The following is a 117,080-nucleotide window of genomic DNA, read 5'->3' on the forward strand; positions in this document are numbered from 1 at the left end:
ATTAAAGGAAAGAAACGTATTATGATCATAGGTACATCTATCCTGATGTGTTTTCAAACCGGTTCTTCGGTAGCCGAATGGATCACAAGGACAACTAATAATTCTCCGATGGAATCCTCTGATGCTATTTTCCAGACATTAAAATATCTACCCAGATCTGGGACTATGAAAAGTCTGAACACCCGTGGCGAAAATTGTTCGCTTAATCAGTTCAAATTGTCGGCAGTGACCAGACTAAACTTATGTCGAGTTGAAAACAGTACAGTTTTGGACGTGAGAATGTTTCTGGCCGGTAAGGCGACCATTAAAGGAATAGCAATGACTATGTAAGAATAGAGAACGATGCTACGTTACTTGAAGGCGTAGACCTTCCATAATAGGCGAGACTACGTATAATATGTCGTGAATAGATACTGTCTTTACACTTAAGCTTTCCGAATGTCGTATTTAAGCAAGTTTATGTTTTATGTATTAAGAAAGATGTTACCGTCTAAACAATAGTTATGACACCGTGCGTGAGCGACATTGGCGCTGACCGCATCGCCGTTGTTAACCGGTTAACGACCCGAGACATGTATTACGGGTCGCTGGCGCTGAATACGAAGAAGATAAGATAAGATCTTTTATTTGCGTGTCAAGTAGTATAAAATACATACATTCAAAGTACAAGACAAAATATATAATATACCACCCGGCCGGTTGGCCTATGAGACACGAGAGATCAAAAATAGCTCAATTTTATATAAAGAGATTATGCTAGTATCGTTTAGTGAGATACTTGTGGATCAGAAGTGCACTACTTACAATGCAAGTTGAAATTTTCTTCTTTTATACATAGCAGTAGCAACTGCGGCTAGGGGAATAGCTAGACTATCATTCTGCATAACATATATAAATTGGTCTTCTGGGGTTAAACTTCTTAGACAAGTATGTATTGGAGAAAACAAATGAGAATAGTCATATCGTAGATCAGAGTAGAATTCACATTCTGTGAGGAAATGTACTTCGTGTTAGACACACTGGCGGTCACATAACCTACATAAACGGAGGTGTAGTGGTGTCTTTGGACGGGAGTAGCGACCAACTTCAACCTCCAAAGGGAGAGAACTGCAGCGTAGTTTTGCCAAGGTACTACGTTGCTGTCTGTCTAAAACAGAGCGGACATAGGTCGACGTATTTAGAGTATTCTTAAAGAGTCTGAAAGTCCTCAACTTATTCCCATGTTCATGACCAGTGTCATTCCATAAATCACGTGACCAACAATCGGCGTCCTTGCATCTCAAAGTGCGTGTGATAAGATGGAATTCACTAATAGAGAAATTAAACAAATCCATAGATGGAAGTTGCAGTGATATAAACATTGCGTTTACTGTCTTATCCCATGATTTGCGGAAGGTAAGAGACCAATTTAGAAACTGTGAAACAAGTCTAGATGGCGGAACAGAGTTTATCTTTCTCCAAAATCGGAAAACTTCTATTTTCTGTTTAGTAAGCTGAGCATGCCAACCCATCTCGCCCCGGACAGCTAAATTTGGAGTATATTTACCCACCCCGAGAAAGAAACGACAAGCTTTATTTGGAACTGCGTTTATACAACTGAATTCTCGATTACCAAAAATAACTGAGCCATATGATAAAATTGGTTGAACAAGATTATTGAATAGCGTATTATATACGTCATATGGCATTCCTCCAAATAGTTTAAATTTACTTATAATTACACCCAGAGCTCTACTCGCGGATTTGGCGATTTCTTTGGCTGTAGAATTCAAATTTAAGTGTTCTTCTAGCCATAAACCAAGATATTTGTATGATGAGCATATGTCAATGTTGTCATTGCCACACTGAAACTCAAATGATGTTCGTTTCACAGATAGTGGCCGATAATGTACTACTTTAGTTTTGCTGGTATTAAGTTGAATTCGCCATCTCTTACACCAATCAGCAACACAGTGAAGCATTGATTGTAATGAATGTTCATTTGGCGCAATTAATGCTATGTCATCAGCATACATCAAAAGACTGAGAAGACTACCACCAACGTCTACACCGCATTTTAGATTGTTTATCTCATGGGCAAGGTCATTATTGAATACTGAGAATAGTGATGGGGACAAGACACATCCCTGCCTGACACCACTCTGTATATCAAACCCTTCAGTAAGCCGATCATTTACCGATACACGGGATACACTGTTGTCATATAAAGACTTTACAGCAGAATAAAATTTACCATTAATTCCTAACTTCATCAGTTTGTACCATAAGCAGTCTCGATTAACACGGTCAAAGGCCTTCATGGCATCAATATAACAGACAAATGTAGAGGACTTTGAAGATTTCCTGTTATTAATTACTGAAAACAAAGTGTATATGTGCTCAATAGTATTACGCTTACTTCGAAATCCATTTTGCTCCTCAGACAATATGTCATTATCTTCTAGCCAACTTGTGAAACGAGAGTTTAGTATATCTGAATATATCTTACAGGAAATGGAAAGTAGTGATATACAACGATAGCCAAGGGGATCTCTGGGGTAATTACCCGGTTTCTTAATAGGCGTTATTATACTTTCATGCCAAATATCTGGACAAACATTATTCTCGAAGCAGTAAGTAAATATCCGGTGCAGAATGTCAACACAAGTCTCATTCTTAAGTGCCTCTGCAGGTATATGGTCACAGCCTACGGTCTTACCACACTTAGAGCGGCTAACAGAGCGTACTACCTCATCGCGTGATATAGGGGCCTGCAGACTGTTTACATCTACATCTACCTGAGGGGGGTCAACAACCATGTTGCTTAACTCGTCCTTGATCTGATCATAGAAAGATTCATCAAATACACCCACTGGATCAGCGTTAAACAACGAGCTATACTCACATTTCCATGCATCTAAAACCCGCGACTTATCGGTGACAACCGTGTCTCCCTGGATTATCTCCCATGGAATGACAGAATCCCGATCGGAAGCTAAGCCAATCTTACCAATAAGTTTCCAAAAATCTCTTCTATTACTATCTTTGTATTTATGCAACAGTCGCTGCTGACGTTCTAACTGAAAGGAGCGTTTGAATTTTCTATGCAGCTTATCAAAAGATTTACGATTAGAGACAAAGACGTGTTTTAATGCCCGTTTCTGAGAGACATTCTTACATCTAAGCCATAGACGTTCACTGTCAACTACTAGGTCCAAGGCAGACTGAAGCTCTGCACACCAATAAGGTTTACGGACGGATTTCTTGTTAGACGTTTTCGTTTTATTTTCATACGTGCCAGCTTTACTGTCTAGCTCAGAATATAAACAAGTTAAGAACTCCTCATATGCAGCATTAACATCTTGTTGTACCGATAAATTAAACTCAATTCTACGGATAGTATCAGAGAAAAGTGTTGTACTCGTATCGTCAAAAAGATTGTCATCAATCCCACTTTGTTTATATCTCTTACGGCTATAGTAATCAGGTAAATGTTCATCACACCGAGGACTACTGACCTCACTAGGAATCCTCACATCACAAGTAATAACAGAGTGATCAGGGATGACATCAGGGACAGACGAGGCGTCAACAAAGCGTGTCATTCTCGTGACATTAAAATCAGTAAACAAAGGTAAGTTCTCATGTGAGGTCACAATATAGTCTACGATCGAACATCCATTTTTAACATATGCATAGTCACGATTTCCAATACGGCCATTTAACATACATAGATTGCAGTTAATGAGAAAATCTAAAAAAAGAGAACCATGAGAATTATCGGTATGGTCTATGACATCTCTGTCGGGCACCTCGTCTACCCCGGCTATATAGTCTCTTTCTGACCCCACCCGTGCATTAAAGTCCCCGCAAATAATTGTGAAACCTTCATTTTGATACAAATAATACTTTTCAAGCAATGTTTCGAAAACACTTTCAGCATCGCTTAGCCTGGATGAACCAGTGGGTGGTAAATAACACACACACAACACCAAAATAAAATCTTTCACAGACTTATGCGATAGTGTAAACCAGATAATATCATCCGTATCATCATCTAAAATGTGCACATTAAAACATTGTAAAAGTGAATTTTTAAAAAAGGCACCGACTCCTCCCGAGCCCCGTTTCGCCCTAGGGTCGCACTGGCCTCTGTTTTTACCAAACCAGGAATATCCTTTCACAGAGATACTATTCTGATCCTTTAAGAAAGTTTCACAGACCCCGAACACATCGCAGTTACTTTTCTCCAGCACAGATTCCCTAAACTGTTTATTTACAGAGTCATTTAACGACCACCCACAACTGTTCCATAGCCCGAGCCGCAATCTGTCCTATTCTCGGATATTCACCAGCCTCCTACCCTGGAATATCAGCTTCTTGTCCACCCCAATCTCTTTGATGACCGCCTGAAGGTTCGACCGCTCGATGAGATCTTCCTGCGACATAGCACTGTCAATATACAAGTCCTTACTGCTCTTCAGGCATTTCTTCGCCTTCAGGAGTTTATGTTTCTGTTCCGTCGTTTCAAGTTTAGCAATGACCACGCCTGGTTTGTTGTCACTCCTGCGTTTTCGCTCTGCACGAACTGCACGTACATCTGTAAGTTTCAGCCCATCACGAATCAGACGGTTCACCAACTGACAGGTCACACTGGAGTTGTCCATTTCACGTTCATCTAGTGACAGATTTCTGATTGTGACACTACATTCTATACGTCTGACCGACCCGTTGACAGGAGCTATTATACGAACATGTCATACTTATTATCAGCTGTTTAACCTAGGTGGCTTGAATATCCGAAAAAACAACAAATTAGTAGCATATATATTTTTAACGTTTTTATTCCAATACCAAGAGTGTACGATATCATCGTTTAAGGTACAATCATCGGTGAAACTGTTTAAAATGCGACTCATCGAGTTGTGTCGATACCGATAATATAGAAAATACAGACAATAGTAATCGCAAACAACGCTATCGTAACATTGAAGCTTTCTACGAGAATATTTGTACACACGTCTACTGTATAGATATTTAAAACTATTGAATTCAGCATACATAAGCGAATTATTTAAACCGAATGAACCAAAACTTTTTACGGTATCCTTATTCGGTACGTAAAAGCAAATCCAGTGTAATCCCGAAATACTAATCTTACATTCATGAGTCACCTGTCGGTCACATAAAGGTCATGCAACCACGTCAATCAACGAAACTACAACATAGGAAAGTGGACACTGTGGGTAATACAAACAGACAAATTGCTTTTTTCAAATCCGTCATGTTACTGGAGAAAGTATTGTAAGTTAACCTACCTGATCAGAACCGCCTCCTAATGCATGCATTCTGCAGTTTGTTGTCGAGCGCGAGTACTGTCACCGGTCACCAGACAGCGTCACAGCAATGCAAGTTTCCTCATATTTAAATATCATGATCCATGGTGATTGTTCACAGATAATAAATCGGCCCCAATGAATGTCTTGACTGCTAGTTATTTACAGGCATACGTTAACTACCCTGGCTATTTCTGACTGAACTGAAAACATTAATTTCACGATTGATATATTTTCCGTAATCATTCGTACCGAGTGGGTTATTCTATTTATTACCCAAAATCATATTAAAGACGTTTTAAGGAAAAATAACTGTCGCCGTCAACTGTTACACGTGAAAAATATAGTTCTTTTAAAAAACTATAAAGATCATATTATTGCAGTTATATTTCTGTCTGATTTACACAGCATACACTACCTCGCATTGATAAAGAAGACAAGTTTCCAAAAAGGTTCATCAGGTCGAAATATCGAATCAATGAGATTGTAGCACGTAAAATATGTGAATGAATTGGGTGGATTTGGTAATGAAAGGGATAAGAGAAAAAATAGTCCCGTTGTCCAATGAAAATTAATCTTTGTTCAACTGACCAATCAGCTTCGAGAATCACTAATTGCACACAGTGCAAATATCAAAAAGATATTACACTGCATATTTTCGCCCATACGGGTAATAATTATGTTTATTCAATGTATATGCGTTTATTGATACTTTCATGAGATCCAGAATACTAGTATAACAGGTTCATAATGAATGTATTGCTTAGAAAGTGTAGTTGCACAGAAATGGTTTAATAACACTCATGATAATTCTATTATTATTTTCACATTTTTGTTTCCCGTTTAAGGAATAAATGCATTAACTTAACAGCAACTTGTTGAAATCTTACGTAATGAACGTTTGTAGTGATACATATGTTCCATTGTCGTGTGAAGTTACTGTGAACCAAAATAAACAACGTCTTAACTCCTTCATGGCATATTCCTTCGCTGAGCAAAAATGTTTCTCGGATTATTTTAAACAAAATACTTGAACAGACGTTTGCAGAATAATTGAAACTTTAATAACGGCAACAACAACGATTCTGTGTAATGTGATTAAATATTGTAATTTTACTTATATATAGCTTTCGAATCTAACTGCTCTCTCAGTTGAAGAATGTCCCGCGGAGGAGAGGTGAGAGTATGCTTTAGTCGGTGTCACTACCACTTTCAATGACAATCCGGCGTCTTTTGCTGGAACCGGGATGGGGGTTTAACCAGATTAATCGTTATGTAATGTTGCCAGAAAACATAGCGTTGACACCACCAGAAACATTTATAATTTGAGACCGCTGACTGTGTTCTCTACTGGCGATTTGGACATAACGCGAGGGTCCGCATTGCATTACGAGGGTTTCACCAACAAGCTGGAATGTCACAGTGTGGGAAGGAGTGTTTCGTGTTTCAGGTTTTGGCATGCCTAAAGTGTGTGTGCCGATGTAAAAGGGATCGTCATCGCGACACAAGTCCAGTGAACGCGTGGAGGCATACAACTTATACACCTACACAGGGAACCTAGAGGGATCAGCAACATTAGACCACATTTTGGGCCTTACTTCGCGAAAATCACGAGGTTTCTCACCGAACCTATTCTTTTCTTGTCTCATGGACAGTTCAAGATATTCTTGATCGTCTCCATCAACATGCGAAGTGAGGTCCCCCCAACACATGTTGTAGTGATCATTGACACCTCTTAGCCCGAAATGAATTGTGTTGTGGAGCCATAGACAGTTTATTATGCTCATTGGGTTACTAATTCCAATGGATCCGGACTGCCACAAGGACTCGATCTCTTCATCACCAATCGGGTCGGCTCTCCTTGGTTGCCACGCCCTTCTTTCTTTAGTTAATTTTTTCTCTCCTTTAATTCTTCCCGTGATCGTGAAAAAGTCTAAAGATGACGTGAGTTTATGGCCATATATACTCCCTTCGTTTTAGTGCTGCTCTGAAAACCCGTGAGACTGTTTGGTTCATAATTTTCCCCATTTGACTTTCGAACACTAATGAAAAACTTGCATAGAAATGTGTCTTGTTCATTTGGGGGGATTTCATGCATTTGGCGAATTTCATTTCGGACTTTTAAAAAGTTATCAAACAGTTTCAAATCGTACAAAGTTTTATTGGCTGTGGGTTTTTTTCGATTGTCTAGGATCACATCATCGTTCATGCCGTCCTCAACAGCCACAAATCTACCTTGGGCATCTGCTTCACCGTGGTCGGCGGTGTTGTTTCGATGATGAAACGTTGGTCACAGGGAATTTTTGATAATCTGCCGTCATCATCGAAAATTCAAATTCGGTACTGTCAACCTGTGACCTGTAATAACCATTTATCAACACGGATATCACTGTAGCACTTCCCCTTTGATCTATGAAAACATTGTCTCCAACATCAAAGGTATCCACGTTGCTTGCAAACACCTACTCACGTGCACCGGCGAAAAAAGTCCCACTTCCGTTTATCTAATTTGCTTATCTAAGTTGCATGCTTATGTCATTGGGGTATGGCATACATGTTTTTATGTCATAAGATTACGTCATGGATAAATGCTTTAGTTATATGATAAATGTGATTACCAAAAAAATACGATGTCATATTCGTCAGAAGAAAGACCACAGTTCAGTTTGTCGACTTCCAAATCAAGACAATAATTAAACCATGAACATATTCGTTAAGAATTCAGTATCAACGAACGAACAAACAACAAAGAAGTGTAATATCAACAAGTGGACTACAAAATTAATTAGCTTAAGAAATCAATACAAACTCCAGCAAAATGTAAATTACATTTGCAGTACACAATATAGAGGCAGTACAAATATCAATGGCAGTATTTCAATGTAATAGCAGTGGTGATAGCAAAACGTCAGTGATAATAATACTTACTTATCAATCAGCAACAGTTGTCAAGCTTCCAAACAAAGGCCTAGGGTCAAAACGTGATCTTCACACAACCGCTGGTCGTGATGTAATGTGTGGTGATAGAGGCATGCGTTTGCTCACTTATATAGTCTAAATACCTTCCAGAAGGTTCTAAAAAGTCCATTCTTGAAGTTCCAGATTCTTTTGACCCGAAAAGCATCTAAATATAGTAACTTCCACACCACTGCTTACATTAGATAGTTCTACATTCCGGACAACTAACCATGGTCAAAATACAATGCTATGCACTTCTACTGAATCTCAACGGAAACAGTGCAATACAATTATAACATCGTTTCACAATATTTTATACTTCCGCATAACCAGTTCTAAATTATCTAAAATATTTGGATGAGAGATTTTTTTATTTCCCGGGGGAGTGACAAAGGTCATATGAGAGGGTTTTGTGGCGTAGATGTATTATCAATCTTCTAGTATTGTCCACTCATGTTCATGAGGCGAGTCTTATCACTCACACTTGGATGTCCATGTCTCACGTAAGCCTGCTGTGATGTTGTCCATGACGCTTCGTGCCACTAGGAGTAAGAGTCTGTCTTCAACAACATACAGACTTTACTTTCTCTTTCTCTTTACTTACTCATGGCAACATGGACATAACACTGTTTTGCAGTTTGTGCGTACGTTTCCATCTTCACTAATTCAATATCATGTCCTTGGGCATTTCAAGTTGATCCCGAAGCCACAACGAGAGCTTCTCGAACTGACACACCAGTAGCATTTTCACAGTTAGATACCATACTAAGATGAGCATCGTTTGATGGTACCGATGCCTTTGTTTTTAAAGTTGACAGAAACCCGAATACAGAAGCCAAGAAGAACATTGCACCTGAAAAAAAGAAACTATCAACTCAGCAGCAGTGCGTATAATGTAACTAGTTGATGGGGCAGGGATGGGTGTGAGGGTGGCTGGGTGAGAATGATCTATACTAGCCACATTAAGAAACTGTGCACGGAGAAAATATAGATATAAGGGCACACCGTCCATATATGAAATATAGGTTTGAACACAGAAATTATTGGAGACATTCAAACGCTAATGCACGTGCCATGCGATATGACGTCATTGATGGGGGCCTATGGACGTGCAATGTGTTACTGCACGTGCTTCCTGTGCAGCTGTACACAGCATGTGCAACTCAAAATTCGCTGTCACTTTGGAAAGCATGATCTGTGGTCATTCAAAAATTCAAAACTTCTCAGGTGCAGACACAATCATATCACAAGCAAATCATGCCAAGATTGACAGCTGCACAGCGTCATGAAGCCATTGGAATGATCCAAGCGGGAATGAGGCAAAACAGGTGGCAACACATTTCCAATGCCATCGTAACACGATATCGGCATTGGTGAGGCGTTATCAGAACACAAATGACGTTGCCGACCACCCACGTTCAGGACGTCCCCGAGTAACGACGCCAAGACAGGACAGATGGATTCGAGTTACACATCTCCGACACAGGTTCCAAACGGCAGTAACGACGTCCAAGACAATTCCTGGACTGCGCCGTATCCATCCCAACACTGTCAGGAATCGTTTACGTCAGTACGGGATTCGACCACGACGTCCTGCCATACGTCCCATCCTGACACACCGTCATCGAGTCAACCGTCTAAGATGGTGTCGAAATCATGTTCGCCAGCCTCGAATATGGTGGAGAAATGTTGTCTTTACAGATGAATCGAGGTTAAACGTATCCCACAGTGACGGGCGCCAACGTGTCTACCGGCTTTTGGGAGAACGTTATGCACGCAACTGTCTTGTGGAGAGGAATCGTTTTGGAGGTGGCTCTGTGATGATTTTGGGTGGGATAACAGCACGGCACCGAACCCCTTTGGCGGTTGTTCAGGGCAATCTCACCGGTGTAAGCTACAGAGATCAGATTCTGAGGCCTTTGGTCATTCCTTTCCTGCAACGTCATGGCCCGGGATTGACATTTCAACAGGACAACGCTCGTCCTCACACGGCTAGGGTCGCAATGGATTTCCTTCACCATAACAATGTCATGTTACTGCCGTGGCCTGCAGTTTCTCCAGATCTCTCCCCAATAGAGCATGTGTGGGATGAAATGGAGCGCCGTCTGCGTCGTCTTCCACATCCTCCAGATAACGTCCGTGACTTGATTTGAGAAGGATATGGCAGGCCATTCCCCAGGCCTTCCATGCCCATTTGGTGGACTCCATGCGTCGCCGATGCACTGCTGTGATTCACGCACAGGGGTGTCATACCCGTTATTGACTTTGTGACTTTGTCGTATGACCCCCCTACTCCATTTTGATCTTCTGACGTCATCGTAACAGATGTTGTTCAGGTCCCGTTGACATTTTCTTATGGTCCGATCATTCAGCTGCTACAGCGTCTGCATCATTTCGTTCTTGCTGTGTTGTATTTCAATCCAGAATATATTTTCTCCGTGCACAGTTTCTTTATGTGGCTAGTATATTTTTTCAGCTATATGTATGAACAACAAGACCGCCACCGTGGTCTTGAGGTAGAGCGTCCGCCCGGAGAGCGGAAGTTCCGGGGTTCGATACTCTGCCGCGTCATACCAAAAGACGTTAAAAGATTGTGCTTGTTGTTACCCTGTTTTGAGTTCGGCATTAAACTGTGGCGTGGTATCTCAGTGTGCTAGCACTATAAATCGGCATCAGTCCAGATTAGTACAAGCAGCTGGACACACACACACACACACACACACACACACACACACACACACACACACTCACTCACACACACACTCTCACGCACACTCACACACATACTCACTCACTCACTCACTCACCCACTCACTCACTCACTCACCTACACACACACACACACACTCTCACACACACACACACTCACTCACTCACTCACTCACTCACACACACACACACACACACACACACACACACACACACACACACACACACGTCGCTATGTAAGTGCACTAATCTCGGGCGCGACGTGAAACCCCATTTCACCTCACCTGTAACCAACAAACTATTTATTTACTGAGCGCCTATAAGTCTATTCATTTTCACACAACATTTCTGACGTTTGGGTAATTTCCACAAAACAAACTATTCGGTTATTAACGCTGCCAACAAACTGTTCATTGCGGACATTTTCCTAAATGAACTATTCTTTGAATAAAATCTCTCTCCTGCATCCCTCTTCGAGTGTGCACATATTCACCTCGCTGTGCAGAGTTGCGTCCCTTGGGCACGCCAAAAACCTATGATTGTGGATTCGAATCCCGGTTCGCCCCGATTATGTTTCTAGGTTTGTCAGCACCATACCCGTGCTCGTGGGTTTCACCGAAGTGGAAAACATCTGAGACCTGCATCACTTCGGGCTTTCCTCTCACATTAAGCTGACACGCCGTGATATAACTGGAATACTGTTAAAAGCGGCGTTAAACCCAACTCACTCACTCACTGTTACGGATGGCCACTATAAGATGCGTGGATGAGTGTGTTGAAAGACATTCCAGTTTTTTATGTCAGCTTCAAGAAGCAAGAACATCCAAAATGAGACAAACAAGAGTAATACCAAATTAAAGTGTGATAAAAATGAGTAATGTATTATTCTAACCCTTGCGTATTATGTCAAACCGAAAGCTATTTAATTCATAAATACAAAATGGTTATACGAACACGTGTAGTGATAAGATTATTTTCTAACTTGAAATTCATTATAATTAAACGAAGCAGCACATTCAATACTTTTTAGGTTCGGGGTTTTTAATATTTGGTAAGGGTGGCGTTTCAGCGAATGATATATATTTCTGTATAATTAGATATGGGAACATAAATATGTTATATGTGTAAAACAGAAGGAATAAACATGAAAAATATGACCTACCTGAAAACAGAAATGCACTGTAATACTGACCACATCCTTTAACTATGGCCCCTACAAGGAAACATCAATTCAGATTATAAGAAGGATGCCATTATTGTATAGTGTTTGCTTTTAAAATGTGTAAGATAAGGTAGCATAATCAGCTTATATTCTTGAAAGTCATTTGTTTTGAAAGGATAAAAAAGTGTAATATTCCCTACCGGTTCTGAAGGCTGTTGTACAGCGAATGATAGATCTTGTCATATAATGAAATATTTAAATATGTGTACATAAATGTGTAAATTCAAAACGTCATCGATCGAGATTATTATCAATCCCGATTATCTGCATTGTCGGAAAAGGCAATGAAAATTTTGTGAACGGTTCACTGAAACTCAGCGATAACGCCACCTGTTCTAGAAACGGGCACGGATGCGTGGCCCAACTGGTAGAACCCACCAATAAAACACACTTGTCCTTCAAACAATAATTAAGTGGTTTGTTTGTTGCGTAACACCACATCAAAAAAAATCCTCCGTCCATAAACAATCGAGTCTGGACCAGACAGTCCAGTGATTAAGGTAACAAATGTTATATTTGGGATAACACTTTCATAGTAAAGTACAGGTTTATGTACATTTTTGGCTTGAGTCCCGTCCGGGTTTCGAACCCACACTGCCAGATTGTGAGGCACCTAATCGCTGGCACATAAAGTCTAGCAGCCACCAAGGCTTCTGCAAAAATGAAAGCCGACAATTGGTAGTCTAGATCACGTACTTTGTGTACCCCTCTGACAAGTGTAAATTGGCACGGCTCCCATGGTCGAAAGCTAGACAACTACAAACACATGCAAATTGTCAATTGTTCACCTGATAAAAACACGGGAACATGTGTCACAAGGCAAAATAGGAAATTGCAGTGGTCATCACTGTTGTCACTGATGGCCCAATATGGTAATGTCCCCCACAAATCTACCATAACACATTTTGAAAGCTTTACAAAGCCATTGAATGATGTAACTCTGAGTAAACAATATTTCAGCAACAGTTGTACGATCAAGCTCGATTGTGCCTCAAAAGCTTAAAATGTATGCACCGAAAGAATTTTCATTTTAACAAAGTCATCATTTAACACTAAATGTATGCGCATAATGTGTATATTAGAAGGTATCATTGACCTACCGTAATAGCTTCAAGCTATCGCACAAAATGTGCCAGAAGTACACATATACTTCCTGCGGAATGAAATCAAATCAGGGTTTGGTAAAACAACTGGTAAGGTCTAAGGCTCATGTGTTACAATACGATCTCTTGCGAGCGTGTCCTTTGCTTGTCATCAATTCTAATCCCCTCTTGTTTCCTTTTCTTTTCTTTGCTTGTTGTCTTACGCCGCTCTCAGCTATTTTCCAGCTGTGTGGCTGTCGACTACTGGTGCAGCAGGAAATGCTTCCCTTTTCGCGAACACTTGCTGTCATAACTGATTTACAATGATCCATACCTATAAGTTTCACCACCATCTTGCCTTTTACACCCAGTGGAATATGTTTCGGTTCATAATCGAGACTGGTTAGTCTTTGGCGTTGACGTATCCTACTTACAAATCATTTCCTTAGTTTTGTTGGTTTGTTTGTTGTTTAACGCCGCACTCAGCAATATTACAGCTATATGGCGGCGGTCTAAATAATCGAGTCTGGACCAGACAATCCAGTGATTGACATTATGAGCATCGATTCACGCAATTGGGCTCGATGACATGCATCAAACAAGTCAGCGAGCCTGACCACCCGATCCCATTAGTCGCCTCTAAAGACAAGCATAGTTGCCTTTTACGGCAAGCATGGGTTGCTGAAGACTTATTCTACACCGGATCTTCACGGGCCCATTCCCTTAGTGTAACACCTATATATTGGCCTTGGCATTTGGCACAGCAATGAAAATGTGTTTAATTTCGTAGTTTATCTACATTCATTTGAGCAATGTGTCAACGTTCACAATTTACTATGTACTGGTAAACATTATTATTTAAGAAAAAAACAATGTTGGTATGCATATTTTTGTCATAGCAAAATATTCCTAATGGTATTGTTAGGCGAGAGACGTTTGCCATTGCCATGCAATACTATGTTTTTTCAAAGGAAATTAAAACAGTAAGTTGAATAGAGAGTTGAATGATGTAGGCTAAATATCGAATTAAATGTTCTTCCTTTGCGCCGGGGGCACGGGTGGCGATTCGCTGTGCAGAGTTGCGTCCCTTCGGCACGCCAGAAACCTATGATTCTGGGTTCGAATCCCGGTTCGGCCCGATTATGTTTCTAGGTTTGTCAGCACCATACCCTTGCTCGTGGGTTTCACCGAAGTGGTAAATGTCTGAAACCTGCATCACTTCGGGCTTTCCTTCCACATTAAGCTGACACGCCGCGATATAACTGGAATACTGTTAAAAGCGGCGTTAAACCCAACTCACTCACTCATTTGCGCCAATACGTACCTGCAATGGGAGAACCCACCAAGAAGCCAGTGCCACAAGCAAACCGAACAACCCCTACACCTGTTGCAAAGTCCTGCAGGTCAAGTAGGTCAAGTGTCAAAGGGGTCATAAGGACCCACACACCTCCCGTATACAGTCCGAGAATAAAGCCATATATCATGTTGAGGTGTGTCCCTGATTCGAAAAGCGTTATAAGGAGTGAGAATATAGCCATGATGCCATTGACAGAAGAATGCATAGTGCAACTTCCAATGTTCTCATCATTCGCGGCAAATCCAGTGAGAATACGAGAGAGAATACCACCAATGCCGGACATTGATAACACAAACGATGCTTCCTGTTGTGAAGATCCATGTGTCACAAAGAAATTTGGAACAAATTGGTATTGTGTTGAGACACCGAGCGAAAAACACAATATACTGACTGTATAAAGTAGAAATGATACATTTTGAATGACACTGACAATCCTCGTAAAGTTTCCCCACATTGGAAGCGTAATCTTTTGTCTAAGTGTTTGACCGCCAAGTGCATTTCTTTGTCTGTTCACCTCAGTGCCAGCAGGACGCATCAGCATGCCGGCAGCACAGGCGTGAAATGTTATTCCTCCTGTTATAAGATAGGCTCCATGAAATCCGTATTTCTCAAGGAGAAACTGAACCAGTGCTGGGAGAACAAATATTCCGAATCCTGCTCCGGTGAAGCAAATACTTGAAGCGACGACTGCGTGTTTCGGAAAGTAGTATCCAAGAATGACTACTGTTCCAGTTCCTGCCAGACCCGTGCCCAAACCTGAAAATGATGTTTACAAACACATACTTTCAGTTTAGAGGCATGAATACTAGTGAATGTGCTAGTAAGTCGGACACGCTTTAACTGTGCATCATTACATCACAAATGCTGTATAGTAAAGTACGTTTTTAACGAACACGCTTATAACGAACTTAGTTTTTAGTCCCGACCATTTGTTGTAGATATGCTGTATGTATGCTTATAACGAACTACAGTTATTACGAACTAAAATTAGTGGTCCCCTCGAGTTCGTTATAACCGTAGTTTACTGTAACTGGAGAGTAACGGGAGAGTAAACAATAATACTGTAAATTGTAAATATAGGTCTTTTAAAATTTGCAGAACCGCCGCATTAGTACTTAATGTCAGTTGGGCTACTTTAGGATAGAAGCGGTCGGGTAGCCTAGTGGTTAAAGCGTTCGATCGTCACGCCGAAGACCCGGGTTCGATTCCCGACATGGGTACAATGTGTGAAGCCCATTTCTGGTGTCCCCCGCCGTGATATTGCTGGAATATTGCTAAAAGCGGCGTAAAACCATACTCACTCACTCACTTTAGGATATGTTTTTATCCTATCTCGATGAAGACCATAAAAGACCATTGTATGGACCATTCGATACGTACCTGCTACGAGGGCAAATGTTATGAATAACGATTTAATGTCCGTCACCAGACAGCTGGTCGCAAGACCAATCATCATCACGAATCCAGACATCACCACACACGTTCTACAGTCAAACACGTTGATTATGAAGCTGGCTACAGGTCCTGAAGTAGAAGAGGAACATTTAGTCATTTTTTCTTATAACATCCCTGTAATGCGTTTCCATAACATACGATGGTAAATCACAAAGTTCGTTGGCTCACTTAGGTCATCGTTGTGTATATACTCTTTCAAAAAGTAGGGGGTGCTAGGAAATAACTTAAATTTCCAAAATTGTAAGTGAAATTAGTTTCTAATAATACATATAGTTGTATGATAAAATGAACGTATTTGAAAAAGATTACTACCGGGGATGAAGTATGACAGTAGATTTTACTACCGCCAACGACCATAATTATAAGATATGAAGTTTCACGTTATGATTTTGGATCAGTAGTGCGTAATGCCGCCACAATTTGTCAAACATACATTCGATCGACGAGGCATACTGCTTACAATGGTCTCGCCATGGTGATTTGAGAGAGGCATGTACATTCCGCAGTCCTCGTGTGGCGCCTGGCCAAATGCAGACGCTTACGTTGACGCACACGTCGTCACAGACGTGTTCAATGGAGGAAAGATCTGGGCTCACTACTTACTCACTCACTCACTCATTCACCCACCAACCCACCCACCCTTCCACTCACTCACTCACTCACTCACTCACTCACTCACTCACTCACTCTACGCCTCACCTGACAGGGCGAACATGCAGCCGAAGGTCGATCCTACCCAGGTAGTAAGAACCAGGTCCTCCTGGAACTCCTCCAACATGGCGACGTGGAATACGCCAGTGGCGTAGGTGAGACTGGGGCCGATCATCATTACCACAAAGGAGGCAGCCAGCACAACGTAGGAATACACTCCGTCAAATTCCATAATACTGCTTCATGAAGGGCTAAATATCTTAAACATTAAAACATTTGTAGATATGATTTTGCTGGAAGTTGGACTATTATAAGCTGTTGCTTCTGCTTAACGCCCCACTGAACAATATTCAAATGACGTCGGAAATAGAATGTACCGTATTCGACGTAATAAGCGCCCAGGGCGCTCTCAAAATTAGAAATAAGGGGTTCTTATAAGAATAATATTTTGGTGGAAAAAAACAGAGTTGAAAGATAAGTTTCATGGTTTATGGGGACAACCTGAAATGTTCATGTACGACAGATAGATACTATTTAAAAAAATTAATTGCCCATAATTAAGGGTGAATATAACACACGAATGCGTATAATACGCGAATAAATAAGTCTTGTGTACATTGATCAATTGGAAGGGGTGCTATTCGGGAGTGTTCACTAGCCAATATCTTTGCAAATGTGGGCGCTTATTACGTCGAATACGGTATCTGTATACACAGTGCAACAAAAGCAGGACATACATCACCATATACATTCAATCTATTTGTCAGTTTAATATTAACACAAAGGGTGTAGCGCGCTGAACATGCTTCAGGGCTTGGAGGTACTTAATTATTTAATACTTGTGATACCTGTAGCAATAAATGATACGGAAATGCAACAGCTGATGGTGAACAGTGGTCCAGAACCCCCATTACCTATACTACTACATCTGTTATTGAAATGTCAACCACTGTGGGTACTGCGGCCATCTTTAACGTTATTGGCGTGTGTACATAGCTTTACTGAACATATCTCCTGTACAGGTATACAATAAATAATACGATTTTTTTCTCACCACGCACCGGTGATGGAATAACATTGAATATCTGATCAGAATATATAATCATAATCATTCAGAAGTTTCATTGTTGTGGCTCTTGGAAATACGATGTTCAAACATTCTGTGAAATTTGATATAATTCTGATTAGTAATACTGACGTACAAAAAACACTATTATTTGAACAATTGTTTATGTCATTATAATTAAATTTTCGTTGTGTTCATTGAAATTCCAACATTTTGATTAGCTGTATTGGTCACGTGTTATTGCATTCATTACCCTATGAATGTAAAAATATTAAGCCACGCCCACCGAAGCGGACTACTTTTATTACTGCGGAATGTCGGGGAATCCCACAATTACAGTCGAGGGAATTCCCTCTCCGCTCACGTGTATCGTCATGCATAGGACATATAGCGAAACTCATGCATATTCTTGTCCAAACAACCCTTTGGGACCGAAGGCCGAGAAGGAATGAAACAGCAAACGTGCAGGCTCGCTCGCCTTTATTCCAGCTCGCCTCAGTTCCACAACTTTCATGTTTTCGGGCTTCATTTCTAACTAGCATTTATCCAACTGTGTCTTCCCGTTCTCAGGGAATTAATGTTCGAATCTGGCGACAACAGACCATGTCATTTGAAACAGCCGCCTTCTCCCGGACATATCTGTTCCGGTTCGTTACAGTCTGACTGTTGCAGTGCTTCTCGCCTCTTACCTTGATCGACAGGTCCAATGAACTTTGTGTTGATTCTATTCTCCGTTGATTGGCTACTGACTTTGTAGGCGTGTCAAGATATGTGCATAAACTAAACAATCACCTGATTAATGTCACGCCACAGTATGTATTCCTACACCTGGAATGTTTTTCAATCTCGTCATTTTTGACTGTTTTGAAATGCAAACTATATGAATCCGCGTAGCGGAATCTTACAAAAGTTTGCACATCGGTTTTTCGATTCAAACCTCAATAAACCGAACAAAATACACAATCAATCCATAAATGAGGAGTAATGTGCATTCCACAATTTATTTTCATCAGTCTAGCATTTAACAGAGCTAATTAAAGAGTAAAGGGAAAAATTCAAATCAAGCCTAAAATGTAAAAGGACATAACATATAATTACGTTTCTTATAGTTGTATATAATTGGAAGAATATGAATACATGACTCTTTTTTCAGAATGGCAACCTTTTAATTATTTCCAATTGTAACGAGGTTTCAAGACTATTTCTATTCCAGCCCCCTTCTCCCCCTACATTTTTATACATGTTTAATGTTGAAATAAATGCGATAATTACCTTCCATATTCATTTGAAACCTCTGTCCAAAACATGAATTGATTGTACGATTCCGATTATATCCTGAGTGAGTGAGTTGGGTTTAACGCCGCTTTTAACAGTATTCCAGTTATATCACGGCGTGTCAGCTTAGTGTGGGAGGAAAGCCCGAAGTGATGCACGTCTCAGATGTTTACCACTTCGGTGAAACCCACGAGCACGGGTATGGTGCTGAAAAACCTAGAAACATAATTAGGGCGAACCTGGATTCAAACCCACAATCATAGGTTTTTGGCTTGCGCAAGGGACGCAAGTCTGCTCAGCGAATCGCGGCGTCTTTGACGACTGGGCCATCCGTGCCCCATCTTGAGAATTCGTCACTATTAAACCGTGACGACACCAGGTGTTCGCGAAACATCATTGTTTTCCACAATGTGCTGACAATAGGAATGTCGGTGGTTGGCGGCTGTTTTTTGCCAAGTGTCCTGACCATGACATCGAAGACAAATATTGATCACATTTTACTTTATTTTTATTGCATCCAGTATATTTGTCCCGACCGTTTGCAGTATATATGTTGTAGATATGCATATAACTCTTTTGGTTCGTTATAACCATAGTTTACTAACATTGAAATTGAATTTAACTAGACAGCACCCCCTGTTTTATTATTCTAAAAGGATCATTTACAAATTTCCACACGATCATAAATCCATCGTGTTATTATATTTTTACTTTAATTGATTAATATTGGGCCAGTTACAATTAGATATACAATGTAAGTATAATATAAGTGAAGCCGGTATTGTCATAATCAAAGATGTTTTTGTTTAAAAAAATTTGTTTTGGAGTGTTACTTGTTTGTTTTTTTGTTTTTTCTTTTAGTTTCCACATGAAAAGGTTCTAGCAACATCTTCAAAATGTACATTTACAATATCAACAAGGTGGTATTTGGTGTGTAACATGCATCCCCGTGTACAGCACACAAAGAATGTGTACTTTACCTAGAAAATGTTATACCAAATATAACATTTCTAACATTTGACCACTTACTAAAATGGCATTGCTTGTTCATAGCTTTCGGCCCAGGGAGCCGTGCCAATTTACACTTGTCAGAGGGGTACACACAATTCGTCATCTCGGCTTCAAGTTGTCGGACTTTCATTTATGTGGAAGCTTCGGTGGCTGAGTGGGTAAGATTGCTGACTTTGTGTGCTGGCGATTAGGTGTCTCACTCTGGGGGTGTGGGTTCGAATCCTGGATGGCACTCAAACAAACAAGGTACAAAATGTTATACCAAATATAACATTTGCTATATGAAACAAGGGAACTGCATCGGCCCCTATTGCGTCATATTTGGAAATGTCCTCCATATATCTACCATAAAACATTCTGAATCCCTTACTGAGGCCTTGAATGTTGTAACCTAATCTATTTTGAGTGAGTGAGTGAGTATGGTTTTACGCCGCTTTTAGCAATATTCCAGCAATATCACGGCGGGGGACACCAGAAATGGGCTTCACACATTGTACCCATGTCGGGAATCGAACCCGGGTCTTCGGCGTGACGAGCGAACGCTTTAACCACTAGGCTACGACCGCCCCAATCTATTTTGATAAGGTATGGGAGGTTGAACATTATTCTCAGTAACCAAAGAGGTTTTTTAAGTATTGTTTCTCATTTTTTGGTGTTCTGTTAGAAGGACAAAGGTCACAAAATATATAAAATCGAGTAGCGTATCGGAGCGATTTTATACGTACTAACTTCCTGACTGTTAGCCTTCGATAAATGACGAAGCTTCTTAAGAAGTATAAGATGTGCTCTAACCTGTAACAACACAGAGGTGTGATCCCTGATTGACGAAGCCTGTCAAAGGTTGACAGGGACGTGAGTTTTCAAGTTTGTTTGTGAAAACTATTCTTTCCACATTAAAGCTAAATTAATCATGCTTTTTTAGCGCTGGTTTTAACAAGTGCAAATTATAACATCAAAGTTGAATATTGGCGTAAATTAATTGTAAGGGCTCAGTCACACATTCAGGATTTTATTGCCGTCCTTGATAGGACCATTCCCGATTACGATTTGTCAAAAGTTTTATCAAGATCCTGTCATTCGTGGCGGGAAATTCACAAAATTGTAAAAACATTTATTTAATCACGACAACAATCAGATATTGTTCAGGAAGCATCCCGATTCAGCTGTTTCCAGCCGAATTCGTCCCGATTCTCCCGTTCTCATCCGAATCTGATCCGATTTGTGTCTTCCACTCGGTATAAAACGAACGAATCTGTCCCGACAGCGTCCCTATTCTCCTAAATGCGATCCGACAGAGATCAGACAGCGACCGGACATATTCGCAAGATCTGGAATCAATCTCGACTCAATCGACAAGAAACGGCAATAAACAATTTCTCCAAATCATGCCCGTTCATCACGAATCCACAGGACGCTGTTCAGACAACACAGGACATTGTTACGATTTTGATCCGATACAGCAGAATTTGTCACAACTGTAATCCGACTAGACAAATCTTTGAAAATCAATTAATCCTATTTGGGGGACACAAATTTAGAGCATTTCAAACATGGTCGGTGTCATGTGGTTGCAAATTCATTTCTTATCCCAGTCGCCATGTAATTAATTTATTTTTACACACAATTACCCAGACGACCTATTCCATTTAATGACTTCATGGAATAAATGTATATTCTGAGATATATTCTGTAATGTTGCTATTTGGGCAATTATACACTCCCTGAACTCAACTCGGTTTGTACCGATTCAGTTTCATCAAGGGATGTAACTTATATAAAGTATTCGCCTTGAACATGCACAAACAACAACTATGTGGTTAAAGCGACAATAGAAGACGAATATAGTATGTCTCGAATATTAATTTGGGCTAGAAACATGGTCATGAAAAAACATGGTTCTGACAATAGTTTTATATTAAACATTTTTTAACTTCGCCAGAAAACACCAACAGGTACCTGTATTAGAAGACTATTATTCCGCAGGCACCTATGCGTGTTATAAGCGGCGACTAAATGTATCCGATGTTTATAGGCTCCTTGACTTGGTCGATCGCGTGTAATCACACCTCGACGGCGATGATCATGGCTAAATGAATCACTGGATTGTCTGACCTGGACTCGATTATCTACAGATCATGTCGCTTGAATATCGCTGAGAGCGTTAGACCAGAAAGAAACTTAACACACATGAAACCTACATTTGTATAACATGTAACACGTTTTGCTGAAGTGACAATTGACAATGCTTTGGGAATGTAGACGCGCGTTGTGGATGAATTATTCTCGAGGTACCTACATTGGATCACATTGTGTGGACAGAAGATTCCATGTTGGTTGGGAATTCGCCACTTAAAGCGTCGAGTGACGTGGTTAAAATTGATATTGAACCATTGTAATAAATATTATAGTCACATCACGATCGCGCGTCCAGATAAATAATGTATCGCACAGCACAAAGCTGCTTTGAATAATCGTTCTCGGTTGCCTTTGAAAATATATGTTCATCACAGACTTATACTGCAGTAACTAATGTTTCAAGATATAATCACCTTTGATATTATAAGCACGCACTACTGCAAGTTCTCAAATATTACCACCGGCTAATATAGCTCTCCAATAAAATGTCGCAGCAACTTACAAACAACATGGGAAAACTCACGTGAACCTTTGTAAACCAGGAATCGTCAATATGTCAGGCGAGACAGGGCGTGGTCAGTAAACTGTCCTTAAGGACATGAGCTCCTCGGTCAAGGGCGCGCCGACACAGAGCAGTCACAGTTCTTTATGCCGCAGTTCCTCAGATACAATCCTTTGTTCTCGCGGTCTACAGCGATCGCCTGGTTCTCATCATGTGTTGCGGTTGTTGGTGGGCTCACGGTCTTGTGCATGTGCTGTGAATATTCTGAACACAGAACACCTCAATTATTTATGATTGTCTAGTATCCTGCTGTTTATTAGGTATGGCGTTTTCAGACAATCCAGTGATCATATATTGTGCCCTTGGGGGCACGATGGCACCAGACGGACTAACCGATTCATGGGACACTCTTACGCGTGACAGAAGTTGATATGAACCATAAGTTTTGCGTTTGTGAAATAAACTGTTGTCTTTCCGTTTGATTTTCCGTTTCCAATGCATCCAGTAAATAAGTGTCCTGTGGCTTAGATTTGGTTTGTTGATTAACACCGCACTCGGTCATATTCAAGCTATATGACGGCTGTCTGTAAATAATCGAGTCTGGACCAGACCATCCAGTGATTGATATCATGAGCATCGATCCACGCAATTGGGATCGATGACATTCTTCACCAAAGTCAGCGAGCCTGACCACCCGATCCCCTTAGTCGCCTCTCACGACAAGCATGGGTTGCTGGAGACCTATTCTACCCCGGATCTTCACGGGTCCCTGTGGCTTAGAACAATAGTTAAGTCCATAGTGAAAAACGTCACTATTCAATGGAGACTACTTTTATTCGACAAGATGTTTCCTGTTTTGACCCTGAGTTTGAGGAAGATTTACATTGTGGCAGTTTAATATTTAGAGAACCGTTGCAAAAGCCACATGATTTTTGTTTCTTGTTTAACGCCGCACTTAGCAATATTCCAGCTCTATGACGGCGGTCTGTAAATATTCGTGTCTGCACCAGACAATCCAGTGATTGATATCACGAGCATCGATCCACGCAACTGGGATGCGATGACATGCAGCAACCAAGTCAGCGTGCCTGACCACCCAATCCCGTTAGTCGCCTCTTACGACAAGCATTGTGGCTGTTTAGACCTATTTTACCCCGGATCTTCACGGGTCAATATGAACAATGGGACCGTCCACTCATGAACGGTCACAGTGGCTTGCTTATGTACATTAGATCAACTATATGTGAATTATAGATATTAAACTATATATCCTTATTTAATCATACGCGCCGTATTTATTCAAATATGTATATTTCTGTCCAACACTCTTTACCCCTGGCGTATAATCGCAGAGATAATAATGGGGAGAACTCCATGTGTAAAAAATACCAAGCATTTACTCGAGGCCTAGGCGCTTTTTCGAGACCCGGCGTTTAATCAATGAAATACGGTACTATTTTAATGAAAATATACACGAATAGCTGTTCAAGTTATCGATCGGCTGTATCAAAACTATGTTTATAATGTACATGTCTGTTTATTCATTTACACAAAGTTTAGGAGGCATCCATGTGAGTGTTCATAGGATTGTTAGACGCAAGGTGTTGCATTAATCACACCGCCCAGTTTAGATGCATTCCAACAGCCTGGGATTATTTAATGGACATGCTACCTTACAGCAAAACAATCATATATCATCCTCCTCTTCACAACACATGTTTCCTGTCTGGAAAACGTTATTTATTTGCATCTGTTATTACAGTATTTTACTGTGATCTATTCATTAATAGTGCCGCTATTTATTGTTTGTTTTCGTTTCAGCAATATTTTTTTTGTAAATAATCGAGTCTGAACCTGACAATCCAGTAACTGATATTACAGAGCCTGACCACCCGATCCAATAGTAAACTCTTACGACCAGCACAGGCGTCGACTGTAGTGCCGTGGGGCGAGTGAGTTGGGTTTAACGCCGCTTTTAACAGTATTCCAGTTATATCACGGCGTGTCAGCTTAATGTGGGAGGAAAGCCCGAAGTGATGCAGGTCTCTGACGTTTACCACTTCGGTGAAACCCACGAGCACGGGTATGGTGCTGCTGCCAAACCTAAAAACGTAATCGGGGCGAACCGGGATTCGAACCCACAATCATAGGTTTCTGGCGTGTCCAAGGGACGCAACTCTACACAGCGAATCGCGGCGCCTATGCCCCCGTGGTGACGTGGCCTAACTCGTATTGAAAATCTGATTCGACCACTTGAACAAATAAGGTGTTATCATTGGTGGGAACAAGCGTCGAGTTCATTGATTCAGTGGTTTATGAGAAGTTTACGACGGGCGCGTGATTGACACCAGACGCCAGACAAACAGGCTCACATAAACTCACTCGACTGTTTACGACGGATGCGTGTTGGATTAATTATGTGACAATCACATAAACTCTCTTGACTTTCATTCAGGTGAGCTAGAAACAAGAGACCTTTAACCCAAAGTGAAACTATATTACCAGATGAGAAGTACAAAATCTGAACCTATTTCAGTGACATAACACTTAAGGGGATTAGCCATGACTACCAAAAGCTTTGATACGATGGGTTTTCATTTAAGTTATCAATTTTTCTTCGATTTTGTGAAATTTTATTGACCTCCTATTTTGTTGTAGGACGCAGTTCACCAGAAACCATGTGTACACACACAAATTGAGATTTGACGCGAAATATTCCGAATGCGAGTTCTGTTTGACGCAAGAGAAGATGACTGTTTGAATCCTTAAACTTGCTGATTGCATGTCCCATGTAACTACTGACCTTTCTGTTCTAGATGGACACACACACACACACACACACACACACACACACACACACACACACACACACACACAAACGTCAAGGGTGCCAGTGGGAGCCACCGGTGGGGCAGGATACACACAACTTTTCGAGAAGGTCTGGTATCATCACTTTTTAATGGTTACCCTATAAACACATACAGTCAAGTCCAGTTAATCCGACATCGATGGTTGCAAATGATTATGTCGGATTAACGAGTATGTCGGATAAACGAAATTTAGTAGTATTAACGTTCGTGATCGAAAATCGGACAACTACACGATAGATAAGGATTCAAACACGTAATAAATAATATAAAATACATATTCATATTGTTATGTTACATTGTTGGCGGAATATGTTTTCCAATCATGCAACCTCTAAAGTTTAACACAAAACAACTGTTACGGACTGTATGACCGATTCAAAATACTTTAAAAAGCATAGTCTGGAATGGAAGTCGCAATTTTGAAACTGGTACCTAAAGCTTAAGAAAGCTGCTTTCTTAATGGCTGACGTCGACTTCCTGTTGGTCATTTCATTGGTAGGTCATAGTTCGCGAAAGGTTGTTCTGACGTGACCTGTAATGGGATGTCCTCGTCGACAGCGAGAACTTGTATCTGATTTTAATAAGATTGAGGTAATCTAAGCATGTGAATTATCCTGTTTTCTTTATTTAAAGCATTAATTGTTTATTGTTAAGCAAGTTTATCTCTGCAGCCGTTGTAATATGCATCTACCAGCCGATTCGTCTGGCTATACTATGTACTTATGCTATGGTCGGAATTGTGCAGTGTACTCTTGCAGAGATTTCGTCTGATTATGGAAATGTTTTTCTATCTCTATCTATTACGGCCGAACTTGTGCGATGAATTGACAGCAATAAATCTTGGAAATCGAGTGAAGCCTGTCACAATTCGCTAGCCTTGGACCCCGAAAAGTTATTTCTGGGAATCCTTTTAGACTCCAAAAAAGATAGACTCAGGTAAATCCTCTGCTGAAGGCATAGTCGGAATCGTAAAATAGTCTGTGTTCTTTTGTAAAATTGTTGTTTTAGGGAATTCTTATAATTTAAAAAAAGTTATGTCGCTTAGATTATAGGTAAAACATTAATATAGTTAAAATGTATTTCGCCGAAATCAAAATTGGAAGATACGCCCTCACATAGAAATGTATATTACTGAGTAGGTTCAAAGAGCGAAGTGTGTAAATGATGGCGGGTTCCCTATCTACGTGTAAGTAGTCAAAGCGCAGCTTGCTTATATGATTTGTATATGGTGGCAGGACATGTCTATCTTCTTGCTTGGAACACATGGGGAGTGACACTGGGGTAGTTATAACATGCTCGTAACTATGGGGAGATTTGTTGCTTACAGGGGCGGTCGGGTAGCCTAGTGGTTAAAGCGTTCGATCGTCACGCCGAAGACCCGGTTTCGATTCCCGACATGGGTGCAATGTGTGAAGCCCATTTGTGGTGTCCCCCGCCGTGATATTGCTGGAATATTGCTAAAGGCGGCGTAAAACCATACTCACTCACTCACTCATTGTTGCTTACATTATAGGAAAAGGCATTAAAACAGGAACTGTATTTCGGTGGAATCCATCTAAAAAGAAGCGCCCCCACAGTGAATTGTGAACTTCTACCGGCAACATATGAGAGGGCCCCAAGAAGGGGAAAGAGAGCTGTGTAACTGATGGCGGCCCCCCGAACTACGTGTTATAAGTCAACACACAGCTTGCTCATATGATTTGTGTATAGTCGCCGGACATGTCTACCTTCTTGATGCGAATAAATGGAGATAAACACAAAGATTTATAACATCCTGTTGAACCTTATGATCACATGCTGTCTGTCATGTATTGACTATATTTACAATTAAACACCGCATGGATCCTGGTCATCATATGTTGGACTAATTCTTAGTCTTCGTAATCGTGCCACTCATATATACAACAACATAACGCACTGTGTTCTTTTTATTGCCGCACTCAGCACTATTCAAGCAAAGTGGCGCCGGCCTTTAAGTAGTAAAGCCTGGACCAGACAATCGAGTGATTGGCGTCAAGCGCGTCGATCTGCGCAAGTGGAATACGATGACATGCAATCCACCAAGGCAGCGGGCCCGACCACCGGATCCATTCCCTCGCTTCATATGACCAGCATAGGAATTACTAGGAATCTCCATGTGACAGAATGCACTGTAAACAGGGAAAAGAAGTATTCAACACAGTAACATTAGTTCACCTCACATCGCTTTCACAATTGCAACAGTGACATAGTTTAACGAAACTGTTTTCATATTCACTGAAATATTCACATTTCGAATAAATTACAAAGTGCATGTGTGTATGTTGATATGCCGTGTATAAGGAAGTTGAGGATGACAAAAATAATAAAAGCGACAAATAACATTCAAAAAATCGTGAAAAATCTCTACTAATATAAAACTAAAACTAAATCCAAAGTACGATTCCGATCACATCATAATCATGCGTTTATGAATCATTTTCAAATAGTGATGATTCAAGCTAACGTCCAAGGCTACTGTCTTCAAAGTGATTCGATCCCCGGCCGCGTCATACCAAAATACGTTAAAAGATTGTACGCACCCTCTCTGGCGCTCGGCATTAAGGGGCTAAAACAAGGACTGTCGGCTCGGAGTCAGTATACTGTGTCTGAGTGGGGTATTCATGTTAACCTGCGGCATATCAGTGGGCTAGCACTATAAATCGACATCTCAGTGGGCTAGCACTATTAATCGACATCAGTCCGGACTAGTACAAGAAGCCACACACACACACGCGCGCGCGCTATATAAGTGCAATTATCTTGGACGCGACGTTAAACCCAATTTCACCTCACCTCTTGACGCTGCTCATGGTTTACATCGGTTAAAGATAGTTGGGTGATTGGGAAATTAACAACAGTTAAAGATTGGCCTAAACAGAGGCGTGAGTGACTGAGTGAGTGTGTTTTACGCCGCTTTTAGCAATATCCCAGCAATATCACGGCGGGGGACACCAGAAATGAGCTTCACACATTGTACCCATGTCGGGAATCGAACCCGGGTCTTCGGCGTGACGAGCGAACGCTTTAACCACTAGGCTACCCCACCGCCCCCTAAACAGAGGAGAGCAAGTTGGAGTACAAACAATCCACATTCATTCATACACAATAATACACCATGCCTCATCATATAATGATCATCCAGTTAACAGAATATCACACTCCATGTAGTGTATCCATTTGACAACAGATGCATCGGGACAGTTCATAATCATCATGCAATTTATATTAATTGTTTGTATTTTACTGGACGGGTAACACCCGACACTTTGACATGGCAACTCACCGGGGGTAGGTTTTGTTCGGGGGTGCAATTCTACATCGACACCTCTCATGCCTTATGTCATGTTGACATTCATTCACTGCTATATATTCCCCGCACCGACAGGCGTTTTCAAAACCAAGGCCATCTATTGTTAACTGGCTTGTCCGTGTTTCAGTGGTTGCGCAAGTACAAAAGATTGAAAGCTACATGTAGTTGCGTTATCGACTGCTTCCTTCTCACTTTGTGAACACATGTAAAGGATTCAATAACGTCTGGTAGGCTTGCATATTCATTTGTACTCCACTCCACTGACCATTATACTTAATAGCTATAATTTCAGTTTCTCTGAGAATCTCTGAGGGTAATTGCAAGTACGTGTGTATATCTCTGTTTACAGTGAAACACTTCAAATGGCCGCTGTGCTCCTATCCTATATATATGTACACATGCACATGATTCAGATCTGACCTGTGAAGACCCGGGGTAGAATAGATTTTCAGCAACCCATCCTTGCCGTAAAAGGCGACTATGCTTGTCGTAAGAGGCGACGGGATCGGGTCGTCAGGCTCACTGACTTGGCTGATGCATGTCATCGATCCCAACTGCGTGGATCGATGCTCATGATATAAATCACTGGATTGTCTGGTCCACACTCGATTATTTACGACCGCCGTCATATAGCTGGAATATTACTGAGTGCGGCGTTAAACAACAAACCAACCAATCTTTATTTTTCTACATATACAAACAGCGTTATGTGGCCTGTCAGTTTGTGTTCAATGCAAAAACATTTATGTTTTTATACTTGTTAGCAATAGGTAATCACCATGATTAACTTGGGACATAATCCTGACGAGAACATGTGTTTTATGGCATAAACAGTGTGCCGTACATACCCTAAGCTATACACTTTGACACTGTCGGGATATCAACGGCAGCTCGGTTTCCGAGAGAGGAGGTAAGCAGTTTCATTCACGTTCGCCTACAAGGTTTTATCTATCAATGAAACGTTTTTGACGCTGTCAACGCTATATTTTGTTGTTGCTTGTTTTAACACACAGTATCATTACTCCACAGCTAAATGTCACAAAGTGAAACGTGAGCCATGGCGGCATTTTACAAGTGTGTAGCTGTTTGCGGTGAGTGTGTTTAACTTGTTCTTTGGCCTTATCTACAATGTAAATAATTTATTCAAACACTAAATTGCATTGAAATATCAATATCTTGATTTAGATAAGTGCATAGTTGCTACAATAACTCCAATGAGTTTAAGGACACATAATCCATTCTGTAAGAGAGAATTAAATGTAAAGTCACGTCGGCAATATTTCAGCCTTATTGGAATAGCACTTGCTTCAGTGCCTTAAACATTTTGGTTGGTTGGTTGGTTGTTTAACGCCGCACTTAGCAATCTTCCTGCTATATGACGGCGGTCTGTAAATAATCGAGTCTGGACCAGACAATCCAGTGATTAATATCATAAGCATCGATCCACGCAATTGGGATCGATGACATTCATCAACCAAGTCAGCGATCCTGACGACCCGATCCCGTTAGTCGCCATTTACGACAAGCATAGTTGCTTTTTACAGCAAGCATGGGTCTATTCTACCAGCTGTGATAATAATGATAAGCAAGGTATACTAGTTGGTTAATAGTAGCTGAATGTAAATTGAATATCATTCAACTGAGATGTGTTCCGCAGAGAATTCTTTTGGTTTTGTCGCTTTCATTTGCTAGTTAATGCTGCCGTTTATCACGATGGGGGACAGCTCAAATGGGTTTCACCTGGTGTTATCACTATTTAGTAGTGATTCATAAACATATGCTTATGCTATAGTCGGAATAGTACAATTGACTCTGCTTTGAGCAGACTTTTCTATTGGATATGAAAAGGGTTTGGAGGTTTTTCTTCACACGTTGTACTCATGCTGTAAATCGAATCAGGGCCTTCGCCGTGACGAGATAACACAGTAACAATTAGGCTACACCACCGCCCCCGTCTAAGGCATAAAAATCAAGTTAAACGCTGCTTGACTTTTTTAATGATCCCGACCTTCGTATTTACCAAAAGAATATCATGTCAAACTTTATACACCTGCATTGTATTATAATGAGCAAATGTTATGAGAAAAAAATGTACACAGTTTCTTGATGGGCTTGGGACTATTTTGGGACTATTTCCCTGAGCATATTTTCCAGAGGTGAAGTTAAACTTTAAAATGTTTAGCCATGCCATATATCTTCTATTTTTTCCAGTGTTGCTGGCGAAAACCGCACCTGCCATAAACGTAAACGTCGAGTGTAAATGTGAACAACTTTCTAGACTTTTCTCAATGAACCTATTTATCAACACGACACAGTTGATGTTCCTTAGTAACGACATGGTCGATGTTCAAGTTAACAGTGGAATTGTTTCCAGTCCTTTTGGAAATATAACAGATGAAGTTGGAATTCTCAAAGCAAGCCTTAACATCAAATGCAGCGATGTCCAACATATTCGATGTAAATCATTTGGAATGGTATACAACCCAACATCCTACAGTAATTTGACAATCACGCCGCAACTGGAATTTAATGGTAGGACACAGTTAACTCATTCTTTCCGCATTCAATTTATGTGAACATTGTAATGACGAATGTCTGTCTGTCATGTTGTAGATGTTAAATGGAAAACAAATGTTCACAAGTATCATTGATTAATGAATTGGTCAGTGCAATCACGCAATATTTCCACGAAGATTTCAAAGAGCATTATGCTACCCTTGCTCAAAACTTGTTTGATCTGGCTTATAAAACACAGGGCCATACTGAAACTCTCCAGACGCTTCTTGTAGACTTTGGGACGACATTTCACAATTTGACACTCACCTTGCAAATGTGCTTAAGATTTGGTGGACTCTTCTCTTAGCAGAGATTTATTATGGTTATGGACTGGCTTTGTCGCTTTTATTTATAATATGTTTATGTTTAGTGATTGAGTGAGTTGGGTTTAACGCCGCTTTTAACAGTATTCCAGTTATATCATGTGGGAGGAAAGCCCGAAGTGATGCAGGTCTTAGACGTTTACCACTTCGGTGAAACCCACGAGCACGGGTATGGTGCTGACAAAGCTAGAAACATAATCGGGGCGAACCGTGATTCGAACCCACAATCATAGGTTTCTGGCGTGCCCAAGGGACGCAACTCTGCACAGCGAATCGCTGCGCCTTAGACGACTGGACCACCCGTGCCCCCTGTTTATGTTTAAGTGAAAGAGATCAAAATCTGGTATATGCATCACCCTGTGGTGAAGCACCATCTATGCATGTTGTATATTTCTCTACAGATGCAACGCAGCAGTTATGAGTTGAAAAAATATGTTCAGCAATCCACGGTACTGTTTTTATGAATGCCTTATGAATGATAGCTATTTGTATTTTTATGTTGTAGTTGCTACAAGCAATCTTTCAATCACCCAGACGCCCGTGAAGGAGACATACGGCGTTGGTGATGTCGTGCTGTTCACATGTTCTGCGCTGTTTGGAGTTAACAGAACTAGACTGCAATGGGTGATCAGTCACTCAGATATCACAGGCTTCCAACCCGTTCCTGGTGACAGCCCTCAAGCAAGTACTGTGACTCTATCAGAGTGTTCCTACCATGCTGTCAGTAAATATGTTCACGTGCTCACAGAACATGGGGACATAACTCTGAAGTGTATCGCTGAAAACGATAGGTCAAGGTCAACTTCTCTCACAATCAGAACTGGCAGGGGTTTGTCATTGTTTTTATCTTACTAACTATGAACTGTTATAATGCACTGACTAGTACATACATTATAAGAATTTATAATGACATTAATGACTGTGAAAAGTTGCATTGTAGGACTAAATCGGGTTAACATTTTGATGTTAATTACCCTTGTCGCGAACACCTGGGCCCACTTGCACAAAACGATCTTAGCGCTAAGACTATTGTAAGCCTATGCTAAAGTATTGGAGTTACGATCATCTTAGCGCTAAGATCGCTTTGTGCAAGTGGGCCCTGGTGTCATTACTGATTTCCAGTGATCCATTCATTTTATTTTCATCGCTATATTGCCAACTAATGCAAACTGTTTCGTCCGATAATCGAGATTGGCTATTCTTGCGCGTTGACGTTTCATATATCTTTCATGTTTCATTTCAATGGCTCTAAGAATATGTTGGGCATATGTTCGTGTGGATGTTCTTAATATCTCGATTATCAAGAGATATGGCTCAATCAAGCATTATCATCCAGTAATAAGATAGATTAATTATTTAGATATGCACCGGTTAAGTTTCTATTTCCAGATAATCACAGTACCCATCTGTTTCTATCGAGCATGTTAGTGTACGTGCATTTCATCATGTTGCCATGTGTATTTGCTCTGTTTGGAGACAAAGTAACGTTCCGAAAACCAGGTGAGAATATATTTTAAATAACGTACCCTGTTCTTGAAAATGCACTAAGAATTGAAATATCTTGTCATTGATCTTCATGTCGAATCGATGATCATACAATTTTTTGTATGATGATTTTTTTTTCAGGTAAGAATCATTATTATTCATATTTTCAGAGCGATTGTGTATGCGCAGATTTCGTACGGCTATGTCATTCCTTGTGGGCCTCACGTTCTTCATATGGTGGATCATAATACTAAGAGACCATCTTCTCAGATCATTAGGTTAGTTATTTTGTTTCATCAGAAAACTATCAGGTCGATATAAATTATTAGTTTTCAATTATCAAATTATTGTAGTTAGATTTTGTTGCCCTATTTCTAATCATGTGTATTCATGTACACAGGTTATTTCATGTATGCTGTGATCGAATTTGTCTTCGTACTGGGCTACACCCTCACGAGGTTCATTGCAAACTTGTCCAGGCGCTTCGAAAAAAAACGTAAGATCTTTATTGTTCATTGTGGCTTTGTATACGAAACGTTGTACTATTTCCCAGAATTTAATTTTATGCACACTCATATTTTCTGACAGACATTTGCAAATAATAACATCTTTAACCTTCTATATCCGTTCGAGAAATAGGTCCCAACCCTTTGTGTATCACAAGTGATGAAACAATACAATGTGATAACAACGTCAATATTTGTGGGTGTTTTATTCAGGCAGCGCAACGGTGACATTGTGCAGGGAGAGTAATTTTAGGTGGACACAAAGACCTTTCTAACTCATACATTTCATGTTCACAGGTCAGAGATATTTGTACAATATCAGAGTAGCCACTTCCTATGGGGCGACAATGACGCCCTCTATATGCTGGATTATGATCAGGTGTTATGGAGGCACTAGCATCATAGGACTTGGTAGGTAAACATTTATTTGCTTCATCTGTTCACCATAGGTCTTCAGCAACCCATGCTTGCCGTAAAAGGCGACTATATGTTTGTCGTCAGAGGCGACTAACGGGATCGGGTGTTAAGGCGCTGACTTGGTTGATGAATGTCATCGTATCCCAATTGCGAGGATCGATGCTCATTGTGTCAATCACTGGGTTGTCTGGTCCAGACTCGATTATTTACAGCCCGCCGTCATATAACTGAAATATTGCTGATTGCGGCGTTAGATAACAAAAAATCAAATTTCGTTTGGAAAGCATTGTTTCATAAAGTGATAAATTAATATTGTTTTGGAAAAATAATGATCAGATCATCTAAATAAATATGTTTACAGTCTCGTGTACATAACATTTTAGAGGCCTTTTTCTGGTTGGTGACGATCGGATGCTTTACTGGATTCGTCTGCGTCTCAAAGAGCCGAGAAGGAAAGTATTGGGAAGTACCGGAAAAATGTTATTGACGTGCATGAAGTTGTTCTTGCGAGTTGCCATAACACATGAACACATCCGACTGATCATTTATGAAAGGAGTGCATTTAGATATTCTCACGGACTTTAATAAAAGGAGCTACTTGTGAATGACATGTGAAGTACCTGAATATATGTTGGTTTTTTTTGTTAAATAAACTATATATCGTTCAATGGCATTGCACGATGTTCCGCTAAGCTTTTTCAAAACAGCTGACAAGAAACGACATGTGAAGTGCACACAATGTTCTGTTGACCTATATCGAAAATAACCCACAAATCTCAGTTAGTGTATGTCAAATACGATGGATTTTAACAGGTCAAGATTTTATCATTGTTGTTTCCTGGAACACGCTTCTTGTAAACAAAGAAATTTAAACAAAATGGCGTAGTGCATGCTTCAACAACTACATACTTCAGTCGCTTCACGTTGGCAAAGAAAAAAAGAAAGGCGTTATTATACACTTTATTCAGATGTATTGTAGGCCATAGGCCCATGATACAATGGTTACAGTGTGGTGATGGGAGTTGGAGATCCCAACAGACTTTGCCTTAGATTCATAGCTTTCAGAATATACATGGCTAGTTTCTTAACAGTAAATGGGTTGGTGGATGACATTAAAATATTGTACTTATGTCTTGTCGGGAACTCATAATAATTCAAGGATATATATTCTGACCTCAAAACTTGATAACAATCACAAATTAAAATAAAGTGATACTCATCTTCGATATAATCATGTTTACAAACAGTACAAACTCTTTCTTCTCTAGGTTCCTTATTATGTCTACCTGATTCAATTCTTAGAACTACATCTGAAACGAGCCATAATACTTCTAAATTTATCACATGATTGCCTTGTAATATACATTTCAACACCAAATGTTTGCTTAAACAAAGAATAATAATATGATTTCGAACTTTCATGTATAGCTGAATGCCAGTCTTGTTGGTACGATAATTTCAGTCTCACAAAAAATCCTTTATAAACAAAGGTATATTTGCAACAAACTGTTGATCCCATATAAAACCAAATCCTGCTGACACAATAATGTGTCTAATTTTGGAAACCCAGTTTACTTTACCATTACCTACAGTTTGCAGTTGCATATTATAGCATTTCTTTACATATCTAGATTCTGGCATTTTCAAAATTTTACACCAATATTTAACAATATTTAACAACAATACGTGTATACATACAGTATCAGACAGTGATCCTGCCGTGTTAGAGGTAAATATCTTGGTTGTATGGCTCAGTGTCGCACAGAAAGATAGCCAAGTTGGTTGTATGGGTATTCGCTCACACACGTCACAAAGCTAAATTCATATTCTTTTATTGATAAAGTACAATGTGTTTTCGTGGCGATTTCTGTCGTGTAGTGACGCATCAGGCCGTCCATGTGTTGCTGCTGTCAACCATCTGTCTTGACCACAGCAGCATACATGAATCTACCGTGAAGATTCCGGGGTAGAAAAGGTCGTAATCTTGAGGCGACTATCAGGATCGGGTGGTCAGGCTCGCTGACTTGGTTGATGCATGGCATCAATCCCAATTACGTGGACCTATGCTCTTGATGTAAATCACTGGATAGTCTGGTTCAGACTCGATTATTTACAGACCGCCATGATATAGCTGGTATATTGCTGAGTGCGGCGTTAAACAACAAACAAACAAAACAAAACATGAATCTACCGTGATACCACTGATCCCATGCATGTACGGTAAAGTTTGTATTGCAAAGACGAAACAATTTGACTGTCAACGAATGCTATAACTGTTCTCAGGATTCACTTCGAACAGGCTGGCGTACACAAGACAAGTATGAAAGCCTTTCTAAGGTACGATAGGATATTGAGATTGTTAGTCTGATCTGTTTTTGTATCATGAGTTTTAAATATTAGAACTAAATATTGTATTATGCGAGCATCGAAGTTTAAGTTATAATTGCTCATCACTATAGTCAGTTCAGAAACCGCGTAGGATTATACAGACTGAGTGAACTGCCTCATTTTTGATATAGTGCCAAATGACTTGCAGACATGTCTGTTCACGTAACCACTCACTCATTGGGAAACCGCTATCTTCTCATTGAGGGAACGTTTTAAAATAGTTTTTGAGCAAATAAACGAGGCATTGTTGTACAGAGCTTACTAAAAGTAGTTCCTGCCAAGTGATTTCATGACCTCATTTGCATATTTATCGGATCGTGATACCACGTTTACCGGATTGCTTTATCGCATCGATAACACTAGCCATTATATTTAAAAAATATTTTATTACTCCCAATGCAACAATAACTGTCTATATCGTTATGTTGGAATGAGACCTCTCCATACAAGTGCTGGACAAAGAATAATAAAACAGACTGTATACAGTTTCTGTAAAATAAAATGCGGATGTAAATAATCGACCTGAGTTATTTTAGAAACTGACACTTGTTGTATATTAGAATAAAACTTAGGAAAAAAATAGGTTTGTTTGTTTGTTTGTTTTTTAACGCCGCACTCAGCAATGTTCCAGCTATATGACGGCGGTCTGTAAATAATCAAGCCTGGACCAGAGCCTGACCACCTGATCCCTTTAGTCGCCTTTTACGACAAGCATTGTCGCCTTTTACGGCAAGTATGGGTTGCTGAAAACCTATTCTACCCCGGAATCTTCAGTATGTATTGGTGATAGTTCCGAGATTAGTGAACATAAAAACATGTGTGTTCACCCTGTGAATTGATGTAATTGTACATTGTAAAAAGAAGACAGTCACTGAACTTTCCATTGCGCAAGGAGCAGTTATTAACACATAATACATAAAAACGCGATCCCATACAGTGGTATAACGCCAGGCAAGATGACGTTTCGTAAAAGGGAATTCATTTAATTTTAGCCACAGCTTTGACTGTTAGTCTGTATTAATCGAATATCTTTTGCAAAGAAAATGAGACACGATATTAAGCCTCGTGACATGGATTATATCTACATGACTTGCTCAGATAAAAATGTACATATGTAATGCCTTAAATAATCTGTAAGGCTATCAACTGCGCTTATCCCATGACTTCCATTCTCTCTTGTTGGAAACAGAAACGAAGGCGATGAGTGAAATGGCTGTCACCACCAACCAGACACCTTCTGCAAACATAACATATAAGTTTCAGTATATGCACATAAATGGCGTAGAAATATTTTTACATGTGTTAATATTGTATTACAGTTATATATAATATTTTAATACAATAATCAGATGCATTTAGTCCACACTACGACTTTATTATAGTCTCTGGATATAATACCCTGTATGGAGAACTCTAGTTGCATCTGAGTTCTGATCATCACGTGCACCCAACATATACCCGTAGTGATGACAGCTGTAACAGATATAATACCCTGTATGGAGAACTCTAGTTGCATCTGAGTTCTGATCATCATCCAACAGACCCGGAGTGATGACAGCTGTAACAGATATAATACCCTGTATGGAGAACTCTAGTTGCATCTGAGTTCTGATCATCATCCAACAGACCCGGAGTGATGACAGCTGTAACAGATATAATACCCTGTATGGAGAACTCTAGTTGCATCTGAGTTCTGATCATCACCCAACAGATACCTGGAGTGATGACAGCTGTAACAGATATAATACCCTGTATGGAGAACTCTAGTTGCATCTGAGTTCTGATCATCACCCAACAGATACCCGGAGTGATGACAGCTGTAACAGATATAATACCCTGTATGGAGAACTCTAGTTGCATCTGAGTTCTGATCATCATCCAACAGATACCCGGAGTTATGACAGCTGTAACAGATATATACCCTGTATGGAGAAATCTAGTTGCATCTGGGTTCTGATCATCATCCAACAGATACCCGGAGTTATGACAGCTCCGCAGGATAGTGCTACTCTACAGTTGTAGAGAAGTCTTTCACCTGCAATGATAGTCAAATGCAGAACCAGATCATGATCATTTACAAAAAATAACAGATTAAACAAGACGTAGGATGCTTTGTTCTATTTACGATGTGTCAATTAATATTAATAACGCGGACCTGGCTTGCCTATGAAGCATATTGTTAATCTTTTAATTCGTCCTCTTTGTAGTTGGGTGTAAGGTAATATTTTACATATGATACCATGAAAATGACGCAATGGTATTACCTACCAACTGCGAAGAGGTATAATAAACACAATATGTGAATTTGATGCAATGATTCTGATAAGTTTACGAGTCAGTAGCCGTCAGTAACCCCATACACCCGGTATTACCGGTAATTCTTATTACATACCGTCTTTCTCGAAGCTTTCAGGCAGCAGTCGGACAACAGCATAAAGAATGAAGAACAATGATTCCATAACCAAAAAACAAACGTAACCTGGAAATAAATAAATTGAAATATTAAACATAGTTCAATCAATGTATGATATATCGATTACAGAAGGTGTCCTGTCACCACATCTCAATAAAACAGGAAATCAAAATGTATTAGTGTTGTCAACTCCGACTCCAACTCTTGGATGAAGAAAACATTATACAACTTACGTAAAGAATAATTACTTCAAAATGCAATTACCTGATGTGTGAGCACCTTGAATCACAATTATCCACCATACAAGAAATATAATGCCCGTGATTAATGAAATCCAGGCTCTGCGCTTTCTACTTTTCGTTGTTTCTGAAATATTGTGATGTGAGTTCATGGAGTAAATAAACACTCACAATCCATTATCGCAATACGTAGTTTTATAGGTGATTTCACTTCACTTTCCGACAGAAATATCAGCACTACAGTCTAAAATTTGCAACCTGGTTGTCTCCAACAATGGATAACTCAACATATAGTCAATACTCCCAAGGGACACATCCTAACATGTACTCTGCAGATATCAAAACTTTACACGGAATACAACTAAACTGCCTGGCAAAAAAAGAATACAACCGTGTTTGATGGTGCCTAAAAGTTTACAATATCAACTAGCAAAATCTGTAGAGTTTCCACCATTGAACTAAATTGTACGTGCTATTAACAAAAGAATTTAAACACATATATAAAATGTTATCGTCGTTAATTGGATAGAGAGTGAAATATTACCTCACTCACTTACTCACAGTCAATGTGAATACTTGCAAGGTGTCACAAAGAAATAAAACGTCTTACTTGGATCTCGGAAATTTTGCGGAATGATGTTTTTCATCTGTAGAAAGTCACAGAAAGGTGGCAGGATGACAAAATGTGGGTACACCAAGAACCCCGTCGATAGGAAAAGATGGGAACTAAGTATATTGTCAGGTTCTGTAAAGTAAATCATTTTATTTCAATAAGTATGAATGCAAGTGTGTATCGTTTAACGGAAACATGAAGGAATTCATGTACAGTCAGACATCGTTGTGTCGAAGTTGAAGGAACATGCGTAAATACTTCGGGTTATCACTAGTTCGACACAACCAAAAATGATGAATAAATCAGGAATACGCAGGGACCAAGAATTTACTTTGAGACAACCGTAAGTTTCACACAACGGTATTTGACTGTATATTCCTTTTTTCAATATAACATGATCAGCTCATACACGACATGACAGTCAATAAATTTTCTGTAACAGAGTGAGTCTTGCTTTCTTCCCGCATCAAGCTGACATGCTAATATATATATATATATATATATATATATATATATATATATATATATATATATATATGTGTGTGTGTGTGTGTGTGTGTGTGTGTGTGTGTGTATATATATGGGTTGGTTGGTTGGTTGGTTAGTTGTTTTACGCCGCACTCAGCAATATTCCAGCTATATGACGGCGGTCTGTAAATATTCGAGTCTTGACCAGACAATCCAATGATTGACATCATGAGCATCGATCCACGCAATTGATATCGATGACGTGCATCAGCCAAGTCAGCGAGCCTGACCACCCGATCCCGTTAGTCACCTTTTACGGCAAGCATGGGTTGCTGAAGGCCTATTCTACCCCGGATCTTCACGGGTCCATATATATGGGTGTGTATTTGTGTGTATATATATCTGATGCAGTAGGTCTATTTGTTATTGGTTTTGAAAACGAAACAAGTTGGAGGTAACGTGATACAAGTTGAGGCATAGTTGGTACCTTGGTTGGTTTCTCCAACTGCGACTGATCCCACTTCAAAAGCTCCAAACATGCACTTGAACTGCGATTGCCCTTCGCCTGCCTCCTGTCTTAGTTCACTGAGCACGTGCACATGGCAACCAGGTCCGACTCTTCTCGTGACATTATATGAACGTGGATCAAGTTTCAAAAAAGTCTCGTCAGACGAACGAGATTGCCACCACATCTCCGTTGTTCTGGATCCAGCCTCTAATGCGCATGTCAGAACTGTGATGTATCTGCTGTCATTGAATAGAACCCTTCTTCGTGTAATAGAGACATTTTCCCAGGTAACTGAAATGGATAATTGTTTGTTTGATGTTTAACGACACAGTCGGCAACATTCCACTTATTATGACGACGAGTAACCGAAATAACCGAGTCTGGACCAGATAATCCAATGATTGACATCGTGAGCATCGACCTACGCAATTTGGATACGACAACCAAGTCAGTGAGCCTGACCAGCCCTTCGCCACTTATGACAAGCATGGTTTGCTGAAGGTTAACTCCAGCCCCATTTTCACGGGGTAAAATGGCAAGTGAATGATTACAATAACACATAAACAAACAGAAATTAAATTCCTTATAAATTCTTATTTTCGCAATTTATGATAATATTGGACATGGAATTTTATTATGTTAGATTATAAAATAATTCTGTGTATAAACAACGATTAACATGTGAACACAATATATTTGTTTTTTTGTTTGTTATTTAACGCCGCACTCAGCAATATTCAAGCTATATTTCGGCGGTTTGTAAACGAGTCTGGACCAGGCTATCCAGTGAATGGGTTGCTGAAGACCAATTCTAACCAGAATCTTCTCGGGTGGCAAAGTAATGAATATTACTTTTTAGACCACCCGGCTTCGTTATGACAAGTATGAGTTGCCAAAGACCTATTCTGACCCGGATCTTCACGGGTAACACGATGCATAATAGTCTTACCATCAAATTCAGTATCCGGCTTAAATCGTACATGTGTGTAAGCAGAATCTGAGTAGCCATACACAACACAATATATAGTACTCGCGAGTTCACACTCTAGGAAAGCCGTTCCTCTGATGTACACATCATTGTCAGTTAGTTGTCCGGTAATGTTGCTTATGGTGTATTTGTCGTTGGGAACAACTACGGGGTCTTTCTTTTTTTCCAACTGAACGACTGTCACGTTGAATATTTCAATAGAAATGGAGAAAATCTTCTGATAGTTATTGATATATTTAGACGCCTGACAGTCCACAGTGGTCCGCACGGGGGATCCAGCAGTAATGTGACTTGTGCAAACTGAAATTTCAGAACCATTCCATTAAACAACAAAACATACTGACTGACTGACTGACTGACTGAGTATGGTTTTACGCCGCTTTTAGCAATATTCCAGCAATATCACGGCGGGGGACACCAGAAATGGGCTTCACACATTGTACCCATGTCGGGAATCGAACCCGGGTCTTTGGCGTGACGAGCGAACGCTTAAACCACTAGGCTACCCGACCGCCCCACAAAACATACAAAAATGTCTGAAATAGTTGAGACGTTATTGTGTTGACACATTATCGGTTGAGTCTTATTTTGTCCATACTTACATATTGTATACAGCGCTGTCAAACCCGTTGCAAATCGTGTCATTTCCATGCCGTCTGAAGCACAGAACACTCTCACATGTAATACATTTATTGTATGTGAACAATAACGTGAGTCACCTCAACACAGAATCAGGAACGAATTTTAGGCCAGCATTATACACAAGAGTCGCGATAGTTATATTTAACTATAGCATAGAAAGTTCATAGATAAAAAATTACAGTCAGTCAAAACCCACAGGTCAAACTGACGCAGTACTGATACTGTCTTAGGGCATGCATAGCAATAACGTTCTAGTTGACATTCCTCACTGGGGCGGCACGGGTGGCCGAGTTGTCTAAGGCGCCGCGATTCGCTGTGCAGAGTTGCGTCCCTTGGGCACGCCAGAAACCTGTGATTGTGGGGTCGAATCCCGGTTCGCCCCGATTATGTTTCTAGGTTTGTCAGCACCATACCCGTGCTCGTGGTTTTCACCGAAGTGGTAAACGTCTGAGACCTGCATCACTTCGGGCTTTCCTCCCACATTAGGCTGACACGCCGCGATATAACTGGAATACTGTTAAAAGCGGCGTTAAACCCAACTCACTCACTCACTAAAACAGTAGGCTGAGTACAGGAGATAAGTTGCAATATGTCATACAGGTTAGGCACATCGACGTTAACATAGCCCCTGAAGTCGTAATTATAATGTAGTCGTTTGTTTATCAGAATGTTTTAGGCCACTTTTATGTGTATAATTGTCACAGCAACATATCATGATAACAAGTTCCAACACAGGAACTCACGCAAGATGCAGAAACGCTCATCCATGTATGCAGACAGACATAGTAAATTTGCACAAGGTTACAATAAAAGTAAGTGAAACATCAAAATATTGAAAAACAGACTCCATGTCCCTTATGGGCCACCGTACAATACAGCATTGAAATACAGTGGACACTTTGTACCTGCTCCAACAACAATCTCATTTACCTTACCTCCGTGTCAGAGTGTTGATCTGATTGGCTCACGTAATCTTGATAAAATACTACGTATCCCGCCTGGGAAGGTAATACATGCCTGAGCGGGAGAAATCCCCCATGCCCCGACACGACAATCTGCACTTGAGGAGGCGAACAAACCTGTTGGATCACGAGACTAAGCAACACATTACCGGCTGTTTACGAGTCAATGAAAGTCACGTGACACGGCACAAGTTTACCTCAGCTCAATGGAACAGCTATTTTCTGTCATTTTTTTATTTCTTTTAGATTGAAACACGTCGGCAAGATAAATACGTTGCAGCAGTAATCGGGGTATATTGATGCCTCGTTTGACATGCACTTAATATTAATAACATTTCAACAAAGTTGTGAGTATGCCATTTTAATAGCGTAGTACTAAACATTCTAAATGTAATATTACATCACTTTGCCAAGCGTGAAGATCCAGGTTAGAACTGGTCTTCAGCAACCCAATCACTGGATTGCCTGGTCCTCGAATATTTACAGACCGCCGTCAAATAGCTGTGTGCGCGATTAAACGACAAACAAACGAAACACCACTTTGGATAACATCGTTATTCATCTCAGTTCCTGTTTATGATTTAGAGATAATTCTATCTGCAGTTTTATTCATATCCTTATCAGACCCGTGAAGATCCGGTGTTGAATAGGTCTTCAGCAACCAATGCTTGCCGTAATAGGTGACTATGCTTGGCGTGAAACAAGAAACAAACAAAACAAACACATCATTATCGTGTATGAAACACGCAGTATACTACTCATACTCATGGTTGTAGTGTGCAGTCCGGCTGCAGTTCAAGGCTACATATGTCTGGCTGTGTCCCAACGTAATTTCCAGCTGTGCAGTGTTGTAAGAGGCCGGGTCAAGATGACACGGATTTACCTGATAACATTAGCCAGGCCGCCACATATTTACTGTTTTGGTTTCACGCAGGGTAACACGGACGCAATAAACGCCCTGTTTATTTGAAAACGTAGACGATTGCCTAACACCCACATTATATTAGACGGAATAATTTGGTTCTCTTTATTCACGTTCGAATCAATACTCGTCAATATCGTCAATTGCAAGGCATGTATAATTCATTTTTCGCCTGGTACACGCAACTGTGGCAATATGTTTCTGTTGTTTGGTGTGTCCCAACCATCGCTTTGACAACGAAAGATGTAATATTTATAATAGTACGCAAACAGCTGTTGTATAGGACTGGTATATTATCTGTATAATACATGTGCGTTGTTTCAACAGTGTATCAACGGGAACAGGTGTTTGGGAACAGGTGTGAAAAGACTTGTCATTAATATCGTCACGTTCACGATTAGTTCACTTGTATAGCAACCTCCATGCACATGTGCGTGTGGCTGCTTGTACTAGTCCGGGCCTATGCCGGTGTAGTAGGCTCAAACGACTCCCCCTAAATTTGACTCTAGAGTCATCTGAGCCTAGGCTCACATGACTCCCTTACCCAGGCTCAAAACACTCCATCTAGGCTCATCTAAGTCCCCTACTGGGCCCAAGTGACTCCCCTTGTTTTGCATTAAAATGATTACAGAAAAGATCAAACATATCTTGTATTATAAAGATTTTCAGCCCCTCTTCCTCATTTTCTATTCTGAAATCTCAGGTTAACAGCAATCCTCAATATTGTGTGTGAGAAGTTTTAGTACCAGTTATTTTATTACAGTTTTAAATTTAACTTTATTTGGAATAACTCCAGGTGCCTCTCTTAAATTACTATACTTTTCTTAACGTATATTTTATTTTCAGAATACTCCCTGTGTCCTACATCCAGTTCTTTAGTATCAGGCTCAAACTCCTCCCCCTGTTCTATATCCAGTTCTTTAGTATCAGGCTCAAACTACTCCCCCTGTTCTATATCCATGATACCATGCCGCAGTTTAACATGGACACTCCACTCATGATCAGACACTTTATTCTGGCTCCGAGCGGGGCGGTCGGGTAGCCTAGTGGTTAAAGCGTACGCTCGTCACGCCGAAGACCCGGGTTCGATTCCCGACATGGGTACAATGTGTGAAGCCCATTTCTGGTGTCCCCCGCCGTGATATTGCTGGAATATTGCTAAAAGCGGCGTAAAACCATACTCACTCTCTCTCTCTCTCGCTCTGGCTCCGAGCCGGTCAGTCCTTGCTGTCCCCTTAATGGCGAGCCCCAGACAGGGTAACAACAAGCACCATCTTTCAGGTCTAATGGTTCGTCGCGGCCGGGAATCGAACCACCAACCTTTAGCTCAATACACTACACCACGGAGGCGTTTTTATATCTCCTAGATTTGAGGATGAAACACTAATTAGTTCAAACACTAAAACATTTTGTACATGCATCAATAATACACATAATGCGACAATATGAACAATATTCACTCACTCGCATGTATGGAAATAGAATATCAAAAGCCCAAGCATCTACTTGAAATCGCGCCCATCGTTTTCTCACGGCTTCTTTCCGCGACACACATACATAACACACACACATTGACATGCTTCGTAGTCAGGATTGGTTGTTTTTGTTGTTTAACGCCGCACTCAGCAATATTCCAGCTATATGACGGCGGTCTGTAAATACGGCCTGTATGACGGCGGTCCACGCAATTGGGATCGATGACATGCATCGACCACGTCAGCGAGCCTGACCACCCGATCCCGTTAGTCGCCTCTTACGACAAGCATAGTCGCCTTTTACGGCAAGCATGGGTTGCTGAAGATCTATTCTACCCCGGATCTTCAATTGCAATGTTCTTATTGTGGTTTTATATACAAACTGACATAATATATGTACATGTATTTCCACACATACGTATGCGTTACACCTTACAGACCCATGTAAAGCACTATTGACAATGAGCACGGCAAATGGGTAATTGATGATGGGACTATATTCAAGTTTGTACACTGCAATTATTAAAGATCCAAAATGGAGAAATGAGTGTATCCAATCAGTCTGGGCACTTGCAGTTAATAACATATCAGAACAAACATCAACACAAATCTATATTTTCCCACAAGCAGCCTGGTTCTAATCAGGTTTAATGCATCTAAACAGTCAGGGTTTGTTTCACTAGAATGTCAATGTCACAAATAAATCTATTTATATCTTTGTACAAATAATTTCCGCCTATGTATCCTGATGATGTGCACGTACCTCTGAACAATAACGAAACCTTCCTTTTGGAGCGGAGTTTGTACGTACGACAGGCAGAGTGCATGGCCCTTGCCATTCAGCAGCATGGAGTACTTTTCTCGGACAATACTCTACGTCGTACTCGCTGAGTGGGGCTTCGCTGGTACGTTTTCCAACAAAGCTAAGTCGATAGCTATAGATTATTTCAAACGCTAAAACAATGCTTACAATATTCAATGTTTATCAATGTTTACAATATCCATGTGTGCACTACGTATGCAGTTTTTTAAGTCAAAGCTGTCATCAGTGCATTTCAAACAGTGTCGCAATTCGCTGTGCAGAGTTGCGTCCCTTGGGCACGCCAGAAACCTATGATTGTGGGTTCGAATCCCGATTCGCCCCAAATATGTTTCTAGGTTTGTCAGCACCATGCCCGTGCTCGTGGGTTTCACCGAAGTGGTAAACGTCTTAGACCTGCATTACTTCGGGCTTTCCTCCTACATTAAGCTGACACGCCGTGATATAACTGGAATACTGTTAAAAGCGCCGTTAAACCCAACTCACTCACTCACTCAAACAGTGTCATTGAAGAATGATTATGTATACATACATCCTTTGGAACCGTGAATATCCGGGTAAAGAACAGGTCTTCAGCAACCCATGCTTCCCGTAAGAGGCGACCGACGTCAGGCTCGCTGACTCTGCTGATGCATGTCATCGTATTCCAATTGCGTACATAGATGCTCATGATGTCCATCACTGAATTGTCTGGTCCAGACTTGATTATTTACAGACTGACGTCATATAGCTGGAATATTGTTGGGTGCGGTGTTTAACAACAATCGAGCGAAAAATATATGTTGGCGTATTTCACTTTTATGGAAATTGTGGCTTGTGATACATTACGTTTGTTGTTAGTGATACCGTGTCAATTCATTCTGATTGCATATTGTTTTATGCTTTTATGCAGGGTGCCAGATCATCCTAGACATCAAGCCGAAGATAATTCGTCCAGGCAGTTCTCGACCCGTGACTATACGATGCCACCTTGATTTGGTACTCTCGAGGACGGACACGGTGTACTCGATAATGCTTAAGAAAGGAGGGAGTTCCGTGGCTATTTTATTTCAGGATGGAAGCATTGAGATGACGGAATCAAAGTTCACTGCCAATGGTTCGGTGGCCACAGAATCTTTCTCCACTGCTTTTCTTCAATTGTCTCTGGATGACGTCACGTGTATGGATAAGGGAGAGTACTCTTGTAGCATGGCAGTTCGACGTTTGTATAACAGCAAAGAGCTTGGACCTGTTACATCTCGTTTGGAAGTCAAGGGTTAGTCCTCCCGACGTGTTGTTTGAGAATGTGTCGGACTTCAGTGATTATTATTTGCGTTATTAATCGTTATTAATTACCCGTCGTCTAAGGCGCCGCAATTCGCTGTGTAGCATTACGTCCCTTGGACACGCCAGAAACCTATGATCGTGTTTTCGAATCACGGTTCTCCCCGATTATGTTTCTAGGTTTGTCAGCACCATACCTGTGCTCGTAGGTTTCACCAAATTGGTCAACGTCTGAGACGACCTGCATCGTGGCTTGCCTGAAATTATGTTAAATGAGGCGTTAAACCCAACTAACTCACTCACTCACTCACTATTATCCGCGTCTTGTTAAGGTTTGGTAAAGAAAGGAACAACGTGTCGTCATAACTGAAACAGAAGCATTTATAAAATTGGCCTTGCAACTGTTTCTCTTTTATCACGTTATGGTACTGTCACGGATACTCTATCTGTCTTAGAGTACAAATACTAGAGTTTCACGAAAAGCACATTACATGATTAAGTGAACAGTTCACAGAAAAGGTACTTTTCATGATCACATTCCACTCGAATCCCACGGTCTGTTTATCCCAGGGTAAACTGGAAGTTTGAAAAGTGCTTTTGTATAAGTGCATTTGCAGGAGTACATTATCGAGGTAGAATTGCACTGCACACAACCCAAATGTCAAATATCCATTGGATCACAGCCTTTTGATATCTCCTATAATGAGTTAGATTTCAGGCTTATAGGTCCTCGCATGTACATGCATTGGTCAAATATAATGAATGTGGCCGTTAGTCAGTGCTGTTAAAATGTTCAAAAGAATTACCACATGAATTCCAGAACATGGTTTGTCGACTTCACTTTGGAGAGGTACAAATAGTATTCGTAACGTAGAATTAATATGTTTTATAAGACATTAGTAGTACGTTTAGGACATTCACAAATGATTAAGGGATATATGTCATCGATTACTCGTTTTCAAAAATTACCTAAATTTCGAAGTTTACTTTGTGTAAATTTGCAGTGTTTCTCTCACACTAGAATTTGAGACCCCTGAAGATTCCGGGGTAGAATAGGTCTTCAGCAACCCATGCTTGCCGTAAAAGGTGACTACGCTTGTCGTAAAAGGCGACTAACGGGATCGGGTGGTCAGGCTCGCTGACTTGGTTGATGCATGTCATCGATCCCAATTGCGTGGATCGATGCTCATGATATTAATCACTGGATTGTCTGGTCCAGACTCGATTATTTTCAGACCGCCGTCATATAGCGGGAATATTGCTGAGTGCGGCGTTAAACAACAAACAAACAAACAAACAAGAATTTGATACTCAAAACGTCAACGACAATACAACACTTCTTCGGTGTCTCTGGGGGCGTGTGTCCGCTTGTCTGTTTAAACAAAGATAACGTCAGAAGTGCACCAATGCCTTGCAAGCGAGTGAACTCGAATGATAATCGGGAAGATAATGTATGACCAGTGAATGAAAATATTATGGCGTTTACCTTTATATCTGTGACCCATAGTATTTCTATTTTTGTAATATTTTTTAGTTTGAAGTTTACACGATATACGGCTTTTCCATTGGACAAGAGGTCGGTCACACGACCGCGAAATTGACGTTCATAAGTGTATGAACGACACAATTTGACGTTCATACGTTTTTCACGAGACCGTGTTCTTGAAATGACGTAAACACTGACGGACTACTTCCACATTCCTGGGGAAACCCCTTGGAATTCCCTAGCACGAAAACATGAATAAGCGTTCTTTCTGATCATTTAGAACCTTCATTCTTGGTCTCAGCCTTTCAGTATACATTGAGAAATGTCAGAGAGCGTGACTGCAGGATTGTTCACGAATATCCTCGCTACGGCCCATCCTAATGAACAAACGAAGAAATGCACATCTAAACCATCGTAGTATCGACTCGATCCGTGCCTAGGCTGACATTGACCGTCTCCAGCAATCTATGAATTTACCTTTGTGTCTGTTTGACGCATCTTTATTCACCTTTCAATGATCGGCCATTTGATCAATGATGACTAACACATGTAGCCGCCACAGGTTCATTAACAACTTCGGAAATCTCTCCCGTCACGTTTATCGTGTCGGCCATTTTGACGTCTTGTACTTGATGTGAATGTATTACGACGCGCTGTCATTGTGACTGACTTACTGAGGTAGTTCTTTATAGACCTTTCTCATCTGATGATCTGATTTGAACACATGTGCTGCATAAGATGTGTCTGAAGAGCAAGTTGTGCATCCATACGCCCATGTCACCTCTCTTTTTGAGGAACTATTTTACTCCGCGATTTAGCTGGTTGTTGTATGGCTGTCAGTGTAAACATGAAATCACACGTACTAAATATAATTGTGTTTAGATCTCTGCCAACATCCTTTGAGGTAAGAAATTGTGATAAAAAAATTATAAGAATTGACTTTCACTTTGTCGCAAGCTCCGACGTTCATACAGTTTGGCCCTCACTCTATGAAGGTTCATACTCCAATGAACTCACACAAAGTGAAGGTCAATTCTTAATTGCACTATTGTTATATTATATTTCCTCCTTGAACAATAGATGACTGAAAGTGAAACCTCCTGTTATATCTAGGTGACCCCAGCGGTATTTCCCTCACAATGACCCCGGGCAGACCTGCCTACACTGAAGGCGAAGTGGTCAACATTACCTGCTCTGTGTTGAAGAACTACGAGGAAGCCGATTGGTCGTGGTCTTTGCCAAATCAAAACAACCACAATGTATCGAACAATTGCACATACGATGAATCTGAATGTTTACACATGTGTTCAAGCTCTATAGAATATACTGTCACCAGAAAAGACGCCGGAAGTCCTATCAAATGTCTAAATGGGGAACTCAAAAATGAAATACAATTAAACCTGTCACATTCTCCAAACCTTAAAGGTTAGTACTGGTTCTTAAGGACGGAAGACTCGAGTCAACTGGAGTTATAACTTTACTGATCATTACCTTTATTTTAAAACACGTTTGAGACAAATTATTTCTGAAATATAATGTATCAAAGTGCAATTAGCATGCGGAAATTGTCTGTTAAACACCTATCAAACAAAATATATCATCCTTTTCTTTTTTGGTAGATCTTGTGTCTCTCCAACACATACATCCAAACGTCTCCACGTCATTTCCAGGTAAGATCCAAATCGATACATAGATGAATGTAATTGCACTTTTGCTTTCATCCATCTCCTGTTCATGCTGTATCTATACATTCAAAGCTATACAAAGGGATATCGAATGATTCCGTTCATAGATGAATGTAATGCACTTTTGCTTTCATCAAGCTCCTGTTCATGCTGTATCTATACATTCAAAGCTATACAAAGGGATATCGAATGATTCCGTTCATGGATCCATGTTATACAAATCATTCCTTTGAAGCCCAAATTTGAACTGAGCCTTTCCTTACCAAACACTATTTGGTCGCTTCGAAAATATTTTAATATTTGAAACATGAGAATGCATACACGTTTGTCAATTGCAGCTGACTGAGGCTATCTTGAACTAATCATGGAGATGACCTTTAAACATTAGCAATTAGTATACCTAAACTAAATAACATACTTAGATATGTACCCCTTACAATGCTTTTCTCATGGTTGATGTTTGTCTGTCAACGGTGTTGTCCATGACTGCGTTGTACAATGCGACGTCCATTTAATATCACATTGTTCATAAACACAAAATATGTTTATTTCAGAAAAACAGACGTTTGTTTGTTTGTTGTTTAACGCCGCACTCAGCAATATTCCAGCTATATGACGGCGGTCTGTAAAAAATCGAGTCTAGACCAGACAATCCAGTGATTGACATCATGAGCATCGATCCACGCAATTGGGATCGATGACATGCATCAACCAAGTCAGCGAGCCTGACCACCCAATCCCGTTAGTCGAGTCTTACGACAAGCATGGGTTGCTGAAGACATATTCTACCCCGGATCTTTACGGGCAGAAAAACAGACATGTATCAATAGTATAGTACATATACATAAAAGCGACTAAACCTTTCCATATTCATAGGAAAGTCAATTGTTCTATTCCGAGTATATCATGAACATGTGTTTATGAATCACTATCAAATGGTGATGTAACAAGGTGTTCGCGAAAAGGGTAGCGTATCCTGCTCCACCGGTGGCACCCGGCACAAACACATGCAAAGGCAAGTCAATTGTTCACCTAAAACAACACGGGAACATGTGGTACAAGTCAAAATCGGGAATTGCATCGGACATTATGTTTGTCCTCCACATGTGTAAGGGGCGGTCGGGCAGCCTAGTGGTTAAAGCGTTCGATCGTCACGCCGAAGACCCGGGTTCCATTCTCCGTATGGGTACAATGTGTAATGCCTATTTGTGGTGTCCCCCGCCGTGATATTGCTGTAATATTGCTAAATGTGTGTTAGTGATGTTTGAATGCCATGAATGGCGGCCGGGACAGTGTCATCACTCCTTTTGAAATTAGGCAATATAATGTGCCTGCAAAGGTCCAGTGATGAGTTCAGGGAATATCGAAATGTAACTACAAAGTGACGGAACGGTAACAGGCAATGACATAACAGCTATCTATGAAACCAGAGTAATTTCTTCATACAATAACAATTAATCTTACTTTCAAGATTCATCAAAAGAACAGACAACTAACGTTACAGTCACAAACAAGTCACTTGTCTCCTCAGCAATCACACACCCAGGTAAGTTTCGGAATACCTGAATGTCCCAATTCCAAAATTATGTCATATCCAAAATACATCTATGTACAAACGTATACTTTTTATCATATCTGACTGGCAATGTTTAAAATAAATGTTAAAATAAAAATTTAAAAATGTTTGAAAAGTAATTGCAGATAATTTCGAGAAACATACCACTAAGCCGTAACAGCTACAATATCCGATGGTAACACATCTCCTTAACTGATCCCATACTACTCAGTACATAAATGTTGTCCCTTTACTTGAATGCAACAATGTGTTTATTCTTGAGAAAAATACAATGTGTTATTACCCTACATTATATTGTTTTCTGTTTGCCATAACAGACAGTGGAGGAATAGGACTGATGGTGCTATATGTTCTTGTGTCGGCGTTTGCTGTTATCCTTGTTTTCACACTGCTCCATCTCTTTTTATCAGGTAATTTTGCGAAAAGCTTTGATCGATTTGTTTCTTATGGGCCGAGTTTATACCAACGGGATATGGATCTGGAAAGACGAAAGTTTATGTTACAAAAAAAGAGGCAAACTATTCGAAAGTGGAGTGAAGTTAGGAATTAAGAATACAAGAATACATGTCTTGCCAAATGAACATAACGCAACACAATTATCTTTAATGGAAATGAGTTATAAAAAAAAACTTACTTATCGTAAAGTTGTCAGCTGCACTGACAAATTACCACTTACTTCTTTTTTACTAAATTTACATCTGTATATTGTGAAACATTAACGATGTGCGATCTTCCATGGAACATAATTTAAATGTATGGTTAACATGGCACAAGGAACATTTAGTTTAATTTAGTATTATTTGTTAGATAATTGATAGCTAGATAAAACAAGAATGGTTATCATAAGATAATAACAAAACTTAATATTCTGATTTATTCTTGAATGAAATGTCAATTGTTAAGTTGGATTTTAAAAGACATGTTACCAACCATTTGTATACGTACATGTACGTGTACTCGAAAACTTCAATGCCTTACAACTAATCTTGCTCTTCTATTTCTAGATCGGAAATGTAAATGCCAACACTCTTCTTCAAACAACTGTTCCGAGTCGCATCACACCGAGAGTCACCGCATCAAGCGAGCAGGAAGTAAAGTGATAATCATTCACGCCAGAAACATGTCAAGTGTCCCTCCTCACAAGGACATAGGAGACCATGAGGCAGCCTATCTTCATCCTGAAGATCCTACCGATGGCAGCATGTTGCAGAACCAAGGCCTTCACACTGAACCCGTCTATGAGGAAATTGAATAGCTAACACTTAAGGATGTAGATCTGAATGTACGATGTTTCATTATTCAGCCATGCTGTCACTTAAAATCTGATGTTTCAAGACGTGTGAGTGACGGTGAGTGACATAGCTCAACTGTACAATATCAGTTTTCACGAGAAGGAGAAAGGTGTTCCATGCATAGAGCATGAAACGAGAATCGACGTAACACTCAAGCACAGCCAAAGGTTACCTGCAGAAACGGTTGTCTACCTGAGCACACGTGTTTCTATACTTTGGCGGTGCAGATTTGTTTTCAATGTTGAAATAAGTAGCTTGTTTGACTTTCCAAGTTGACATTTATAGCTTATGGACATCATGAAATTGTGTTTGCATTTATGACTATCATGTTTGATTTACAGCCACCTGCATATGCATAAGACAAAATAGAAGATGTATTTTAGTATTGTATTTTGTTTATTGTGTGTTTAATATTTTTTACGTGACAAAAATATAGTATTTATTTACCTGGTCTATTTCAAACAGAATAAATTATCATTGGCACAAAACTGCATTTTGCCCTTCAAACTAGAGTTTCCAAAATGAAAAAAAACATCACTTATGAACTCATTCAATACCCACTGATATATAATGGGGTCATCTGGGCAGCTTGTAACATGTGGCAAATGTCCTTTTTAAATTATCATGTCCTCATTCCTCACATTTATGTTTAAGCATAAGCATCCGACACATCAAGCATAGAAACAATTCGTCCAAATGTGATTGACTGTGTGCCGGAATGTCCAAAAGAGTAACTTGTGTACCCCGCCAAGGTCTGAGTTTGGCTGAATTGCACATATCATAAGTTTTATATGCACGTTTTCTTTTGATTGATTTTCCATGTTATCTCCAATCCATATTAATCATGACATATTTTGAAAGTTTGAGTAGAATTTGTACCGCCATATTTTACATTCCTGGACTTTTGTTTGCAAATGCCAACATTATTATTTGTAACTTAACTTCTTCATTGTAAAATCGGCATTTTCGATGATTGCGTTATAGCTCTGCTCTCTGTATTTGTCATGTGGAATAAATGCGCTTGTAAGTTTTCAAGCTGTAAATAAGAATATAAAAATCGATTTTGTAGCTGTCCATTACACAAAACTTGCATCATTCTCAGTATCCGGATATGGTGCTCCCTGGAGACTGAAGTGTAATGTCCACTTGTTGCTGTTCATGACATAAAAATAATGATTTCAGATTTCATTATATTTTATTGTCATCGAGCAGATAAACTTTCTATATTTTGATATTTGAATGAGGTAACTGGTATATGGTGACCGACATTAATTTATTTGAAATCAGTTGATTGTTCGGTGAAGAATCCCGACACAGGTCGCACTCCATTGCAGCAATCGTCTCAACCATAGTATCCCATTTACCCCTCTGAGAACCAACAGATCGCGGTGCCTGTTACAACGTCATCATGGCGGAGTGAGTGAGTACGGTTTAACACCGCTTTTAACAGTATTCCAGTTCCATTATGGCGTGTCAGCTTTATGTGGGAGGAAAGCCCGAAGTTATGCAGGTCTCAGACCTTTATCACTTCGGTGAAACCCACGAGCACGGGTATGGTGCTGGCGAACCTAGAAACATAATCGGGGCGAACCGGGAATAAATGTATTGCCCACCACATTCCACACATAAAACAGTATATTACTCAGAGGGAGGTATGTAGTTAACAAGACATTTCCTGTAGCTATTAACACCTTAGCCTACAACATCCAGGTATTCCCTTATTGTAGCCGGGCATGGAAAATATATGTCCAGCCACTTGGCTGCTGGTCAAAATACGAAGCAGATGATGAACTTTTATTGCTGAAAGTGATGTGTTGGATGCACAAAGAGCCATCCCTCCAATACAGTTCAGGCAGAATGGATGGGAGGTGAGTAAGGAAGAAGAGGACCACAGGGCCAATCAGGAGACAGGTAGCTTAGGACAGGTGTGAAATGAGTGAGGTGAAATGGGGTTTAACGTCGCGTCCAAGATTATTGCACTTATATAGCGACGTGCATGTACGTGTGTGTGTTTGTGTGGCTGCTTGTACTAGTCCGGACTGATGCCGATTTATAGTGCTAGCTCACTGATATACCATGCCGCAGTTTAACATGAATACCCCACTCAGACACAGTATACTGACTCCGAGCCGACCAGTCCTTGTTTTAGCCCCTTAATGCCGAGCGCCAGACAGGGTAACAACAAGTACCATCTTTTAACGTCTTTTGGTATGACGCGGTCGGTGATCGAACCCCGGACCTTCCAATCTCCTGGCGGACGCTCTACCACTAGACCACGGAGGCGGTCCAGGTGTGACATGAAATCAAGAGATATGGCAATAGACAGACGCCCAAGTGAAGCTGGAAAAATCACAAGAGCAGCACAAGGAATCAGAGTTGATATTTTTATTGTTAGTTGGATGGCATTCATTCGACAAGGACAACATAAGACAACATTGCATAATGATAATGATGATGATGATGATGATGATAATGATGATGATGATGATGATGATGATGATGAAAATGGATATGTATAGATGAAAGTGTGGAACTTAAGCAGTTAACTACCATTCAAAGAAGAAACTGGCTGAAATTGACCTTGCTTCAGAAACCGACTGACCGATGTAAAGTTTTAAAACTTTGATTCCTTGTCGCAGCAAATGTCATAAAATGTGGTCACTCTTTTGGGAAGAAGTTAAAGGGTGCGTTTCACATGTATCTATTGTATCATCCTCCTTGGTAAATAAATGAAGGTCGGTAATGTGACGTTTCGACAGTTGCGCCTCCTCCTCTTTGACGATGTGGTTATCTGCACTGGAACATTGTCTTCTATTGCCTATATGAAAAATACCAACTGTTAAATACACATGTTATTGTTTCTGCAACTGTTAGTATAGCTCTTATAAAGTAACTTACTGCCGGGCAAAAGAAAGAATGTACATTGTGGTAGTGGCTAATAATGAAACAAACATGAAATGGTTATTCGATGATGTTTTCGGACCTTACATATGCAGTGTTTCGGCGACTGTTTTCAACCAAGTCCCGTTTTGATAACGGTTGTCACATCCAATATGCAAGGTAAAGTAAAGTGATAATCATTCACGCCAGAAACATGTCAAGTGTCCCTCCTCACAAGGACACAGGAGACCATGAAGCAGCCTATCTTCATCCTGAAGATCCTACCGATGGCAGCATGTTGCAGAACCAAGGCCTTCACACTGAACCCGTCTATGAGGAAATTGAATAGCTAACACTTAAGGATGTAGATATGAATGTACGATGTTTCATTATTCAGCCATGCTGTCACTTAAAATCTGATGTTTCAAGACGTGTGAGTGACGGTGAGTGACATAGCTCAACTGTACAATATCAGTTTTCACGAGAAGGAGAGAGGTGTTCCATGCATAGAGCATGAAACGAGAATCGACGTAACACTCAAGCACAGCCAAAGGTTACCTGCAGAAACGGTTGTCTACCTGAGCACACGTGTTTCTATACTTTGGCGGTGCAGATTTGTTTTCAATGTTGAAATAAGTAGCTTGTTTGACTTTCCAAGTTGACATTTATAGCTTATGGACATCATGAAATTGTGTTTGCATTTATGACTATCATGTTTGATTTACAGCCACCTGCATATGCATAAGACAAAATAGAAGATGTATTTTAGTATTGTATTTTGTTTATTGTGTGTTTAATATTTTTTTACGTGACAAAAATATAGTATTTATTTACCTGGTCTATTTCAAACAGAATAAATTATCATTGGCACAAAACTGCATTTGCCCTTCAAACTAGAGTTTCCAAAATGAAAAAAAACATCACTTATGAACTCATTCAATACCCACTGATATATAATGGGGTCATCTTGGCAGGTTGTAACATGTGGCAAATGTCCTTTTTAAATTATCATGTCCTCATTCCTCACATTTATGTTTAAGCATAAGCATCCGACACATCAAGCATAGAAACAATTCGTCCAAATGTGATTGACTGTGTGCCGGAATGTCCAAAAAAGTAACTTGTGTACCCTGCCAAGGTCTGAGTTTGGCTGAATTACACACATCATAAGTTTTATATGCACGTTTTCTTTCGATTGATTTTCCATGTTATCTCCAATCCATATTAATCATGACATATTTTGAAAGTTTGAGTAGAATTTGTACCGCCATATTTTACATTCCTGGACTTTTGTTTGCAAATGCCAACATTATTATTTGTAACTTAACTTCTTTATTGTAAAATCGGCATTTTCGATGATTGCGTTATAGCTCTGCTCTCTGTATTTGTCATGTGGAATAAATGCGCTTGTAAGTTTTCAAGCTGTAAATAAGAATATAAAAATCGATTTTGTAGCTGTCCATTACACAAAACTTGCATCATTCTCAGTATCCGGATATGGTGCTCCCTGGAGACTGAAGTGTAATGTCCACTTGTTGCTGTTCATGACATAAAAATAATGATTTCAGATTTCATTATATTTTATTGTCATCGAGCAGATAAACTTTCTATATTTTGATATTTGAATGAGGTAACTGGTATATGGTGACCGACATTAATTTATTTGAAATCAGTTGATTGTTCGGTGAAGAATCCCGACACAGGTCGCACTCCATTGCAGCAATCGTCTCAACCATAGTATCCCATTTACCCCTCTGAGAACCAACATATCGCGGTGCCTGTTACAACGTCATCATGGCGGAGTGAGTGAGTACGGTTTAACACCGCTTTTAACAGTATTCCAGTTCCATTATGGTGTGTCAGCTTTATGTGGGAGGAAAGCCCGAAGTTATGCAGGTCTCAGACCTTTATCACTTCGGTGAAACCCACGAGCACGGGTATGGTGCTGGCGAACCTAGAAACATAATCGGGGCGAACCGGGAATAAATGTATTGCCCACCACATTCCACACATAAAACAGTATATTACTCAGAGGGAGGTATGAAGTAAACAAGACATTTCCTGTAGCTATTAACACCTTAGCCTATAACATCCAGGTATTCCCTTATTGTAGCCGGGCATGGAAAATATATGTCCAGCCACTTGGCTGCTGGTCAAAATACGAAGCAGATGATGAACCTTTATTGCTGAAAGTGATGTGTTGGATGCACAAAGAGCCATCCCTCCAATAGAGTTCAGGCAGAATGGATGGGAGGTGAGTAAGGAAGAAGAGGACCACAGGGCCAATCAGGAGACAGGTAGCTTAGGACAGGTGTGAAATGAGTGAGGTGAAATGGGGTTTAACGTCGCGTCCAAGATTATTGCACTTATATAGCGACGTGCATGTACGTGTGTGTGTTTGTGTGGCTGCTTGTACTAGTCCGGACTGATGCCGATTTATAGTGCTAGCTCACTGATATACCATGCCGCAGTTTAACATGAATACCCCACTCAGACACAGTATACTGACTCCGAGCCGACCAGTCCTTGTTTTAGCCTCTTAATGCCGAGCGCCAGACAGGGTAACAACAAGTACCATCTTTTAACGTCTTTTGGTATGACGCGGTGGGTGATCGAACCCCGGACCTTCCAATCTCCTGGCGGACGCTCTACCACTAGACCACGGAGGCGGTCCAGGTGTGACATGAAATCAAGAGATATGGCAATAGACAGACGCCCAAGTGAAGCTGGAAAAATCACAGGAGCAGCACAAGGAATCAGAGTTGATATTTTTATTGTTAGTTGGATGACATTCATTCGACAAGGACAACATAAGACAACATGGCATAATGATAATGATGATGATGATGATGATAATGATGATGATGATGATGATGATGAAAATGGATATGTATAGATGAAAGTGTGGAACTTAAGCAGTTAACTACCATACAAAGAAGAAACTGGCTGAAATTGACCTTGCTTCAGAAACCGACTGACCGATGTAAAGTTTTAAAACTTTGATTCCTTGTCGCAGCAAATGTCATAAAATGTGGTCACTCTTTTGGGAAGAAGTTAAAGGGTGCGTTTCACATGTATCTATTGTATCATCCTCCTTGGTAAATAAATGAAGGTCGGTAATGTGACGTTTCGACAGTTGCGCCTCCTCCTCTTTGACGATGTGGTTATCTGCACTGGAACATTGTCTTCTATTGCCTATATGAAAAATACCAACTGTTAAATACACATGTTATTGTTTCTGCAACAGTTAGTATAGCTCTTATAAAGTAACTTACTGCCGGGCAAAAGAAAGAATGTACATTGTGGTAGTGGCTAATAATGAAACAAACATGAAATGGTTCTTCGATGATGTTTTCGGACCTTACATATGCAGTGTTTCGGCGACTAGTCCCGTTTTGATAACGGTTGTCACATCCAATATGCAAGGTACAGTTCCATTTGCCCGGCAGTTTATGCTAGTGGCCATGTTGTAAAAGTGCTGTTCACATATCATGACGTTGGACACAGACATTTTATCTGGAAACCATCCCAATACTAAATGCCAATTAGAAATATAACTTGTGAAATGTTAACATGTAGCATGAGTAAAGTGTTATTGTAGAAAGTAATTGGAATTGTATCTTACACGTTTATCACTTCAGGAAAACCAGTGAGCTCTGGAATGGTGCTGGCGAAGGTAAGAAGCATAATAAGGAATTCTAACACCCCAAAACTACGCGTCTCTGCTCAGCGAATTGTGCCCCCCCACCCCCCCCCCCCCCCCCCCCCCCCCCGTGCCTCCCTTATCAGGCGTGGAGTTTGGAAGGCGTCATATCGTTATACCGATTGGAATATGGTATTATCCATAACAATAAACGTGAAACATGTAAATAAATCAAAAGCTCCCACATTATTAAACCAATTTTGGCACGAATTATAATTATACTAGTGGCACGCGATTCTAAGCTTTGAAAATGGGCATTCGGTGGTTGGTTTCGTGATACTGTATTAACATTACCCATTATCGTCGATAATACAAAGACGCAGTCCAAATACGATTTCATGACAGTATAAATAATCTGAGAAATGCAAACAGGGTAACCGTCGATGTTTGTTTCAGACACCATTAGACCCGTGAAGATCCGGGGTAGAATGGGACTTCAGCAACCAATGCTTGCTGTAAAAGACGACTGGCGACAAAGGGGATCGGGATCTCTTTACCTTACCACGTACCCAAACGGGCAACTTACAAGAAGATAAAAAGGATACACATTTATTAAAATATACGTACTTATGGTTCTCAGCACTGTGAGTACAGTTGCGATAGTCACGACAGAGCAGAGCCCGACGAGCATGTATGTCGTATAGTTGATGTGCGTGACATGACCTGAATCAAACAGGGCAAGTATTTAAAAGTTATGACATTGATTAAGGCTTGAGGTGCATAGATTGTGACTGAATCATCATCTTAAGGCTGACATTAACTCATTATCTCATTTCTAGATGAACGTATATAATTCATAATTTCTTAAATGAAGGAATACCTAATACAAAAAAATTAGTTCATCCAGCAGGTTATCGAGAAATCGAGATTTGCAAACAAATAATTGTTTAAAAAAAGCTCACCTGGTGTAGACGGGAGTGTTTGATCCACATGCTGCGGTTTCATGGACATTGAATCTGTGTCTAAAATTTGTAAAGTATGTGGGTATGTAAATAAAATGCATGAGAGTGACGAGACTCATTTTTTTAACACTTAAAAAACGAAGTTATTGTGTTTCGAGAGTAAGGTTTGACTAATTATATATGCATTTTTGTGTGTAAAAGTGTTGATTGTTTAACGCCGCACTCAGCAATATTCCAGCTATATGACGGCGGTCTGTAAATAATCGAGTATGGACCAGACAATCCAGTGATTGATATCATGAGCATCGACCCACGCAATTGGGATACGATGACATGCATCAACCAAGTCACCGAACCTGACCACCCGATCCCGTTAGTCGCTTATACGACAAGCATAGTCGCCTTTTACAGCAAGTATGGGTTGCTGAAGACCTATTCTACCTCGGATATTCACGGGTCCCACGCTACTGGGATCGATGACTTGCATCAACCAAGTCAGCGAGCCTGACCACCCGATCCCGTTAGTCGCCTCTTACGACAAGCATAGTCGCCTTTTACGGCAAGCATGGGTTGCTGATGACCTATTCTACCCCGGATCTTCACGGGTCTTTTGTTTTCAAAAAATATATAAAACGTATACCTTCGACAACATTATCTTCAACATCAATTGTGACAGTTCTGTACGCATTGCCCAGTTGGCAAGTAACGGTTGAACTCATATAAACTTCAAATTCGAGAAGACTTGAGCAATTCATTACTCCCTCTGCAACAAATTGGCATCCTTCTTCTTCCGATTTGTAAACTGTTTCATTATTCGTGAAGTACCAATGCCAATCGGATGTTGCATGGTGTACCAGCATGAAACACGTTATTCTCACGATATCCCCAATCTTGTAAGCACTCATCGGGTAAATGAATGTGTCGATGAACCGACAAGATTCACCTGAAATGAACGTGCAGTCTATCATTGATACATTCGTTGAATGTCATGTATTTATTCTTTGTATCGCTACTTCTTTCATAAAGACACCAACATCAGAATAAGTAAGGATGAGATATATGGATGAACAACTTCTTTAATACAATTAGGAACGACGTTCGGTGTAGGTTCTAACACCTTTATCAAGCAAACGAAAACGTCTCTCCTAATTGTAATAAAGAAGTTGTTCATCCATATATCTTATCCTTACTTAGTAATCAAAATTCTAAATAAAAGAGGTTAACGTAAGAATACCATTCAATATGCAGCCAGTTAACACATGAACAGTTGCGACCTGACTGATCTTGCTGCGACATAATGTGGGATCTGTATTGCTTGCCAGTACCCTTGGCTGTGACTGGGGCCCATCCCGACCAAGGACTTTGGGCAAAATATTCTGGCGTCCGTGTTACCGTGCTAGCTAATGCCAGCCGATGCCGAGCTGTGGCCCTTCAGGCTACCTCCCGACCAGGGACAAATTAACTACATTCATGCATCAAAAGTTACCAAACTGTTGCCATTCTCCCATTGACTTTCATGCTATTGCAATATTTCATTGAAGCCGGTATTGAGTGCAAACAAACATGCACTAGTACCATTTATAGTGTTGTCTTCACGCAGAGCTACAGTTACGGCCATGGCATGCTGTCAGAAGAATTCCAGATCTCAGATTACATAACTCCATGGCCAACAGACGCTAACTGCGTGCCTTAATGTTGGCAGGGAGCCGAAACTGATAAACCGAGAAAGGGAATAAGGTTTAACTACTGAAATTATATCATTGCGTGCCAAGGAAAGCGACAAATCAATATCTTATTTAAGCTTATCCGTGATGATAAAGCAGGGCTTTGAACCAACGTATAATGGATTGTCCTGTATGGGACGCAGCTCTGCATAGGCTGGTAACTGGGTCACCAGTAACTATATGAAATAGAGAGGAATGGACAATGTACCTGTGATCTTCAGATATTCTTCAACAGGACCCAATTTGAGACTTCTATGATTTTGTCTGACGGCCATACTGCAGGAGTAATCGCCCCTGTCATTACACGTGACAGTTGGCAACGTTAGCTGTACGTAGGCATCCGATGTTGAGAGTGATGAGTTTATTGTGGCGTATTTCAAAGTTTCATCATACACATTGGTCGTACTGTCTGTAAATATAACAACGAGTGCAGTGTTTCTTCTCTTCATCATAACAGAATACACCTGGTCAGTTTTTGACAAGCGCAAATTAAGGCTACATCGGATAACGAGCTTTGCATCATTTCCAAGCCTAATGGCCTCCGGGGTAACCGTCAACTCTATGGCACAATCTGAAATGACAGAATCCATTTATATTGAATTTATCAATTTCTTGAGACATTAAATATTTTGCTCTTAAATTATGCGGATGATCAAATAGACTGTAAGCGTATACTATATATATATAGACCTACATGTATGTAGAAAAAGCACAGTAAAGTTCTAACTCTCAGGCACAATATAGTAATAATTAAATAAGTGGAGTAAGTTTGAACACACTTTTAATTGGCTAGCGCTCACAAGGCCATACTTGAATAACGGACATGAAGTAGTAACATATAGTTACGTGACGTCATAACATTTAGCATACCAAGGTGACAATGGACAAATAACTTTCGCATTTACATTTAACTTATGCGCGTATTTATGAATGAAATGTTGCTCTTTTTGAAACAATGTAGGCTCATTATTAAAATTTAGCTTATATAGCGGGAAAACTAAAAAGTTGCCGCTTCCACATGTCTCTAAATGTTCACTGAGTGGAATCGTGCGGTTGTGTGGCTGCTTTATTTGTGAATGGTGAAGTACATTTGTTACAAAGGACACTAAAATTACTGTCAAACAAAATATGCCTTGTGATACCAGAAATGTTATTTAATTGATTGTTTGTAGTGGATGCAATGAAAAGTATATCGGAAAGACAGAACTTAAATTACAAAGACGAATGAATCTTCACCGTTCACAAATAAAGCAGCCGCACAACCGCGCGATACCACTCAGTGAACATTTAGATATATGCGGATATATATATATTTAAGTTCTGTATATATATATATATATATATATATATATATATATATATATATATATATATATATATGACGCGAAAATATGAAAGCTTGTTAGAGGTTTAAAAAGAAATACGGTACCTACACACATTAACGATTCCGTTAGAAAAGTATAACGTCGCTTTCAACAGTATTAGGTGGCATCACGGCGTGTCAGTTTGATGTGGGAGGAAACCGCCCAGTGGTGCATGTCTCAGACATTTACCACTTTGGTGAAACCCACGAGCACGGCTCTAGCGCTGACAAAGCTAAGAACATTAACAGGGCAACCGGGATTCGAACCCAGTCTGGTTTCTGTAACGTCTGAAGGTCGCAGTCTGCACTGCGAAAGGCGGCGCATAAGACGAATTGTTTACCCGTGGCCCCTGGTTATGAGAGAACTGTACACAACGCTGTATAATCACAATCACATGACCCCAATACAGGTACACATGTATGAAACGCAACGCCATTAGGTCAGGCTGACATTATCCCGACATTAACCGACATGAGGCCATGGCCTACAGGTTTGATAGGACTTTTTACATTTAACCTAGATACACCAACAATTGTTCAAACCGAAAGTAGGATCTGTTGTCTCAGAAATGTAACCATTAAACACAACATAATCTGTTGAAGGGAACTAACACACTGAGTACTATGTTAAATGTTATACTTACATGTTACTGATGATAGGAGTGAACACAGGAGGAAGAAAGACAGATCCATGTCAGAGCTGTATTTCTCCTTCCCCTCCACTCCGCGTCACGGTTAAATCGATCCACAAAGTATGGAAGCTCGTAGTCGACAAAGTCTCCCCACTCGCAGTTGCGTTTTCTATCACTGAAAGCGAAACCGTTCTGACGACGAGCTGCTACACCTCTTTCCCAGTAATATTCAAATAAGTTACTGGTGGGGAAACATGTTCTGTAGGTGGCATGTCGCTACGTGAATAAAAAGCATTGTTTAGCAATACTTGTGTGGCTTAACCACAGACCCGGAACGCGTCTATGTTCCTATTTGGAATTTCCCTGAAAGAATAGGTAAATACCCTAAAGTTATTTCTTTCAGCAATAAAGCCGCGTTATCGTAACAAAGAGTTAGTGAGTATGGTTTTACGCCGCTTTTAGCAAAATTCCAGCAATATCACGGCGGGGGACACCAGAAAAGGGCTTCACACGTTGTACCCATGTCGGGAATCGAACCCGGGTCTTGGGCGTGACGAGCGAACGCTTTAACCACTTGCCTACCCGACCGCCCCGTAACAAAGAGTGAAATTAAGGGCAGGGTCACATCACGGATAACAACCCACGACACATAAAGAGGCAGGTGACCCCGGGAGGGGGCTGTATAGAAAATTATAATTTGTTCAAGAAATTCCTGGAAAGAAATAATTCCTCCTTCTCACAATAACGAAAGTATCCAATGGATGTCCTGAAAAATACCTTTTTCGGATTTTTGTTTCGGGTAAAATTATTTTCATGTCGAAACATCAGACAGATAAGTCCGGTACATTTTAATAATGTCTCCCAACTGCACAACAATTCCACTTCAAATGGGCACACATTATTAAACTGAGGTGAGGTGAAAGGGGGATTCACCTTTTCGAGAGGCCCTGGTATCATCACTATTTGATAGTGATTCATTTACACATGCTCCTGATAAAGACGAAGTCGTATACTGGATATTTCTATTTGAATATGGAAATGGTTTTGTCGCTTTTATTAACGTCGCGTTCATGATGATTGCTTTTAAATTAGCGATGTGTGTGTGTGTGTGTGTGTGTGCGCGCTCGCTTGTACTTGTCCGGACTAATGCCGGTGTGACAGTGCTAGCCCACAGAGATACCATGCCTCGGTGTTAACATGAATACCGTACTTAGATACAACATACAGATACTGAGCCGAACACTCCTTCTTTCATCCACTTAATGCTGAGAGACAGGCAAGGTAACAACAAGTACCAGCTTTTAACGTCTTTTATTATGACGCGACCGCAGATCGATCACCGACCTTCCGCTCTCGGGCAGATGCTCTACGACTAGACCACGGAGGCGGTCTGATAAGACGTACGATAGGAAGCTGACAGTAACACGTAAACCTGAAGAAGGAGCACAGTGGTATAACCGACAATTCAATCGTACCGCGGATACAAGAAGGAGCACAGTGGTATAACCGACAATTCAATCGTACCGCGGATACAAGAAGGAGCACAGTGGTATAACTGACAATTCAATCGTACCGCGGATACAAGAAGGAGCACAGTGGTATAACTGACAATTCAATCGTACCGCGGATACAAGAAGGAGCACAGTGGTATAACTGACAATTCAATCGTACCGCGGATACAAGAAGGAGCACAGTGGTATAACTGACAATTCAATCGTACCGCGGATACAAGAAGGAGCACAGTGGTATAACTGACAATTCAATCGTACCGCGGTTACACGGGATCACCATACTGTGCACCTATACAGGGGAGGTTATACTGGTCTACCTAACATGTAGTGTGCGCCTGATAAATATAGCCACGCCGACTCGCAATGCAACTGGCAAGGGACTGCGTATGGCTTGTGCAAATAGATAGTTTGTTGTAAAAATGTGAAGTTAACTCTCTCTGTAACAGTGAGTATACATTTCAAAGATGTCTCTGTGTCCTAGTTTACAAGTATTTGATGTGTGAATGGGAGAGAATTGACATTGTGACATACATATCAATTTTACACTGGCAACAGATGTTCTTTACCTTGTGATACTTACCGTTAGTCAGCAATTTGATCTACAGATTGCCATACTACAACAACACAGATCGGACAATGAAATACACGACTCAGTTGGAGGCATTGCTGCCTTGTGTCATGATGACATTAGGTATGTATAACAGCTGTTTATCTTTCACGGACATATCGTAACCTTGAATTATCGACTTGTTAGCGGGAGCGGGTTTGTTTGTTTGTTGTTTAACGCTGCACTCAGCGGACTGCACTCGGCGGCCTGTAAATAATCGAGTCTTCACCAGAACACCTAGTGATCGATATTGTGAACAACGACCTATACCTTCGGGGTACGATGACACGCTGTTAACCAAGTCGACGAGTCTGACCACCCGATCAATTTGCTCGCTACTAACGACAAGCATAGGTTGATCGGGACGTATTCTGACCTGGAATTTCCTCGGGCTGGAGGGGGCAGGTAGCCCAACAAATTGAGTCCTTAGTCGTTCCAGGATCTGAATCCCATGGCTCGAATTCTCGATTCGTCCCGATTTTGAACCCTGGTTTTGTTTATCAATCACCAAACTCATAACTGACAACACTTTGGTCTTTGACTTAAGCTGACACGATTCAACTGAAACACTGCTCAGATAAAACTAAACTCTTTCACTTCAGTTTCATCTTCAGTAAGAGGCGACAAACGGGATCGGGTGGTCAGACTCGCTGACTTCGCTGATGCATAGCATCGCAACCAAATTGCGTAGATTGATGCTCATGATGTCAATCACTGGGGATTGCCAAGTCGAGATTATTTACAGACCGCCTTCATATAGCTGGAATATTACTTAATGCGGCCCTTACCAACAAACAAACAAACAAACAACATTATATTATTTGTATGATCCGAATGCTGTCAAACCAAAACTGTATACTTGCTTAAATGAAAGTGTATTTTGTTTCAGTTTTAAAAGTCAGTGTCACAACCTGCACTGTTGCCAATGTGACGTGTAATGGAAGCAGTCACGTAGAACAGTTTTACCAGGTGTACAGTCGGAGTATTGTGTACAATGGATCTCAGATAGTTCACATGGGTAAAGACGGAATCCTCGCAGCTGTCCCGAATACTACAGTCCGAGTGGAGGATGTTTACAAGATTGATGAAAATATCATTACTGCCACCATCAGAGTAAATTGTACGGAAGTGACCCAGATTCAGTGTGAAGTGTTTGGGCTGAAGAGAAACTATCGAAATACTACTTTTGTAAACCTTCAGTATAGGTATTCACCAGCAATTGAATTTCATGGTAAGTTGCTTTTGCTATGTTACCTATAACTTACATACATATATTTCGGCGCTTATACACAAACACAGTAGACCCGTGCAGATCCGGGGTAGAATAGGTCTTCAGAAACCCATACTTGCCGTAAAAGGCGACTATGCTTGTCATAAGAGGCGACTAACGGGATCGGGTGGTCAGGCTCGCTGACTTAGTTGATGCATGTCATCGATCCCAATTGCGTGGATCGAGGCTCATGATATTAATCACTGCATTGTCTGGTCCAGACTCTATTATTTACAGACCGCCGTCGTATAGCTGGACTATTGCTGAGTGCGGCCTTAAACAACAAACCAACCAACCAACCAACACATACACAGTAGAAGGAATTAACTGTATACAAATATTTCAAAAGTGTTTTGTGACAAATCGTTTGACAGGATACACTCACGTTTTCACGAAGACCGGATATCATCATTATTTGTTGTGAAATAAGCTTATGTTTGTGATATAGCCGGAATCGTAGAACCACAGTGGACTCTGCTTTAAAGATTTAATATAATTATGAAAAGGATTTTTTGTCATTTATAATCTCACCAAATCGTCAAACTTCATCACCAATACTTCTTTGAATCGCACAATATCGGCTTACAATTAAATGCAATAATTACTCACATGAACGTGGTAAAGGTATCTCGACTTTCGTCCCTTAGCCCCAGCCCCACCCGGAAACAAGTGTCATGTTTCTGCACCCCCCCCCCCCCCCCCCCCACCCCCCCCCCCCCCCCACCCCCCACCCCCAATGTCTTTAAACCAAGGGTAGATAACGCTAACCTGCTTTCTCCAAAACTAAGAAACTAAGCCGTAAAACATCTAAGACCTGCATCACCATGAGCCTTCCTCGTACATCAATGTGACACTACCATTCAAAGAGGCGTTAAACCAAACTGTACTCTTATGACAAGCCTTGGTTGGAAGCGTATTTTTTACAATCTGTAAATAGCTTCCCTTCAGTCACAGACCTTATTACTTTAAGTCGCTTCCCCCTCGTTATGTTCACATGTCGTGATATAAATACTGCAAGGCAGTTCTATTGGACATTTGACCCGGTGGAGAAAAGGTCTTCAGCAACCCATGCTTGCCGTAAAAGGCGCCTATGCTTGTCGTAAAAGGCGACTAACGGGATCGGGTGGTCAAGCTCGCTGACTTGGTTGAAGCATGTCATCGATCGTCGATCGATGCTCATGATATCAATCACAGGATTGTCTGGTCCAGACTCGATTATTTACAGACCGCCGTCGTATAGCTGTAATATTGCTGAGTGCGGCGTAAAACAACAAACCAACAAACCAAACTACTGGACATTTAACCGTTCATTCCAGTTGAGCCCACAACGCCCATCAGAAAAGATCCAGCACAAGATATACACCAGGTCCTGACTTCAATCACGGTTTACTGTGAAGCTGTTGAAGGCAGCAAGGCACATGTCTGGCAGTGGGAGATGAAGAACTCTACACAGGAAATCCACTGGCTCAGCATCAAAGATGGCGTCAGTGAATCACAACCTCGCCTTGTTTCGTGTGCATATCACACGACAAGCCAGCTTACATATCTTCCCACTGTTGAAGGTCAACTGCATTTCCGTTGTTTTCTTGGAAATATTGAAGTTGGTAATGTGCATACTGAGGTGTTAGATTTAAAAGGTAAGCTAGTTTGTTTGTGACAAAGCATGAACTTCCATTGTTGATTTATATTTTGTATATTCAAAATCTTAATTATTTAAGGGAGTTCTCTTGGTCGCTGTAACTCGCTCTGCAGAACTGCTGTGCCACAAATCGTGGGTTCAAAATCCAGATTCTCCCTGTTAATGTTTGTTAACACCAGATCCGTACTCACGGATTTTACTTAAGTATGCTGTGATGCTTTTGAGCCCTTTAAACTTCTCAATAACTTTTAGTGAATCTGACGGGAAAATACTTGTAAAATGACAGATATATTTCGGCGTTTTTCAACTTGCCTTAGTGAAAAATTCAGTCATTTTACAAATTGACTGATTTTACACATTGACTGTAAAATATATCAGGGGGTTCTGTTGTAGGTACATTCAGCTTCCACCTCTTTCTCACCAGCATCCTGTTTGTATACATCCAATTTATCATCATTCCGCTCGTCTGGACATGCTTCCCTAAAGGATTGAAAAAAATTAGGCGACCTGGTATGTTTTCATTCCTGATTGTGGGCTTGTAATGAATTATTTGAAGTCATCTCGTGAATTATTAAACACATAAGGATACTTAAAAGCGATCATCATGATTTCATAGATTTGTATCTATTCTTTCCAGAGAGGACCGATATACGGATATTACGAAGCTGCGTTTCATTTCTTTGGAGTATTGCATTCTTCGTATACTGGATCGTCCTATGTTATGACTATGGACGTCATCCGCTAGCAAACGGTAAAATCGTGTCGTTAAATGTGCAGGGGTCATAATGTTGAAGTAATGTGATGCATTCATAACATTTTCACCGCTTAAATGTAGCTGTGATGTAATACTACACCATTGTAACTTATATTGTAATGGGGATCTTTAAGTTCCATGCTAAATATGCAGTGTAATATTCATAATTTTTTTGTTTAAGGATATGTGGCATTTGCGGCAATAGAAACCTCCATCCTTTTAACATATGCGGTGCTGCGGAGCGTTGTGGTGTACATCAGGAAGCCCGGTAGTTGTTTTGTTTTGACGATTTAGTACACAACACATGTCGTTTATCCCCCGAGTAACCCGCCATTTAACATTCCACACACTCAATACTAAAGTATACCGATGTCGAGTCTGTTGGTACCATAAGTTTTACACGAGACATGTATATCCAGTTTTGCATTCTGCGCACATTCTCTGTTTTTGTCATTTAAGGCAAATTAGAATCACTAAAAATGACCTCTCAAAATCTGTGATTTATCATTTCACCAATGATCTGAAACGTCGCCGATAACCCAAGGATCGTTTAGAATGTTTTAGAAATCACAGAAACATGGACACCGAAGTGAACTTTCCGCGATACTAGATAGTGTTTACCAAATCACGTTTCGGTTATGAGACGTCTATTACATCACATATATTTCACTCTCAGTTGCAGTGCATGCATCCCAGAAATGCGTATACACATTAGCATCAAATGACAAATTGTCTCTGTCTTAGTATTGATGAAACCCAAAATAAAGCAAAATAATTTAGGTGTGAAAATGGAACTGAACATGTTTGAAATGTGAACAAAGCGAAATTCAGATTTGTGTATTATTTTCTTCCATTTTGATATATCCATTGGTCTCTTCGTCCCATTCTTTGGCTCATGGTTTTAGCATATCCATCGGATGGGTATCGTAGGAAGAACTGGAGAATTGGGGGATTAAAAATAGAAATATCACAATGATTTGGTAAATACAAAAGAAATTGTCAAAGTTTCCGGTCTGCGTGACGCTATTACTAAAATAAAACCAGCACAACCACGACGGTCATACATGTATCTGTATTTCTTACCAATTCTCTTGGTTACAATGGCAACTATTACTATGCAGATTGTCTGATTGGCTTTGATTAATTACATGACAAATGTACATACAATCCCTGAATCAAAGAAAGTCCTCCTCTGAAAATATCGTTATGATGTCAGTGAACACGCACTTTTGTTGTACGTATTTGGTAAATTTCTTTCAAGTGAAGGTCAGTGAATGAAAGTACACATTATCATTCTATCCTGCTTCTTACAGTTTCCGTCATGATGTTGAGTTTGTATCTTCCAAATATTTGTTCACGCAATGAATTCACTGCAGAAATTTGTTCTTGTTCCATACCATGTCATACGTAGATCGAGGCCACACAATTAATGAATCTTATGTTTGATGAACATCATTTACATCAGAAATATACTGTCGTTTACCATATTTATTATCTTTAGACACATCTTATCTCCGAGAAGATGAAATGTAAATGTAAATGCAAAATGTAGGTATTTCCTTTGGGTTGTAATATTCAATATTGTAATTTTATATAAACAGGTTAATGAAAAGCCATTTTATGATATAATTAAAGATGATAAATATTATTTTCATCAGATTGGGCATATTTCTACTGCATATATATGCGCGTATTTGTAGAAGGAAGTGTCTTGGTCTTTGAATTGCGTTTGGTCATTTAATTTGATTGCTAGAACGTTAATGTCTAACGATTTACCAGTAGTGCTGTAGTCACAAAAGATTTTCGAATTACTCCTCTCGTTTCCCATATTATAATCAATTGTTTCATCCCTTATTTAATATTGTGACCAAGGGAATATTTATCTTTTTATTTAATTTCTATAAGAATTGTTAAACATAACACATGCCCTGTTCCCCGATGGTCGAACTGTACACGAGCATCCTGATTATTCCATGATTTAAAATGAGCGTTTTCAATGGAGTTGTACGTTTTCTAACTTACCAACTTCTACAATGCTAATCAAACAGTTAAAAAGAGCTTTTTTCGCATGTCTCATTGTATAATTATGACACTAAATGAATAACCTACTTAGAATGAACAAATGCATACATGTTCACTATTAAAAATACATTTGTTTGTTTTGTAATATTCTTTTGGCCATACAATTGAGTTTATACAATTTATTCCCCGTGAGTGTGTTGACCTATTTGACGTCATAGGTATTTATGGCAAGTTTTTTTCCGTTAAGATGTTAAATAAAAAGTTATCGCAAAGTACTTGTATCGGTGATACCATAAAAAGGGTGAACATTGCTAGGAGGTTTCTACGCATAACAAAATCTCGGAAGACACTTTGCATTGTCTGTCTTTCAAACTGGTTTAATATTTGCAATTTAATATACACCTTGAGATAATATTCTACATCCCTGCATAAATTTATAGTCGGAGGTAGACTCAGTGCCGAGCCAGCGCAATTCTCGCACAGCGTTCACTTTCCAGATCTTATTAAAAGGTGTTTCAGAAATCACCTCGGCATAAAGAGGGTTAACGAGATTCACTGTATCAAACGAAAGGCACTTTGCAATTGGTCTCCTGATCTTGTTTTCGACGTTTTTATATCAGTGATGACTTGTAGGCTTAATAAGACCAAACATACACAACGAAAACGATACAAACTTTAACTACACAGCAACTAATCAGCGAAACGTAATAATTAATAATTTTAAGTATATTGTTATTGAGCCAAATGTATACGCATGGCGAGACAGGATTAATAAAACAGGCATGATATAATGAAACACAGTTCATGCTAGGCCGAAGTAGTGGAACAGATGTGTTTCCACTATGAAATGGATGTATTCCCAGTCCACTCTTGAAAGAAGATGGAATGGCGGGTGACAGTTCCAGTTCTTGCAGCAGTTGGTTCCATAGTGCATACGTAGTTGTCCCAAGCTTCTAAGTTCTCTGAGCAAATCATTTCAGTCTGGTTGCAGGGGTTTTAGACCCGTGAAGATTCCGGGGTAGAATAGGTCTTCAGCAACCCATGCTTGCCGTAAAAGGCGACTATGCTTGTCGTAAAAGGCGACTAACGGGATTGGGTGGTCAGGCTCGCTGACTTGGTTGAGGCATGTCATTGATCCCAATTGCGTGGATTGATGCTCCTGATATTAATCACTGGATTGTCTGGTCCAGATTCGATTATTTACAGACCGCCGTCATATGGCTGGAATATTGCTGAGTGCGGCGTTAAACAACAACAACAACAACACCAACAACAAGCAGGGGTTTTAGTCGAAGTTTGTTGTCAGAACAGAACGATCTTTAAGGTGTATATTTCTCCAAGAGCTCAGCGAAATATTCACTGGTTTACAGTTACAGAAAAACGCCATCTTTACAACGCCCGTGTTGCTTTGTCGTATGGAGCAGTGCTTTGTCCGTGCATATGTTGGACCATCTTGAGGGTGCAAAGTGATACAGAGGTGTCCAAAACAGGCGAGTTTATCTTTAAGGTTAACAACGTTAAATGTTACTCTGAGGTACCGACCATTTGGTATTCAGGTGGTGGTGGGTAGGGATTTTGTTTCGCTAAACATGCTGGATGCCCTGAAATGGGTTTTCGGAAAACGTATATTTACCTTAGTTATATTTTGAAGCAGTATGACCGAAGGAATAACCAGGATCGTATAACAGTGAATGAGTGAGTTCTAACATTGTGTGATGGTGTTCTAACAGTGAATGCGTGAATCCTAACGGCGAATGCTTGAGTACTAACAGTGAATGCGTGAATCCTAACAGTGAATGCGCGAATCCTAACGGTGAATGCTTGAGTACTAACAGTGAATGCGTGAATCCTAACGGTGAATGTTTGAGAACTAACAGTGAATGCGCGAATCCTAACGGTGAATGAGTTAGCTGGGGTTTAACTCACCTTGGACAGCACATACATGTTGATAAACTTGTTGTGGGAGTTAAGTACACAGTATTCAGGCTGCATAAGTGGTAAATAGGTAAAGCCATCTACGTGTCCAAATGACGATTAGGGCAGAGATTCGATGAATTTATCAATAGCATTTGGTGATCACCTTGTAATGCAATGTTTTCTATATTGCAGAGATTGTTTTCTGGGTGATTGCCGCTCCTTCACTGGTGTTGTCTATCTACGTTTCACATGACAGAGAGGGGAAGGACTGGGAAAAAGAAGACTAATTTCTGCAGTCATATATATCTCCGTTTGTTCCTCGTTTCACGCCGAACTCAGCAACATTCCAGCTATATGACAGTGGTCTGTAAATAACTCGTGTATGGATCAGACAATCCAAAGATTGACATTATGAGCGTCGAGCTACGGAACTGGAATACGATGACAACCATAAAGATAGGACAGTGCCTTGGGACATTTTGTGAAACTGATATAGAGGACGAATACCATGTTTTAATAATGTGCTTAAGATATATGGAGTCAAGACGGCTGCATTTGCCAAATTACTCATATGTACATCATAGAGTTTTCAATTCTGTCCACTTAATGCAAAACCGTCGCAGAAATGTCATTTTTCGATTGGCAAAGTGTGTGTACCAAATTATTAATGAAAGAATGGATGATGATCAAGATATGAAAATATTTGTAACTGTGTGTACACTTAGGCAACTAGTGCGGTGGATGGGTCAGATTTGTAACTGTGTATACACTTAGGCAACTAGTGGGGTGGGTGGGTCAGCATTAGTAGGGGGGCAAGTCTCCAGTCTTGTTTCAGCTGAAATGTCGAGCCGCGCGTTGTGCGCTTGGGTGTATGCTGTGTTTAACTTACCATTTGTATCTGGCCTGATAGTCGACAAGCCGGACCATCCGATCCTTTCAGTATCCTTTGACGACAAGCATGGATTGCTGAAGACCACTTTCACTCAAGAAATGTCATTGTTATTTATGTCCGATACATAGAGGTTATCACGCGAGTGTGTTTGGGGATGGTAAATATTCTGCATTAGGAATAAACATTGTATACATAATGTTTATTTCTTAACATGTCATATTATGTCATTCTTTAATTCTGTGCTTGAAAATTGCTTTCCCTCTTTCACAAACATTAGCGAAACATTGCGAGTTTTCCTGGAATGTGCGCAATTATATTTATTACGTCACAGGGTAAGTGGTGTGTCAGTCGGACAGTGACAGTAGCCAATATAGTTCCAACTGAAATCTGTTCTTATACAGTGGCGAAGCAACATATACGCAAAACAACAATTGTTTTTACTTGCATTTCGCGGCAATCCATCGGTCTGTCCGCTAGAGTCACTGCCCTTTCCCAAAGGGAAGCCACTCTAACCCTAGTCTATGAGACGGCACGGCCACGTTCAGACGTTGTTGACAGTCGGCCTGTCCTGTCATAACATTTAGTGCAGATGTACACAAAGAGGTCTACAAGCACAGATATGGCTACTGATCCCGCTTGGCTAGGCCTAGTGCCCTCGCAAAGTTGTTCGAAATTTATATGTCTAAAGTTGCCAAAAACCTTAGCTACGTCAGTTAGACACTGATTTTCAGTATATTAGACTGAAAGTAGTCCCTACTTGACTTTTGATATTTGCATCTCTATCCGCACATGACCAGACCCGTGAAGATTCCGGGGTAGAATAGGTCTTCAGCAACCCATGCTTGCCGTAAAAGGTGACTATGCTTGTCGTAAAAGGCGACTAACGGGATCGGGTGGTCAAGCTCGCTGACTTGGTTGATGCATGTCATCGATCCAAATTGCGTGGATAGATGTTCATGACGTAAATCATTGGATTGTCTGGTCCAGACTCGATTATTTACAGACCGCCGTCATACAGTTTGAATATTGCTGATTGCGGCGTAAAACAACAAACAAACAAACCAACCAACCCAACGGATATCATTTTATCCGTTGGCTTTTTCCTGCCGAGAAATCTACCAATTATATGATAAATAAATGTACGAGGGCTGGCTGAAAAGTTCTAAGCCTAACTGTGAAAGACCCGTACCAAGTCGATGGTTTTCATTTATTTCTCCACACACATTTCTCTTCTTTACACTCTTTTGCCAGCGATGGTGCAAAGCCTGGATGCCGGTCAAGAAGAAATTTTCTTCAACCACCCTAAAAAATTCATTCAGAGCGGGAAATGACGTCATCATTACTAGGAAAATTGCGACCGCCTTGTTCCTTTTTCATTTTGGGAAACAGGTGGAAGTCTGACGGGGCCAAATCGGGTGAATAAGGGGGATGGTCAATGAGTTCGAAGCCACAATAATGGATCGCTGACATGGCAACCACCGATTTGTGAACAGGAGCATTGTCTTGGTGGAACAGGACTCCTTTAGTGAGCATTCCCCGTCGCTTAGCTTTGACAGCTTCACGCAACTGTCTCAGTAGGCCAGCATTATATCTTCCATTGATAGTCTGGCCTTTTTCAAGATAGTCAATCAGCAGAATACCCCTGGAATCCCAAAAGACTGAAGCCAACACCTTTCCAGCTGAAGGAACCGACTTGGCGTTTTGGGGGGCTAGTGATTCCGGATGCTTCCATTGTTTAGACTGAATTTTGGTTTCTGGTTGAAAGTGGTGAATCCAAGACTCATCCATGGTTACAAATCGGGCCAAAAAATCATCGGGATCTGCTTCAAAACGGCATAAATTGTCACGGGACGTCAGGAATCTGACACGTTTCTCATCCGCTATCAAGAGCTTTGACACCTATCTTGCAGAAACTTTTGTTATTCCCAACTCGTTGGTGATAATGTGCTCAACCCTCTCATGAGAGATGCCCACGACACCGGCAATATGTCGAGTGGTCAATCAGCCATCACCATGTCATGCACCCGGGTAATGTTTTCCGGAATGGTTGCTGTTGAAGGCCATCCTGGACGCGGGCCATCGTCACGGCTCTCTCTGCCACGCTTGAATACCGAAGCCCACTTCTTACCATGTCAGCATGTATCTGTGTTGGAGTTGGCCCTTTCAGTTGCAGATACTTGATGACTGCCCTATAGCCAGTTTTGTCCATTTGTGGTGATTTCAATGGGTAGGTTCACAAGATGTTCTGGTACAAAGACAATAATAACACTACAGTTGCAGTTCTTATGTCTATGATTCATTAAATGATTGTACTTGTTTGTGGCAATCCGATTGAGATATCCCATTTAGGCTTAGAACCTTTCAGCCAACCCTCGTATCTGTACGTTTTTATGTCATCTTTTTACGTTAAAAGGAAGTTACTAATCGTAGGACGTCAAAGTATAGGTGAACACAATTGTCAATACAGAAAAAAACATTTGATCGTTTTCTTGTTCAGAAAGTGTTTATTATCTACAAACATTCCGACAAATAAAACAATATGGTTATAAAAATGGATATTTAATATGTAATTATAATATCATATAAGTTGGTTAGTACGGAAGTTTTGTTTTGGTTACGGTGAAATAGGTGTGTTGAGTTGCGTCATTCAAAGTCACGTTGGTTCTTGGATTAAATCCCTACTATGATCATTTCACTGCATGTATAATACGCCCCGTAAAGTTCCGGGGTGGAACAGATCTTCAACATCCCAGACCGTAAAAAGGCCGTACTATGCTTGTATTAAGAGGCGACTAACGGGATCGACTGGTCAGGCTCGGTGACTTGGTTAATGCATGTCATCGATCCAAATTGTGTGGATCGATGCTCATGATGTCAATCACTGGATCGCCTGGTTCAGACTCGATTATTTAGACCGCCGTCACATTTTTTATATTGCGACTAACGGGATCGACTGGTCAGGCTCGCTGACTTGGTTGATGCATGTCATCGATCCTAATTGCGTGGATCGATGCTCATGATATCAATCACTGGATTGTCTGGTCCAGACTCGATTATTTACAGACCGCCGTCATATAGCTGGAATATTGCTGAGTGCGGCGTTAAACAACAAACAAACCAAAATCATATTGCTGGAATAATGCGGCGTGCGGCGTTAAACAACGAGCAGTCAAACAAGAAGCATGGATTATACATTTTCTTTTATTTTGACTGTGAAGCCCCCGCCGTGATATTGCTGGAATATTGCTAAAAGCGGCGTAAAACCAAACTCACTCACTCACTCACTCACTCACTTATATTTTGACGCAATTTGGATTAATTTGGAGTAAAATGCAATGTGTTTCTTTATAATTTAAACACGAGACTTCCTTAAAAATGTGAATTGTATGTACATATCTGAACAGTCTCAAGAAAGTATCTTTTTGGACTTTTGGAGCTTATTCACTGAACATCATTTACATCACTGCTTGTGTCGGACAACTGCGATGTCATTAGCTGTACCAGGTAATTTCTCAGGCATATGAACTTTGTCAAGCGCGAGTCCTCTATTTGTGTCTGTGTATGTTAAGGTGATGTCCACACATCCTGAATCTAGAGCTCCGAGAAAGTCATATTTTGGATGAAGAATTTCCTTTTCGAACAAGAACTTCATCATGTAAGAAATTATTATCAACCCGAGTAACGATACAACAAAGGCAAATGACCTGAATGGAAACAGTTGCTCGGGCACGTCATGGTCATAAAATGGGTAGTATATAAATGGAGGGAGATCCAAGAAGCTTTCACCAGCACCAATCCTCAAGACTGTGCCGAGAGTAAATCCCACAATCCCGCCATATCCGTTCGTTGCTGGGAGGAACAGGGCACATGTCAGCTGAGGTAACACAATCACAAAAACAATGTCCGCGGCTAAGACAAACAGTCCCCACACAGTCCTCACGAAGATGGAGAGCACGGTGGCTATTATTCCGATTGCTAAGATTGATAGTCTTTGAACCCACATCAACTCTTGTTCTGATGCCTGAAATGAAGAGGAGCACTGAGGGATTAAATATGTGTGAATACTTTTGTCAGATAGTTATTATCTCACAAGGGTTGACGGGTCATTTTCCATCAACTATAATCAAGATGTGAATTGACTGTTACATGTGACCCGTGAAGATCCGGGATAGAATAGGTCTTCAGCAACCCATGCTTGCCGTAGAAGGTGACTATGCATGTCATCGATCCCAATTGCGTCGATCGATGCTCATGATATTAATCACTGGGTTGTCTGGTCCAGACGTGATTATTTACAGACCGCCGTCATATAGCTTGAATATTGCTCCAGTGATTGACATCATGAGCATCGATCCACGCAAATAACAAACAAACAAAAAAAACTGTTACATGTAGGTATATGAGTCTAAGCTAACGCTAGAACAGCCGTTTTTAAATCGCAAACCCGTTCTAGAAAATATTTAAATATTTCTTATAGAAATGTGCTTCAGTTATTTTATTTTTCGCAGAGAGGTTCCAAACCATATTTTCAATACTGACATCAGCTTAAGTTGTAATGTTCGTATGATGTATTATTCCCACATTAACCACATGCATGAACAATAAACAGTGCCAGTCACCATGTACAACCCAAAGCAATAAAACGACTAAAGGTAAACGAATGCAATCCAAAAGAATCCACATTTGGAAGTATTCTTTGGTATTTATTAAAACCCCTGGATATTTTGGAACAAGCGTTACACACTCAACACATTGGAAGTGAATGTCATGTTTTTGCCGTTGCATGCATGTGTTTGTGATGGGTGCCACCGGTGGAGTAGGATACGCTCTTTTCGCGAACGCCTGGTGTCCTCACTCTTTGATAATGAATCATAAACACATGCTATTGATATAGTTCGATATATCTGTTTTAAATATGAAAAGGGTGTTGTCGCTTTCATTTACCTGCGCCCTGATGGCGGTCCTGTACACGTTGTGGGTGAACATGGAGCTTGAGCCGAGGATGGAGCTGTCCATGGAAGACATGACTGCAGCTGAGATCGCCCCAAGACCTTACCGAAACATCATATGTACATTAAACATCCTATATAAACATCAGTACATGCAATCAAGTACCACCTGTATCAGCAGCTTAAAGGCTGGGAACTAATAATTACCGTTCGCTCCTGACCGATATGGTTGTTATTATTATCAAATCAACACACAATTACATTGTCAGTCATCGCAAAACTAAATCAGGAAAGGCACCAACAACATATTTCGTTTGACGAGGCACAAGACAGAAACAAGACATTTTAAACCTTGCTGTACGGGGTTGTTTTCGAATGATTTATTTGGTCAGGTAGCCTACACCAAAGCAACTCCAGTCCAATACAATTCCATGCAAATCTACATTCAAATTGGGGCGGTCGGGTAGCCTAGTGGTTAAAGCGTTGGCTCGTCACGCCCAAGACCCGGATACGATTCCCGACATGGGTACAATGTGTAAAGCCCATTTCTGGTGTTCCCCGCCGTGATATTGCTGGAATAGTGCTAAAAGCGGCGTTAAACCCTCACATTCAATTTATCATGCATATCAGCATCAATTCGACTTAGCATATTGCGGTCATCTCCAAATATAAAGATTGAATAAATTTTCATACCATATTGCTCGTCACTATATGGCTGAAATATTGCCTCACTCACTCACTCACTCACTCATACCATATTGCTTCCAAATATTTAGATAGTTTTTTTCCTCCAGAACTACTCCCGATGTTTAGGTGCTATACTACCCATCGTTTGGGTGTTTGTACCTATGATGGACACAGCACTTGGCGTGAACTCTTTCAGGACAAGAGGCAGGATCATGCTGCTCATGTTGGCGCTCACAGGGTCAAGGCCACCAGTCAGACTTGAGTTGGACCAATCTGAAATAGATGCAAGAAGGTTGGTTTGGTTGGTTGGTTTGTTGTTTAACGCCGGACTCAGTAATATTCCAGCTATATGACGACGGTCTGTAAATAATCGAGTCTGGACCAGACAATCCAGTGATTGACATCATGAGCATCGATCCACGCAATTGGGATCGATGACATGAATCAACCAAGTCAGCAAGCCTGACCACCCGATCCCGTTAGTCGCCTCTTACGAAAAGCATAGTCGCCTTTTACGGCAAGCAAAACCCCGGCGTCTTCACCGGCCTACCCCGCCGTGAGTTGGGTTGGGCTTGTCATCGTTTTGAACACTATTCCAGTTATATCACGGCGTGTCAGCTTGATGTGGGAGGATCCTGCCCTGGAATAGTGCTGAACCAGCGCTAATGGTGGTTCATCAATGGTAACCATTATATAATGCAAGGTGCTCTGTTATTTTATTGAAAAGTACTTGGCATACCAGCGGCCGTGCTGAGGGCGCCGATCAGGAAAGGGGGCACAGCGAGGACCAGAGTTCCCATTCCCGCCAGGACAGACAGAATTTGGGCCTCTCTCACACTCCGGACTGACAACACGCGCTGGAAGTACGACTGCCAGGGAATAGTGCCGAATATCTGCAACAGGCAATGGAAATGTATCGCCTCTGTTTGTACTTTTGCAGGAAATACGATGATACATATGCCTGTCGGGGATGGTGTTTGAAGTTTCCTATTGTATATTTGCAGGAATACGATCATATATAACAGGCACATACTTCATATAGGACCCGCGAAGATCCGGGGTAGAATAGGTCTTCAGCAACCCATGCTTGCCGTAAAAGGTGACTACGCTTGTCATAAAAGGCGAGTAACGGGATCGGGTGATCGGGCTCGTTTACTAAGTTGATGCATGTGATCGTATCCCAATTGCGTGGCTCGATGCTAGTGATGTCAATCACTGGATTGTCTGGTCCAGACTGGATTATTTACAGACCGCCGTCATATCGCTGGACTATTGCGGAGTGCTATTGCCCGGATCACGTTCACTGTTAAATCAATATACATGTAAGTAAAACACATCTCGACAAATACATCCATCTTGTACAATAGCATATATGTTGTACCTACCATAGCAAGGGCAAGGTCAACCCAGGCCACAGCATGTCGGCCATCCAGAGAGCCAAGCCATGCGTCTGACGTGGTGCTGACGTCACCCACACGCTCGTCCGTCACCACGAATGGAATTGCAAGCACCTGCATCATGACATCATGACATCATGACCGATAACATAGTGGCTGTGAAGTGGTTAAAAACATGACATTGTCTATGGCAACAATATGACTCACATTTTAATGTTTTGTACAAATAGCTCTAACACTTCTCACTGTCCTTAGAAATTGATTGTGTTATGGTTGGATAAGCAAGCAAGATATCTTAGTGCCGTAGATGTCTGCCTATTCACACACGACAGTAAAATGTTATTTAGAAATTACAAACGGCAAGTAGTTAATAAAATACTGAACGTGCTTTCGTGTAATACTCATTTTTATGAATATAGTGAATATTCCTTGTATGAGTTGACCAAATGAATCGGAGTTGAAACTATGTGATGGTTGCACCAAGTGTTTGTTTTTCTTTTATATCTTTATGCTGGTTCAGTTTGGTGTCGTGTCAGCAATATTCCACACGACGGCCAATAAATAACCCAGTCTAGACCATACACACCAGGGATTGATAGATTGAGCAACGTCCCAAGCGTCCCAAATGAGGACATTCTATCAACTTCGTCACATAGCATCACCACCGATTCATTTGGTCACCTCTTACAAGAGTACGGGGCGGTCGGGTAGCCTAGTGGTTAGCGCGTTCGCTCGTCACGCCGAAGACCCGGGTTCGATTCCCGACATGGGTACAATGTGTGAAGCATATTTCTGGTGTCCCCAGCCGTGATATTGCTGAAATATTGCTAAAAGCGGCGTAAAACCATATTAACTCACTCACTTACAAGAATACGTTTCTAGGGGTATCTGTGTAATGTGTCTTTGTTCAATCAAAATAATTCCTGGCCAGAATAGACCCCAAACACTTGATACTTTTCGTAAGAACCAAATAGTTACACGGTTTGGTCGCGTGGTTGCACATGAACGTCTGATGGAGCATTGACGTTACCTGACGGTGGCATCGTCGCTGACCAAATCAGACAATACTGTATGAATGAAGGATTGATAATCCCAACCCAACAAGCATATTCAAATTCAGAAAAAGAAAGATTAAACTTTCTAACATCAGATCCCCTCGACGACAAGCACACGTTAGTGGTGATGGCCAGATAAACCGCCGGACAAAATAAAGTATACGCTTAACAACTGGTTTTGACCAAAACATTACAAACGTTATAAAAAAAATACTTCGCTTAAAACAGTCGCCGAAACACCGCAAACCTGAGGTCCAAAACACAACTATGGTACCCGTATTAAATAAATCACCATAAAAAAAACAAACATTACTTGTCTGTTTCAGTTTTGATCAGCTTCGAGCATGAGTGTATACTTTCTTTTGCACGGCAGTGTATTCATATCTGAACTGATAGCCGTGGGAAGGCATTTCCAAGGAGAATGAGTGAGTGAATGATTATGGTTTCACGCCACTTTTAGCAATATTAATATTCCAGCAACATCACGGCGGGGGACACCAGAAATGGGCTTCACACATTGCACCCATGTCGGAATCGAACCCGGGTCTTTGGCATCAATGAGAATGAATTGTTCATACCAGGCCGACGGTGATCAGAATTAGTTGTACTATGTCAGTATATGCAACTGATATCATCTGACCAATCATGGTATAGAGGACAGTGATACTTGCGGACACCACAATAGCCGTCTCCACGTTGATACCCAGTATTATACTCAGGCTGGTGCCTGCAAAGAGACAAATAAGTAAAATAATAATATATAATTCATGAGTGTTCAAGGAAGAAAGTATTAATATAGGATATCTTATATGAAATTCACATATGTGAGACCGCCTCCGTGGTCTAGTGGTAGAGCGTCCGCCCGGAGAGCGGAAGGTCCGGGGTTCGATCCCCGTCCGCGTCATACCAAAAGACGTTAAAAGATGGTACTTGTTGTGACCCTGTCTGGCGTTCGGCATAAAAGGGCTAAAACAAGGACTATACTGTGTCTGAGTGGGGTATTCATGTCAAACTGCTGCATTGTATCTCAGTGGGCTAGCACTATTAATCGGCATCAGTCCGGACTAGTACAAGCAGCGCTAGCCATACACACACACACACACACACACACACACACGTGCATGCTCGTTGCTATATAAGTGCAATAATCTTGGACGCGACCTTTAACCCAATTTTACCTCACCTCACCTCACCTTCACATATGTGAAGGCTTTTATTTACGCTATCAACAAAGCAAGGATCAGCTAAAACTGACTGATTTTGCAAGTCACACCAACAGTGGCACGAGCATTATTATATGGGAAAACTTTACAAGCAAATATGGTCTTAATTACATGGGATATGATGGGCAATATATGCATAAACCGTTTTCCAAGAAGTTATCCAAATTGTATTTTGTTATCTTTCTTTGTGATGTAAATCATTATTCCGCCATGTTGATGTTATCATCTGTCAGAAATGAGCGGCAGTTCGGGTCTTTGAGTGCGTGGTGTCTGCGTTTGGTCTAAATATTCTTAAACATTCTATAAACATTTGCAGGTCGATGTGTACAAGCACCTGGACTGATCGCATCCAACATTTGTAATTTGTATGAATAGTGACATTAAATACAACTGATCGGAGACTAGATTTAACTTCCATTTATCTGATATTTCGCCATTGCTGACTGCGGTAGACTTCTTACCCAAGGCGTTGAGGATGGAGGCTGTCCAGAAGACGTCACCACAGAGTGTAGCCAGGTACACGAGGCACGCGACCACGCGGCCATAACACTCCTCGATTGGCTGTAACATCGTGACGTACTTCCTTTCACGCATGCGTCCTGCATATATTATGCCCCCTAGGAACCGGATGTGAATTCATTATTATAAAGTGTCTGAATATATAGAACTTAACGTTAGTTTGGCATAGAATGTAAGGGTGAATACGTGTGGAGTCTTGCACCACTTTGAACAATAGTCCAGCAACAGGGTTGGAGAATACAAAGATTGAAGTTTACAAATCAAACAGAAATTGGTGCAAGATGGCAGGCACAACCTGTTCGACAGAATATACTGTTGTCATAGACGTACTGTTTTGTTCTCAAGGCGTCTTAATTCTTACTTTTATTTATTTCTAGCAACATTTTTATGGTTTCTCCAGGGTCTGATCCGGATATAAAGTGTTAAGGGCCAGAAAAGACATATTATTCACATGATTGTGTCAGCTGAGTTGAACAGTGGCACGGCGGTACATGAGGATTTCTGTCACATACTTGTGATAATAGGGGCAAAGAACTGTTGTAAGTATGAACATTATGTTTATTACCTTCTATTTTCGTCACGAGGGATACTATTTGTGCTGCGGCCTGAATCATTTCTTGTGAGTGTTATACACATGAAATAGTAGCGTACTGCTTAATTTAATTTAATGGGCTGTAAGGTAGGTACGTTGAGATTTAAGATTCCTTGTTTAGTGTTCAACTTGAATCGGTTCAACGAGGTGCCAACGTGTTTCAACACATCAACACGAATAGCAACATAATAATTCATGCTTTAAACTTGCTTTTTATGTAAATATACGACTCAGTGCCAGATAAACCAGTGGTTGACATTAGGAGCAAGGTCCCATGCTGTCGGGTTACAATGACCAAGCCGTACCACCAAATCTTTGTGGAGAAAGCCTTTGTTCATTTATGGATCTTAAACATGTTAGTTTGTTGTTGTTGTTGTTGTTGTTGTTGTTGGTGGTGTTTTTACATCGCAATCATCAGTATTCCAGGTATATGACAGTGGTCTGTAAATAATCGAGTATGGACCAGACAACCCATTGATTGACAACATGACCATCCATCTACGCAATTGGGATACATGACAAGCTTCAAACAAGTCAGTAAGTCTGACCACCCGATCCCATTAGTCGCCTCTTACGACAAGACTGGGTTGCTGAAGATCAGTTTGTTTGTTTGTTTGTTTGTTGTTTAACGCCTCACTCAGCAATATTCCAGCTATATGACGGCGGTCTGCAAATAATCGAGTCTGGTCCAGACAATCCAGTGATTGACATCACGAGCATCGATACACGCAATTGGGATTGATGACATGCATCAACCAAGTCAGCAAGCCTGACCACCCGAACCCGTTAGTCGCATTTTACGACAAGCACAGTCGCCTTTTACGGCAAGCATGGGTTGCTGAAGACCTATTCTACCCCGGAATGCTGAATTTGGAGATCATTATGCATAGCATGTGTTAAATACACTACGCACATAGTTAACAGTGTGGGCAGAAGATGCGACACAACACAAGCCGGTTGCAGTAACTGATGATAAGTCAACTCACCCAGGACAAGACCCACAAAGATAGCCATGGGGGAAATCGTCCAGGCAAGACCACCTGTTGCTATGGATTCCGCTGTTCCGTTTATGAAGCCACCCCCAACGGTAGTAGCTGAAAGACAATCACCGAATACATGTCATTTTGTAGTGAGTGAGTGAATTTGGTTTTACGCCGCTTTTAGCAATATTCCCGCAAGATCACGGCAGGGGACACCAGAAATGGGCTTTACACATTGCACCCATGTCGGGATTCGAACCCGGGTCTTCGGCGTGACGAGCTAACGCTTTAACCACTAGGCTCCCCGACCGCCCCCTGTCATTTTGTAAACATAAAACGTTATGTTTTGTGTGTGTTTCTTTTGTAAACTGTTTTGTTTGATATCGCTATTGTACCGATTTGCGTTTTTGTGTATTTGTGTAGATTTTACACTGGTCTTCCTTTCAAGAACAGATCACACTGTGTGTTTTCTAGTCGATGAACAGAAGGATGTGACATCAGGTGTGTCTCTTGACTACATGTATTTTAATCACATGATACAACTGATATAATTGCCCCTTGTGATTATAATATATTATAATTATTATATATTTGAAAAAAGCGTCATTATATTACAGTCCGTCAACCATCATTTGGTATTTCTAGTTAGGTCAATAATGAAACTAATTGTGAAAAAAGCTGTGCCATAATGATTGTTGACGGACTATAGTGAGTAACAAAAGAAAAATAACTGATTTAAACATTTAGGGTTCGGCATCCGGGATTCTATTCAACAGGATTCGGCATCCCGGATGCCACTAAACAGGGTTCGGTGAGTGGGTGAGTTGGGTTTAACGCCGCTTTTAACATTATTCCAGTTATATCGCTGCGTGCCAGCTTAATGTGGGAGGAAAGCCCGAAGTGATGCAGGTCTCAGACGTTTACCAATTCAGTGAAAACAACGAGCACGGGTATGGTGCTGACAAACCTAGAATCGGGGTGAACCGGGATTCGAATCCACAATCATAGGTTTCAGGCGTGTCCAGGGGACGCAACTCTGCACAGCGAATCGCGATGCCTTAGACGACTGCCCAAGCTGTCTATGAAATTCTCACAAGGAAAGCTAGTGTTTTTAATGCAATTTTCAAATATCTGGTTATTTTTATTCTTCATTAGATATAAACTGCGTTTTGAAAGGGATCAGCAATACGCATGAAAACGACAACAAGCCGCCCTGTTTGTTTGTTGTTTAACGCCGCACTCAGCAATATTCCAGCTATATGACGGCGGACAAACAGCCCTGATCTGTCCTGGCAAGTACTTTATGTACACAGAACAAAGATCAAATTCTGCAAATGTCAGCCTATGTCATCATGGTGATAACGTATTTTCAAGTTATATTATCACATTAACTTTTGACTAGGAACAAATATTTTAAATTGATAAAATTTTATCACTTTATGGTTTCATGGGACATAAATGTATTGCATATATCCTCACCTATCATGGTGAATATGCCCACAACACCATAGAGTTGACGACCAGCAACTGAGGCCATTTCAGATTTATTCTCCTCGTCTATTTTTACACATTTAGCCGCCGTGACTCCGACCACCAAAATGATGACGTAGAACACAATCAGCACGACCAAACCAGCTACGTTGATCTCCATCTTGAACGTAGATGAACTGAAATTTGAACAAACTCGGGGGTAAGTTATGTCAGAGTGAGTGATCGGGGGAGGTAATTCACTGCAAACACGAAAACGTCGTTTTTTTTCGTATAAGGTCATTGGACGAAAAAACGACGTTATTTGGACGTTTTCAGATCATCGTTTTTCCGTCCAAATAGCGTCGTTATTTGACAACGGAATTTACTGGGAGAGAAGAATATCATCAAGCTCCTCCCTTTCTTGATTGACATTGTCAATCAAGCAACAGCGTCTACGGGTATTCCTACTTCTCAGATTTGAATGGTCAGTTCTCGCGTGTTAGATTACGGGCCCGAGTTTGACGCTGTACTGGTGATGTCTATTCAGACTAATGCTCAGTCTCTAAAACTGTATAGTTTTGAAAGAAACAAGTAACTCCATTTAAATTGAAGAAGAGCCCAAGTTATATGGGAGATTCCGAGATGAACCTATTCTATGGATATCTAAGCTGCCACCCAAACCGATCCAAACGGGACCCGAAAACTTATTGTATGCTTTATAGTCACATGGAACTGCACCAGAATTATACATTGTATTCCGGACGATTGTGTTCTTTCATTTACTTTTAAGTCAGAAAAAAAGACTTAAAAGGAGAGTTGTTGAATTGAATTATCAAATGTTGCCTATACACTAATCTGGACGTACTACTCATTGTTCTATTTATGTCATCATATATATATCAGATATACATTAACGCATGTTACCGTTCTAAAGTCATTCTCTCATATAACCTTATATTGTTCATAGTATCAAAGTTTAATCAAAAATGCCAAGAGCAGCAATTTAAACTACTGAAACACCCAAACACAAGGCTGTTATCAAGCGCTAGTGCAGACGTGATGCATCGTAAAAACTGTATCGTGATGTCTTCAGAGATACAATTTCTTGCAACATTAAGGAACACGGGGTCGCAATTTCACAGTACACAGGAGTGATATTAAAATGTCTTTGTACGCCATTGTATCGTTGCTAGTGGTGCGAGTTACCAGTTTGGGCTAGATGAAGCATTGACGAAGCAAAGAGTTTAATCAGACGTCTCCTTGGGGGAGACTGGTTTCACTTCTGTGATCCCTGGCGATAAGAAATATGGCATTGCATAGCAGGCCAGCAGTTAAACGTATCAACTTATAATCGTAAAGAAATACAGAACAGAGTCGCGAGAAAGAAGATCAGGATCTGGCCACACCCTCATTAAAGGACGCCATTGAAGGACTATCCAACCAAATGGTAACATTGACATCGACTATGAGGACAATGAGTGAAACACTGACAGCCCTGAAACTCACAGTTGAAGAAAATAACGCACGAGTGAGTACACAGTTAGACGATATTCAGAAAGAAAACTGTGAACTTAAGTCTGTTGTGTCCAAACAATCTATTAAGATTGCGGCCTTAGAAGACAAATTAGATAGAAGCGAGAATTACTCAAGAAAAAATAATCTTATTTTCTTCGGCATTGAAATGGACGTGAAGGAAGAACCGTATGAAACCAAGGAAAAAGTGAGAAATTTTCTGAAGGAACAGCTTGACATGAGCAATTATGACAACATTCATTTTGATACGGTTCATAGACTGGGTGCTAAACGTGAACAAGGATCGAACCCGCCTATAATTGTAAGGTTTGTGTCAAGGGATGATAAAGCATCTGTATACTTCAAAGCCAAGGAACAGTTAAAGGGAACTACCACCTACCGTGTGTCAGAGGACTTTTCGTTCAAAACCAGGGAAAGAAGAAAGAAACTTGTCGGGTTCATGATAAACGCTAGAGAAAAAGGTCAAAGTGCATTTTTGAAGAATGACTATTTATTTATCAATGGTGAAAAGTTCTATTTCGATGATCAGACAGAAGACCTTATGAAAGTAACGAAGGAAAGAGATTATGGGAAGTCACCGCCCAGTGATCTTTCATCTGACACACGTTACGAAGACTTATAACGAGAAGGCCCTGACCCAGAAATAACTTCACCAGATGACGTCAACACGAAATGCACGTGCACTTCTCAAGCAGAGCAACCCACTTCTGTGTTGTGTTGGAATGTGAACTGTTTATACTCCAAGATAAACAATAATGACTTCCTTGACTTTGTGTGTGAGCAGAATATCATCTGTTTAACCGAAACGTGGGCAAAATGTTTAGATGACTTCAAGTTTGTTTTTCCTAATTTCATTTCATTTCAGTCAGTTCGACCTAAAGAGAAGAAGGCAGGTCGATACAGTGGAGGTGTCGCGGTATATATTAGTGATAAACTTTCATCGTATTTTTCAAGGATACATGACGAATGGGTTGACTGTGTTTTTGTTGTATCTAATGATGTACTCATTACTGGTAGAAGGCTAATAGTGGGATGTGTGTACTTGAAACCTGAAACATTGGGCTATAATGAGGGTATTGAAGTTTTAGAAAATTTCCTTGCAGTGCTCATGGACGAAATCCCGGAAAGTGACTACATCTTGTGTGGTGATTTTAATAGTAGAACTGGAACCGAATTAGATTATATTGATTTTGATGCAGTTGATCATCTACCAATGGATGATATTGTGTACGATCAGTATGACAGCCCTGCAGGGCGAAAGAACAAGGACCAAGTCGTTAACAATTATGGGAAAGATTTCTTAGACGTTTGTAAGACGTTTGGTTTATATTTACTAAATGGCAGGTTTTCTGATGAAGGGGATTATACCTATGTTGGAGCAACAGGTGTTAGCTCACCAGATTATATTTGTGTGTCAGCATCCTTTTACAAGTATGTAGAGGACTTTAAAGTTATAAGTCGCACTGAATCAGACCATCTTCCCATATTTGCTTCTTTTTCATCATTGTTTAATGTAGTAGACACTCTAGATCAGGATTACAGCCTAGGTGAGGACAGGTGTAGATATATATGGAACGTGAATAAGAGTGAAGACTATATGAATAATTTTGAAAGTGCATTAGTGCAAGAAATGTTAAATGAATTTATAACCTGTGTGGAAATTGATGTTGATAAAGCCGCAGAGAAGTTACAGCACATAATACAATATTGTGGAAGGAATATGAAAGTAAAGAGGTCCAAATATATAGGCTTTAAGAAACAACCAGAATGGTTTGATGAAGAGTGTGAACACTTGAAGAGGGAAAAGTATAAACTCCTGAATACATTCAGAAAGGTGTCTTCTTCGGAAAACTATAACTTATACAAGAACATTAGAAACAAATTTAAATCTTTATGTAAACAAAAACAGACTCATTTTAAGCAGAGCATTACAAAGGCATTAGTCAATGCTGCGAATGATAGCAACTGTACAACATTTTGGAGACTTGTTAAACGTTATATAACCGCACGCTCGCAGGACTCTAGCATCGCACCCGCAACTTGGGTAGATTATTTTAAGGAATTACTTAATCCAGTGTCAATAGGGGATGAGAATTTCTCAACTAAAGTCAGTGAGTTTCTTCAACATCATAATGATAGCTTATGCCCAGACTGTCAAAATCAAGATGATATTTTATCGTGTGATTTTATCGAACAAGATGTCGTAAACGCTCTTCACCATTTAAAGTGTGGAAAATCACCTGGTGATGATGGACTCCCATCAGAATTTTAAAAATCAGTTGAAAATGTATTAACTCCATATCTTGTCATTTTGTTTAATGCAGTGTTGACCAGTGGACATTACCCAAAATTATGGTCAACGGGAATAATAATGCCACTGCATAAAAAAGGTAGTAAAAGTAATCCTAATAACTTTCGTGGTATATCACTTCTCAATATAATGGGTAAAATGTTTTCTTATGTTCTGAATAAAAGACTACAATGTTTCTTAGACTACCAAGGCATAATTGGTGAATATCAAGGGGGGTTTAAGAAAGATCATTCAACTATTGATAACATTTTCATTTTGCAAGCTATTATACAAAAGTATACCACTCGCAAAAAAGGAAAAGTATATTGCGCTTTTATCGATTTTCGAAAAGCATTTGATATGGTTAATAGGAGTAAGTTAATGTATATTTTATTGCAAAATGGTATTCATGGCAAGTTTTTATGTATTATCCAGAGTATGTATAATCATGTTAAAGCAACTGTAACATACGATTATGGCAAGAAAATTACTGAGTATTTTGATAGTTCATGTGGGGTAAGACAAGGTTGTACTCTTAGTCCAGTACTGTTTTCTTTGTTTATCAACGAATTAGTTATATGTTTGGAAAGTAAATTCCAGGATGGTGTTTTTATCTCAGAGGAAATGTTAAATATAATTGCCCTGTTGTTTGCCGACGATTTAATACTTGTTGCAGACAGTGTATTAAAATTACAAAAGCGTCTTGATGAATTATATTTATACTCTGATAAATGGGGTATGGATATTAATACTGAAAAGAGTAAAATTATTGTGTTTAAAATGGGAGGACCCTTGTCAAAAAATGAGAAATGGTATTATAACGGTGAACGTATGAATACGGTTAACGCCTATAAATATTTGGGACTTGTTTTCACTCCCAAATTAATTTGGACTAAGGCCTGTAAAACTCTATGTGAGCAAGCAAGCAAAGCACTTTGGTCAGTTAAATCGTTAATATGACGTTATGACATTTCGGTTACGGAAGCATTCTTTATATTTGATAAAAAAATTGTCCCGATATTAATGTATGGTGCTGAGATTTGGGGATACCAAAAATGGAATACGATTGAAATTGTTCACCGCAAATTTTGTAAATTTTTACTTCACACGGGCTACAGGACTGCAAATGCAGTAGCCTATGGTGAATGTGGTAGGTATCCACTTCATACTATTTATTATGTAAAATGCATTAAATATTGGTTTAAGATTTTGCAAATGAGTCCTAACAGATACCCATACCAGTGTTATAAAATGTTATTATCCATTGCTGATAGAAAACGTCCTAACTGGGCATCGCATATCAGACTTCTGCTAAGTCATTTTGGTTTTGGGGATGTATGGGCTGCACAAGGCGTTGGCAATGCAGAATTATTTGTACATATGTTCAGCGAAAGAGTTAAAGATTGTTCTTTTCAAGATTGGCATGCATCTCTAGGCAGCAAGACCCTCTCATTCTATAAACTGCATAAGTCTAATATCGTTTGTGAAAAATATTTATCAAATATTAAGCATTGTGAATATAGAAGGCTAATAACCAAATTTAGATGTGGACAGAATACTCTTGGTATTCAACTTATACGTAGGGGTGTTGCTAATATTGAGGAGGATGCCGTCTTATGTAAGCACTGTCATGTAATTGAGGATGAACTTCATGTTATATACAACTGTCCTCTTTATGCAAGTCGGCGGGAAATGTATATCCCAAAGACAGTTAATCACAACTATTTTTGTTTAGAAAGACTCTGTCAAATATCCAACAACGATGCAATGATAAATTTTGCAAAATTTCTAATGTACGTGTTCTCAACACATACACACACACAAAAAAAAAGTATCAATTAGGTAACTCTTAGATAAATAAAATGTAAATGTATTTTGTACAATGGGTCAAATGGCCTTATACAAATAAATCTGTCTGTCTGTCTGTCTGTCTGTCTATAATCGTAAATTCTCCTCAGCGTAATATATACCTTGTACGTGTGTAAACAGGGTGTGTTTGGTAACTTGAGTAGGAAGCACAAGTGCACGAATGGATGTTATTTCAGATGACAAATGAAAGAAGACAGAATGATTGTGACGCAATCACACACACACACACACACACACACACACACACACACACATTTTGAGTTACCAATCCCTGAATTGAGAAGACTTGCGTTACGAAGCCCCTTCAAGTCGTAATCAATATCCGTAAATATGTGTGATATTATTACCCATCCAAAGCCGAATATATATTTATTGTGCTTTCTTGACAACAAATATTATAATTGGGATAACACTTTCTTTGTAAAGTACAGATGCCCGTCCGGGATTTGGACCTACACTGTGAGTGAGGCATCCAATCACCAGCACACAAAGTCAGCGATCTAACCCAGCCACCGACGCTTCCGCCAAAAATAAAGTCCGACAACTGTAAGTCCAGATCACGTACTTTGTGTACCCCTCTGACAAGTGAAAAATGGCACGGCTCCCATGGCCGAAAGCTTCGAACACACAATGCCATTAAGAACGTGGTCAAATGTAACAAATGTTATATTTGGATAACACTTTCTCAGTAAAGTACAGATTCTCGTACTTTTTAGGGTTGAGATAATAGACGTTGATGGTTGATTATCAATGGACAAACTAAAGCCAAAACTTATCTTATGAATTATTGGTAATGGGCAATGGACAATGGGCAAACGAGAGGCCGGGGTAATTAGCGCCAATTACCTGTTGGCTTCCCTTGTTACGTTTCCTCCTTTGCTATCTTTTTACTTTTGTTGTTCTTACAGGTACATAATTATATATGTTCTCTGCCTCATAGCGTTAATTCACCTGATGAAGGAGTAAGTTTTTACTCCGAAACGTTGTGTTCCTCATAATAAAGACGTTGACATCCATACATTTTCTTCCTTATGTGTATCACTTCTTAATGCCTTCAAAGCCTCAATCTAGCTTTGTTTTTAAATGTGGAGATATTTGCGTGGACTATAATATGGTCATGCCTATAAACATTTGGGTGTTTGTCTACATGAGCATTTAGACATAAATTTTATAGCTAAGGAAATTGTTAAATCTGCAGGAATGAAGTACACTTTATAGCAAGCTGTGATCTTTATTCACAATTTAGATATTCGTAATGGAGATCTGAAACTGAAGTTTATCGCAATTTCCCGCAACTCTCACCTCCTGACCAGCTGAACGTCTTAGTGCATTCTGATGCCATTGTCCAGGCTGCCCTTCTTTCTGTGATGTTTTGATGGATGAAATCTATTGCATTATAATACTCTCTGTTTGGTGATATTTAATATGTACATACTGTAAAATATTTACGATATTTTAAACGGGTAATTCAATGCATGCAATGTGAACATGAGTGCGGATGCATGAAGGCGGTTATAGTTATAGATATAGTGCGATGGATGTAGGGGAATGGTAGGAGGGTGTATGTATGTAAGCACGAATACCGATACATGAAGGCGGATATAGTTGTAGTTCGATGGATGTTGGGGAATGGTGGGAGGGTGGATTATGTATGTAAGCATGTGCATGTGTCTATGATAGCTGGCGTAGACATAATGAGATTGTTGTAGGGATAATTGTATGTGTCCCGATATTACTTCGGAACTTGAAAACATTGTCTTTCTGAAAAACAGTTAAGTGTTGTCACATGAGGAATTGTATAAATGTGTACCCGCACCACGGTACTGTTAATATTACACTTTCGCACATAAAATGACACTCTTCACCCCACTGATTACCACAGAGTTCCAATTAGGCTTCATATCTCTGTATAAGTAAGTGAGTGAGTTAATATTTAAAGCCGCATCGGCGATATTTCAGCCATATAGTGACCATATCAAATTATACAATACATAAACTCAGAATAAAAAGCTGTCGACAAAGGACAGCAAAAGAACTAGAATATCACAGACATAGGTTTAAAACTAGTAAATGACCATAAACCTTAACTTTTCATAACAACACAATACACAAGCGGGCTATATGTCACCAGCAACCAAAGGTAGGCCACCATACTGGGGACCATGGGGACCTACAGTACCTTTGCAACCTGCATGGACACAGCAGGACTGACACATCACTTTAGTCACAAGTGATTATGGAGAAGGTTTGCCACAGATTAAAACAACAACATATTCATCGATTAAAAAAACAAAAAAAACAACACTGGTATGTATAAAATACTTTGAATGAAGTGAGTTTACGTACCCTCTCAGGGGGACAATGATATCACGCTACTTCAACCCCCATCAAGGGTACAGTCACTAACAATCTCAGTTCAGAATCATGTACTACCAATTTATAAAATATACAACATTCTACATCACTTTATAAAATGTCAAAATTTTATGATCTTGCCGTTAATGATTACTTCAATTACGAAGAGATAAGATCTATATTTCAAACATGCTAGTACAGTAAAGTACGGTTATAACGAACTCAAAGGGACTACTAATTTTAGTTCGTTATAACCGTGGTTCGTTATAAGCATATATACAGCATAACTACAGCAAATAGTCGGGACCAAAAAAGTAAGTTCGTTATATCCGTAAGTTCGTTATAAGCGTGTTCGTTATAACCGTAGTGTACTGTATTACAATGTGTTGACTTTGGCTGAAATGGATTGCAGACCATGGGTCAAGACGTCCCAGCACTAAGATTACCTTGCCGTGTATAAACCTTGCGAGTGGCAAGTCACTTACCTGTTTGCTGGGATAAACGAGTCCAAGCTCCCTTTGGGTGTTGTCTTATCACGGGTCCGTCTGTTGAAATCAGTATAAATCTCACTGACAACTCACACGGCTTTCTTAATGCATGCTACGTGGGTATACGACAGTAAACAGCAATACCCACCTGTGATTTCAACAATGCGGACATTCGTGGTCTATGAAAAGAATGAGGGTCCCGAGGGGCCAGGAGGTAAAATTGATCCACCTCCTTCAGCCTCCTTGTTCACAAGGGCCATGGGTTCGCTGTGAAGAGGGGAGTCCCTGGGGCACACCAGAAACCTATGGTAAACCGTGGCGTGATGCAGACTTACAAAGAAACATACTCTGGACAAATCTGGGATTTCTAACCAACGGTCATAGGTTCCTGGCACGACAAAGGGACGCACCTCTGTACATTGATTTAGGTGCATTAGAGGACTTGGCCATCAGAGCCCACTAAAATGTGAATGAAATGCAAGTGATTGTAAACATTGCATTACAGCAGTCGGTTATTTGACAAAGATGATATTTTTCAGCGGTGTTCGTGACCCCTAGTGTTGAGCCTCACTTACATGTCATGGAGCTAATACCGCTACAGCCTTGTAAACTCATGCATGGTCGCTCGCTCGCTGAATCTTGCTGTGGAGATGGTCTATTTTTAGCAATTGAAAGGCATTTTGTTTATGTCGGTGTATTGTTATGTTCTCAAACACATGTCAAACACACTTGTCAGGGAGGCGGCCATGCATCCCCTTGTTGGTTCACTGCTGTCTCGTAAAGATCCGGGATAGAATAGGTCTTAAGTAACCCATGCTTGACGTTAAAGGCGACTATGCTTGTCGTAAGAGGCGACTAACGGGAACGGGTGGTCAGGCTCGCTGACTTGGTTGATGCATGTAATCATATCCCAATTGTGTGGATCGATGCTCATGACATCAATCACTGGATTGTCTGGTCTAGACTCGATTATTTACAGCCCGCCGTCATATAGCTGGAATATTGCTGAGTGTGGCGTTAAATAACAAACAACAAACAGTGCTGTCTCAAGCATATGCTTGAGGTGAATGAAATTGTGTCGTCCTAGCCCGAAGTCGTTGCTGACAGTATGTCAGTGGTTTACCTGGCGCACAATTTGACTATCGCTGACTACGGCGTTAAACAATAAACACGTAGTCGAGACATGTTTGAATAGGACCCTTTACATTACAGTTTTAAAACAACTGAACTGAATGTGACAGAATGTTGTTGAGCACCGCGGTCCAGCCTGTCCCGACCACGCAAGGCCATCCCTTTCATCCTTTCATGTCATTTGTTTTGTGTGTGTGTGTGTGTGTGTGTGTGTGTGTCCGGTGTGTGTGTGCGTGTGTGTGTGTGTGTGTCTGTCAATTTCAAGATTTCACGGATTCAAAGCCAGAGTGTGAAAGAAATGAGACATTTGTGGCCCAGAAATAGTGGTTCGTATATTATTTTTTTAATTGTGCGTGTTCTGAAATGAAGTTTGACTTCAATGATGTCGTGACATTGTTTTCGTTGCTTTGCGAATGGACGAGTGATGGACTTTCAAATCCTCTTCTGCCAAATCCTTGCGATGGTGGTTGTAAACAAGGTTTGTAAACAATATGTTGTCATGAAAGAAATATTTCAAGCATTTTTATAATGTTATATTTTACTTTCGTTGTCGGTTGTTTCAATGAGGAAATAGCTTAAATTGTTCCGATTCTGGTCACCATAGAACATGTCTGTAACAGTTTCATAAACATTTCATTTGTAGCAAAAGATATGGCTTCGCTAAATATTTTAATGTCATCATCGAAGCAGTCAGGGTTGCGGCCCAGAAAATCCCAAACATCCGATATCAAACTACCATATTTCTTCTATTTGACGCTATGCTGTCTATTAATTTCGCAAGAGCCCTTGACTCGGCGTGTATTAGAGACCTGGCTGGTATTAGAGACCCAGCGTGTATTGGAGGAAATATAGATACGTTTTACAGTTCATATTGGGGTGATCGATCGGCAGCCTTTTTTTATGTATTTTAATCATACGCACGTATTTTTGTGTGAAAAAGGCTCAATATATTTGAAAGGGGTTTCCGTAGCATAAATGAAACCTCTTTTTAACCAATCAGAATCAAGCATTCATCAATGTCATGGTAGAATTCTCGTTACCGCACAACAAAGATCTGCGGACATGCAATTATGACCTTTCGCGAACTTTGACCAACCAATGAAATGACTAACAAGAAGTCGACATGAGCCAATCAAAAATCACCTTTCTGGAGCGGTATGGCACAAGTCTCAAACTTTCGACTTCTATTTCAGACTACGCTTTGAAATACATTTTGACAAAATTCTCGATTCAAAATTTTAAAACTGAACAAAGAACATTCTGAATGTTTAATAGATGACCGATATTGTGTGGCAGTATTCCCTACGTGATGTGTAACGCATCTTTTTGTTTATCCCATATCGAAGCGAGCGATAGACGAAGGTTTTGACGGAACTAGTCGTACAGTCCGTAACTGTATTTCGGAATACCGCGAGGTTGCATGATTAGAAAACCAATTCCATTTGTCTGTCTGTCTGTCTGTCTGTCTGTCAGGGTAATCCGACTCGGTGACTTCGTTGATTGCGTGTCATATGCAAAATCCATTTTTGAACGATTTATTTAAAATCACGCTTAACCCGGGGTTTCCGTCTCATGAGTTATGCATTATCAAAGGGACAAAAAAAGAACTTATACACGCTTATGTACTATCTGTGTTATGAAACCATTGATTAGGGGCATTGAGCATGACATGTACATATGTATTTAGGTATTTAGAGTTTGGCTTTTAGTCACTCTTCAAGTTTCACCACAAACATATTTTTATCTTTGTCGTATATTTTGGCGTTTCTAATTGTTTTTTTTATGTTTCAGAAAAACAAAGTCTCACATATAATCGGAGAGAAGAAAACGACATATTCCGAAAAGGTGACGTTTTGCCTTCTATTTCAATGAGATCAAAACTTCGACTCTACTTACTAAGAACGATATGATAATTGCATCAAAAATAGTCCAGATCTTATCATTTTTGCTTAATGGATTACGTTTTGCCCTTCAATGACTAGAAGATTTCTGAACGATTCCCCAAATGTCTCAAACACTAGTGTTGAATTTTCACGAAGCGTCTTGCTATCCAGAACCCGTAAAAACCTAAAACGAAAAAAGACATGAATCATACGCATAATCTTATGATAACAATTCTGACATTGGCTTTTAATTTTAATACATATTATCTTTCTCTGCCTGCAATAAATGCCCCCTTTGTTCTGTCCATTCTGAGAATGTCCATGAACTTCCATCTAATTACTGACGTGGGTACCTGTTCAGCGAAATCGGGCATTCGCTCACTCACTCACTCACTCTTTCACTCACAAACACCCACTTACCCACTCACTTACTCACAAACACCCATTTACCCACTCATTCATACACTCACTTACTCACAAGAACCTATGTACCCCTCACTCACTCACTCACTCACTCACTCACTCACTCACTCACTCACTCACAAACACCCACTTACCCACGCATTCACTCCACATTTCAGAGAAGAATATGGAAGCTCTTCCTGAAAAAATGGTCTTTCTTTCCAGACCCGGACACGACCACTGTCAATGCCCATATCCCCCGTCCCAGGACCTGTATATCACTAATGTTTTGTAATTGTTTGTGAATTTTTAAAAACTCAGAAAATCATCTTTTTAACTCGATATAATCGGTACTCTTATTGTCAAAGTGGCTTCACGCGAAATATGGAACCATGGGTATTTTTCGATTGTACAGAGGACATCGAGTTAATTGAAGGGTTTTTTTTCTTTACATTAGCATGATATATTCACCTGCCATATGTTAAAAAGATCTTGTTATCTGTGACTGCTAGACTGGAGATTAATTTCCATCTGTGTGTATCAGTGAGTTTGAAGTCAGTTGTCCTCGCCCATCCTGGGAGTGAGTATCTATTTACCACCGACGGTGACACAGTGTATGTACAATACAGACTGGAATCTGAAAAACATGTATCGTTTGATTTTGCTGTAATTATTTTCTTTAACATAAATTGTAATATTAGAATATTTCTTTGCATAAAGAATGTTTTGTCAAAAACGTACAGTACAAAAAATCGACATCATTTGACATCATATTTTAGATTCATATTTTGGTGCGTTTTTGTATTACGAACCCGTGCCAGTAGGCTTTGGTAAATATATATAACATCTACGTCACAATCAATCATGCCTTACCGCCTCCTCGGTCTAGTGGAGCAGGAAGGTCGGGGGTTCCTTCACCGTTTGCGTCATACCAAAAGACAGTTAAAAGATGGTTCTTGTTGTTACCCTGCCTGGCGCACGGCATATTAAAGGGCTAAAACACGGACTGGTCGACTCGGAGTCAGTATAGTGTGTCTTAGTGGGGTATCCATGGTACACTGCAACATGGCATCTCAGTGGACTGGCATTAGTCTGGACTAGCACGCACGCACGCACGCACGCACGCACGTCGCTATATAAGTTATCGTGAACGCGACGTTTAACCTCATTTCACCTCACCTTCATTCCTAGTCGTGTGCACCACTCAGGCAGTCAACCACTCAGCAAGTGACAACCATACCACATAACGAATTTAGGAGGTGTTTATATATGTTCTAACAAACCTCAGCAAAGAAATGTTTGGGTGGGTTTTTTTAGAAAAAATGCACTGTATGGTATGCCAACGACCACAACTCACGTGACTGTCCAGAGTAAATGACAACGTCCCTGACAGGATATTCAATGGAGAATGACGTCAGAAACTTCCCAGAATGGTCATACTTCCTGATGTCCCTCTTGTACCGGCCATAAACGTAGACAACACTGGCATGAGAATAATGGTTCTATGATGCAAATACTTCGCTTGTAGGTGTACAAAAGATGTCGTTTTGTGTTTGTTTGTTTATTTGTTGTTTAACGCCGTACTCAGCAATAGTCCAGCTATAAGACGGCGGTCTGTAAATAATCGAGTCTGGACCAGACATTCCAGTGATTGACATCATGATCCTGACCATCCGATCCCGTTAGTCGCCTTTTACGGCAAGCATGGGTTGCTGAAGACTTACTCTACCACGGGTCTTCACGGATCATGTCGAGTGGGAGTGAGATGGAGCAACGAATCGCTGAACAGTTTTCCGTTTTATCACTACATTATATAGGACAGCCCAAAGTGATGCAGGTCGAAGACATCCATGTTGGTCAAACCACGAACACAAATAAACCAGTGACGGATATCATGAGTACCGCCCAACGCCACCAGGCAGACAATCAAACGACCCTGACTGACCACATGATCCATTTAGTTCTCTTGATGTTTGTTTGTTGTTTAACGCCACACTCAGCAATATTCCAGCTGTATGACGGTTGTCTGTAATTAACAAGTCTGGGCCAGACAGTACAGAGCTTGACAAAATGAGCATCGATTTAAGGAATTGGGATACGATGACATGCATCAACCAACCAGCGAGTCTGACCACCCGATCCAGTTAGTCGCCTTTTACGCCAAGCATAGTCACCTTTTACGCCAAGCATGGGTTTTTGAAGACCTATTCTACCCCGGAATCTTCACGGGTCGGGATACGATGACCTATGCTTGTTGTAAGAGGCGACTAACGGGATCGGGTGGTCAGGCTCGCTGGTTGGTTGATGCATGGGATACGATGACATGCATCAACCAACCAGCGAGCCTGACCACCCGATCCCGTTAGTCGCCTCTTACAACAAGAATAAGTTGCTGAAGACCGAGCCTAACCCGGATTTTCCTGGGTCTGCCTCTTGTTACAATCTTCGGATGCTGGGAGCCCCCGATACCCAACAGGGCACAAGCACATATGGTGCGAATAAAACATACACATCTATATAGACAGTGTGCCTTAGACTACTGGTTCACATGTCCCATGACGGGATTGCCTAAAAGTCGGGCCAAGAAAAGTCGGGCCGGGCCGGGCCAGCGGGTAATTGCAGAATAATAAAACGAAACGCGCATATCTAGGCAGATCTCAAATGTCTACAAACGTATAGTTTTGCTCATTTAATTGAGTTTGAATAAAAATGCACCTTCAACAATGTAATTAACTGATGATTATGACTACATACCGTGAGTCTCGTAGAAAAGTCAGTGTCTTGACTGTGTGTATTATTTGATTAGAATGTTTCTCACCGACCTTAAGCGTGTAGGGATGTGATGTCCTGGGCAGGAAACGACAGTGTTTTGACTACTCTTCTTTCATTAATTAACGTGTTAAGGTAATTAACCTTTAGTAATTCGTGTTAAACCAACACAGGATGTTTTCTGGAAGTGGATATTCGCGAATGTCAAAAGACTGACAGGACACGTGTTAATAACTGTCCAAGCACTTCTAAAGTTCCTAACATTATTTATATCTAAAGACTAGTATTATAATAAAACCACTTTATTGTGTCATATTTCAGTAGTTAAAGAAAACACAGAGCTCAAAGTGAAGCCTTTTTCACTCTACATTCTCAACATAGTCTCTATCAGAAGTGTTTCGCTTGTGTTGAGTCCGACTTGGCCCGGGCGGTCATTGTTATCACTACAATCAATTTGGTGATCTGCGAAGTTTTCAGAGGTTCAGATACTTACTGTTCCCTTGTTTCAACGATGACCCGAATTCTATTCGCCCTTCCTCGGAGAGCGACTGGGAGTTTCGTGATTATTTTACTAACAAGGTTGTAAGACCACAGCCCCGAGGAGTTGATGAAAAAAGCTCGAACCACAACAGGGTCCACAGCCACGCTTGTACATGCCCCTATTAAGAAAATAGAAATTAGAAGTTAGTCTAAATGATCCGCCGAAACAGATTAAAGTTTGGCGTAACGGGAAAAATAGTTGCAAATATGTTATGAATGGACAACTGAAAATCAGTGATGACACCAGGTCTTTGCAGCCGCCATTCACACAATTTGCAAAAAAAAGTAACTTTAAATTGCCTGACGTCATACAGCAGTACTCCTTCCATGCAAGGAACCAGACACGATGGTGCATTTACTGATTTCGTTAAAACAAGCGACAAAAGAATTTCCATAATTATAGGAAATTATGTTACACGCAGAGTCCAGTGTACGATTCTAACTGTATCACAAGATGTGTTCCCAATCAGAATCACATGGATCACAATCAATTAATGATGATACCAGGTGCTCGCGATATGTTTAAATGGTCAACCGTGGCATAAACACATGCAAAGGCAAGTAAAGGAATCAAAACAAACAAAAATCAGAATACAGAAATCGTTCAGATACAAACAATATAATAAAATGATTCATTCTTTTCATAATTTGAATGAATAGCTAGGAATGTACAGGCACGAGCGTGTGCATACATGTATCTTTCTAAAGACATTATGATCGGTTCTCCAAGACTAGTACTCGTTCGTTGTGTTGCATCTGAACAGGCTTTGGGGATGCTGATGTGTTTATAATCGGGGCACGTGATCAACCTAGCCGTATATGTGGATGATATCATAAAACAGGTTTTTATGTCTTGTCAACAAATTTTTTAAAAAAACATCAATTCAATCAAAGTTTTATTCAAACAAGATAGTTCTTTTTTATGTTTATTTTTTTATATGACATTAAAGCCTGCTTTACGATATCATACACAAATGCATTCTTTTTATTCTTTTGGCATTGCCTCAAAGCGATGAAGTCTAACTACAGTAGTAGAAAAGTATTTTGGTCTATAGCATTTCTCCACAGACTGTTCTCGTCTAGATCTTACAGTCAGATATCTAGACGGATACACAAGCGCTATGTTATATAACGGTTTTGCGTTGAGGGGTTTTTACACACACACACACACACACACACACACACACACACACACACACACACACATACGTACATACATATTGGGATTTAACATAGTCTTCAGTAATAAGACGGAGTGACTATCCCTTGTTGTGTATTATTTGAGTGTCAGTGAGATGATGTTTTGTCAATATACTTAAATTTTTACATATTTTTAAATATAACATTAGAGGAACATCCAACGCGTGATATACTTTTTGCGGGTACAAGAAATATTTGAATGATTGCAAGTCGTTATATTCAGAGAAATCGGTGACCCAAGCCCATATTCTATAATCACAAATGAGAGGAAGTAATTACTATTTTAGTTTTCAAGACATAAGGTTCCCGGCCACATCCTTATCCACATCCTTATCTACATCCTGCTGTACCGGGTGTTGCCAGCTACTAAACAACACTTATTATAACAGGCATGTTTGCTGGTAGATCATAGGTCGTCAGTCACCTTGTCCTCTTGTAAGATCATTTACGGTACAATTCTGCATATTAGAGTTAAGATCTTTGCATCAGCCCGAACACATTTGGGTGTCACGTTAAAAACAGTTCGCTGAAAATTTGCAACGTAGTGCCTTTATAAAAAAAAAACATTTACCTTCTTAGCAACAGCGAGGAAACTGTGTACAGTGGGCGCCAACAGAAACAAAAGACAAGTATATGGAGAAAAATCGAGATAACATTTTACTTCGTAAACACCTACCGTCAATTATTTTCTCCGGCTTCTCTTGATTGCGTCCAACTTGAACATGTGTCGTAAATAATCCACCAGGATTCTTCTGGCAGAGATAGAGAACATTTTCGGAGTAGTCCATGGCAACAACGTACCCTTGGAACTGACCAGCGGGCTGCCACTTGTCAGAGTCCAGCTCAAGGACGAAGAGTTTGCTCGTCGAAATTGAGATACTGTACATGTGGCTGGTAGTCACAGTCAGTAGTCTTTGTTTCCCTGAAAGGCATGATGCTGATGGGATGAAGAACTGAGTGAGTGAGTGAGTGACTGAGATGTGTTTAACGCCGTTTTTAAAAGTATTCAAGTTATATCACGGCGTGTCAGCTTGACGTGGGAGGAAATCTCGAAGTGATGCAGGTCTCAGACGTTTACCACTTCGGTGAAACCCACGAGCACGGGTATGGTGCTGACAAACCTAGGAACATAATCGGGGTGAACCCACAATCATAGGTTTCTGGCGTGCCCAAGGGACGCAACTATGCACAGCGAATCGCGGCGCCTCAGACGACTGGGCCAACCGTTCCCCCGGATGAAGAACTGACTGAACACCAACAAGCTATATGACTTTATTCATATGCATTCGACTGCCTTTATATTGTCATAGTCAATGAGTGAATATTACTTTATGCCGAGGTCAGCAAATAATAACTGAAACTGAACCATGTGCACCAATGGTGAACAGCCCGAGGAATGATCCACGTTTGCGGGGCGGGATGACACATTGTAATCTCCCGGGCCTCGTTAGTCTGTGCTTATAAGCAGTGGACATCTGTACACCCGTGAAGATCCGGGGTAGAAAAGGTCTTCAGCAACCCATGCTTGCCGTAAAAGGCGACTATGCTTGTCGTAAGAGGAGACTAACGGGATCGGATGGTCAGGATCGCTGACTTGGTTGATACATGTCATCGTTTCCCAATTGCATGGATCGATGTTCATGATTTCAATCACTGGATTGTCTGGTCCAGACTCGATTATTAACAGACTGTCGTCATGTAGCTGGAATATTGCTGAGTACGGCGTTAAAGAACAAACAAACAAACATAACTGGATATTTGTAACAGCTCCCGACCTTAGAATGCCGACGGGGATACGTCATGTTGGACTGGATACGAGCATGCTGCTCGTCTTACAAAGTGAATGAACTATAAAATCACAGTGCGGACAGCTTGTCACGAGGAGTAAATTGACACTGATTGTGGTTCAAATCCAAATGCTGACCCTTTCTATGAGCATCATATCGTGCTAAACATGGCAAAGGAGTTGATTTTCAACATTAAAAGACCAGGACAAAACTGAAATACTGTTCAACGTGACATGTAATCAGTGACATGACACGCAGGCTTACAGTAAACAATATTTTATTCATTGAAGTATTTTCTTCTCAAGACTTCACATGTAGTTATAAATGTATCAAATATTACTAAAACGCTCAGTTGTTAATAAAAATGAGCGGTCGGGTAGCCTAGTGGTTAAAGCGTTCGCTCGTCACACCGAAGACCCGGGTTCGAATCCCAACATGGGTACAATGTGTGAAGCCCATTTCTGGTGTCCCCTGCCATGATCTTGCTGGAATATTGCTAAAAGCGGCGTAAAACTCACTCACTCACTCAAGACTTCTGAATCATTTCAGGCTCTATTGTTTAAAAAACTGTTTCTCGCCCTTACTTGATATGCCAGATGCTGGCTTCTTTACTGTTGCTCTATACTAAGCTGAAAGGGTGCTTCCATTGAAACAGGGGTTTACAATAAAAATACATTAAACTGCCTCGAAAATCCACATGGTTTACAATATCACGTACACAGCGATACTAGTATCTACAGGTACAGCGTCTTAAGTCAAATAGACGATCAAAATTTATCATCCAAAACTGGCTCCGACAGGAGCTATCACTTGGGTGAGATCAAGCGATATCTACACTGTAGATATTGCTGCAATGAAATTGCATCACAATCTTTTGAAAACCATTGTGACATCATTGGTTACCATGATGTCACAATCAAAGGACATCACTAATGGCTGTTAGCAGTACGTTTTACACTTAAGACACTGCTTATTACTGTCAACAACCTGAAAAAGTTGGAAGAATGATGTTGGATGATAAATAAAATCTCACCCTCGTGTCTTTTGATATCAAATATATCAACAGTTGTTGATAAAAGTGGAAAAGATCCTCGGCAAGCCTCGGAGTTTTCCCACTTTTATCAGCTCGTGTTGATATATTTGATATCGAAAGACACTCTGGTGAGATTCTCTATAGCTATATATTGGGACTGGTAGCCAAGTTGACTCTGTCAATACTGATCGGCTGTCCTGCCTGATATATGTAATCTGTGAGCAAATACTGTTGAGGGTGGCTATGGAACGGGCCTACGTGCAAATTTAACTGAATTTTAATTGACATAATGGTGACAGTGTACTTTTCTGCCGGGCTTTCTTGACAAAATATGAATTGCTGATACACCCAAGTCTAGTAGGTACACCATGACATAACTGAAATATACTCGCTAACTCAATCACTCACTCATTATTACTGATCTTTTTCTTAAAAAATGTATTTATAAGCTTACAAACCTGATAGTGCCATCTTTGGTCTTGGTGTAGCTTCGCTTCGGGTTGATGCGTCTCCTGTGAATCAATATTTATTCATATTACAGAAGGAGAAGCATATACGGGGTATAGTCAGGAATGTTAGGCTAGAAATACGAGTTTCTTTTAAACATTATCAGCAATAATGAGAGACCCGTGAAGACCCGGGATAGAATAGGTCTTCAGCAAACCCTGTTTTTCCGTAAAAGGCGACTATGCTTGTCGTAAGGGGCGACTAACGGGATCGGGTGGTCAGGTTCGCTGACATGGTTGATGCATGTCATCGATCCCGATTGCGTGGATCGATGCTCATGATTTCAATCACTGGATTGTCTGGTCCAGACTCGATTATTTACAGACCGCTTTCATATAGCTGGAATATTGCTGAGTGCTGTGTTTAACAACAAACGCAATAAAGAGTGAATGAGTGAGCGAGTATATCTCAGTTATATCACGGTGTATCAACTAGATTTGGGAGTATCAGCAAATATATTTTGTCGAAAAAGCTCTGCAGCAAAGGTCACCATTATGTTAATTAAAATTAAATTAAACATAGGCAAGTGCCATCGCCAATTTAAACAGTATGGTTCACAGGGGTGTTGCTTCTTTCACTGAAACGTGGATTTATATGTTAACTGAGGTCTTGTAAGCGGGAACAAAATACAAACTGCTTATGTCGGGTAGCCAGGCGCTTGCTGGGACAGATTGGATGTATTCCAATTCTATTTCATCTGTTTACGTTTATGCATTCTACAATGACAGTATCTAATACAGACTTAACACATTCGGAAATACTCCATTGGGTCAGTTTTGTAGCATACGCATCGACCGCATTATAATTATTATATTAAAGTTAGGAGCCAAGCTGATAGCAGGGTGTTTATGGTATTTTGGTTCATATTTGTTAATAACTGACGAAGATTGCTATTGTCACCATTAGAGCAGAGAACACCCACCATTCCTTCCTCTCTGTCTGTGATCATATTGCTTGATTACCTCCCAGATAGCTATATCCAATGTCTAACTGAAAAGCATTGTAGACCGTGATTGGGGTGTGAACAAGGTTTTACACATTTCTAGACATTCTGTTTGCTGCATTACTTCCTGCTATACTATACTATTTATATCAAATCTGCGGCCTTTTGTCGCAATTATGAATAATGCCAGATGTGTCTATTTTAATTATTTGCTACATTTGATTTATAAATTGTAATTTGCCTTTTTAACAATTTTGTGTTCATTATTTGGTAAATGAATATAATGTGTATTTAGCGTTTATTGTGGCGTTTCATTGCTTCAGTGAGTGAGTGAGTGAGTGTGGTTTTACGCTTCTTTTAGCAATCTTCACACATTGTACCCATGTCGGGAATTTAACCCGGGTTTTCGGCGTGACGAGCGAACGCTTTAACCACTAGGCTACCCGACCGTCCTCAGTGATGATGACTACCCCCTGTCTCGGGATTACACATTTGTTATTCATCACACAATGGAGAAACGACTACCCATACCTATCACTTACCACCGAACGAATCCCTGTTTGTCTTCGCGGACGCAGTACCCGGATCCACGCAAGTGTAAGATGCCTTCCGTGTAAACATCCACTTGAACATTAGAGGACATTCCACGGTTCTGTCACCTGATGCCTGATGGTAGAGAAGAGGTCTGACGTTAACTTTCCCTTTATGTCGGATATATTCAAACATATCCCGATTTAACAGAGCGCCCAGTCTCATTAAAACCAGACCTTAGTTCTCGCTACCGCTAAACAAAGATCTGAGGACTTCCTATTACGGGTCACGTCAGACCGACCTTTCGCGAACTTTGACCGACCGATGGAATGACCAATCAGAAGGCAGCTTTCTCGTGCTTTACGGAACTAATTTCAAATTGGCGACTTCGCTTCGAAACATAATTTTCACAAATTCTCGATTACAAATTTGAAACCTAAACAAAAGAACATCCTGGAATGGCTAATAGATGGTCTAGATTGTATGGATTCAGTCGTTAAACCCGTACCTATCGTTCGGAATACCCCGTCTTAAAGTTTTCGAGGTTGTATGATTAGAAATCACATTCCGACTGTCACTTTCATGATCTGGTAAGCGACGTTCTGATTGGTCGGATGAAAGGTCGTTCTGACGTGACCCCTAATGGGATGTCTTCAGATCTTTGTTTAGCGGTAGCGAGAACTAAGATCTGATTTTAATGAGATTGACAGAGCGCCAAACGACTCAAAAGTTTGATCAGGGCTACAGCATTCAAGGTCTTAGCAACGTTTCACGACCTTTTAGGTCCTGACATTCGGTCAAATTGATGCATCCATTACCAAAACTGTTTCCGATGCAGTTCCATAATTTAACTTCTAACAGATGTTCCCGTGTTTGTCTTAGTGAACCTTGGCATGTGTTTGCAGCGGTTTCGGGAACACCTGGTGTCATCACTGTTTGGTGGTGATTCACAAGCATCTGCTCATGAAGTAGTCAGATTCGTACAACCGACTCGTCTTTAAGCAGAGATTTCTTATGAATATGGCAATGGTTTTGTCGCTTTATTATTTCCAGGGTTGTGTGACAATTGCCAAAACACGAACAGAGATAAATACAGTGCGTGTGATGTTTGAATTTAACTTATGGTGTAACGGGTAGGCTCGTCACGTTAAGATTCAATTTCTACACTCACTCATCAGGGTAAGCAGAGCATATATCGTGTACCTCAATGTCACAGAAGCTATCTATTGAATGTCGTAGTCAGCATTTGGAAGAGACTAGTCATTCGATCAAATGTCAGCTAAATTAGCAAATGTATCACTTACGACTTTTGGGGGCGGTCGGGTAGCCTAGTGGTTAAAGCGTTAGCTCGTCACGCCGAAGACCCGGGGTCGATTCCCGACATGGGTACAATGAGTCAGCCCATTTCTGGTGTCCCCCGCCGTGATATTGCTGGAATATTGCTAAAAGCCGCGTAAAACCTCACTCACTCACTCACTCACTCACTTACGACTTTTACGTCCAACCTTGTGGCATGTGGTATTCTTGAGCTGAAAGACCGTCCCGGAAGCAAATAACATTGCAGGTACTTCAAAACGTAATCGATCCTGACGCATCCGATGATTCCTTGACACCTTTGTTTACACATCATCACTCCAACTGGATCATAACTATTGCTACCAGTTGCCACCACTATGAATATAACAGGTGAAAGAAGCGGAAGAAAACATGCACTTCGCATCATGTCCTCAACAATCTTAACCTGACGACCTACGTATCATGAAATAGCATGTCTTTACAAACTGTATTCATACAGTATAAATACTGCTCATAAATGTGGCAACCTTTAACCTATTTATTCTAATGGCTTTGTTAATTATTCATCTCTTAACGATTCCCCTATCCTGACCTGTCACTGTTAAGATTAATAATTTATTCGAGGGCCGTTATGTCCAGTCCACACGAAAACAAACTGCTGATGTATCGATACAGTGTAAGTTATGTGGTATTTAAAGATTCACTATGAACAAGTACAAGCACCAGACGCTATGTCCAAAACGGGGTACTTCACACTTCCTATGATTAAGGAGGGAATGAAACACTACACTTGACATTGTTTGGCTTAACAGATTAAATCAAATCAAACAATTTCACCAAATAGATGTATGTATTGTAAGAGGACTAAAAGACAGGCTTTAATATAATTTATTGATGTGACAACCTTTTCTCAACTGTCAAAAATGTGCTTGTGACACCCTTCCTCAAACACCTGTTGTCATCACTATTTGATAGTGAGTCATATATATATATACGTACCATAACGAGGACACGATCGTACCCACAGGCTACAACGTACAATAGTAGGAACAACCGAAAAGATGTCCGCGAAAATATGTCCCTCGTCACAAAACAAACAAATGCAAGTTAATTGTTCACCTGAAAACACCGGAACATGTGGTACAAGTGAAAAATGGGATTTGCATCAGATATCATTTTTGTCACTGAACCTTCAAGTTTGGAAATGTCGTCTGACCGACTACGATAAAACCCTTAGAAAGTTTTCTAAGGTCTTGAAAGTAGTCAAACTACATTTGTCGTAAAATTATAATGCTCGACTGTACCTCAAATGTAGACACCAAAGGTTGCAGCTGCCGGAATATTGTTCGACGTAAAGGGAAAGTTGCAAATTTGAATCTATTCGAATAATTTGAATATTAAATCTCATATGAAACACATGAGGCGGTTTATTTCCAGCTCAGGGCCTAGATTTTCGAAACGATCGTAGCCCTAAAATTATCGTAAAGTTATCGTAAGGAAATCGTAGGCTATCGTTGCCTGTTTTCGAAACTGTCGTAGCCCGAAGATGTCTTAAGTTTGTCGTAAATCTAAGATAGCCCCATACCTGTCGTAAGTTTATTTTATCTTCATCCAAGATGGCGGCATACTTTGCCATAGATATTTTGCCAAACAATTAGTCTGCTTTACGTTCAAACATTGACATTTCATTTTGTTAAACAGTGTGATTCAAATTGACACTTCGAAAACAGGAAGATCGCATAAATTATTTGACGTCAGAAATATTCTTAATCGCGACAGCGATCTACATAACTATGGAGTCGAGAGCTTAAAATATATTTCTATCCAAGTTCATGCTGAAGAAGTGTGAAACAACGTACCTTTTCGATAATTTGGGAAGGATTGAAACGGAAGGCTATAGTAATGACCGTGACCTTACTGATAACTCAGGGGCAGCTAATCTTGGTTCATACTCTATTTGAGAGACGTTTTCCTTTGTATTCGTCCGTCCGAGACTTAGTTCAATGTTTCAGTTTTCATAGAGCGCAAAGTTCCGTGGTTATATTTTGCATTCAATAAACCTATTTTAAAATAATAATTGATTTTGGCCTTTTTAATATTTAAGTGTACATCTGTACCCGTTTCATGTTTCAAGAAATATAGATACTTGAGACCATTCAGACAATAAAATCCTTGTAAAGTATAGGGTCAACGGATAAATACTAGTAAATGATACTCAGCAGCGCTGTCAGACAAGCCAAACATCATCGAACTACGTTCTGGAAAAGATTTGACACATTTACAATGTATTTCGCTCCTCAGTCAGATTTGAATGACATCAGACAAATCAGTTTATTAGCTCTTCTTAATGCAAAAGGATACTAGTAAAGGACTACATTATATGTATGTTCGCGTTAATTTGTAGAGCTGGATAGACCAAGTATACATCACGTAACATCTTACTTGAACACGCATCTTAAATGCTGAACGCCTGCTGTTCGATCAAAGGTCTCGTCTAATCATTGGCATTTAGAATAACGTTCCCTACTTTCGTCCTTGACTTTGTACGCAGTGGGTTTCCGAAAAGTTCGGCACGCTCGCGAAAGGACCACTTGAGAGGAAAATAGTGAAGTATCTTTTTGCACATTATTTCAATTCTAATAGCTATAGTGTGGTAACACTACACATATTGATTACAATATTTCTTGTGTTTGAAAAATGTCTTTGCATAGCACACGAGTGTTATTTGTGTTCGGGTTGTCATGGCATCTTTTATCATAAGAACAAAACGTCTACATGTAGAATTGCACTCAAATAGTTGCGTGTTAAACAATATGACCAGACAATGTGATCATGAATCACTTCTCCATGTTGTTATTGTCAGCGGTTCGGAAATCCCCGTGACGTCAATTTGAAACACCCCGCTTTTTCAATCTCCAACACAAATGAGTTCTCTGTCAGAACTACCATAGGTATCATAGCTCTGTACGATCTGTGAGAGGTTTACGATTATTTCGAAAATCTATCTTATCTTAACCTTAAGGTATCTTATCTTTGAACGTAAGTTGTAAAGATTTATCCATTTTATGATCGTTTCGAAAATCTAGAACCAGATGGGTAAACTGAAGTAGTGGAAGGGAATTGGCTATTTGACCATCACTGAACTATGTCAGATCATCGATATACCTGAAGTTAATGTTAAACTTCCCTTGTACAGTAAACTACGGTTATCGCGAACTCAAATGGACCACGTCACAAAGTCTAGTTCGTTATAACCGTTCGTTATAACCGTATAAGCATATATACAGCAGATATACAGCAAATGGCAGGGACCTAAAAACCAGTTCGTTATATCCAGCAGTTCGTTATAAGCGTGTTCGTTATAACCGTAGTTTACTGTATTTATTTTGTAAATCGGGGCAGGTATTCTGACTCGACCGCCCACGTCTACCCAAATTTCCTATCCGCAAATGCCACATGAATATAAACCACCGCAGTTTTCGTGAAGACAAATACCCAGTGTGCCACCTCTGGGCCACATTTATTGAACGTTCTCAGATTATACATTATTCGATACCATTTTTAAGCAGATCATTACATAATACTCTCTGCAAGAGATCACACTTAGTACTTTGATTCTATCATCATGGACTTTGAAGATCATTGACCTCTGATACCAATATCCACCGCAAGCGACATATAAGACGAAAGGTTTCAGAACATTCCAGGATCAGGCTATCGAAAAATACCAACGAAGGCATCGGTCAAGTCCAACATTCTTGTGAACTAGGGGCGGTGGGGTAGCCTGGTAGTTACACCTTTCAGGCGCCACTCCGAAAGCTAAGGTTCGATTCCCGACATTGGTACAATGTGTGAAGCCCATTTCTGGTGTGCCCCTCCGTGATATTGCTAGAATATTGCGTAAAACCAAACTCACTCACACACACACTCTTGTCAACTGTCAGCGGCCTCTAGAAACTTGAGATTTTACGTGCGCTTTGGGTATATGTACTCAATTTTCGATTGGACCGCCTCGGGGTCCCATCCTGATTGTAGTAGAGCATATTCTTTGTTGGTTGTTGGTTTGTTGTTTAACGCCACATTCAGCAATATTCTAGCTATATGACAGGGGTCTATAAATAATCGGTCTGGACCAGACAGTCCAGTGCTTGAAATCATAAGCATCGATCCACGCGATTGGGATACGATCAGCCAAGTCAGCGAGCCTGACCACCTGATCCCGATAGTCGCCTCTTACAAGCATAGATGCCTTTTACGGCAAGCATGGGTTACTGAAGATTGCTACCCCGGATCTCCACGGGTCTTTATGGTTGGCATGGCGAGAGTGATATTTATGGACAGAAATCAAATCCGTTCAGATCATGCATGCTCACCCCGAAATGGCACTAACGCCATTAAAAATGAAGTCATTGAATTACACCCCTTGAACATTTTGATTTGTTATTTCCAATTATACCATTAGAGTGAGTGAGTATGATTTTACGCCGCTTTTAGCAATATTCCAGCAATATCACGGCGGGGGACACGACAAATGGGCTTCACACATTGTACCCATGTCGGAAATCGACCCCGGGTCTTCGGCGTGACGAGCTTACGCTTTAACCACTGGGCTACCCGACCGCCCCTATACCATTAGACTGAAGAGTAGACTGGAAATGCAGTTCCGGGTATTTCTGTACCCGTTCCGGGATTTGGCATATCGTGTATTAGACGATACGCTTGAAACAAGTATACACATAACACATTTGCATCAATGAACATATAGATTGAAATTTAAAACCGAAAAGTCCTAATTCCATTTTCTAAAAGGCGACTATGCTTGTAAGAGACGACTAACGGGATCGGGTGGTCAGGGTCGCAGACTTGGTTGATGCATGTCATTGTATCGCAATTGCGTGGGACCCGTGAAGATCCGGGGTGGAGTAGGTCTTCAGCAACCCATGCTTGCCGTGAAAGGCGACTATGCTTGTCGTAAGAGGCGACTAACGGGATCGGGTGGTCAGGCTCGCTTGCTTGGTTTGAAGCATGTCATTGATCCCAATTGCGTGGACCGATGCTCGCGATGTCAATCACTGGATTGTCTGGTCCAGACTCGATTATTTACAGACCGCCGTCATATAGCTGAAATATTGCTCAGTGCGGTGTTAACCAACAACAAACAAAGACAAAAAAAATGTAAATCAAAATCTGCTCAATGCATCGTGAGGCACGACATCTTCTGGGAATACTGGAAAACGCCGGATTGTCTCCCGTGGTATCTTTCGCCATTCTTCGTGTAAGGCCTACTGTTGCAAATTCCGAGAACGCCGAGATCGGTTGTGAAGTCTTCGGCCCAGGAACCCCACAGGCGTCCAATCGGTGACATGTCTGGGGATTTGGCTAGCCAGGGCCCGGACCATGAGGCTGCCACCACCGTACCTATCGTGCTTTTGGACTGTTGCCGGATGGTATCTCTCTCCACGCCTAGTGTATCTCCAATTCAGCTGTTGACCATTTCCAAACGGCTGTTCCTACTGTCCGAGGCGCCTTTGATCATCTGAAAGGTCGCCTTGACATAAACGTGTTTCGTATCGTTGACGCCGGAAGTCGGATTCTTGTGGCAAGCCTAATGTTGTCCCTCAGTTCTGGTGCAGAAATGAATGCATTCCTCAACGCAATGGTACGAGCATATGGATCTTGCCTGTCTTTCTAGGCCTTCCTCTGACCACCCTAATCTTAACCCCCACCCGTTTGCTGATATCGTTCCATCAGTCGGGACATCACACGTTTAGATTTACTAACTGCTTGTCAGCAACCCATGCTTGTCGTAATATGCGACTATGCTTGTCGTAAGAGGCGACTAACGGGATCGGGTGGTCAGGCTCACTG

General features: G+C 40.5%; 8 protein-coding genes across 16 annotated transcripts; 3 read left to right on the forward strand and 5 right to left on the reverse strand.

Annotated features, from left to right (window-relative positions):
* Nucleotides 1-5,969: 5,969 nt before the first annotated feature.
* LOC124147784 (monocarboxylate transporter 12-like) lies at nucleotides 5,970-17,290 on the reverse strand. The gene is made up of 5 exons (XM_046518541.2): nucleotides 16,798-17,290; nucleotides 16,024-16,167; nucleotides 14,611-15,399; nucleotides 12,145-12,195; nucleotides 5,970-9,126 (listed from the first exon to the last, which is right to left on the reverse strand). The coding sequence occupies exons 1-5, from the start codon at nucleotides 16,979-16,981 to the stop codon at nucleotides 8,963-8,965; spliced, it is 1,332 nt and encodes a 443-aa protein (XP_046374497.2). The 5' UTR covers nucleotides 16,982-17,290; the 3' UTR covers nucleotides 5,970-8,962.
* Nucleotides 17,291-29,031: 11,741 nt separating this feature from the next.
* On the forward strand, nucleotides 29,032-34,852 carry LOC124127251. 2 transcript variants are annotated; one of them, XM_046490678.2, is made up of 9 exons: nucleotides 29,032-29,167; nucleotides 29,970-30,031; nucleotides 31,152-31,472; nucleotides 32,325-32,648; nucleotides 33,209-33,319; nucleotides 33,475-33,582; nucleotides 33,705-33,800; nucleotides 34,108-34,221; nucleotides 34,611-34,852. In XM_046490678.2, exons 2-9 carry the CDS (start codon nucleotides 29,998-30,000, stop codon nucleotides 34,712-34,714), a joined length of 1,212 nt encoding a protein of 403 aa, XP_046346634.1. In that variant the 5' UTR covers nucleotides 29,032-29,167; nucleotides 29,970-29,997; the 3' UTR covers nucleotides 34,715-34,852. The 2 variants fall into 2 exon arrangements, with proteins under 2 accessions (XP_046346634.1, XP_046346635.1); XM_046490679.2 differs by lacking the exon at nucleotides 29,032-29,167 and adding an exon at nucleotides 29,556-29,850.
* A 2,640-nt stretch (nucleotides 34,853-37,492) lies between these two features.
* On the reverse strand, nucleotides 37,493-44,274 carry LOC124127245. Of its 5 annotated transcripts, none has more exons than XM_048391289.1 (10): nucleotides 43,422-43,622; nucleotides 42,900-42,992; nucleotides 42,447-42,500; nucleotides 41,806-42,144; nucleotides 40,836-41,147; nucleotides 39,878-40,012; nucleotides 39,293-39,394; nucleotides 39,008-39,094; nucleotides 38,537-38,650; nucleotides 37,493-37,852 (listed from the first exon to the last, which is right to left on the reverse strand). In XM_048391289.1, the coding sequence occupies exons 3-10, from the start codon at nucleotides 42,493-42,495 to the stop codon at nucleotides 37,758-37,760; spliced, it is 1,233 nt and encodes a 410-aa protein (XP_048247246.1). In that variant the 5' UTR covers nucleotides 42,496-42,500; nucleotides 42,900-42,992; nucleotides 43,422-43,622; the 3' UTR covers nucleotides 37,493-37,757. The 5 variants fall into 5 exon arrangements, with proteins under 5 accessions (XP_048247246.1, XP_048247247.1, XP_046346627.2 ...); XM_048391290.1 differs by having other exon boundaries at nucleotides 43,417-43,622; XM_046490671.2 differs by lacking the exons at nucleotides 42,900-42,992; nucleotides 43,422-43,622 and adding an exon at nucleotides 44,213-44,274.
* Nucleotides 44,275-46,645: 2,371 nt separating this feature from the next.
* LOC124127252 lies at nucleotides 46,646-55,080 on the forward strand. 2 transcript variants are annotated; one of them, XM_046490681.2, is made up of 7 exons: nucleotides 46,646-46,750; nucleotides 47,558-47,920; nucleotides 50,528-50,839; nucleotides 51,034-51,084; nucleotides 52,571-52,645; nucleotides 52,993-53,085; nucleotides 53,680-55,076. In XM_046490681.2, exons 1-7 carry the CDS (start codon nucleotides 46,693-46,695, stop codon nucleotides 53,928-53,930), a joined length of 1,203 nt encoding a protein of 400 aa, XP_046346637.2. In that variant the 5' UTR covers nucleotides 46,646-46,692; the 3' UTR covers nucleotides 53,931-55,076. The 2 variants fall into 2 exon arrangements, with proteins under 2 accessions (XP_046346637.2, XP_046346638.2); XM_046490682.2 differs by lacking the exon at nucleotides 50,528-50,839 and having other exon boundaries at nucleotides 53,680-55,080.
* Nucleotides 55,081-59,603: 4,523 nt separating this feature from the next.
* LOC124147787 lies at nucleotides 59,604-65,406 on the reverse strand. Its single transcript, XM_046518545.2, has 6 exons — nucleotides 65,184-65,406; nucleotides 63,385-63,747; nucleotides 62,093-62,395; nucleotides 61,453-61,512; nucleotides 61,118-61,213; nucleotides 59,604-60,042 (listed from the first exon to the last, which is right to left on the reverse strand). Exons 1-6 carry the CDS (start codon nucleotides 65,230-65,232, stop codon nucleotides 59,870-59,872), a joined length of 1,044 nt encoding a protein of 347 aa, XP_046374501.2. The 5' UTR covers nucleotides 65,233-65,406; the 3' UTR covers nucleotides 59,604-59,869.
* A 1,114-nt stretch (nucleotides 65,407-66,520) lies between these two features.
* Nucleotides 66,521-75,995, forward strand: LOC124147788. 2 transcript variants are annotated; one of them, XM_048390950.1, is made up of 8 exons: nucleotides 66,521-67,373; nucleotides 68,179-68,520; nucleotides 69,876-70,196; nucleotides 70,592-70,708; nucleotides 70,836-70,949; nucleotides 71,134-71,220; nucleotides 74,351-74,464; nucleotides 75,084-75,995. In XM_048390950.1, the coding sequence occupies exons 1-8, from the start codon at nucleotides 67,319-67,321 to the stop codon at nucleotides 75,176-75,178; spliced, it is 1,245 nt and encodes a 414-aa protein (XP_048246907.1). In that variant the 5' UTR covers nucleotides 66,521-67,318; the 3' UTR covers nucleotides 75,179-75,995. The 2 variants fall into 2 exon arrangements, with proteins under 2 accessions (XP_048246907.1, XP_048246906.1); XM_048390949.1 differs by having other exon boundaries at nucleotides 66,526-67,373; nucleotides 74,345-74,464.
* Nucleotides 75,996-78,824: 2,829 nt separating this feature from the next.
* Nucleotides 78,825-97,424, reverse strand: LOC124147789 (high-affinity choline transporter 1-like). 2 transcript variants are annotated; one of them, XM_048390721.1, is made up of 11 exons: nucleotides 97,188-97,424; nucleotides 95,650-95,709; nucleotides 88,665-88,852; nucleotides 87,192-87,299; nucleotides 85,556-85,711; nucleotides 84,450-84,598; nucleotides 82,805-82,930; nucleotides 82,159-82,312; nucleotides 81,579-81,692; nucleotides 80,728-80,834; nucleotides 78,825-79,804 (listed from the first exon to the last, which is right to left on the reverse strand). In XM_048390721.1, the coding sequence occupies exons 3-11, from the start codon at nucleotides 88,834-88,836 to the stop codon at nucleotides 79,244-79,246; spliced, it is 1,647 nt and encodes a 548-aa protein (XP_048246678.1). In that variant the 5' UTR covers nucleotides 88,837-88,852; nucleotides 95,650-95,709; nucleotides 97,188-97,424; the 3' UTR covers nucleotides 78,825-79,243. The 2 variants fall into 2 exon arrangements, with proteins under 2 accessions (XP_048246678.1, XP_046374505.2); XM_046518549.2 differs by lacking the exon at nucleotides 95,650-95,709 and having other exon boundaries at nucleotides 97,188-97,423.
* Nucleotides 97,425-100,202: 2,778 nt separating this feature from the next.
* LOC124127249 lies at nucleotides 100,203-110,047 on the reverse strand. The gene is made up of 7 exons (XM_048391234.1): nucleotides 109,928-110,047; nucleotides 108,394-108,447; nucleotides 105,792-106,037; nucleotides 103,869-104,034; nucleotides 101,964-102,088; nucleotides 101,078-101,243; nucleotides 100,203-100,388 (listed from the first exon to the last, which is right to left on the reverse strand). The coding sequence occupies exons 1-7, from the start codon at nucleotides 110,016-110,018 to the stop codon at nucleotides 100,271-100,273; spliced, it is 966 nt and encodes a 321-aa protein (XP_048247191.1). The 5' UTR covers nucleotides 110,019-110,047; the 3' UTR covers nucleotides 100,203-100,270.
* Nucleotides 110,048-117,080: the final 7,033 nt, after the last annotated feature.

The sequence above is a fragment of the Haliotis rufescens genome, unplaced genomic scaffold (assembly GCF_023055435.1).
Source record: "Haliotis rufescens isolate VD_foot unplaced genomic scaffold, xgHalRufe1.0.p SCAF_9, whole genome shotgun sequence".
NCBI classification, from domain to species: domain Eukaryota; kingdom Metazoa; phylum Mollusca; class Gastropoda; order Lepetellida; family Haliotidae; genus Haliotis; species Haliotis rufescens.

Bases quoted from the DNA above. Each gene is read 5' to 3' on its own strand.
- LOC124127249 (XM_048391234.1), bottom strand. From the start codon at position 110,018: ATGTTCAAGTGGATGTTTACACGGAAGGCATCTTACACTTGCGTGGAT. The intron at 108,448-109,927 runs GTAAGTGATAGG...ATTGATTCACAG, and splicing joins AAACAGGGATTCGTTCGGTG to GAGACGCATCAACCCGAAGC. The intron at 104,035-105,791 runs GTAGGTGTTTAC...TTTTCTTAATAG, and splicing joins GCCGGAGAAAATAATTGACG to GGGCATGTACAAGCGTGGCT.
- LOC124127251 (XM_046490678.2), top strand. From the start codon at position 29,998: ATGGCGGCATTTTACAAGTGTGTAGCTGTTTGCG. The intron at 32,649-33,208 runs GTTTGTCATTGT...TTCTATTTCCAG, and splicing joins CACAATCAGAACTGGCAGGG to ATAATCACAGTACCCATCTG. The intron at 33,583-33,704 runs GTTAGTTATTTT...TCATGTACACAG, and splicing joins CCATCTTCTCAGATCATTAG to GTTATTTCATGTATGCTGTG.
- LOC124147787 (XM_046518545.2), bottom strand. From the start codon at position 65,232: ATGGATCTGTCTTTCTTCCTCCTGTGTTCACTCCTATCATCAGTAACA. The intron at 63,748-65,183 runs GTAAGTATAACA...CTGTCATTTCAG, and splicing joins ACTCCTATCATCAGTAACAT to ATTGTGCCATAGAGTTGACG. The intron at 62,396-63,384 runs GTACATTGTCCA...CGTTCATTTCAG, and splicing joins AGAATATCTGAAGATCACAG to GTGAATCTTGTCGGTTCATC.
- LOC124127245 (XM_046490671.2), bottom strand. The intron at 41,148-41,805 runs GTAAGACTATTA...TATCCATTTCAG, and splicing joins GCCGGATACTGAATTTGATG to TTACCTGGGAAAATGTCTCT. The intron at 39,395-39,877 runs GTAAGACGTTTT...ACAATATTTCAG, and splicing joins GCAAAATTTCCGAGATCCAA to AAACAACGAAAAGTAGAAAG.
- LOC124147784 (XM_046518541.2), bottom strand. From the start codon at position 16,981: ATGGAATTTGACGGAGTGTATTCCTACGTTGTGCTGGCTGCCTCCTTT. The intron at 16,168-16,797 runs GTGAGGCGTAGA...CTTCTACTTCAG, and splicing joins CTGCATGTTCGCCCTGTCAG to GACCTGTAGCCAGCTTCATA. The intron at 15,400-16,023 runs GTACGTATCGAA...CATCATTTTCAG, and splicing joins AACATTTGCCCTCGTAGCAG to GTTTGGGCACGGGTCTGGCA.
- LOC124147789 (XM_048390721.1), bottom strand. From the start codon at position 88,836: ATGGAGATCAACGTAGCTGGTTTGGTCGTGCTGATTGTGTTCTACGTC. The intron at 84,599-85,555 runs GTAAGAAGTCTA...GTCTCTTTGCAG, and splicing joins CTCCATCCTCAACGCCTTGG to GCACCAGCCTGAGTATAATA. The intron at 82,931-84,449 runs GTATGAACAATT...GTCATGATGCAG, and splicing joins TTCTGATCACCGTCGGCCTG to GTGCTTGCAATTCCATTCGT.
- LOC124127252 (XM_046490681.2), top strand. From the start codon at position 46,693: ATGGAGTACTTTTCTCGGACAATACTCTACGTCGTACTCGCTGAGTGG. The intron at 50,840-51,033 runs GTTAGTACTGGT...CTTTTTTGGTAG, and splicing joins ACATTCTCCAAACCTTAAAG to ATCTTGTGTCTCTCCAACAC. The intron at 53,086-53,679 runs GTAATTTTGCGA...TTCTATTTCTAG, and splicing joins GCTCCATCTCTTTTTATCAG to ATCGGAAATGTAAATGCCAA.
- LOC124147788 (XM_048390949.1), top strand. From the start codon at position 67,319: ATGAAATACACGACTCAGTTGGAGGCATTGCTGCCTTGTGTCATGATG. The intron at 68,521-69,875 runs GTAAGTTGCTTT...CGTTCATTCCAG, and splicing joins ACCAGCAATTGAATTTCATG to TTGAGCCCACAACGCCCATC. The intron at 74,465-75,083 runs GCGAGTTTATCT...TCTATATTGCAG, and splicing joins TACAGAGGTGTCCAAAACAG to AGATTGTTTTCTGGGTGATT.